This window comes from Salvia splendens, chromosome 2 (genome assembly GCF_004379255.2).
Source record: "Salvia splendens isolate huo1 chromosome 2, SspV2, whole genome shotgun sequence".
In the NCBI taxonomy this organism is placed as follows: domain Eukaryota; kingdom Viridiplantae; phylum Streptophyta; class Magnoliopsida; order Lamiales; family Lamiaceae; genus Salvia; species Salvia splendens.
In genome coordinates, this window is record NC_056033.1 from 39,064,662 (window position 1) to 39,169,358 (window position 104,697).

General features: G+C 37.9%; 14 protein-coding genes across 26 annotated transcripts; 7 read left to right on the top strand and 7 right to left on the bottom strand.

Annotated features, from left to right (window-relative positions):
* The first annotated feature begins 10,757 nt into the window (after nt 1-10,757).
* Nucleotides 10,758-14,432, top strand: LOC121792717 (NEDD8-conjugating enzyme Ubc12). Of its 3 annotated transcripts, none has more exons than XM_042190775.1 (6): nt 10,758-10,909; nt 12,563-12,676; nt 13,479-13,587; nt 13,698-13,776; nt 13,871-13,987; nt 14,062-14,432. In XM_042190775.1, the coding sequence occupies exons 2-6, from the start codon at nt 12,568-12,570 to the stop codon at nt 14,197-14,199; spliced, it is 552 nt and encodes a 183-aa protein (XP_042046709.1). In that variant the 5' UTR covers nt 10,758-10,909; nt 12,563-12,567; the 3' UTR covers nt 14,200-14,432. The 3 variants fall into 3 exon arrangements, with proteins under 3 accessions (XP_042046709.1, XP_042046711.1, XP_042046710.1); XM_042190777.1 differs by having other exon boundaries at nt 10,769-10,909; nt 12,548-12,676; XM_042190776.1 differs by having other exon boundaries at nt 10,775-11,018.
* Nucleotides 14,433-15,087: 655 nt separating this feature from the next.
* LOC121766022 (probable GMP synthase [glutamine-hydrolyzing]) lies at nt 15,088-17,346 on the bottom strand. The gene is made up of 4 exons (XM_042162354.1): nt 16,840-17,346; nt 16,139-16,280; nt 15,924-16,050; nt 15,088-15,533 (listed from the first exon to the last, which is right to left on the bottom strand). The coding sequence occupies exons 1-4, from the start codon at nt 17,252-17,254 to the stop codon at nt 15,231-15,233; spliced, it is 987 nt and encodes a 328-aa protein (XP_042018288.1). The 5' UTR covers nt 17,255-17,346; the 3' UTR covers nt 15,088-15,230.
* Nucleotides 17,347-21,563: 4,217 nt separating this feature from the next.
* Nucleotides 21,564-22,604, top strand: LOC121766033 (peroxisomal membrane protein 11A-like). Its single transcript, XM_042162364.1, has one exon. The coding sequence runs from the start codon at nt 21,648-21,650 to the stop codon at nt 22,428-22,430; it is 783 nt and encodes a 260-aa protein (XP_042018298.1). The 5' UTR covers nt 21,564-21,647; the 3' UTR covers nt 22,431-22,604.
* Nucleotides 22,605-24,457: 1,853 nt separating this feature from the next.
* Nucleotides 24,458-28,693, bottom strand: LOC121792719 (deSI-like protein At4g17486). The gene is made up of 4 exons (XM_042190778.1): nt 28,418-28,693; nt 25,743-26,007; nt 25,266-25,553; nt 24,458-25,070 (listed from the first exon to the last, which is right to left on the bottom strand). Exons 2-4 carry the CDS (start codon nt 25,951-25,953, stop codon nt 24,823-24,825), a joined length of 747 nt encoding a protein of 248 aa, XP_042046712.1. The 5' UTR covers nt 25,954-26,007; nt 28,418-28,693; the 3' UTR covers nt 24,458-24,822.
* A 6,142-nt stretch (nt 28,694-34,835) lies between these two features.
* On the top strand, nt 34,836-41,535 carry LOC121792720 (SPX and EXS domain-containing protein 5-like). The gene is made up of 14 exons (XM_042190779.1): nt 34,836-35,084; nt 35,338-35,494; nt 35,608-35,741; nt 36,596-36,634; nt 36,827-36,919; nt 37,000-37,116; nt 37,670-37,765; nt 38,375-38,488; nt 39,089-39,142; nt 39,932-39,979; nt 40,443-40,593; nt 40,727-40,892; nt 40,977-41,046; nt 41,143-41,535. Exons 2-14 carry the CDS (start codon nt 35,413-35,415, stop codon nt 41,401-41,403), a joined length of 1,425 nt encoding a protein of 474 aa, XP_042046713.1. The 5' UTR covers nt 34,836-35,084; nt 35,338-35,412; the 3' UTR covers nt 41,404-41,535.
* A 592-nt stretch (nt 41,536-42,127) lies between these two features.
* On the top strand, nt 42,128-45,781 carry LOC121766044 (J domain-containing protein required for chloroplast accumulation response 1-like). Its single transcript, XM_042162374.1, has 10 exons — nt 42,128-42,762; nt 43,146-43,717; nt 43,792-44,013; nt 44,096-44,421; nt 44,502-44,604; nt 44,742-44,809; nt 44,908-44,970; nt 45,058-45,135; nt 45,206-45,382; nt 45,457-45,781. Exons 1-10 carry the CDS (start codon nt 42,434-42,436, stop codon nt 45,499-45,501), a joined length of 1,983 nt encoding a protein of 660 aa, XP_042018308.1. The 5' UTR covers nt 42,128-42,433; the 3' UTR covers nt 45,502-45,781.
* Nucleotides 45,782-46,694: 913 nt separating this feature from the next.
* Nucleotides 46,695-53,141, top strand: LOC121792721. The gene is made up of 16 exons (XM_042190780.1): nt 46,695-46,877; nt 47,361-47,572; nt 47,912-48,048; nt 48,143-48,253; nt 48,334-48,435; nt 48,533-48,641; nt 48,741-48,941; nt 49,261-49,429; nt 49,651-49,732; nt 49,824-49,917; nt 50,279-50,375; nt 51,600-51,693; nt 51,986-52,058; nt 52,140-52,313; nt 52,411-52,533; nt 52,777-53,141. Exons 1-16 carry the CDS (start codon nt 46,865-46,867, stop codon nt 52,948-52,950), a joined length of 1,965 nt encoding a protein of 654 aa, XP_042046714.1. The 5' UTR covers nt 46,695-46,864; the 3' UTR covers nt 52,951-53,141.
* Nucleotides 53,142-54,981: 1,840 nt separating this feature from the next.
* LOC121792722 (protein SICKLE) lies at nt 54,982-57,661 on the top strand. Its single transcript, XM_042190782.1, has 3 exons — nt 54,982-55,214; nt 55,890-56,202; nt 56,537-57,661. Exons 2-3 carry the CDS (start codon nt 55,950-55,952, stop codon nt 57,406-57,408), a joined length of 1,125 nt encoding a protein of 374 aa, XP_042046716.1. The 5' UTR covers nt 54,982-55,214; nt 55,890-55,949; the 3' UTR covers nt 57,409-57,661.
* Nucleotides 57,662-58,138: 477 nt separating this feature from the next.
* LOC121792723 (probable serine/threonine protein kinase IRE4) lies at nt 58,139-67,813 on the bottom strand. Of its 3 annotated transcripts, none has more exons than XM_042190784.1 (17): nt 67,457-67,813; nt 66,161-66,252; nt 65,867-66,070; nt 64,451-65,674; nt 63,664-63,836; nt 63,347-63,590; nt 62,601-62,693; nt 62,271-62,411; nt 62,113-62,205; nt 61,556-61,745; nt 61,319-61,404; nt 60,359-60,447; nt 59,958-60,009; nt 59,806-59,862; nt 59,119-59,262; nt 58,921-58,995; nt 58,139-58,462 (listed from the first exon to the last, which is right to left on the bottom strand). In XM_042190784.1, the coding sequence occupies exons 1-17, from the start codon at nt 67,686-67,688 to the stop codon at nt 58,355-58,357; spliced, it is 3,297 nt and encodes a 1,098-aa protein (XP_042046718.1). In that variant the 5' UTR covers nt 67,689-67,813; the 3' UTR covers nt 58,139-58,354. The 3 variants fall into 3 exon arrangements, with proteins under 3 accessions (XP_042046718.1, XP_042046717.1, XP_042046719.1); XM_042190783.1 differs by having other exon boundaries at nt 58,921-58,998; nt 67,457-67,812; XM_042190785.1 differs by lacking the exons at nt 66,161-66,252; nt 67,457-67,813 and having other exon boundaries at nt 58,921-58,998; nt 64,451-65,731; nt 65,867-66,008.
* Nucleotides 67,814-70,141: 2,328 nt separating this feature from the next.
* On the bottom strand, nt 70,142-74,449 carry LOC121766053 (claspin-like). Its single transcript, XM_042162387.1, has 11 exons — nt 73,596-74,449; nt 73,450-73,504; nt 73,234-73,333; nt 72,876-73,104; nt 72,597-72,650; nt 72,367-72,506; nt 71,554-72,127; nt 71,309-71,423; nt 71,178-71,227; nt 70,681-70,827; nt 70,142-70,595 (listed from the first exon to the last, which is right to left on the bottom strand). Exons 1-11 carry the CDS (start codon nt 74,340-74,342, stop codon nt 70,350-70,352), a joined length of 2,457 nt encoding a protein of 818 aa, XP_042018321.1. The 5' UTR covers nt 74,343-74,449; the 3' UTR covers nt 70,142-70,349.
* An 887-nt stretch (nt 74,450-75,336) lies between these two features.
* Nucleotides 75,337-77,193, bottom strand: LOC121792726 (outer envelope pore protein 24B, chloroplastic-like). The gene is made up of 3 exons (XM_042190795.1): nt 76,913-77,193; nt 76,302-76,661; nt 75,337-75,787 (listed from the first exon to the last, which is right to left on the bottom strand). The coding sequence occupies exons 1-2, from the start codon at nt 77,111-77,113 to the stop codon at nt 76,311-76,313; spliced, it is 552 nt and encodes a 183-aa protein (XP_042046729.1). The 5' UTR covers nt 77,114-77,193; the 3' UTR covers nt 75,337-75,787; nt 76,302-76,310.
* A 1,896-nt stretch (nt 77,194-79,089) lies between these two features.
* LOC121792724 lies at nt 79,090-83,796 on the top strand. 9 transcript variants are annotated; one of them, XM_042190794.1, is made up of 9 exons: nt 79,099-79,216; nt 79,295-79,421; nt 79,970-80,724; nt 80,812-80,922; nt 81,018-81,462; nt 81,543-81,621; nt 81,986-82,398; nt 83,037-83,135; nt 83,261-83,796. In XM_042190794.1, the coding sequence occupies exons 3-9, from the start codon at nt 80,702-80,704 to the stop codon at nt 83,414-83,416; spliced, it is 1,326 nt and encodes a 441-aa protein (XP_042046728.1). In that variant the 5' UTR covers nt 79,099-79,216; nt 79,295-79,421; nt 79,970-80,701; the 3' UTR covers nt 83,417-83,796. The 9 variants fall into 9 exon arrangements, with proteins under 9 accessions (XP_042046722.1, XP_042046721.1, XP_042046728.1 ...); XM_042190793.1 differs by having other exon boundaries at nt 79,970-80,664; XM_042190791.1 differs by having other exon boundaries at nt 80,812-81,462.
* A 656-nt stretch (nt 83,797-84,452) lies between these two features.
* LOC121779712 (transcription repressor OFP8-like) lies at nt 84,453-85,156 on the bottom strand (the record flags this gene model as incomplete). The annotated part of the gene is made up of 2 exons (XM_042177097.1): nt 84,453-84,924; nt 84,995-85,156. Coding segments are annotated over 2 exons (522 nt in total), but the record flags the coding sequence as incomplete, so codon positions are not given.
* A 407-nt stretch (nt 85,157-85,563) lies between these two features.
* Nucleotides 85,564-87,986, bottom strand: LOC121772156. The gene is made up of 3 exons (XM_042169154.1): nt 87,574-87,986; nt 86,879-87,217; nt 85,564-86,310 (listed from the first exon to the last, which is right to left on the bottom strand). Exons 1-3 carry the CDS (start codon nt 87,883-87,885, stop codon nt 85,774-85,776), a joined length of 1,188 nt encoding a protein of 395 aa, XP_042025088.1. The 5' UTR covers nt 87,886-87,986; the 3' UTR covers nt 85,564-85,773.
* Nucleotides 87,987-104,697: the final 16,711 nt, after the last annotated feature.

A 104,697-nucleotide genomic window follows, 5' to 3' on the forward strand; every position in this document is an offset into this window, starting at 1 on the left:
AAAAGAAAATATCCCTATAATCTATACTTAAACGACGCCTCTAACGTAACATAAATTTCCAAGAAGGAATCTATTCATATAATCAGCCAATAATTACATAAATATACACGTTTATAATTGTAATTCACGTATGTGCATATTTGAACATTTGAAGAGTTTATTAGCCGATATACACCTAAAAAAACCCTAGCAAAATAGTTGTCATTCTCATCTTCACTAAATATTTACGTATCGGCTTCTGTGGGACGACAAACACCTTCCTACCCAAGCTTTGCTCGTTGGCCAGTTCAACCAGTGACATCTCTCCGTTTTCTATTCAACAAACAAAGAAGCAATAGTGTAAATTAAAATTTCAAAATTTGAAAGGAAAAACATATTTGCGAATTTGCGATTGCTATAGTTCAACACAAAAAATCGTATATATTGTACAAAATAGCAAAAAAAAAGAAAATCGGATACCTTTTGTATAATGGTTGGAGCTAGTTCAATCCCAATAATGAGTTGCACTATTGTTGAAGTTGTCATTAGCAAGAATTGAAAGGATATGAGCTAGAGATTAATATGGATTAAATAATTATAGTTGGGCTACAATTATAATTAGTCTATAAGCCCAACAATCGTGAAACCCTAATGACTCTTTGTCTATATAATGGTTATTTATTCTCCATTGTGGGTGATGAAAAATATCGTAGCGAGAGAAAATACGTAAAGCTTTGTAGAGAATTCCTAGCTTTCTCTATAGAGCGATTGTACCGAGGAATTGTTCCTGCATCGGATCAGAATACACGTGGACCTCGATAGTAGTGGATTCAACTTGCAGGACACAAAGATTGATACAATACACGGAGGGAGTATTTCTTATATTTATTTTATTAAATAATTATTTATAAATGATTGATACGATCACATTTATTATTCTTTCTTTGAAAAACAATTACTCCCTCCGTCCAGTAATAAGAGTCCCGTTTTTCCGTTTTGGGATGTCCGGGAATAGGAGTCCCGGTTCTACTTACCATATTTGGACAATCTAATTACCCTACTTATTCACTTCAATTTCAAAAATGCCATTAAAAAACCCCAAATTGATTCCCTAATTTCCACCCCAACCTCCATTCTCTACCCTCATTTGCGAGAATTCACATTCTCTCTCTTTCTCACTCTCTCATTCTCTCTCGGGAAGCGTAATCCCTCGCCGCCTCCATCGCCTCCACCGCGCCGCGGCCATTGCCTCCTTATCTTCTGTTGTCTGCACCACGCTGCCTCTACCACGCCGCCTCCACCGTCTCCTTATCGCCCACCGCCTCCACCGCGCCGCCTCCACCATCCCATATCAAACCCGAATCGGTCGTCTCATTCTCTCTCTGAAATGGAATACAGTCCAAAACATTGTCCCTTATCTCTCTCTCTCAGCGAACCCTAATCCTCTTTCTCTTCTTGAAATTAATTGTTGTGTTAAGTGTAATTAGGGTTTTTCGACTGGTTGTGTGTCTGATTTGGACTATGGTCCAAACCATTGTTGTATTGGAGTATTAATTTCATAAAATTTCGATTCACATCAGGTTTGAATTAAAGTTTGGATTTTGCAGTGTGTATTGACTTGAGCTGGTTCTGTTCTTGGTGTTTAAATCTTCATATTGTGATTGTGACTGCAATTAGCGTGGTTTGTTTACTTTAAATCTTTGATTGTTGGATATATAATTTGGAATAAAAAATAGTGATAAAAAAAACTAAAATCAGAAAATTATAAATTAAACATTTTAAGTGGACCCAAAATTTCACTATTATACACCATTTATTACACACTTCAATACTTTCTTAAAACCCGTGCCTTTTAGAAATGGGACTGTTATTGTTGGACGGAGGGAGTATTTGTTTTAGGAAGAAGGCTTAAATAATTAGACACACATTATTTGATTTCGCCATCGATAAGTTACAACCACACATCACCACTCCCCTTACCTCTCTTCACTGCTGTCGAATCCGCGCGCATTGCGAACGCACGGGTTTCTCTCTTGGTAAATAAAGGAAATGGAGTACTACTTATTCATCTTTTTATATATAAAAACAAGTGTGTCAAAGTGAGACTTTTAGTGCACATTTTTTTTCTGCTAAAAAAATTAAATATTTTTCGATGTTTCAATGCTCTTTTTTATACTATTTTATAAGTATGATTTGAAATTTTTATATTTTCTAAGCATGATGTAATCAGTTTCAAACTTTCAATAAGCCTCTTTTAGTTTCAATTCACGATAATATATTTTTTAAGAATAATAGTAATTAAATTATATTTAGTCAAACGACCGGCATCAACCCAAGCATCTCATTCTCCCACGATCTCTTCCGACGTCATTCCGATCGAGCAGTACATCTCCGGCGCCTCCTCCTCCTCCATCGATTTTGACTTCTGCGTCTTCCGTGAGAGTTTCGACCATGAATCCTCCTCCGCCGACGAGCTCTTGACGACAAAATCCCACCCATCCAAATAAAAAAGCGCCTCGCTCAGGTGTCGTCTGTTGAAATTTGGCAAAATATTTGCCATCCCACATCGGTGGGGAGTAGATAGTTAGGGGGTGTGACTTCCTATAAAAGGAGCTCACCCCCATTGTATTCTCTTCTCCGTCTATATATAAGCGGGCTCTGCAGAGGGTGCTCGGAGACGTAGGCAATTTGGCCGAACTCCGTTATCAAAGTTTCGGGTGTGTTATTTCTTTATTATTTATTTTGTTCCGCATTTATTTCTGGGTTTATTTTCTGTTGGGATATTGTATTCAATATTATTTGCGGGTTTGATAGTAGTGTTTTGTACGGTTCTTTTGGGTGTTTTTATATTGTGATAAATACACCGACTGATAAATTCTGTTAGGAATCTGGTATTTAAGAGGGACAGTGTCCCCGCCAGTCTTTCCAAAGAATTTATTTGGAGAAGTAGTTTTATCGAGTAGACCTCATTGGGTTAACTCTAAAATTACTGAATCGGTTCATTTCACTATTTGAGAGAAAATTACCCGGTTTTCTCAACAAGTGGTATCAGAGCCAAGGTTCGTCCTTGGTTCTATTTGTTTGTAATATTGAATACTTTATTTTGAGTCTGTAATGACGGGTAATAATCAAGAAAACAAGGCTAGTTCTTCGTCATCGTAGTTGAGGTTTCCACTGTCAAATATGAAATTGACGGTGGAGATATTTGACGGTACTGGCCATTTTGGTATGTGACAGGGGGAGGTTCTAGACTCTCTTTTCCAACAGGGTCTTGACATTGCCATTGAATAAAAGAAACCAGAAGATATAGATGATAAAATTGGAGCACCATAAATCGGTTAGCTTGTGGAACAATTCAGTCGTGTCTGTCCAGGGAGCAGAAGTATGCTGTCAAGAATGAGACTTCTGCACATAGATTGTGGAAGACACTGGAGGACAAATTTCTGAAGAAGAGTGGTCAGAATAAGCTCCTTATGAAGAAAAGGTTGTTCCGATTTGAATACCGACCAGGTACCACTATGAATGAACACATTACTTTGTTTAACCAATTAGTAGCAGACCTGCTAAATTTAGACGTGAAATTTGAGGATGAGGATCTGGCATTGATGTTGTTGTCGTCTCTACTGGATGAATTTGAACATCTGGAGACCACATTACTCCACGGTAAAGAGAATGTGTCTTTAGATACTATATGTTCTGCTTTGTATAGTCATGAATTGCGAAAGGCAGATAAAATGAAAGGCAAAGCAGTTACAGATGAAGCATTAGTGCAAGAGGTCGTCAACAAGGCCGATCAAAGGAGAGAAGAGGAAGGTCCAAATCGAAAAAGCAAGCTGCCAAAGATGAGTGTGCTTTCTGTTATGAGAAAGGACATTGGAAAAAAGACTGCCCAAAGTTGAAGAAGAAAGAAAAGGCTTCGCAAGATGCAAATGTTGCTGAATGCAAAAATGATGCGGAGTCAGATTGTTCTTTGACGGTTTCACCTTCAACATCGCATCCAGACGAGTGGATATTGGATTCAGGTTGCACCTATCATATATGTCCCATCAGGGAGTGGTTCTTTGATTTTGAAGAACTCAATGGCGGACTTGTTTACATGGGAAACGACAGTCCATGTAAGATAGTCGGGATAGGCTCAATCAAGCTACGGAATCAGGATGGATCCACCAGAATTTTGAAGGATGTGCGGTACGTGCCCCAGTTGAAGAAGAATCTCATCTCATTGGGGGCCTTAGAATCTAAAGGCCTAGTTGTGATGATGCGAGATGGAATTCTTAAAGCAACTTCAGGAGCATTGGTGATGCTGAAAGGTGTGCGGAAGAACAATTTGTATTACTATCAAGGTAGTACAGTTGTTGGGACAGTAGCAACTGCAACTTTGAGTAACAAGAAGGATGCAGAGGCGACGAAGCTTTGGCATTTGCGATTGGGACATGCTGGTGAGAGATCATTGCAAATTCTCGCCAAGCAAGGATTATTGAAAGGTACGAAGTCTTGCAAATTAGAGTTTTGCGAGCATTGTGTTCTGGGAAAACAGTGAAGAGTGAAATTTGGCACTGCAATCCATAATACGAAGGGAATTCTGGATTACGTGCACTCAGATGTGTGGGGACCTGCCAAGACTCCGTCTGTTGGAGGTAGACACTATTTTGTCACTTTTGTTGATGATTTTTCTAGGAGAGTTTGGGTGTACACTATGAAGAGCAAAAATGAAGACCTTGGGATTTTTCTGAAATGAAAAGCTCAAGTTGAAAATCAGATGGGGAGGAAGATCAAGGTTCTCCGATCTGACAACGGTGGAGAATACAAGAGTGATCCTTTCCAAGATGTATGCCAAGAGTGTGGCATAGTTCGGCACTTCACAGTGAGAAATACACCACAGTAGAATGGAGTGTCAGAGCGTATGAATCGAACACTAGTGGAGAAAGTTCGTTGTATGTTGTCTAATGCTGGGCTAGACAGAAAATTTTAGGCTGAGGCCATCACATACGCTCAACACATTGTCAATCGTTTGCCATGTTCTGCCATTGATGGCAAGACTCCTTTAGAGGTATGGTCCGGTAAACCTGCAACTGATTATGATTCTTTGCATATTTTTGGTTCTATTGCATATTATCATGTGACTAAATCAAAGTTGGATCCACGTGCAAAGAAGGCTTTGTTTATGGGTTTCAGTGCTGGTGTTAAAGGATATCGGTTATGGTGTTTGGAGTCTAAGAAGACGATTGTAAGTAGGGATGTTACCTTTGATGAATCTTCCATGTTGAATAAGGTAAATCCAAATAGTAGTGATACTTCGCAGCAGGTGGAGTATACACCGAAGCAGGTGGAGTTCGAAGAAGTAGTTGTGATCCCAACTACGAACACCACAAATGACTCTCCTACGGAAGAAGAAAAGTGATGTGTAATTTTCGAGCTTTTATATTAATGGATTTAGAACACACAAGTTTAATAAAATAGCTCTAATATTACAATCTATCCGCAAGAGTACAGAGTCGATAGTAGTACTTCGAGTCGAACCACAGAGAGGCGTAGGTTTATTTAACTCCAAAACAAAGGAAAAGCATACTAAAAATGATCTTGATTTGAAGGTTTTGATTTCTACAAATTAATGATCATCTAAAGCTACAAGTTAACGAAAGACGGACTCTTTGAATGGGAAAATATGTCACTCCAAGTTACTTACTAGGCTTGTATTTTCTACACCTATATTAAAAGCAAATATTTGGGATTAATTAATCAACTTAATCGCGTGCACTGAACATGTTTGCGACGTATAATTCACAGTCAGCTGAACACTTGTTCCATGAATTAATTTTCGAAGATATTAAATTCCTGCGGAAGCGCGGGAATTAAAGATCATCTACTATGCGAACTTACCTAATCCACTATTAAATTATCCTCTGAACAATTCTAATTTTATAGCATACCAACAACCAATCACTTCTAAACTATGTTAAAGAGACAATAGCAAAGGAATTAACATCATTACGTTATTAGCCAAAAACATAGTGACAAACATTAAGCATCTTGTTGGTATCAAACAAATGATTTCAATGGTGTAAAAACATCTTTACAAATCCTAGATTACAACTTGGAGCAACATAGAGAGCTTAGCCTAAAAACATTGTGAAATATGCAATAAAAACCGTAGGATTCAAGCTCTCGTTGAGTGGACTCGAGATTTGGAGACGGATCGTCAGAATGTTCACCGGAACTTCTTCCTCCTCTCTTTCTCTAATATTAACTCTATTTTTCTCTATCCCCAATCTCGTCCCCTCTTTCTTCAGAACAGTCCCGTCACCTTTTTTCAATCTCCCCAAAAATAACGTCCCATCACTCTCTCTCTTCCCCCCCTTTTTCTCAATCCCATTCTGCCTTTTCTCTTCTTGGGAAAGGAAACTGCCGCCTTTAACTGATATTGCAGTTATAATTGATCCACCCGACCGGGTGGATTATTGGGCATAAAAATCACCCGGCCGGGTGACCAATTTTGAGGAATTGCTGGAATTTTCGTGTTTTAAACATTATACCCGATCGGGTAGAATTATTAGGCATAAAATACACCCGGACGGGTGCCTCATTTTGAGAGCTTTCCGGGCAGGAATTTTGCACAACTTTTTCACCATCCGAGCTTTATTCTTTGTTTCGTTTCACCATTCATTCCTCTTCCTACACCATAAAACATACTTTTGCAAGCATCAAACTATATAAATCATGTAAAGTTAGGGGAATAAAAATGTTCTATTTGATTCGCATCAAAGAGTCAGATGATGAAGAGGTTCCACCCCAAGAACCTTCGCAGCAATCAGAGCCAATTGCAATCAGGCGAACGAGGCGGGAAAATAAGAAACCTGCTCGATTTGCGGATATGGTAGCATATGCGCTTCCAGTTGTTGATGATGTTCCATGTATCTTTTCGAAAGATATTGAAAGTTCAGAAAGCGATGGTTGGAAAGGTGCTTTGGAAGAAGAGATGCAATCTCTTCAGAAGAACAAGACATGGAAGCTGATGCCATTGCCGAAAGGCAGGAAGGCAATTGGATGTAAATGAGTTTTTGCAAAGAAAGAGAGATTTCCTAACAAAGATGATGTTCGCTACAAAGCAAGATTGGTAGCTAAAGGCTACGCCCAGAAGGAGGGAATTGATTACAATGAGGTATTTTCTCCTGTTGTTAAACATTCCTCCATTAGAATTTTGTTGGCTTTGGTAGCGCAGTTGAATTTGGAGCTAGCTCAACTTGATGTGAAGACCGCGTTTTTACACGGTGATCTGAAGGAGGAAATCTATATGACCCAACCGGAGGGATTCAAGGTTGCTGGTAAAGAAAATTGGGTTTGCAAGTTGAACAAATCGTTGTACGGATTGAAGCAGTCTTCAAGACAGTGGTACAAACGGTTTGACAAATTTATGAAGGATCAGATGTACACAATAAGCAAATACGACCACTGTGTGTATTTGCGCAGACTTCAAGATGGTTCCTACATCTACCTACTCTTATACGTTGATGATATGCTGATAGCATCAAAGAGCCAAGTTGAAATTGACAGATTGAAGGCTCAGTTGAGTAAAGAGTTCGAGATGAAGGATTTGGGGAAGCCAAGAAGATTCTCGGTATGGAGATTACAAGGGATAGAGAGGGAGGCAATCTTTGGCTGACACAGAAGCAGTATTTGACCAAAGTACTACAACGTTTTGGTGTGAATGATGATTCCAAATCTGTAAGTACCCCACTTGCTCCTCATTTGAAACTTAGTTCTCAGTTATATCCAAAAACGGAAGATGAGCGAAAATATATGGCGAAAGTTCCCTATGCTAACGCAGTTGGAAGCTTGATGTATGCAATGGTGTGTACAAGACCAGACATTTCACAGGCCGTTGGTATTGTGAGCAGATACATGCATGATCCAGGAAAAGGTCATTGGCAAGCTATGAAATGGATTCTGCGGTATATCAAAGATACTGTAGATATTGGTTTGTTGTTTGAGCAAGATAAATCACTTGGTCATTTTGCAGTTGGATATTGTGATTCCGACTATGCTGGTGATTTGGATAAGCGAAGATCTACTACTGGCTATTTGTTCACTTTAGCGAGTGGGCCAATTAGTTGGAAGTCTACCTTGCAGTCAACGGTAGCTTTGTCTACGACAGATGCAGAGTACATGGCCATTACTGAAGCTGTGAAGGAGGCGATTTGGCTTCATGGGTTGCTGAAAGAATTGGGTGTTGGTCAGAAACAACTTGAAGTATATTCTGACAGCCAGAGTGCTATTCATTTAGCAAAGAATCAGGTCTTTCATGCAAGGACGAAGCACATTGATGTTCGCTATCATTTTGTGCGGGAAATTCTTGAAGAAGAGGAAATTGTCATCAGAAAGGTTCCAACTTTGGAGAATCTTGCAGATATGTTGACCAAGGTGGTGACAAGAGCCAAGTTTGAACATTGTTTAGACTTGGTTAATATTCTGCGATTTGGAGCTGGCGCTTGACTGCGCCAATATGAAGGCACCGTGAGTCGTTTGTTTAGATGGAGAAGATTCGTGTTCGGTGAGACTTGAAATTTTGCCAAGGTGGAGATTTGTTGAAATTTGGCAAAATATTTGCCATCCCACATCGGTGGGGAGTAGATAGTTTGGAGGTGTGGCTTCCTATAAAAGGAGCTCACCCCCCATTTTGTAATCCATCCCCAAATATTGTATTCTCTTCTCCGTCTATATATAAGCGGGCTCTGCAGAGGGTGCTCGGAGACGTAGGCAATTTGGCCGAACTCCGTTATCAAAGTTTCGGGTGTGTTCTTTCTTTATTATTTATTTTGTTCCACATTTATTTCTGGGTTTATTTTCTGTTGGGATATTGTATTCAATATTATTCGCGGGTTTGGTAGTAGTGTTTTGTACGGTTCTTTTGGGTGTTTTTATATTGTGATAAATACACCGACTGATAAATTCTGTTAGGAATCTGGTATTTAAGAGGGACAATGTCCCCGCCAGTATTTCCAAAGAATTTATTTGGAGATGTAGTTTTATCGAGTAGACCCCATTGGGTTAACTCTGAAATTACTGAATCGGTTCATTTCACTATTTGAGAGAAAATTACCCGGTTTTCTCAACATCGTCGTCGTCGTCCCCCTCACCGCCGCCTCTGACCTTATCCAATGATTTTCCGACGAATTCCTCAAATCCGCAGTCAAAAGCTACCAATTAAACTTCAACCTCAACCAAATCGGCGAGCTCGATGCGCCGACGCTGAAGCAAATCGTCCTTCCCCGCTGCGGCAACGCCGGCATCGTCAACTGCACCTCCAGAATGTGTTCAGGCAAATCATCGACCACCTACAGCGCAAACTCAACAATCCACACGGTCGCGCACTACTCCTTTTCCCCAACCGTCCTCGCTGGCTGCCGGGGAAGAGCCCTGGCGTTCGAGCGGTGGTCAGCGGTGACGCCGCTAAAGTTTGTGGAGACGTCGACGTTCAACTGCGTGGATCTGAGGATAGGATTCTTCAGCGGCAACCACGGCGACGGGGAGCCGTTCGACGGAGTGCTGGGGACGCTGGCGGACGCGTTCGCGCCGCCGATGAGGCATTTTCGCAGCCTCTTCCTTAACTGACACCATTTCCTGCTCCGCCGCCATCACGCATGCTGCCGCCTCCTTCGCCTTGTTGATTCTTGAACCCCCTAAACTCATTTGTTTTAATTTCATCGTGTTTTGGACTGATTTGACCGTTAAAAAATTAACAGATCCGTCAGTTTTGGACTGATTGTGACCCGAATTGAAATATTTGAGATAAAAAAATTTAAAATATAATGTCTGAGACCAAAATTATAAAATAATCTTATATTCAAGACCAATTTTGACATAACTCTATTTATAAATAAAGTTTTCAAGTCACACGTTGCTTTGTACCGTTGTTTGTATTGTCAAGCACACATAAAAGGTGCATTACATAATGCCAAAAACCCTATACAATAAAAGTCATAAACAAATCACCTTTATTACAAAGAATTGCTCCCAATTATAAGCAATACTTGTGGAAATTGGCAAAATGCAATTTACATCATTATATTTTCTGCTTTTATGAAGACTTTAATCTTGATAGTACATTGCTAAACACAACTTTTGAGCCGCAATTCATGTATCTCAGGTTAATTTATTGGGAGAGGATAGTCAAATTTACTTGAAAATAGTTAGTATTAATCAAATTATTAGCACGCGCTAACAAAAGCAATAAAGGATAGAGTCATAGAACTAATCATTAAAAAAAATCCAAAAATGAAAAAGAGTAATTATATCATTTCCACCAATAATTGAGGTTTGTGAAGAAACTAATAAATACTCCCTCCGGCCGTCATTAGGAATCCTATTTCTCGGCGACACGAGTTTTATATAGAAAAGTTAGTGAAAAAAAGTTAGTAGAATATAAGTCCACTTGCATGTATTAGTTTCAAATGAAATGTGAATATAATGAGTTAGTGAAATGCGAGACCCTGCTACCATTTATAATAAAAGTGAACTGGAACTCCTATTCGCGAACGAACTAAAATAAAAAATGAGACTCATATTCGCGGACGGAGAGAGTAACGAATTTTTAATGATATTCGCTTTTGTTATACTGATATTATCGATGGATATTTTATTTTGAGAAAAAATGTAATCTAAAAAATAAAATTTGAAGGATAAAATTTAAAATTCATATAGAATAAAATTTGGAGTATTTATTAAAAAATTAAAGTAGACTTGCTTTCAAAATTCATATAGAATAAATAGAAGAACTTTCTCAAAAGTAGACTTGCTTTCAAGAGGGCTTTGTCAGTTTCTCTCTCTCAATAATATATCGCCTAACCTCTCTCTATCCTCTTCTCATAAGCCCGGCGCTATACCCCTGAAATCTGAAACCCTTGATTTTCCTTTCAGCTTTTTCATCAAACAGGTATAATTTTTCCCGATTATCTTTAATTGTTCCGTAAATCCCCATGATTATCAACACATCTGCTATTATCACGGCTGTGTGGATTTATCGTCCCCCATTTAGCTTATAGGTGCGCTTGGTTTTTTCTCAGATCGTTCTGTTTTTTACCAGTGATTTTAATTGTTCTTCGACCTTCAATTGCTGGAGTATTTTTCTTAATCGCTGTTCACTTTTTATCGGTTCGTTGTATCCAATTGGATTTCTTGCTGCCGAATTCTGTAGGCGAATGGCGATGATATAACTTGATTTCGGACTGGTCAATTTTGAGCTATTGTTATGCTAGGGTTGTAGTTCATTTTGCTTGTGTGGGCTGTTGTTTCTATTTCTGGTGGCGCTTTGGAATCCATTTGAGTGTTTACATGATTAAGAGCTAAGCTGGACGAGAGGAATTTTTTGTTGACTGATGCAGAATTCAATATTGGAGTTTTGTTTTTGGTTATTACTTGCTCTAACTAAGAAACTTATATGTTTCATTTATAGGCCTATTTGGACTACTTCAGTTCATTTGGGTGCATATGTGGTCTGTAATGGAAACTTTCATCTTGAGCAATGTTATTGAAACAAATGTTTAGTTACAGGATCTCAATACCAATGATTTGCTGGATCAATATTTATTATTAATGTACTCTAGAACTTGGAATCCTAATTTCTTAACTTTTGAAAATATTCTTAACATGTAGTTGTAAATCAAAGCATTGAAATTGTAACATGGCTTTCTAACTCTTGGGTTTCATACATGAATATGCATTTATTATGTTTATTGAAATTCTTCTACCATGAAGAGAAGTTCTAACTTCTAAGGGATCAATTGCGAGAAAAGAGTTATGATTGCATGGATAATATAGAAGCTTGACGTGTCTCATAATCTTTTACAAAAGCACATTGTCTCTCTGATCATCAATACTACTTATCTCTGATTGTCTAGATTTCAGGATATATTTTGCATTTTCCACTTTCCAGAAAATGAATTTGCCAAAGAAATTATCTGATATAATGCTTCTTTCAAGAGTTCATGATTTGTGAAGAATTGTCTGGACCACCTGTTCTCTGTCTATTTGACTTCTTTATAATTTTATCTTGTTTTTAGTAGCAACAACTGGTCTTGGTGAAAGCGAAACTAAACTTGTAGTGTTCCATATGTTGTTTAACTTTGATATTCGACGGACATTAAAATCTAACTTTGTAGTTCGTACCTTACTTTTACTGGCATCATCATTCATTTTTCTTGGCGTTTAATACACACACTTTGAAACTTTTGCATCTTAACCATTGATCAGTTGACGAAAGTCGTATTTCCTATCCTTGTAATCTAGTGAAGATACAGTGTCTTAGTCTACTTGACTGTTTCCTGTTATCATTCCATCTTTTCAGCAGATAAACCTGTTGAAATCTGAACTCAAGCGCCAACATTTTATACTTCCCTGAATGAGCTTTTAGTATTTATAATTAGTTGATGTTTGAGTTTGTATTCGAAGTGCTTGAGCATAAACAAGTGCCTGATCTGTATCATTTGAAATACACAGTATATTTCTGGCTAGAAGATTGCTCTTATGTATCTTATGAAGTCTCTATGCTTAGCTTCTTTACATTGTATGTTAGCGCATTACATTTCAGGCATCATGATTAGGTTGTTCAAAGTAAAAGAAAAACAGAGAGAACTTGCAGAAAGTGCTAATGGGAAGCCTCCAGTGAAGAAACAAAGTGCTGGAGAACTTCGTCTTCAAAAAGGTTTGTTAATGTTTAGATAACAAATGCTTGTCACTGTTCTTTCCTTTTCTTTTTGTCTCTTTCAATATGAGTTTCATTTTTTTTGCTGGACTTATGTGCAAATGATTTTGTGAAAGATGGTGCAATGCCGGAAATTGTTTATACGTGTTGACAGATTTTACATTTGGATAGTTTTATGTTAAGAGTTATATTATGAACCACATTGATTATCTGAAGAGAGAATTACAGCAGTAGGAAGAAGCCAGTACCTGATGCTCAATAAGATGGACTACATCACATGGAAGTTTGCATGACACTTTTTATGTAGCATACTTTTGGGAATATTTAGATTTTCCACTTGCTGATATTTTTCCCAAGGTAAATTAGTAAGAACTAAGACTTGATGTATATCCCCTGACTAGGTTAAAGATCTGATCTCTCTCTTCTTAAGAAACTTGCAGTATGTAAATTTCCTTTGGATATCTCATATTTAGATTACTTTTTCCTTCGGTGGCTATGACATACAGGTCTCGCACTCTTCTGCAAATCAATATGTGCTATACCTTCATTAGTATAGCTAATAATATTTGTTTCAGTATATCAAGGGAGTAACTGATCCCCTTCATCAAAGGAGTAACTGGATCCCCTTTCTTTTGGCTAGCCACTGTTTGGAGCTTGCTTTTTAAATAAAAATCTTACTGACACTGATATGATATCACTATTTCAGAGAGGGCATCTCTGGTTCCTTAATGTATTCACTTTGGTTTTTAATCCTTTTTAATTCCTTTATACATGAGTCTTGACTCCTTTTCACACTTTGTAGATATCAGTGAACTGAATCTGCCCAAAACCTGTACCATTTCATTCCCTAATGGCAAGGACGAACTGATGACTTTTGAAGTTACCATTCGCCCTGATGAAGGATATTATCTGTAAGTAGTTATGTCTAAGTCAGGCTTTTAGTTAATTTCTAAGCTTTTATGGTAGTTTTCTTTTTCTTCGAACTCTGTAACATTTATTAATACTAGTGCCCTGTGTTCAGGAATGGAACATTTGTCTTCTCATTTCAAATTTCACCCATCTATCCTCACGAGGCACCAAAGGTGAAATGCAAGACAAAGGTAATGAATCTTAGTTTTGTGGTGTCTCGTATTTTCTAGATAATGTTATATCCAGAAATTGTGTTAATGTTTTAATTTGAATTTCACTGTGCAGGTCTACCATCCAAATATTGACTTGGATGGAAATGTCTGTCTTAACATTCTTCGAGAAGACTGGAAACCTGTTCTGAACATAAACACCATCATTTATGGGTTGTATCACCTTTTCACGGTATAGAAATAGCAATCCTTATCAAACACTGGTATTGTTGCAGCTTTGTGTTCTCTAACGAGATGCGCATGCAGGAACCTAACCACGAGGATCCACTCAATCATGACGCTGCTGCTGTGCTGAGAGACAACCCAAAAATGTTCGAGTCTAATGCTAGGAGAGCGATGGCTGGTGGCTATGTTGGCCAAACTTTCTTCCCGCGCTGCATATAGTATGTGAAGTTTCCAGAAGCTGCCAGACTTGGAAGCTAGTTCAAATCTGCCACTAAGAATTGATGCATCTAAGAAGCAGAAAAGATGTTTGTATGCGATCATAACTTTATCCTTTATGTTGGCTATTCATTATGCACTATATGAAAGTTCCAAGACCTTTGTTTGGAAGAGTGATGGATTTGATTTTCTGTTTCAGTTTGTTGGTTAATTTTATGTTAATATGGTTATGTTCATTATTGCATTTTATGGTCTCGATTGCAGCAAGATTCAATGTGTCCCAAGTCTTCTTGGCATCTGTTATTTTGGCACAAATGTTTTTAGTTGTTAAAACGAAACAGTTTGAGAAGGTTTGTTGACATCAGAAAAAAGAAATTTTTTTGAGGAACCTTTGGAGATGAAATGTTTGTCCTAATGAACTTTTGATTTATCATCCAATCAAGTGCTGATATGGTTTGATGACACTGTTTCTTGTCAACCTGAACAATGTTATACTGCATTGTGTGCAACAAAATGACAACGAATTATGCTAAATTAAATAATTCTATTTTGTTGAATAAAATTTATAGGAGTATAACAAAAGAATGAGATAAAATGGAACACAGCAAATGAAATTATTTAATTTAATATAATATGATGCTATTCCGTTATCTACATTATTACATTGTTTTAGTTGAAGTCCAATAGGGTTACGTGCGTAAGTCATCAACTCATGAGTCATGAACTATGAAAATTTGATTGGTGGTAAAATTAGAATAAATCAATAGTTCAAAATTTTTAGGAATTTAATAGCTAATATGCAAAACTAAAATTGTGTCAAACTAAAATTTACAAGCAAATACCCTCTAATAATAGTAAGTGAAGCGCTAAATAAGGGTCAGATATAATATGTTTGTGAACACAAAAAACTAACAACACAAATGATAATCATCACATCACAATCACAATTAGTCTTACGCTAAAAACTTTTTTTACAAACAGGTGAAAAAAATCAGTGGCAAGATTAGAATGACTAACACACAAGAGAAGTGAGTTTATGCAATCACTAACGCTGCTTCATCCTCAGCTGTCGGAACTTTGTCAAAATCATGGCTGCATTGGTTGTATCTGTAGCATGTTACGAGATGATCGTTTACCAGACCAGAAACTTGCATGAACGAGTACACAACTGTTGGCCCGACACAACGGAACCCTCTCTGCATCAGATCCCTGCTCATCAGATCTGATTTTGGTGTCTTACTCGGCACTTGGCGTGCATAACGGAACCCGCTCTTTATAGGTTTATGGTTTACGAAGCGCCAGCAGTAGTTGCTGAAGGAGCCGAACTCTTGCTGGATCTACAACAATGAATTGGGAACATGATGGGAAAGAAATGCTCACTTTTACAATAAGCAACCTACATTTTCTTTAAAACAACACGATTCATCTACATTAAAGTACAAAATGAGATTTGATCATATTTAGATTTGTTTGAAAATAAACATGTTTAGTGTATTTATACCAACCTTGGCATACATGGTTGCTGAAGGACCTAAACTCTTGATGATCTACAACAATAAATTGGGACCATAATATAAAATAAATGCCAACTTTCAAAGTATGCAACCTACATTTTCTTTGAAACAAGTTCAACACCTAATTTATGATTCCTCTACATTAATGTAAAGAAAGAGATTTGATCATATACATATTACTTTCAAAAACATGTTTAGTGCATTTATACCAACCTTGAGCATCTGTTTAGCATTGTCAACAATTGCACGAACTTTTGGTTCCGAGAGCAATCTTACAGAGGGCAATCTCTTGTCATCGAGATTTGCAACTGACGTTGGATCAAAGTCATTAAAAACCTTTCTGAAATGCAATCCACAGTTTTATCAAGAAAATATGGGAAATGGTGTAGGGGTTCAAAGCCAAAAGGCACATCTGATTCAACTGATACCTAAATATTGCTCTTTTGCTAAGAATCAATGGCCAGGAGAGCTCAGCTAATGCTTGCGAATAAACCAGCAGTTCGAGCAGCTTGAAATCATCATGGACTGGAACTCCCCATTCCTCGTCATGAAAAGAAGTATAAAGTGGCTCTGCAATATAGGAAACTGATAAAGAAGTTTTTTCAATAAACCTAGGGCACATGAATTTGTTCTCACTGTTCCAACAATCACCACTCCATTAGACTACAACAAAATCTGCTGTTTCTCAAGTCTAACACAAAGAAGTTCTGAAATACCTAAAATTCTCCTAGTTTTAAGCTTTTCTATTTGATGATATGTTGCGTTTTGCTGATCTACTAGATTTCGCCCTTCAAATTCAATTAAGCATGGCGCAATTAGTGCTCCTTTTTCTTTTCTAAAGCTATAGCATTATGAAATTTTTTGTCTGCACCTTTTCTCCAAATCTCGTCACTTACTTTCATGAAAAACAAACACAGTATTATCAAACATAATTTCTACACCTCTGTTTTTAAATATCAACTAAACGTAGCACTATGGATCACATTTTGCATGAAAAAGGTACATTCTGCATCGACTACAATTTACCTCAACTTCAATCATCTGACTTATAAGCTATAATAAAAGGCAGATAAAACAAATGAATAGCAAAAAATCATAAAATTAACTCGTAAAAAAACGGAAAATTCACCAGAAGTCGGTGTGATCCAATCGCAGCGCTTAACAGGAAGCGGAACCGCAGGGGAGAGCGACAGAGCTCCAACTCCTTCCGCCGCTCTAACGACGCCGTTTCCATTCTCCTTCCATCTCGAGCTCGTAGTTTTAGCAGATTTCACAATTGAACCAGTACCGGACGACGAAGCCGAGGTAGAAGAGTCGGAAGATCTATCAGCTGAGACGTCGCACCGTATAATAACAGCAGCAGCAGCAGCAACGGTGGCCGCAGGTTTCGCCGGTGACCGCGCAGCTACTCTCTTAGGCTTCTCCGGTGGTTTCTTCATCATCTCGTTCCTTCGCGTCTGTTCTTCGAGAATCCGAACCCTATTTCCCGTCGGAGCGAGTATACACCGGGTTCCGGCTCCGATCTTCTCCGTAGCAGCAGACATTTTCTCCGGTTTGAGAGTGTGGTGAGGGAAGAGTGAAGTTTAAACTGTGTGGAATTAGAAGAGAAGTTAGAGGGCAGAATGGGAAGATAGATATTTCCTGAAGAGGAGAAGACTGAATTAACAAACTAATTGCATATGTATTTAAGGAACTGTTTGGATATGGTTACCGGTGGTAGCCGGTAAGTGGCGACGTGTCCACTTTCTTGGTTGGAGAAGGCGTTTTAATAGATAAATTCATTAATTGACTAAAATTACAAAAAATATGTCATTTTAGGATTGTCATTAGCAAAGTTCTAAAAAAAATAATTATTTTACTTGCATAAATATGAGAAAATTTATTTTAGTTTCTTAGGTTTAAAATGATGTCGTTTAGTCGTTTATGTTAGTCACATTATTACACGCATATACCACTATTAAAGAAATACCAAGACTAATCATATATGGTATTGTTCTGAGATTAAGTAAGTATCGGATGACATATATCTAACCAAACAATACTTACGAAGACCTTAATCTTATCTAGTTTATTAAAATCGAACGTCACGTGCCAAATTTGGATACAGTTATGTTAGTACAAATATAGTGAAATGAAATTGTATATCAACCACCAACTATGATAAGATTATATGATTCTATTTAATGAAACGTTGCTATAAAAAAAGGAAAGACAAAGATACGAATTTGATTGGAAAAGGAGTAAAAAAGGTAGAAAGTGGGGTTTGAATTTAGGGTGGGAGTCATATTCATAATTGGGTAGAGTTTGGTAGTGAGGATGTTACCGTTAAGATAACGAATGGAATTTGGAAGGCGGCCCATTTCAACAGCTCGAAAGTGGCCTTTCAACGGTTCTCACCACCTATTCTCCACCCACGCCTACTGCTACTGCATCACTTAACGGGACGAGTTTAAGCGTGAAAATGAATCAAATTTGAAGACTCTTTTGGTATCAAAGAATTAACTAAATTTTAGGTCGTTCCTTAAAAATAAAAATTTTAGAATCTTTCTATTTTAGTACATGCACCCCACAATCCATTAACTCTATTTTCACTACTTTTTCTCTTCCTCTCTCTCTTACTTTACTCATTTTTCTTTTCTTCTCTCTTACGTTATCAATTTTTCTCACTTATTTCACCATTTGTGCATTAAAACCTATGTTGTTTTAAATGTTTCTATTTTTTTAATACGAATGAAGTATATCAATTTTAGCGGCACAAAAAATTTGGATTGAATTATAATTCAACTCATATAAATTCCAATTCCGTGTATTAAACAGACATTAAGATAAAGAAGAAAAAAAGTCAGAGATTAATGGAGAACAAGATTCATTTGATTAGATAGATAGACGGACCAAAATTAGAAATTATAACTGCTTTTCTCCTTTACACAAATTTGTCATGTTTTTAAACTCACTCTTCTTAACTATTCTAAACATGAGCAAGCACACTACTTATGCAAAAGTAATTAGAGATTAGTTACAATAATATGCAAATAGTAACAAATTCCAACTACAATAAAATGCCAGATATACAAATGCAATTCACTCGGATGGTTGGATGAATCACTTCTTGGAATGGTTTGTAATGCATATTCCTCGACATAAAGAAAATACCATTGCTTAGTTAAAATATACGAATAGTATATCACACTTTACTAATAAAAACTTTCAATAATTCCAAACCTTCTAGTTTTCTAAACTGATTTTTAAATTAAAGAACGAACCAAAACTAGAGTAAATTTTATCCTTTTACAATTTTCCCTAAAGATAATGAAGCAAAAATACATGTAGGCAAACCAAGTTGGTGTGTCCACTATTAATCTTTGACAAACATGATCATTATTTATTATATTGAAACTAAATAATGCACCTAAAATAGGAAAATTTTCCTCAATTTTGTTGACCGTAATTTTAATGCTTTTAGCATATTCATTATTAATTATAAATTTTAATGTTCTTGATAGTATATAAAAATTTAAAAGAAAATTTTAAAATAAGAAATACTAAAATATTAAAGCTAAAACAAAACTTTAATTTTATATACATAAAAAGCGATAAAAGAAACAAAGACCAAAAAATGAAGGAAAACTTTTATTATATTTTAGATGCATTTAATTTTCATATTATCTTACACATTAAAATTTTACTATTAATTGAATACACGAACTCATATCAACTTGTTAGAGCATCCACAACGCGTTCCGTCGCCGGCCCGCGTTTCGTTCCGGAGGGACGAAACTGCCGCGGAACGCATTGCAGCGATGAGTTCCGTCCCCAGCCCGTCACCGTGCCGTCCCGTAACCCGTCGTCGCGAGACGCGGGACGGGCTGTCACGCCACGCGCTTTGACGACGTGGCGTGCCCTGCGTCGTGCGTGACGCCCACTCGCCTGCCCGCGAGTGGGCGTCGTCACGTGCTGACGTAATAAATCTTTTTTTTAAAAAAAAAATTAAAAAAAATTAAAACAGTAATATTACCGTTTATTTATATCCGTTTTTCTTTTTTTTTAAATTTTTTTCTTTTTTTACTTTATAAATACTCCTAATTCATCCTCAGTTCACACACAACTACACATCTATTCTTCCTAAATCAACTTCATTTCCTCTCCAATTTTCATCTAACATCTCATCAAAAAATGTCCGGCGATGGCAACTTCGCCGGTGGCGGCTCCGGCGGGTGGGATCTCAACACGTTTAACGATTGGGAGACCATGTACAACACACTGGGTGGTTCCGGTTCGTCGACGCCGAGCACGGCAGGTTCGGCGACGTCGGGTGGGTACCAACCACCCACTTTTGACGTGGATGCATACGCTCGTCCCTCCGCCCCGCGGTATTCGCAGGGATTATCCCAGATTCGGGAGGATTTCCCCGTTGAACACACTCTGGGAGTAGGCCGAGGCGGGCGAAGCTCCAGGGCGGAGTCGGAGGCTGGCGAGGAGGAGGAGGAGGAGGAGAAAGAGGAGGATCTAGGCCGGCATCCGTACATCAACAACGAAACGATGGCGGTGTACAACGCCTGGATCACCGTCTCGTATGATCCCATCGTCGGGAATCAACAACCCAACAAGTGCTTCTGGGAAAAGGTCACCGAGATCTACCACCAGATTAAGCCGAAAGGGTCCCGAAAGCGCACATATAAGATGCTCCGCTCCCACTTTGGCCGAGTCGACAAATAGGTCAAAAAATTCTGCGGCATCTACTCGACCGAAGCGGCGCACACTACCAAAGCGGAGCTTCGGGAGCCGACATTTTGAGGGCGGCTTTGCGCGTCTACAACCAGGACACCGGTAAACAATTCGAATATGTTGATATTTGGCAGATCGTCAAGGAAGAGGAAAGGTGGGCCGGTGGTGTCCGCTCCAGCTCGGGCTTAACCTCAAAGTGCACGAAGCACACGGCGAGTGGCCAATACTCGTCTGGTGAAACCGGTGAGGGCAGCGGCGGACAAGAGGGTGCACCGCAGGAGTTTGCGGGTACGGCCGGCGATGACGGGGGATCCAGCCGTGGGCGCCGTCGGCCGCAAGGGACGAAGGCGGCTAGAGCGAGGAAGGGCCGAGGCGAATCAAGCCAGGCAGGCTCGGGGGAGGCTCGAACACCCTTATGGCGGTGTACATGACTGCCACAATGGCGGACACTTCCCGCTTCTCGCCCTCCCAATACGCGGCCTGGTTGAACTGAATTGTGCATATGGCAGCACAACTTGGCCTTCCGACTCCCCCTCCACCTCGACCGTCTTCGGGGGATGATTCGTCGGCAGAGTTATTTTTTTTTTATTTTCTTTAAATTTGTATTTTAAATTATGCAACGTTTAATTTTTTAGGATTTTAATTGTGTGTTTTTTATTTTTTAGAATTTTAAGTTGTAATTTTTTTTATGTGGTGTGTTTTTTATTAATGAAGTGTGTTTGTTTTAATTTAATTGGGTTGGAAATAAAAATAAAAAATGAAATTGAATAAATAGTAATTTAAGGAATAGTTAAGAAACGGATGGTTGCAGGTTTCGTTCCTTAGTTAAGGAATGGAGTAAAAAAGTACAGTATATTACGTAAATAGTAGTTTAAGGAACGATTATAGCAACAACGTTGTGGATGGACTTATATTTTAGACTAGTAAATTTTAGTTCAAGATAATGTCGGATATATTTAGAGCAAAAAAGGAAATTTAGTCATAGTTCTTAAATTTTTTATTCTGATTTTTTGGTAGGAGGTTTATAACTTTATATTACGTGGGAATTAAAATTAAAATTAAAATTAAAATTAAAATTAAAATTAAAATTAAAATTAAAATCTTTGGGCACGCAAATCAAGATGAAGATCTCTTTAGTCATCGCTTTCTCAATTTCCAACCAATCTGAAGAAGAAACATTCTTCAAATTCATAATTTTGTTTCTAAATTCCAATGGATTCAAACCCTGATCCCAAACCCCAAAACCTCAATCTCCCCCCAAAATCCGCACCCAAGAACAACAAGGATTTCCTAATCCACCTCGAAACCTACTTAGCCAAGCGCGACGGCGTCGACAAACTCCTCAAAATCTCGCGCTACGCCGCCAAGATCGCCCTCGCCTCCTCCCTCCTCCGCCACCACGCCCCGTTCTCCGCCCGCCTTAAATCGTTCGAATCGAGCGTCGGCGTCAGCCGTAAAGCATTCCGCCTCGGCAAATTCGTTCAGGATGTCAACGCTCTCCGCGCGATCGATGTCGCGTCTCACTCCCGCCTCAGCCTGCTCCTCTCCGCCGTCGCCTATGGCGGCGAGGGTTTCTACTATTTCATCGAGCAGCTGGTGTGGCTGGGGAAGGCGGGGCTGATCGACAAGAGGCATCTAAACTTGCTGCAGAAATGGAGCGCGTGGTGCGAGTTTGTTGGCTATTTCGGGAGCGTGAGCTTGAAGGTGATGGAGCTGCGGGAGATCGAGGTGGAGGAGAGGTGCGCAGCGTCTAGCGTGGATGTGGCGGTGGTGAGGGGGATTAAGTGCAGGGAGGAGCAGGAGAGGCTGAGGAAATTGAGGGAAAAGAAGGTGATGAAGCGGCTCTCGGTGGTGCAGGATTTGGCCGATGGGTTGATGGCGCTGGCGGATATCAGAGACGGCGGAGGAGGAGTTCTGGCGTCGCCGCTCTTGCTGTCCTCGGCTGGGATGCTCTCCGCGCTTATTAGTACTCATAAGAATTGGATTTCTTGCTGAGGTATGGCTGTGTGTGATGATGCTCTGGTGTTGTTGTCTATGATCATGATTGGGGAATGTTGCAAAGATGCTTGTTGAGAATAAAATGATTCTTTATACTTAATTATGTGTAGCTTGTAGAATTATTGCATAAAGATTTATTGGGATTAAGATATGTGCTTCATTTTGGTGAAAGTTGAAAGCAGGGTGATTCTTTTGTGTCTACTTTTATTGAAGGGAAAGAAACATTTGTGCGTCCGGACATTCTAGTTAGATTGCATATGAAGTCCATTAATAACGAGTAGGGAGGATGCATTGGAGCATGCCTTTTAATGGAACTGGAAAAGTAGAGCAAGAAATAGAGCTTGTATAATTTCTTTATGTATAGAAGAATTCCTATGTCTTACATTATCCTCCATTGTTGGATTTCGGTCAAAGGTGAAAGTAAAGTGCTTTTTTTTTGTCTCGAATTGAATCTCGAAGGGAAAGAAACTCGTGTTCATCTGGATGTAAGGTGCTTCTGTTCTAGTTCGATTTGGTAAGAGTTTATTACAGTATCTCTGAATGAAGTTCAGTAATCACAACTAGAATGTAAGTAGGGAGGACGCGTTGGTGTGTGTCTCGTAATGGAATTAGAAAGGTAGAGCAAGAAATAGAGTGTGTATAGTTTTCTTGATGTATAGAAGAATTTCTGTCTATATATATGATCAGTTGGGGATTTTGGTAAAGGAGTTGATTCTATAAAGTTCAAATATAGCTATTGTCCCGCAACTTAACTCTAGTCGCTTCTGTGAATCCAGAAATGATTTGTGTATGTATTTCACATAAACATGAAATCAAAGTAGGCGATAAAGTAGCAGGATGACATGGAAATAAAGGTATCATCAACATTGAGCACTAGTAGAAATTTATAGATGAGTCGTGAGTGTACATAAAATCGGTTTTGACCAATTATTTTGTTAAAAAAAATTATAAATGGCTAAAATGATGCTTGGTCGCAGGAGCCGGTGTGTGTGTGTGTTGATTATACTCATGATAATATGTTGGCATAAGTAGCTTTAGCTTAACGCACGAATACGATGATAAATTGTCTAAAAACAATTCGGATAGAAATAAGAAAGTAAATACAATATTATTTCCAACAAAACAAATGAAAACATCGATTATAGCCGTTCAAAACTACAATGATAGACAAAATTGACATTTTCTCCAATTTCTTGACACAATTATATACTCAATGCTCTTTACATTGAAATAAATAGATTATGTCATAGAAGTAATGAGTTGGCATACTTTAACATAAAAAAAAATTCCTTCCTTTAGTTTTCATGTTCTAAATTTTGTTTTTTTGCAGCAGACGAAAATCAAACACAATTTTTCAAACGTCGTCAAATTTAAAATAAATTAATAAGGAAAATTTTGATTAATCAGGCCAATTCATTCGATTTTAGATCGACACACTCGATCTCAAGCTATCAAGCTTGCATCAAAGATTTATTTATTTATTTATTCCGAATTAGATATTTTCTGCCCTAATCTATCTTTTTCTCGGCCTGTTCAGGCCAAACTCGTTTGTTTCAGGTTTTTTTTACATCCCTAATATGATGCATTAGTATGCATTTAGACCTCAAGCAAAAAAGAAGAAACATAATTACACAATTTTTCGAAACAAAGATGTATCAAATACTCGTTTTCTAGAGGATGTAAATAAGTTCATGTAAGATATACACACACACTCTGTGATATTTAGCCAAAAAGATTCCAAAATGGATTCAATATTTGCAGCTATTATTGTCCAAATATTGAAGGAAAAGCCATTATACATTTTCCTTTGCAATAATGTTAGGTAAATGCTTGGGACAAAACAACGAAAGCACAGACATCATAATCAAGAGCACATATAGTAGCCTAAGTGGTTACCCGTCACTACGTGAAATTTGGAGGTTGTTGCACATGAACACAACACAGGTTATTTTACAAAGAATGTATGAACCTTTACATGCCTTAGATGAGATTTAGAGAACATATTATTTCTATACATGAGAATCTTGAACAACATGCTCAATGCAATTTGCATTAGCTTAGAATATATGGTACCTCAAGTACATACTAAGTTTGCTCTCATACTATGAACTCGACTAGCGGGCAGAGTCTACACAATCAAATATCGTGTATGCCTGAGCACACACGACGACACTTCACACTTGGCATGGAGTTAGTTGATTTACATCAATCACTATTTGATATTGACATAGAATACACACCTATAATTACGGAAAGAATTACCAAAAGGGAAATGGCTGCCTTCAAGATTCGTGCATATTTGCCTCTGAAATCGCTATTTTGAAACTGACATGATATTTCCACCTAGACATGTCAAGGCAAAGACCATTTTTGAAATATATCTTTTCTATTACCTTTCCTTGAACGAACCATTAGCAGACCTTCTTAGTTCCCACGGTCTGAGACATCCTTTCAAGGGGGACTGTAGTAGCAAAGACGATGTGGAAAGCTGCTTCTGCCTTGAGGAAATCGAGGAAAGACAGCTGAAAGTACTTCTAAGCCTCGTTTTCTCACTGTTGTCGTACGCTTGGTATTTTGGCTCGTGTTGCACAGCAGTAATTTTAAGGGCCTCAGGTAAGACGCAGTTGAAGATCGAACCTATGTGCACAAGAAATAGGACAAGTGAGCATTCTAGGCAAACTAAGGTGGCCGTCTTTCTATAAAGTTCAAGTCTAGACAACTTTTAAGGAGTTGGAAAAGTTGTGTTCATCTCCACCATCAAAATTCTCTAGTCATTTAATCTCTCTATATAAGAATGAAGCAAAATTATACATCAACCAACGAAAAACTTACCTAACTTGGCCAGTCGATTTACCCATCGTGGGATTCTTTTTCCTGTTAACTTGTAACAAATGTCCTTGCAGAAATGGTTGCAGTTCTTTACAATCAAATGATATGTGTCACCGTTGTAATTTGCAGCTTGGCGTTCCATAAACTCCCTGACCTGAGTTGCATCCAATGACGTCGTACCAATGGATATGGACTTCCGAAATTTAAATCCGGGGCACTGGCGAGGTTCGACCTCAAAGACACCACTAGATGAATAGTCGTGAGCTCCAAATGCGTATTCTATACCGTGAACTGTGAATTACGAACAAGAAGGATCAGAGAGAATATTCTTTAGAAGAACATGCTGTTCATGTATCAAGCAACAAGGGAAAACGAAATACATTGGAACAAATTCCTCACTATAATAGTATAATCTTAATTGCTAGAAGGCAAATGAGGATATAGAAAAACGTAGTAAATACATTGCGAGTAAAAGCATACCTTCGACCCCGGAGTGAAATATACCTAGGCCAGCCCAATAGACATAACCATTCATGGGTGTCAAGTCATACACATTTAGATACACTGGAGTTCTTTTGGAACCATCATTATCTGATTTCACTTTCGAGAAGAAACAAAAGTGTCGGGCAGATTTTTCAGTCAAACGGAGTGGCACTATGGACTTCCACCCTTTCTTAGATCTTAATTTCATGCTGCTTTTACGAGTAAACACACTTGAATATAGGCCTGATAGAATGTTCTACATCTGCACAAAAAAAAGAGGGGCGAGGCTAAAAATAAAATAACGAAGCAGAAGAAGCAACAACTAGAAAATGAATATAAACAATAAATTATGACATTATAATTTTTCTTTTTTGTTCCAAAATCTCCTGTCAGAAACACACAAGTTCAGAATATATCGGAACACAGAACTTGAAACTAGGGAATACATCTAAAAGTGCTAACAAAGGGACTCCATAGCCATGAAAAAATACGGCAAGTTTTGTTATGCGAGAAGAACTAAGACCATCTCCAATGGTACACTAAAACCTAAAATGGAGTAGGAAATTAGCTCCAATGGTACCCCAAAACTAACCCATTTTTGGTTTTTGAGTAAAATATACCTATATTTAGGTCTACACTAAAAAAAACGAAATCACTTTTTCAAATTTTGTGAATAAAAAAGGTAATAGAGATTATTCTTTTAAGTTAGAATTTAGTGTAAATGGTTGGAGTAAAATCACAATTTAATGTGACATTGACACTAAAATAGGTTTGATTCAAGTGTAAATGGTTGGAGATGCTAAAACAATCCAAGCATACAGCTTGACGAAGCCTTTCCGGGCAGGACTAGAAAAGGTCTTACGTATCAAATGATTGGTAAAATAATTTCTTTACAGAGATTCACAAGCATAACATATGATGACGAGCCCAAAAAAGCAACCAAAATTCTGCTTATGGTAAGGCAATTAGTAAAACAGATAGACCTAAGAAAGAATAAATTGATTGTTCTTCAGAATAATTATATATATAAAATAAAGTGTTATGAAATCTGAAGTAAAACTCGGTCGTTTACTTGTTTAATTGCACCGTAGCCACTACTGTGTTTCACAACTGACAACACCACATACGATCAACGTCCCTCCTCTCTCTCACCCCAGAAAACCAAAAAAGACATGCAGCTTCTCCAGTGCTATTACACGACCATGTTTTAACACTTTTTTTGAATAATTTATACAGCTAACTAGTGGGCAGAAGTACACCATAAACAAAGATGCAACGGGAAAGAGAAGCAAAACACGATCTGCATCAGAAACTGTGCTTGATTGCTACCATACTACACAACAAAGCATTACAACCGGATGTTTAAGTTAACTTCTAAAATTGAAACAAATTCTGCTGTTATGTAAATCTATTCCCAGTTTATTAGTATAACATGAGATTTTTAAAATATGTATAATTCTCAAATTTCCTACATTTAACAAATTATGTTGCTTAGCTGATGACAGCAATTTCAATATAGACTATTCCCATTCAATTGTTTGAAACAAATCCCACCATAAGTACTTACTTAAACTGTAAATACATGTAATATCGCATGTCTAGCAAATGGAATTAGTTCGACCAGGACAAAAACACTTGGTTTATTTGAAATCTTACTTAAGAAACAATAAAAGTATTAGCAGAGCTGTTGAATAAGTATTTAAAATTCAGAGATTCACACAACAGTTGGGATTCTTTAAGTAAAAGTGACATGATGAGTAGGAAGCTACTACTAGCATTTACTTGTTGACTATTTAAACCATGCTTATATGCTATAGCAACGTAACTTCTACACCTCTCTTTCCTTCTACACTTATGTATTCGAGTTTCTATAATAGACTATCAATTGAACAAATCAGCGAATAAATTGGTCAAGGTATTTCTATTATATACTACTAATTCGCAAGTCGAAATAATAAGTAGCCAATAACACATAGCCACCAAACTGCTTGAAGTCTCACACTTCATCTGAAAATTTGTCATCAACTCAGAGTCAGGTTTAAGAGAAAACGAAAGACTCCATCTTCATTGAACAATCAGATGGGAACGAGGAAACTTTTCAAAGTTTTCATTATAGTCAAAGTAGTTATTTAGGCAAAACAAAGAATAAAACTACAAGTGACCATATTGCAGATGTGCAAAGCAAAAGATATCCAATTTTAGTCAACAACTGAAGAGCTAGCTAAATTGCCAAGTTGATAACAGAATTGACTACAATATAAAAAAATTATACCTCTAATCACTGTCATCTTTGTTAAAAAAAACCAGATTTTGTCAGTTTCTAGCTGGAATTTTACCAATAAACAACTTTTAATTCAAAACATTTCACACATGCCCTAGATATGCAAAAGCTTCAAGAACTACAGAATTACTACTAAAATTATGGACTAAATTCTAGAAATCCCAAAATTTTAAACACAACCACCAGATCTTGTTGCAAATTCGAAACTTTATAGCAAAAACAACGAAACTAAGAAAGAAAATGTAGATTTCAGGAAAAAAGCAGATCAGCCCTCGACCAATTCGAGGAAAATAGAAGCCTAACACGCAACCAAGAAAAGAGGCGAAGTGCTAAGCAGTGGTTGTATTAGTAGCAAAAGGAATTTCAAGAAACAGCCGTGGAAAAGACTCACAGATTTGGATGGGAATAATAGGATTGGTAGATTGGGCAAGATTCGAGCTGAAAACTGCAGCGGCGAATTGTGCGTGCAGAGAGAAAGGTGGGTTAGTTAGCAAGCTTCCCACCCATGCTACGACTATGAGAGAGAGAGCATACACACATTCATGGGGTTTCTGACAAATTCTCAGGTAGATAAACAAGCACTGCAAAGCGTCAACATTGTTTTGAGCCAAGCAAAACAAGTGCTTACAGAGCCTGCCAATGATAATTATTGAGATGAATGAAAGGTAAAAAGGTAATTAAAGTGAATTCTTACTAAACACACCTTCACTTATTTACAATTATTATTTTATAAGTTCTAATCAAATTATTTGCCATTAATTAAAAAAAATACATCACGTAAGAGCCCGATATTTAATGGTAGCTTGTCAATTAGAAATCTTGAATGAGTGAATGATTTTGAATATTTAGACAACGACAATACAGAAAATGTTACAGAAAATCAATGAAAAGTCATCATTACAAATTATCAGTATCAATCACTTCTTCTATAATCGTAAAACATAGCAAGAAGTGCAAGAAAATTGTGTGGAATGAACTAGTAGAGATGCTAGCTATAAAAATGATTACGTGGTTTATTAAAATCGACTTTTCCGATTTCAAATTAGAATCTAAATCAGAAAAATGGACAGCCACATATTTGTATGCTAAACACATGCACAATGCTAATTGAACGATAGAAGTATGATATTCGTTGGTGTGTGGATCTAAGAGCATGTACACTAGTATGTGTCACTAGGTGCCTCTAACACGGCATCGACAAGTAGAGATGCCCACGGTTCCGGAACCGGCGGTTACGATTCGGAACCGCAGGTTCCGGTTTCAGAAATTGTCAAACCGGAACCGAACCGTGAGAGTGTTTTACGGTTCCGGTTCCAAAACCAACGGTTACTGTTTCGGTTAGGAACCGTCGGCGTTCCAGCGGTTTTTTACGGTTTTTCACGGTTCCGAACCGTGAGTTTTCGGCGGTTTTTCGTTGTTCCGGCTAGATTTCACGGTTTTCCGACGGTTTTCCACGGTTCCGGCACGGGTTCAGTTCTTAAAATTTGAAACCGAAACCGGCCCACGGTTCAAAATATGGCGGTTCCGGTTCAAGAAAAAAGTGTGGATTCGGAACTGGAAACGGTGGTTACAATTCCGCGGTTAACCGTCGGAACCGAAAACCTTGGGCATCTCTGGACAAGCCTAATCACTGTAGTGATTCAACAATGCATATTTCTTAATCTTCAAATCTTTGAAATATTTTGATAACACTTGAAATTTATCAAACAAATTTCAGTTTCATTGTTAAATTAATATGTAAAGAATAAAGAATAATATATCGAAATTAATTTGGGATTTAAATCACAGCTGTAACTTTCAGTTTTGGTTTCCTGTTTTCTTTATTAATTACTCCATATTTTAATTAAAGTGGAATTAGAGAATGGAATTAAAGTCCGTACTACATTGACCCAAAAGTTTAAGATATTTATAAGGGACAAATTTGTTGGGGCCCATATATAAATATAATATACTCCTACTCCATATTTTTAACCTTATGCATAGAAGGAATAATAAAGCATGATCATTGCCTCCTCTCTCTCTCTCTCTACATAGGTAATATCTTATTGTTTGAAGATATTTTCTTCGTTAAAATGTTTTATGCAATAATCTACCAAGCGCATATGTGTATTCTATTCAAATCTTGAAAAAAGAAGAAAAACATGAGATAAATTGGTATGAATAAAATTGGATATGGATGGAAACAATTCAGTAACTGAATAATCTCTATATAATGACAATATTTATGATCGGCATGTCTGTAGAACCAAGAATGACATCCAATTTTTTTTACAAATTTGGTAGTTTTGTTTACTTTACAAGGAGTAACATTTTAATTAAATTAAGCCATGAATAGTAATTTTTAAGACTAAAATTTTTAGATTCGAGTCCACCGTAGACTTTAATTAAAAAAATATGAAAATAACATGTCTAGACTTTTATGAATTCATTATTTACTATACCCGGGAATGGTTATATACATTAGATTTTTTTTACAAAAGTTCATGTAGAATTTCAATATACTCTACATCATTTACACAATCAACTTAAATGGATGCTACGTTATTACACAATACTTGTGTAGCAAATGTGACAACACAATCACGTATATTTAAATGCCTCATCACTATTAACTTAGATGAGCCACATATGTCACATTATTAATGTAGTTTCACTAGTTCCGCCATTTAAATATTTATGAAAATAATATAAAAATGATGTTGCTAGCTAGGTAGTAGTAATAATGTATAGAGGCCATTATTGCCTAGGTCTGAAAATATGTTGTGCTTTTGGAGTGATTTATAACTAACAAAAATAGGTTAATTATAATTTGTAGCCTAGATCTTAAGTTCATTTACAATTCTTGCTTGTAATCCAAAATTGGCAAATATACCAGTCACTCCATATAATATATATAATGAATCGACAATGTCATCATTCTCCGGTCTTACAATTTGTCCTTACTCGATCTCCTCTTTTCATTGATACTAAACAATAGTAATAATGATTTTGAAAATAAGAAGTAACTACAAAGAAAGCTAGCTTTGTTAGCAAAGTGACTGAATAGTTTAAACATAAATTAATATTGTCCAAGTAACTTACCATATTTCAGATTACATTGCGCGTCAATTAAAATAAATATAAGAGATTAAATTTTTTACAGGTAATTATCCATGTTTCATATGTTGGAAAGATAACTTGAAGTGTCCCAAGTATGTTGGGAAAAGAATGTGTGGAGTCCCAAGTATGTTGGGAAGAGAATAACATTTATAATGTGGAGTTTCAATAAGTATAGTTCCTAGGTATATTTATATATAGAGTCCTATAAATTCCAATGTTCTATGTATCAACAACAACAATCCAAATCAATCAAAATGTAGTCTTCTAAGAGTTCTTGAGTTTTATTTTCCGCAATTTACTTTTCAACATGGTATCAGAGCAGGTTCAATCCTTGCATGGATCGATCTGTCTCTATGAAAAAAAATGTGTAGTTGAATCTGTGTTCATCCTAAACCCCAAAATCTCAAAAAAAAAAAAACAAATTCAAGCCTTCTATCGACCGAAGAAATTAATTTTTCAGCCACTCTCTACTCAACTCCAAAGCCATAGCATGAGCCAAACCTCCCTCAAACAAGATAGGAATCTGGTACTCGAAACAGAAAGACAAGATTTTGTAACTCTGGTGTTACAGAGGATAGTCTAGATCCTTTTAAACACAATCAACGGAAGAAGAGAATTCGAGGAATCGTCTGGCGAGGGGGAGGCGACAGCCACTGCCAAACGATTCATCGCGCGTAGAAGAATGCCGAGAAGAGAGCACGAGAGTGTATACCACCGAAAGAAGAGCTTGAGGCTGTCGAGAAGGTAGCACCCCAACCAAGGAATCAAGAGTTTCCGAGATGGAGACGCCAAAAGGAAAAGAGTTCATTGCTGGTCACTGATTGAGCGTCGCCGCCCTGCCGCCGTCAAGAGAAGAAATCAGCGGAAGAATCCTCAGTTTGTCCGGCCGAGGGGGAGAATAAGTATCCGACCGAACAACCCGTCTCCAAATTTATGTTGCCCGAGAAGACAAAAAAGACCGCCGGAGAAGGCGAGTGAATGGCGTGGGGTAGACATAAGGGCGCCTGGAAGAATGCTGAAAAGAGAGCAGTGAAAGCTGCCCGTAGAATATGGACCGCCTGGAAGAGCGAGGTAGTGATCGAGCAGATGCCGTCAAGAAAGCCGTGCCGAAAATGGAGAAAGCTGGCCAGCCCTGATGAGAGAGGAGAAGCTACTGCCAGGAGAGGCTGCGAACATATATAATAGCATCCGGCCGAGGGGGAGATAGCAGCAACTGCCTCACGATTCATAGCATCCGGCATCATGAGTTACCGCTTATGGAGATCGTGGCTTCACGGCAAGAAAAGCAAATATATGTCCCTTTCTCAATCTTGGATAGAATCTTGACATGACTGTTGAGATAACTGGGTGAGAAGGGTGTGGGTCAGTGCTGAAATCAGATATACTACAAAAATTGCTTGCTACCTTTCTTGCCAGATTGTGGAGCTCTTCAGAGACTTGATCAGGAAACCATCCATTCTGACAAGCACTCTTGACAGAAATCATCAGAACCATAATAGCTGCTTGCGTTGAGGCATCATTTTTTCATTTGGCTCACCTGCTTTACCAGAGAAGTGAATAAGCAAACGATCGATGGCAGCAGAAATTCGGAGGAATGAGAAGAAGAAAAGTCGAAAGGGCGAGAGCAGAAGCTCGTCGAGATGTCTTTCATGCAAAGGGTGGAGCCAACCAGAAGTGTCTGGCGATTACTTGTCGGAGTTGCCGCCGCAGAACGAAAAGAGAAACAGAAAGGAAAACGAGGCACTGTTTGACCGTCCCTCAATATAGGGTTATCACGTAAAGAAGAAACATGGGCAATTTTGGGCTAGTGTTATTGGGCTCAAGAAAAAAAAATAGAAATGAAAAATGGGCTCATAGTTTGAGCTGGAATGGGCCGAGAACAGTCTGAAAGAAAGCTCCTTGACACGAGTCGAAACTGTCCGAATGAGCTCCTCGACAAGAGTAAAAACTGTCAGTCAGAAAAAAAGCTCCTCGACACGAGTAAAAAAACTGTCAGTCAGAAAGAGAGCTCCTCGACACGATTGAAAACTGTCAGTCAGAAAAAAAAATGATTTGGCTCCTAGATACGAGCAAAAACTATCTAAGATAGCTCCTTGACACGAGTTAAAAATGTCAATCAAAAATTGAAGAGCTCTATGACACGAGTTAAAACTGTCAACAGAAAATTGAAGAAACTCCTTGAAATGAGTCTAAACTTTCAATGATGAAGAGCTCCTTGATAAGAGCCTAAACTTTCAATGAAAAAAACGAAGAAACTTCATGAAACGAGTCTAAACTTTCAATGAAAAGAAGCTCTATGATACGAGCATAAACTATCAATGATGAATTGAAGAAACTCCTGAATACGAGTATAAACTATTATCAAAGTGAAGATCGTGCAAGTTAAGTGTCGAAAAAACTCGATACTTAACTTGAGGGGGAGTGTTGGAAAGATAACTTGAAGTGTCCCAAGTATGTTGGGAAAAGAATGTGTGGAGTCCCAAGTATGTTGGGAAGAGAATAACATTTATAATGTGGAGTTTCAATAAGTATAGTTCCTAGGTATATTTATATCTAGAGTCCTATAAATTCCAATGTTCTATGTATCAACAACAACAATCCAAATCAATCAAAATGTAGTCTTCAAGAGTTCTTGAGTTTTATTTTCCGCAATTTACTTTTCAACATCATATAGCCAAAAGTCGAAAGGTAAATTATTTTAAAATTTTAAATTGTTCACAATTACATTTGGGCCCAAACAGGACACCAAGCCCAGAAATCTGATCCCATTACAAAATCAAGTTTAGAATAACGTGTCTGTTTATAATGAAGCCTAATGAGAGTGTGGATGCATAATTGAATTCGAAGGATCAGTTCAAAATTCACTGTTTCATATCATAAAATATTTATATTTTATTTTAATCCTTAAAATTATAGGTACTAGTAGTATATGGATTTCATAACTAAAATAAATAGTTAGAAAATTTAGTTATAAAATTATGCACCTCGTAAACACACACACTAGTCACACACATTGCATGGGCACACACACTAATGCATGCAAACACACACACACTATTCAGTCACACATATTGCACACACACAATACATAAGCTTCAAACACTATACAACAAACACATACACACGCGCATATACACTCACATAAATACTCACACCACATATACTCGCAATAAACATTAAAAATATTTTAAAAAATATAGAGATATGCAGTAAGATATAGGTAGTATATTTAAAAAAAAACAATTTTTTTGTTGATTTCTTTAAATACTACTACTAAATAAAGAATAAAGAATTTGAAAATTAGAATAAAATTTTATATCAATTATTTATTTTATGAAAGAACATGAATTAGAATTCCATTTCGCATTGATCCCACAGTCTCAAATATAGACTTAAAAAATGAACCCTAAACACTAGTTTTAAATTATTATTGACAGAATTAATTTTATAAAGTATTAATTATTACTATAAATTATAATTCAAATGAACAAATCCAACTTTATTTTTGTTAATTAAATTGTAAAATCAATAAATAACAACAAAAATAAATTTTGAAGTGTCATAATTAAAATAAATGTATAGAACAAATAATGCTAAACACGGAAGTGACACATAAATATTTATCATATACTACTATTAAATAGATTTTACTATTAGAGATTAACAATTTTCAATCACGGAGTACTTCATTACTTACTTTTTAGTAGAGAATTATGATTGCAATTTGCAATTTGCAGCAATTGGCATTTCCAAACTGGGGAAATATAAATGCATAATGCAAAATCAAAGTAACTGATCCACCGGATTTTCCTTGAAAGGCACCCTAACAAATGCACTTTCCTTCAATTTCACACAACCAAATTTCCGCAATGAAGTGGATCGGATCTCGCCTTCTTCAATCACTCCTTTACTGTTTCCGGCAGAAATTCCGAGGCTTCAAACAACAGTTGCATTGTGCGGTAATGCCTTGGTTTTATTCAACTGAATTTCCAGCATGAAAATTAAAATTTTACATCAATGTAGTTGTTTTTCTCCTAATTGGCGTTGCTTAGCATTGATTGATTCAGATTACATAAAACATTGAGCAGTGTCTTATTATGAGCTAATCAATTTCAATCGTAATTATAATTTCCTGGTTGTATTTTTGACAAAATGTTTAATTATGATTTGCTAGAATGTTGTCTGCGTATGCTACTGAAATTTCTTGGACAGTTTTTCTGTCTGCAGCTGTACTTTTGGGGTGCACACTTGATTGTTTAAAGCTTGTACCTTTTACCACCTCCATCTATGTTTGGAGGTCTTGAGTATATCCCTAACAAGAGTCCTCATCTACGCAAATCTGGTAGCCGGCCTGTTGTGTTTGATATTGGTAAGAGTATATGTATATCTTTTGCAATTCCTTTCTATCTGCATGGCTATCCATGTTCTTTTTCCAATTTAATACTTTAGCATGTTTATGATCATTTCGATATTATCTCGTAGACTCAAGTGAACTGGGAAACAGCTCTGAGGAAGAAATTTTACTTTCTAAAGAGTCAAATGAAATGAAGGGTGGATCAACAGCATTAAGCAGTGTGGCGATTGTGCCTTCTCCTCTTCTGCTGTGGAGATTTAAGGTGGAGTATTACTTGTAGTTCATCCTAGAGTGGCAGAGTAGAAACTGTTTGATCTTGTATTTGGATATGGAAAGGGTTATTAGGAGGAATATATATTTGAATTTTTTGTTTAATTTCTGTCTTTGTTTTACTTTTATTGCTGCGTTTTGGAGATGATGAACAATTATTCTCAAACATATTCTGGCTTTGCTCCACTGCTGTCATAAAATCTGGTGTGGGTTTGGAATTTTTTTGCATTACAAAACTTTTCTCCTTAATGTAAGTGTATGCATCTATTTGACATCTCTGGGCAATGGGATATGTATAAGGATCAACTATGTCCAGCTATCCATCTTTAGAGTTTGACTAAACTTTTTGAGGGATGTTGTAAGCTTCCTTACTCTAAGTAGTTACATTGGGTCTTATAAGTTGTAGATCTATTCTGAAGTAAGCTCATAAATTTGTAGGCTTAAAATGGTCATGTAACTTTAACATGTTCACAAAGACAATTCTGTATTTGGTCTGGTCAAAAGCTATGTAAACTTGCTAAGATCTGAAAAGTAGGTATGGTCTTCCTTTCAAGAGATAGCAGGCAAATTTATTTATGATGTTTTGGGAGTACCCTAACACCTCTGTAACTCAACATGCCATGCCTAGATTAGGTTTACTATATTGCTAAAGTGATAATAATGCAGTGGCCGATTCAGATGGCTTGCACTTCCTTATGTCTTTGGGAATATTATTTTGGTGTTTATGGATCATGCTTTATGCCACAGTCATTTTGCTTAATAAGACTATGAAGTTTTACCTAAAACTCTTCTCTTTTGTATTCTTCTTGATTAGCTTGCCATCTCTAATCTATCTTTTTTGTATAGGCACTACTGTTTTTCATCTGGGGTTTCTGTTGTTTCAAGGTTAGTGTAATATCGTATCTTCTTATGGGTCTTAGTGTCAAATGCTTTGTTCCAGGCCTGATTGTTGTCCACAGATGATCAGTGTTTGTTTCTTCTATTTTCAGATTGAATGGGATTTATTTTTATAATGAGAATGAGTGCAGGCATGATTGTTGTCCACAGATGATCAGTGTTTGTTTCTTCTATTTTCAGCTTGAATGGGATTCAGTAATGAGAATGAGTGCAGACCTTCGAGATTTATTTTTATATGAGGCTTTCTTGTATTATAATCCTCTCCTTCTCGTGGTCAGTATTGTTACATGGTTTAGTTCTTATCCATATAGATTTTGTGATTGAATTAGTTTAATGCTTCGGTTATGATGCAGACTATGATGGTTTGGCTTTGGGGAATCAATTTATGGGTTTTTGCTCAGTCTAATATTGGATATGTGAAAATTTTTGACCTAGATCAGAGCCATCTAACTCACAGAGAGATATGGAAGGTATTCATATTAAACTTTGAACTAAATATATTATATTTCAGGTTACCTCACTACAATTTCTTTAGCTGCTGTAAATCAGTATTCTAATTCGTTCAGGATAAATTGTACGCTTGCATTCTGTTGGTATTTGGTAACTTTAAACCTTGTTGCATCATACTGGACTGTTCATGTTGGCTTGAATTTCCATCAGAATATTCTCCTTCAATTTATTTCTGATCTGATAAAGTTTAGAGTCTTCAGACTTCATGTTAGATGGTATTATGAAAAACATCTCCTCTTTTTGGTCAAACGGTTTTGTGTCAGCATATCAGCATATTTATCCTCACCTTATCGGCTGACATTTTTCAGATAAATGCTTATTCTACCAAAGAAATCATTATATAAGTCTTAAAAAATCTCTTAACTTTGTTTATCTGTTCTCCCTAGAAAGCAGTTATTTTTGTTCATTGTTTTGATCATGATCTAGTTCTGGCCTCTTCAGCATGTAGGCGTATTTGCAAATTATCTTATAGGGGCCTATGATTTACTGACAATAATTCGTTTCACGTGTCAGTGCGCTACATGGATGACAATCATCGTCCCAACTAGCATGACAGCATACCTGTATCTGTATTCTCACGGAGAAGTTTCGTTAGCGGCATCTCAACCAGTGTAATAGATGCTTCTTCTCCTAAAAATTATGTTGGCGCTTAATCATCTTCAGTTTCTTTGAAATGATTTTTTCATTATGCAGGATCGACTATAGTGAGCTCCTTTAATTTTACAAATACATGCAATAATATTACAATCCCATAAATTGTTATTCTACCTACATTATGCTTGTATCATTTAAATTAAATCTCATGCACGTGATTAAACAACATTTGTTGAAAATTATGCTTCTTGTTTGAGATATCATCATATTTAGATAATGATAATACTTAGGAAAGTATAGTGATTGCTGTAGATGAAAATAAGCATTGAATGCTACTTTAACGGGGAAGAGGTGGATGTTATACAAAGACAGTATGTTTTCCTTTTAGTGGTGGTGAATATCACATGAGTTGTATTTATCTGCGGAGAAGTCAGAAGATCTTAATATTAATATTATCATGTATCTGAGTGCAATCAGTGTCATCATTCTTGATGGTTCTTGGCTTGTTTATTATCTTTTTTTTCTAGCATGCTTAATGACATCAACTGGGGATTGCCTTTCTTAGGAAGACACCCTCTCTGTTCTGTGTGATGAAGTTTAGTAACATTGTTTTGGCAACTGCAGGTGCTTTTGTATGCTGCTATCTTAATGACACTCATATTTCCCTTTGATATCTTCTGTCTTTCATCTCGATTCTTTTTCCTGAGTACAGTTTGGCGAATAGTGTTTCCATTACAGGCAAGTTTTACTGCTTTGATAACTTAAGGACTTGTAATACTAACCATCCACAGGATAGAAAAAAAAAGATGATAAACGTCCTTTATGTCCTTTCTTAAGATACGGCATGAAAAAAATATATGTTACATGCATTGAGAAAGGCGGAGCAAGTGTGAGAAGGCATAAAGTTAAGATATTGAGGTGCATGTTTATTGCTACTGGAATTTAGGCTTCACCTCTTTGTTAAGTCCTAATATTTCTAACAGTTTGTGCCTATTTCTGAAAGCCAGAAATTCATATCAGCCCTGCTATCATCTTTTTGTGCTGCTAGCGTTTGCTTAAAAGATTGGTATTAGATTGGAGAGCTTCAATATAAAACTCTGTGATTGATGTGTTCATTATTATCTTTCTTATTTCTAAGTCGAATAAACAAACCACCAATAAGTTCCAAGTGAAACCTATGTTATTCTTTTTCCACCCTTGCTTCCCTTGTAGATGTGAAATGTCCAAGCCTGAACAAAGTTTTCATGGAAACATATGTAGAAAACTAGTAATATATAAATTTTAACCTTGAGCATGCTAACTGCATAAATTTTTGATCAGTTGTACTATTTTATACAGGCAATAACATTTGCTGATTTCTTTTTGGCTGACATTCTCACCTCTATGTCAAAGGTATGCATCTGCTTGTTGTAATTCTTCTGATTGTTATCGTAATCCTGCAACCACGATAAATTCTGCAGCTTGTTTATATACTCTTCTCCCAAAATCTTTCCTCATTCCAAATTGTTTTGTTTCTCCTTGAGAAATTGTTGTTTTGAAAAATGATAGTTTCAGAATGCACTCAGTTATTTAGTTTCTTATCTATTAGTGCGTTTAGTAGTAAGTTTAGACGTCCTCTTTTTGTCTTACCCTACTGCTGAAGTAGGTGAGTATGTGATGGTTGAACATAAATGACACAATGAGAATAAAATGTTTTACATCTCTAGGTTGACTAGTTTGATGAGATACACTTGTAGGTTTTGCTGTCTTTTTTTTTATCATTTCTCCAGAAAATACTGAAGATAAAGATTTGATTTATGATACTTGAACTCACAGTGAATCCAATATTCCTTATTGGATAAAACTGTAGTAGTTTTTTAAATTTGTCCTGTCAAGCTTTATTTCAGTCCATGACACTGGAAAATGATGAATGGCCTCACTTTCTTGGAAGAACACCATTGTCTGCGCTCCTGATAAATAACCTAAAGTGTCTTTCATTTATCAAGCTGTATGTTCCAATTGACTTACGATGGTTTTCTTGAAGTAATTTACCATTTTGGAAAAATAAACAATAAAAAGTAACTGTCATAGGAAGCTTCTTGGAGGATTTCCATCTTTATTGCGTTTCACTCTTGCCCCATGTTAAAAGGTTGCAATCATGACTAATCTAATATGTTTCTTGAACTTTGTCTTCCCGTGCAGGTTTTCTCTGATCTGGAGCGCTCAGTTTGTAGAATGGTCCATCGCCAGGTTAATATTTTAATTACGTGTCCTAGTTTCCTGTTTATGTCAGTTAACGGGATGTCTTCAATTTCTGCTTGCATCTGGCTTACACGAAGTTAAATAGTACTCCCTCTGCCCCATTATTTATGGCACATTTCTCTTGGGTAGGACTTATGAGTATAAAGTGGTGTGAGGAATATATACTAGTATTATTTAAAGTTGTGTGAGACTGTGAATAATGAAGCTGCCTTTAAAAGGAAACACTGTGTGTTATGTGGGACGACCTAAAAGGGAATACGTGCCATGAATAACGGGACGGATGAAGTAAATTGCAACCAAAATTACACACTGATGCTACCAGAAATTTGTTTTTTCCCTTCATCTTTTTCAACCATGTTGTTGGGCATTGAGTTTATGGGAATTTTACTTTAATATCTTGGACTAGAGTTTTTGGTGAAACCCCTTGACAAATTTTCGTACATCTATGCAGGTTGCTACTATTGCATGGCTTGAGGCAGACTCTGTTTGTGGGAGTCACTCTGTCACAATACCAATAGCTCTTGTTTTGCCTTATATTTTTCGTCTCTTCCAATGTCTTCGGCAGTACAAGGACACGAGAGAAAAAACATCACTTCTAAATGGTAAGTTGACATCACTTCCATTTAGTGAAAAGCCTATGGATACTAGTCAAATTTAGACGTGTTCTAGTTGTGAAATCACAAATTATATAATTAAGTTGTGCTAATAAGTAACTTAATTTCCCTTCTGTTTCAGCTTTAAAGTATTCAACTGCAGTACCAGTTATTTTTCTTTCAGCCCTCAAATATCACGTTTCCCCTGAAAAATGGACGAATATTTATCGCTCTCTGTGGCTATCATCGAGTGTATTGAACTCTTTGTACTCATTCTACTGGGACATTACGCGGGATTGGGACTTGAGGTATGTCATGAAAAACAAATTCTGCATTTGATTCCTGACTTTTCCAAGAAATGATATTTTATAAACGATCTCTGTTACTTTCAGCTGTTTCACACGGGTTTTCAAGTTCAGCAAATCACACCCAGTATCGAACTTATTACACGGGCGGAAGTGGGTAAGGGAACACTCTGTTTATAGCAGTTTCTGTGTCTGTTCTCCAGCTATGGTACAATGAGTTATGATTTTATGATTCATGCTCGGAACGTTGCAGGTGACGATTTGGGTAATTGGGAGCAATCTTGTACTGCGATGCACGTGGACGTACAAGTTGTCAGCCCATCTGCGCCACAACCACCTCACCGTGTTTGCCATATCAGTCCTCGAGATGCTGCGCCGTTTCCAGTGGATCTTCTTTCGCGTCGAGAAGGAGGCCAATAAAATGAACAACTCCAAATCAAGTACTGCCTTGTCCATGAGTGATCTGCCTATTGAGGAACACAATTTGCTTGGTTCCGACGCTCACAATGTATAGATTGAGTTCAACAACAGACGCCAAGTCCCCTTCTATCACCATCAGGCAAATTCTTACCAACTATACAATTTTTTTAGTGAAAAAGAATTAGCCCTTTTTGGTACTGACAGTGAAAATATGAGTTTTGCCTTAGATTCTTCGTTTACTAAATTGGAATAAAATCTCAAAATTTGCTAACCCTATTGGTTATTTGGTTAATCGATTAACCGACTCGATTAATTGGAACCGAAACAAGAAGAATATCGTTTCTTTTTTCGTTTCATCCGATCGCATACCAAATTGAAGACACGTATAGGTAACCTACTAGAAAGTAGAAACTATATATGACGACAAAGGATTGTAATCAATTTCTAACTAATTAGCAATCTCAAATTAAAACCAAATCTTAGCTATGACCCTGGCGATAAATACATTAATTATTATATAGATACAAAAACGAACCCTTATCATAGCATCCTCTAAAAAAGATTAATGATATAATTCTTTATTTATTTTTTATTATAGTGACTGAATATGTCATCTTATTAATTGAACAAGAAGGATCATAGTCATACTGTCAATTTAATTAGAGGTTCCATCCACTTATTTTGGTTACCACGACAACTCACTTTCAGTTTCAAGAATGTCAAATATTTGAGCAAAGAGACAACTCTGATCTGTAAAATGTCGAATCACATAATGAAATTGAAAAGTCCTTCACTTATTTCATCAAACATTAGTGGTTCTCATCCTTCAACCAACAAAAAATCATCACAAAATCCCCCTTAATTATGTATGTCACACAAAATAATTAATCAACGACTCCAGCAGAAATTATTCGAAATCACGATGATAGTTGATAGTATTATTATTTTCTGGCATTTTGCCAAAAACAAATTGCTCTTCTTTCCTTTCTTATCTTCATTTCCATTCAAACCAAATCTTCTTCATACCAAACCTGTGGCCTCTGTTTCTCAGTAAACATTCTCCCTAATATCTCTCAAAACAGCTCGTGCATGCCGATTTTCCCGCCAAATTGGAAGTGTAGAAAATGGAGAAGTTGATGATGCGGAGAGAGGTTGGGAGTCCGGAGTCAGATGATATGGACTTCAAGGACGTGTTCGGGGGCCCGCCGCGGCGATTCTCGATGCAGGAGGTGAGAGAGAGGCACAGCTTTGGGGAGCCGTCGTCGCCGGCTTGGGAGAAGCCGGTGTTCGGAGAGGAGAAGAGGCGGCAGAGGGGGCCCGATTTCTTCGACGACATATTCAAAGGCTCCCCGAGGAGGAGTGACCGTGAGGGGTCGAGCCCGGGTTCGAGGGTCATGAGCCCTTTCTCACCTAAACCTGACGCTTTAGCCTCTTCTCTCCCTGCCCACCTCAGGTTTTTTCTTAATTTTAATCGAGACGTTTCTTTTTGGTACGATATTTAAGAAAATGAAGTTTAGTTAGTTAAATGGACAAAGAATAAATATGAGAAATGATAAAGTAGTTAAGTAAACATGGAAAAAAATAGCAGAATAAGAGAAATTAAAAAGAGATTATTTTAATTAAATGGTTCATTTAGCTCGGAATATCCCAACAAGGAAAACAGTAGGTAGTTTAAAGGGTCAATACAATTTGTCAAATTGTTTCATTTTTAGTCATGAGAATTTGTTGTTAGTCAGTTCCAAAATGTTTTCCAGATTTTATGAGTGCTATATTTTGATGTACATTCTTGATAAGAAAGATGGATGGATCTTGATTGAGTGTGTCACAATATTCCAGTTTACCTCCAAAGATGGAGTTGCCAACCTTTGGATCCCAGAATCATGGGCAAAGCAAGGTGGATGGAGGTGGTAATGGACTGAGCTCATGGAGTCCTTTCTCTAGATTCTCAAATGAGGCAAGTGGGAGGCTTGGTGACATGATGAGAGACGAAGCTGAGCCTGCGAGTCCCCAAAGACCACTGTCCAATGATGAAGCTGAGGGTTCGCCGTTGTCTGATCAAGATCACAAGGACACGGATACGAAAACCGTTGACAGCATTGGCAATCAGTTTCACTTTTCTATCTACAAATGGGCAGGCAGAGGAGCTCCAATGCTGATGCCTCTCGTCCTTCGGAATAACTTGAAATCAAAAGATGGTGTCAAATACGAAGTCTCTGCTGCTGCAGAGCCTGAGCCCAAACCCGAGCCCTTGAGATCAGAACGTGCACATGATGTCAAGAGCAGACGAGAGAAGAAACAACATGGTTTTGAAGTGTTTTATGAGTCGAAATCGAACACAAGTGTAAAGGAGGAACAACTGAAATCAGTTGATGAAACTGAAAAGAAAGTCCATGTGAAGATAAGTGAAGGTCTCAACTCTTTTCATATGAATGTTTCATCAGATTGATCTAGTTTATGTTTGTAACTCAATTTTCGTTTCCAGAAATTAAGGATGAGAAAGCAAGAGCTCAGCCAGTTGCTGCAGAGCCCGAGCCCTTGAGATCAGAACGCGCGCATAATGTCAAGAGCAGACGAGAGAAGAAACAAGAGCGAGATCATGTGTTTGAAGAGTTTTATGAGCCAAAATCGAACACAAGTGTAAAGGAAGAACAGCTGAAATCAGTTGATCAAGTTGAAAAGAAAGTCCATGTGAAGATGAGTGAAGGTCTCAACTCTCTTCATATGAATGTTTCATCAGCATGGATTGATTGATCTGTTTTATGTTTGTAACTCAACTTTCATTGTAGAAATTAAGGATGAGAAAGCTAGAGCTCAGCCGGTTGATGGTGGCAGCAAGAAAGCGAAGGAAAAGGGGGGGAATGGAGTGGACTTGAACAATGCCAAAGCCGAGAAAACTACAAAGTTGGGAGCAGCAACTGAGGGGAAAAGTGGTACAGCCAAGGGAAAGGTGAAGGATTTTGTTCAGATCTTCAACCAGGATGCTGATTCAAGAACCGAAACTGATGCTAGAGGGAGCCGGAGATGGGGGAATGTAGGGAGTGAGGCGAGTTCGAATCAAGCTAAAGTTCAAGAACAAGTAGATGTGGATAAGAAACCAGATGCTCCTTTCAAGGTACTTGCTTCAATCCAGTTTTTTAGTAGAAAAGATTACATTTTCTTCATGGATGCTCTGATCCTTGTTGTGATTTTTAGGAGGCTGAAAATATAGAGAGAAACGAAGCGCAACACTTCTCTCCACGGAGAATTTCACGTAGTGCTCGTTCCTCGAGTAGACTGCGAAAATCATTTTCAGCAGGTCAGTTACTGCTCAATCATTTTCAGACTACTAATTGAAGATCAGAAACACAAACCAACATAAATTCTTTAATCTGTTTTTGTGGATTTACGTAACATATAAAAGCGTCTTGTTTACACAACTTTGTTACTCTCTAGGGTCGCTTCGCGAGGATTTAAGGATGCCACTAGAGAAACTAGATGATCCTTTGGAAGACACGTTTGAGGTATACGACATATTTGTTACTTTGTGATGTTCACTGAATGGATAACATGATAATTCTGTTGTATAGTTTTGATCCTACGTCGTTGCATGGTTCAACAGGTACAGGAATTACCCGATGACAACGAAGCTGTTGCACCGGACGAAAGCTCTGAGGAAACCAAAGTAAGTAATGCACTCAACATTCATATGAATCAAGACATAATTTTTTGAAAAAAATGGAATGTTAATATCCTCCAAACATGTATGCAGGCTATAGATGCCAAGATTAGGCAGTGGTCAGTCGGAAAGAAAGGAAACATCCGCTCTCTGCTCTCGACTCTGCAATACGTAATCTCCAATCTTCGTTTAAGTGATTTAACTGGAAAAATATTTATGTGCTAAGACGAAGTTCTTGTAGGTTCTGTGGGCTGAGAGTGGATGGAAGCCGGTTCCCCTAGTGGATCTGATCGAGTCGACTTCTGTAAAGAGGGCGTATCAGAAAGCTCTACTCCGGCTGCATCCGGATAAGCTGCAGCAGAAGGGAGCTGCTTTTCAACACAAGTACATTGCAGAAAAGGTTTTCGACATTCTTCAGGTAATTTCAGACAAGGTTTAGTGATGTTTTGAAATTAAAAATGATGTGTAATTTTGTTTTGATTGTTAATGTAGGAAGCATGGGACCATTTCAACACTTGCTCATCCTTAGGTTTATAGTGAGCCAAGATCAAGAACTCAGAGAAATGAGCAGTCAGTTTCAAGAGATGTAAATATCTTTTTAACAGAGAAAAGAGGTATACGTAAAACATTGAATCTTACAGAGCAGCAATGTCACACTTCCCATTTTGCTTTGAGTCTTAGAGATGGTTGTAGTTAGATAAAGATTAAGAAGATTTCTTGAAAATTGTATGGAGGAGTTGTATATAGTTTGCACATAATGCAATTTTTTTTGTATATTTTCATGCCATTTATAATAATAATAAATGCTTATGTTTCATGGTTTGTTGTTTCAATGCTTGTTTTGGGAAACAAAGTCATAGCTAATTAATTTATATTAAGTAATATTCATATTATTATTTTTATAAAATGAATGCAGAAAAGAAGTGTGACAAACTTTCAGGAACGGAGAGTGAAAGTTGGTGCAGAATAATATTGCTATGCAATTTATTTATATTAAGTAATATTCATAAATCAATTTTCAATGTAACATATTAAAAGGTTTAATTATGCATATACAATTTCATTTATCACTACTCTTTCTTTTATTCCAACATCTTCACCCTGGTACTAAAATTAATTGATACTCCTTCCTCCATCAACCATAGGAGTCTCAGTTTATCATTTTAGTCTTCATTATGAGTTCCGGTTCATTTTTATTATAAATGGTAGGTAGACCTCACTTTCCACTAATTTATTCCATTAACTTATTCAACTCATATTTTATTATAAAACTAATATAAAAATGGTGTCACATTCCCCTATCTTTTTTAAAAAATGAGACTTTTAATGACAAATGGAGGAAGTAGTATTATTACCTCTAATTTAAAAATGTGATTCTATTTTCGTCTACAATCTAAAATTAATCTCAAGATATTTACTTGTTAGTTTCTTTCTTGATAAATTTCATTTTTCATCAAAATATTTTAATTTATTTTCCCTCTTAATTTATCTATTTTACATGAAATTTCATATCATTCTCTTCCAATATCATTTTATGTGGACTATAAGTAATTTCTTAAAGTTCAAGTTAAATATAAACTATAAATCAAATGATTAAATTTCGGTGAAAGTTCAGATAAATAATTAACCGTTTTAATATGAAGTTTAGGAGTGGAAATAGTAAGAAGTGGAGTGGCAGTAATAACTTTTCTCATCCTGACTCACTATGACGGTGACGGACAATGCCACGAAACTCCCGTGCTTTGTCTCTTCATTACATCACAATTATATAAATAATCTCAATCAAAAACTCCCTCATAATTCCTGCAATTTCCAACCTCGGATCACCTAACTCGAAACACATAATATAATTTCGAAGGTTTTTAATAGTTTTGTGGTTATTTAAATCGGAATCGTAGCAATGGACAGCTCCGGTAAGCGTCATCCTGTGTAATTTATGTTTGTATTTGATGAATGTTTAGTGTGGGTTTAGGCTGATTAAATTCGTGTTATTTGGTGATTAGTTTAGTTAATTCTCTGCCTGAGGATGATTGAGTTATATTCTGTGGTTTAATTTTTCTATGTAGTTATGTTTTTGTAAGGATTATTATGTTAAGTTATGAGTTTTTTAAACGAGGAGTTTGAATTTTGTTACCATTTTTTAGTTAAATTATTGCGAATTTTTGGTACTCGGAAGGTTGATGAATGGAGGTGGAAAAGGGGTGTAAAGTGCTGCTTCAGGGTACAAGGATGGATTTCCCTTTTTTAATTGAGATTGATTGATAGGATTTATTGTGCTCCAAAGATGAAAAAGTTATGAAGGAAAAGATGAAAAAGGAAAAACTAGTGGTTCTTAATTCTTGTAGTGGAAAATGAATTGAACTGATTTGGTGAGGTGATTGTTGTGGTAAATGTAGGGGGCCATCCGGAGGCAATGGTACCGCCAGTTGAGGGTGTAGCAGGAGGTGGGACAGCGTATGGTTGGGGTGAAAGTGGCATACAGGATTCAAATTTGTTGCGGACCTCCATTGATCCCCTGAAAGTTCATTCGTCAGAGTTAATTCATGCCTGGTGCATGCCAAGCACAGCAAATGTCGGCCCACAAGACATGCCTCGTACATTGGAGCCCGTAAGTTTGAACAAGATTTACCTTTAGAGCTAAGGATTAATTGTTGTTCTCCATTTGTAGTTTTTGTTGTTATATCCTTTAGATTGGTTGTGTGATTTGTATCCAGTGTGAGTTCATAGATTCAGGAGAATCTAACGTATGTGGGTGAATAGATTGAAGGCCATAAGATGTGCATGCAAATACTGTATTGCATCAACTATGAAGGGTATCTCTATCAAAATTGGTGCTTCTTTTGTTTTGTTCCATATTATTTGCATAATCTTAGGTGATTCCTACAAGGAACACTTATTCTGCACAAATCAGCATATCTCCTTCTCTCTGACACTGTTTTCGTTGAAGATATCTCTTTTAGCAGCAAGAAATGAGAGGGAGAATTTCCAGATAGCTATACGTCCAAAAGTTTCTTGGGCTGGATCTACTGTAGCTGGAACCGTGCAGATGCAATGTACTGATCTGTGCTCCACTTCTGGTGATAGGTTTGTCTTTTAAATATAGTGCAAATTTTGTTCTCTTATATTATAAATTAGAAAATTGAGGAGGCTAATGTTTTTGGATACATCATACATGCAGATTGATAGTTGGTGAGTCGTTGAAAGTGAGGCGTGTTGTACCAATCTTGGGGGTTCCCGATGCCCTTGTGCCGCTTGAAGTACCCGTGTCTCAACTGAACCTTCTTCCTGGGTACTGAACATATTGAAATTCATTCCGTCTGAAGTCTGAACTAAGTCTATGACCCTCAAAACATCTTGATATCCTTGCAGAGAAACAACGGCAGTCTATGTTTCAATCGATGTCCCGGAAATCCAGCCCCCTGGTCAGTATGACGGGGAATTCATAATTACTGCTACACGAGCTGACACACAGTAATAATCTGATTGTATTTCTTTGTAATTCATATAGTGTGAAATTTGTGCATATTCACTTAAGTTATCTGCTCTTCGTGATTCTGTGTTGTTACAGATCTACTGTACAGTCCCCAAACAAAGCTGAGAGGAATCACATGTACCAAGAATTATTAAATTGTCTTGATTTTCTGGAGCCAATTGATGGAAAGCCACTGGATGAAGTGGTGGGTTCCTTGGTTTTTTGTCAGCTGGGAGATTAATCTTGAATGTATATAGATGTTCCTGCAGGCTGCTAATAGATCAATTTCTTATTTAAATTATAGGCAGAGAGAGTGAAATGTGCATCTTCTTCTTTGAGAAAAGTGCTTGAAATGCCATCATTTTCGGATCTTTATCTAGATAATGGTTCAGGTGATATGATGGAGGAGGATGCCATTTCAAACTTTTCAATCCGAGTGAAGATGAGTTTAACAGTCTGGGATTTCGTTCTTCCAGTCACACCTTCTCTTCCAGCTGTTATTGGTGTATCCTTGTATTATGCTTTCTGCAAAAGCTAAATTGTTGTTTAGCTGATCATCTGTTCCAAGTGTAGTTGAATTATCTATTTGACAGTTTGTCAAAGTTGATCTCAGTAATCTCGTTCCCTTGGTTTCAGCATCTATTGAACAGATCTGGATCCTATGGTGCGAAATTCTACCGCATGTTCTGTTGTTACTGTTCCATCCGGACTAATAATATGCAATTCTCCACTTTGACAATCCTTACCCTTTTTACCCTTCGTCGTAATAGTTTCTATAAATTTATCTCGTACAAGGTGGCGGTGAATTCCTTAATGATAGATAGATATCCGATACGGTGATTGAGGACCGGTTTGGTGTTGAGCATGGAAGTAGCCAGTGGTACGAGGCACTGGATGAGCATTTTCAGTGGCTGCTTCAATATAAAATCAGCCCATACTTTTGCAGATGGCGTGAAGGAATGCGCGTTCTGACTTACACCTGTCCATGGCCAGGTAACAAGAAGAAGTTTTAGGTCACTATAATAAAGTGATAATGTACCTCTACAACAATTAAGTTATCTGTCGAGTATAATTGTAGCATCTGCATTTCACCGTTTACAAATATTTTATGAGGATATCAAAGTATGACTAATCCATTGTTACATTCCTGCTCTGTTTTCCACATTAAATTTCTCTGACTTTGGCATGCTGTATTCATGTCCTTGTTCGTGCAGCTGATCATCCAAAATCAGACGAGTATCTGTCTAACCCCAGGCTTGCAGCATATGCTGTACCAGATAGTCCAGTAGTCTCCTGGTATATATTTAATTGCCCCTTGGCTAAGTGTATCCTGCTCTTTCTGTTTCTTAATTTGATTATTTCATATTTGCTTCTTAATGTGCGTTAGTGGCGATACAGCAAAGAACTTTCTGCAAAGAGAAGTGGAGCTATTACGAACCAAGAATCATTGGAGGAAGGCCTACTTCTATCTGTGGGATGAGGTGAGGACATGGGAGTGATATGTCTGAACATGCATATTTCTTGAAAAAAATTAGGAGATTTTTTTATGATATGTATTGATAGCAATAGCTGAAGGAAATAGGGTGTAACTGACTTCTGCTTATCTCATTCGTTGGGTAGAAATATACATACTTGGCAAGATGAAAAATGTGCTATTGTTCAATCATCCAGGATTAAACCTACCAAGTTCTAGCATACAAGAGCAATATATGTATTCAAATATTTTTGAATCTGATGACTTCTCTACCTTATAGAAACTATTCTTCCTCTGAAATAAATATTATAATATTACCCTGTAACTGATTGATGGCACGCCCTTCTTTCTTGTTTCTATCCCTCCAGCCACTCAACCTCGAGCATTATGAAGCTATTCGTAACATGGCAAGTGAGATCCAAGCTTACGCACCTGATGCCCGTATTATGACAACTTATTATTGTGGTGAGTGTTTTCCTTTTAACTTGAGGAATTTGATATTTGACCTCCATGTGTGTATATCTGAACTTGATGTTGAACTTGGTGGAATGAATTTTTTTTTGAGCAAACTGGAACTGACTCGATCCTGCGGTGCCTGTGAGTTCATAAATATCAGTTTAAAAAAATTGATTGTCCTTGTATCCACCTACAAATATTTTTTGATGACTTATAGGTAACAGAAGAAATCTCACATGTGTGAATCCAGAGATTGAATAGCTTCTTCTTGACATTGCATCATGAACATCTATTAGAACTACTTGACTACTATAATACAAAGTTAAGTAACTTCAGAGGTGCTTGGTAACGGAATGCAGTGGGGAATGGGATGCTGGTAGGAATGGAATGACAAACCTTGGGTGATTCCTATGCTTGGTATGCACAAGATATACGAAAGAACGTAATCATGATTGTTGCATTATCATAGGATTGATATGTTACATGTAAAATTGTCTGACATCTTTGTATAACAATATAGTAATTCAGTGGAATTGCATGGCCGCCTATCACATGTCTGGGCATATCTAGCTAGAACTGGAGATCATATACCGCCTAATCTGAGAGAGTGTGTGTGTGTGTTCATAGATGTATGACTCGATATTATCTAAGGCTGTTGTCGAATCGTAAAATATATATATTGATAATTTTGTCAAAACAAAACTGTAGAAGGACTAGGAGGGCTACTAATACCATGGCTTCAGGAATGAATGGCTATTCCCACTTTTTTAGGTATGGTGATTCCTAAGAAAATATTATACCCAACAAAATAAGTAGAATGGAGGTAGGAATGATCATTCTATCCCATCTTCCATTCCATCATACCAAGCACCTTCTTAGTGATTAAGGCAGCAGAACTGCATTACTGCATTTCATGTAGCACATTGCTTTATTATGAGGCTGCGGTGAACTGCTGTTCACAAAATCTGATCCCTTGGATGCCTTACTTCAATCTTGAAGGAGGTATTTATGGAGAATTACAAAGAATCCTAACTGACAAAACATTCTGCAAGGTTAACCTAAAGATACCCTATACTGGAAATAATAATTAAACCTAAAGATAGCAACTACCACTGAAACTGAGCTCCTACTGATAAGGACTTTGAATAAATCTACTAACAAATCAAATCTAAAAGATAACAGTGGCTATTCTTCAGAATGTTCCACTCTCATTTTTGTTTCTTGTTAACTCAGGTCCAAGTGATGCACCCTTAGCCTCAAATAACTTTGAATCTTTTCTTAAAGTTCCAGAGTTTCTTCGTCCTCACAATCAAATATATTGCACAAGGTACTAAATCTTTCAACCTCTCTCTTCTAGGTTTAGTTTTAAGCAAATCAGCTTAAGTGCATGTATGGCTGCAACTGAATCTGAACCATTCATCTGAAGTTTCTATATCTTCTAAACTCCCAAAATGGAGAAATATGCATTTTATCTTCTCCATACAACTTCATGTTTAAATTTAGACATGTGAACAAGTTATTGAAAATTATGGTAGAGTGGACTTGAGATTGCTGATTTTGACATCTTTTTTCAAAAACAGTATAGACTAGAGAACCATCATTTTCTCTTTCCCTTGCAGTGAATGGGTGATTGGAAATCGTGAAGATCTGGCAAAGGATATCATAGCAGAAATACAACCTGAAAATGGCGAGGTAATGCATTTTAAATGCCGAGGAGTTGGTTATGTTCTTCTATGGTCTTTTCCTAATATGTGTGTCTACGCCTTTACACAGGAGTGGTGGACTTATGTATGCATGGGGCCGGCAGATCCTCATCCTAATTGGCATTTGGGGATGCGAGGCACCCAGCATCGTGCTGTAATGTGGCGAGTATGGAAAGAAGGTGGAACCGGTTTCCTCTACTGGGGGGCTAATTGCTATGAGAAGGCATCAGTTCCTAGTGCTGAGGTAACTTGATATGTTACAGGATATTAAGTTGATGTTCTGCCATGTCTTTTTTAATAATCTGCTGCATCTTTGACACTCTTCTTCATCCCTTTTCCAGATTAAGTTTAGGCGTGGCCTCCCTCCAGGTGATGGAGTCTTATATTACCCTGGTCAAGTCTTCTCGTCCTCAGCTGAACCCGTTGCCTCTTTACGACTTGAGCGGCTTTTAAGTGGTTTGCAGGTAACTTTGATGAGAATTCCGTATATTTTCCTGTTTGGCATTGGCATTGTGCTTGCGTGTTTTGTGAAGTTCAAAACCAATAAAGATGAAAAGATTTTGTGAACCTTGTTTGTGACCATACAATTCAGATCCTTCCATTCCATTAATTCAGTCAAAGTTCACTTTTGTTTATGGTTTTTGATGCACGTTCGTTCCATATATATTCATCGTATTCTGTAATTGAGTCTGTTTGGCATGGTGCAGGACATTGAGTACCTGAAACTCTACTCTTCGAGATTTGGGCGAGAAGAAGGGCTTCAGCTGTTGGAGAAAACAGGCATGTATTTAGGTCCAGAGAGGTATACCAATGAGCACATGCCAATCGATGTGATGAGGGGCGAAGTTTTCAGGACATGCCGCTCTGATAGTAACTTCTAAATTCTGTAGCATCTTTCTGTCATAGAGGAGAATACTTTTTTGTTCCATCTTATGTTTATTCAGATTCTGAATCTTACTCTACCTTTTTGTTTCATCTTATGTTTTTTTAGATTCTGAATCTTAAACTTTTAGTATGGAGTTGGAGAGAGTATATTTTACTTTGATCTTTGATAGTAAGCCACCTTAGTTTAGTTTTTGGAGTCTTCAGTAGCAACCACGTCTTTATCACACGTAATGCTTATGTCTAATGGTGCATAAATACATAAGTTAGTATTTTGAGAACACATAGTCAGATTGATTTGGAAAATTATAGTAAAAGACATATCTGCATAGTACCCCGTTTTAAATCCAAAATAGTAAATCATATTTTGTTGTTTATTCATCATAAATAATGTACTCCCTCCGTCTCATTAAATATGCAACATTTGTTTTTCGGCACGGGATTTTATGTAGTGTTGTTTTATGAGTTAATGAAGAGAGGGTAAAGTAAGAGAGAAGAAAAAGTAGAGAGACTGTTGTTTCCATTTTTAGAAACATTTTATTTTTAATGGGACAAACCAAAAAGAAAAACGTTTCATTTCTAATGGGACAGAGGGAGTACTATATTAGTATAAAAAATGAATCGAATTATTAGTAATGTAAATGAAATGAATTATATGACTATGACATACAAATCAAGATTTTAACAAATAGAACTAAAACCAAGTTCTTCATGTATTTTATTTCTAGTACCAAGATTTCATGCTAGGATTGAGTGGATTTGGAGCACAAGTCTTTGTACAATATCATATGATAACGCCACATCTCATCATCAACTTATAATATGCTCATTTGGAGCTCCAAACAGCAGAGTAATCAAGAAATACATAAAACATTTAGGGTCATTTTACTTGAAAATATTTAGGGTCATTTTACTTTAGTATGTTCCTTTAAATTAGAAATTTTCTATTATAAGAAACTTTTTTTCTCTAATGAAATGAGATTTATTCTCTATTAATAATATTTAAATCACAATTTTTTATAATCTCTCTTAGTACTTACTAATTTTTGGAATAAAACTTGTTACGTCCCCAAAATCTCTATTTTTATGGATGGGAGGGAGTATTATTTTGTCTTGTATCGTGATCTTATCATTGGCAAATGATTATAAATACTTAAATTGTTATTTTGAGACTATGTAATTACTACCTTCGTTCCCTAATAAGAGTCATATTTAGTTTCCGAATGGATTTTAAGAATGTATGGAAAAGCGGGTTTAATAAGTTAGTGAAATATGAGTCTCATTTATACATATTAATTTTATAATAAAATGTGAATGAAATAAGTTGATGGAATATGGGCTTACTTGACATTTATTGGAAATAGTGAAATCAGACTTCTAATGGGAGTCGGAAATGGCAAAAGAGTACTAGTAAAACATACTCCCTCCGTCCCATAAGAATATACACTATTTCCTTTATAGTTCGTCCCATAAGAATATGCATTTTGGAAACTTTTATTTTAACAAGGTGTGACCCATTCTCCACTATCAATACTTTAATTACTTTTTCTCTCTACATCTCTCTTTTACTTTACTAATTTATCATTAAAATTCGTACCAAATACAAAGTATATATTTTTTGGGGGCGGAGGGAGTATATTGTTGGTTATTCATCATAAATAAAAGTATTTAGTTATTTAATAAATTATTACTAGTAAATGATTCGAATTATATCTGGTCAACAATTTTATTAATTTTCAATTAAAACACTCTAAAGTTAATGAAATAAATATTGACATTTTTAAGCTTAGCTTGACTTGGTTGTTTTTAAAAAAATACTGCTCTCATCCACCAAAAATAATTTTTCAGTAGACGATAATTTTAATAAAATTTGTAAAGTATGAGAAGAAAACGAGAAATGGATAAAGTAATAGAAAAAAAATGATAAATTAGGTAATAAATTAAAATAATTTTTTTTATTTTAAACTTAGGATATTAGTTAAACTAAATGAAAATAGTAGGAGTATCAGACAATTTTGTCAAATCAAAAGGCTAATTTAAAACAGCAGACGAAGACAGTGAAAATCCCCAATTTTAAAATCAAACCCTAAACAGATTCATAGCACCACCGCGTGCTGAATTCGCGGTTTAACTCGCCAACAGCTGACAGAAGCAACAGTAGCCGTCGCTGCCTCCGTTTTACACAAGGCTTAACTCAATCAGGAATCATCACCTCTGCAGACTTACATGCTCACTCGGCCATAAGCATCAGTCGTAACCAATTGTATTCCCTGTTCCTTTTTCTATTTCTTATTTATCATTTCAGAAATTATGTGAGCATGTGTTGGGAATTATGAGTAGGAAATGGGGGGGTTTTATGTCATAGGTGTTCGAGGATGGAATTGATCCCAAATTTGAATTGTACTGTTTTGGTGCAATAGGTGAATATTTGTGAAGCATGGAAATTTGTTATTATGCTCCAAATCCACTCAACCCTATTGTGAAGAACTCGGTTTTTGTTTTATTTGTTAAAATCTTGATTTGTATGTCATACGTGAGGGAAAACTCTTGTAAATTGTGATTGGATGCAGAACTTATTTCCTAAGGGAAGTTCTTGAGGTTGATAAATGAAATATATTTCTCTATGGAAGAAACTTGAATGTGGAAAAGTATCGAATCCAACTGCTTGGAACTTGCAGGAAACTACGAAGCAAATGTGTTTGGATGAATCTTGAGTTCATGAATTTGTGCATATAACATGAGATTTTTAGTTCAAAATGTTTGAGGCTAAATATGAGAGTGAAAGAATGTACCAATAAGTGTGTTATCACCGTTGTTAACAGCTAGAAAATTGGATTTTCAGTCATCCTTCTCATTGAACCATTTGGCCTTTGGCAGAGGAAATTGAACTCGCAAGTAATTAGCAGCCAATAACTAATCCCTACATATTACTTTATAGGGTGTATATTGGAAATTAGTTTCTGTAGCAGATTGATTCTTCTTTAAACGTTGGGTGATAATGGAGGAGTCTCAGAAAAGAAGGGAAAGGCTGAAGGCAATGCGAATTGAAGCTGCTGATACAACAGTTGCAAACACTGATAGATCATTGGCATCTGGTGGCCTTGCAAACCCTCTTGTTGAAGGAGAAAGCACTTCTGTTCCAACTCAATATTTTACTCCAAGATTTGATTATTACACTGACCCTATGGCAGCATTCTCTGGAAGTAGGAGAGATAACATCACTCCTCAGGTCTCACATGGACGCCCCTCAGGTCTCACATGATCCCGATTTATTTTTACATATATTCTCCTTATTTTTATTTTCTAATGATATTAATATCGATCTTGTTTTGAAATGAGCTTATGTTTGCTTTTGATGTTTATTATTCAACACTTTTGATGTGCTCCATTGCAATTAGTAGAGTTGATACTAGTTTGATTTATTCTTCTGTGTATTTGCGGAAATTGGAAATTGCTTTGTGTTGTAAGTTTTATGTAGCTATAGTGAAATCCTTGCCAAGAGAAAGTTCTGGTGTTTGAATTCTCGAGTTGATTTTTGTATGCATATGCTTCTTTTTATTGAATGCTTGTTTATGTTATCAACAGGACCTGCACATCAACATATGCCTCCTGGACCCATGTATCGAAGTACGGCTCAAAACCAATCATATCAAACTCCAGGTGTCAACTATCCTGGTCAAAGAGGTGGACCACAAGGTAATCCTCCAACTTCCTGGGGTGGACCGATGGAATTCGTAGGTAGACCACAAGGTAATCCTCCAAATGTCCGGGGTGGACCGATGGAATTTGCAGGACCACCACAAGGTAATCCTCCAAATGCCTGGCGTGGACCGATGGAATTTGCAGGTAGACCACGAGGTAATCCTCCAAATGCGTGGGGTGGACCAATGGAATTTGCAGGTAGACCACGAGGTAATCCTCCGAATGCCCGGGGTGGACCAGGCATTGCGCTTAACTATGCGAGCCCACCAAACATGTCAAGAGGTGGTCATTTCAGCAATCCTAGCTTTGGACAGGAGGACCATCCTTATTATGGTAGAGGCAGAGGTCAGAACTACTACAGTAGTCCCCATGCATCAGGGCATGGAGGCAGCAGGCATCCTGAGTCTGGTAGAGGCAGGGGTCGATCATTTGGTAATAGCGCAACTCCAGGTTCAAGAATGAGTGGCGGGAGAGGAGGGTCACGTGAATCTGTTTCAGCTGAAGTGCGACCGGATTTGTATTACATCAAGGAAATGGTAGAAGATCCATGGAAGATGTTGGATCCTGTTAAAAGAAAGGATACTCCTGCCCCAGAGAATAAGTCCTGGCTTCCTAAATCCATCACTATGAAAAAAGCTAAAGTTTCTAGTGAAGTTCCACAGACGTCAATTTCTCAGCAAAGCCTAGCTCAATACCTGGCTTCCTCATTCGGTGACTCAACTGACGAGCCTGTTCACAGCGAGCCGAGTACATGAAAGGTTGGCCTTTTGGAGCTGAGTCCTAAAGTAATTGGTAATAAGCCCTTTTCTACCTATCAGTTTACAACTAAATTCCTCGGAAACAAACAGAAACTATGTAACCATCAGTTTTCTGATGTTTTTTATTTTATTTTTAGTTAGTTGTTGATTCTTTGATGTCTGATTTTGATGAAAGAATCTTTTTGTAGAAGTATCCAAATTTTGTTTGAAATCAATGATATATGATGCAAGAAAATCAAACTTCTCTTTACATTCTATTTAAAAAATCACTCGGCAAGTGAAGTCGTCCCACTGCTCATTAATAATGACCAGATCTGATTGCAATATTTTTAGTTTCAAAAATGAGAGGCATGAGTCTGGTCGCGAGTGCAGTGGCGCTTCTTGGGCACATGCCAGTGTGCTCCACTGCCAGAGCACAGGTTGCGGACTTTGAACACGGTGTGCTCAAAGCCTGCCATATGGCATTGTTTGTTTACTATTTTCACATATATCAGATTTTTTATTAAACGATTAGTGTAAATGCTCAAAAGCATGTGAATAGTGTAAGTGCTTATCCTTTTAGTGTTATGGATGCCCTACTACTTTTAGTAGTAGTACAATTTTAAGCAATGTTGGTTCAAAGCTAGCAAAAATTCGTCCATCGCACTTCCAGTACATTACCAACAAAGGTGGAGCAACAGTACACAACATACTAGTAGAACTTAATAACTTGAAAATGACAATCTTCTAAAATAAGTTAAAAATGATTAATTATGACCGTAAGTTGCTGTTTCATACAAGAGATGGGAGGATGCAGAAATAAAAAGATGTGAAATGGATTGAATATATGTACAGCTAAAATGCTACTAAACATCGCATCCCTCTTCTCTATTTCAACTAACAACAATTTTTCAGGTCTACATGTAGCTGCTACTTCCAACTGGACTCGAACCATATTGAAAAATCAAGAGGGAGGCGGTTTTGAACCTCTGCATGGGGACGAACACTTTGATGACTCCTTCCCACTCTGTAGGAGTACATCCTGATTTATTGAGGCCAGCTGCGACAAATTCTGCAACAAAGTTGTAAAAACTCATAATGTGAAAGCAGTCAGACCAGAATACAGGTAAAATAAGCAGTTTGACTCCCTAGTTTTCTGAAACTTGTAGCTGAGATGATATGAATATTCTTGCTAAATAATTGCAACTTTGCATTCTTTTTAACCAGCCAACTATGTAAATAATAGTATGCAGATAGTTATCTAGGTTGAATTGATAAAATACAAATTGATTATGAACCTGAGCTTCTATCAGTTAATTACCAGTAGCACTTTGTATAGATCTGAATTCAGGTTCAATAATTATTAATCAACACCCAAAATCAAACCGGGACACAAACCTTAGTCAGTAATAGTTAGCTGTGAAACTTGTATTATATCTAATCCAGAACTTGAGCAATGGAATATGCTTCAAATTGAACATACTAAATCCAGAAGAGGAGGCAGATTTAGCAAGATAGAAAGTGACATACCTTGAAAGAAAAATTTATCAATGATAGATCAAGAGGTGAAGAATCAAACTCTGCTAGATCTCCGCATTCATCCATCTTCTGAAGCAAGAGAAACCAAAATCTTTCATATGTCATAATGTCAACATTGACAGCTGGACAATATATTCCTCCAGGATCTGGATAAGAAGCTAAAAATAAATTATGAGCAATATAGTCCACCTCTAGTTTGGAATTTGTGTGCACTTCAGAGCAATCGGAATCAGAGTCCACAGAAGTTTCATCAATCTCCATTCCAGTTGAATTATATCGTGATACAAAGTAACTCGTATCATCCATACGCTCTGGTTGTGGTACAAATGCAGCCTTGAGAAACAGCAATCACCAAATTCACCATCAGAAAGACAGTTATATATTTAGTGAGTCTGTATTCTCTTGTCAAGTAAAAATAATGTAGTATAACACACTGCATTTTCCCAATATACTTCTCTTTTTATTCTATTCTGCACAACTGTATCGAGTTTCGAGCCAATTTAGACCTACACTACAGTAGACAGTGGATTAAAAAAATCTCAATACCTCCTACACGTAGCAAGGATTCCATATGGTAGGCCATGCTCATCTGGGGGCAAGGTTTTGCACGTAAAATATTCTTCTATCTAAACATTAGTTTCTTTATGTCGCTCGATATAAAATCAATAAAGTAGATATGTTTGAACCTTGAATCTAAAATTATATTTTTCATAGGGGAATTGGATAGCAGAACAATATTGTTATCATTTGTTGACAAACATAGTTTTGCTTGTCTAGACACAATTAAGGAATTTCACCTTTTACCAATAGAACATGCAATATACACGACAAGAATATGCATAAACAGTGTTACTGATTTTTGTTTTGCATACACACCTTTTGTAAGGTAAGGTTATCCCAGTCCACTCCAGCAAAGAAGGAATGTGCTTTCACCTGATTTAAAATAGACAAAATAACTGACAGTTCAGTGTAGAATTGCACATTTTTCTATTACTAGTAACATGCGCATATAATTAGAAATAAGCAACCTCTGATGCTCCCCTTGCCCCAAGTCGCTCATTTGGATCATGAACAAGAAGCCTGTGAAGGTTCATTTACAAATACACGATTCAGCTATGCATACCACAAAAAAGGACAGGAAGTATAAGCACGACCTATTACTTTGAAGGAGTTAATTAATAAGTTAAAACGTGAAAAAAAATCTTATTTTTTCTATATGGTTCATAAAACAGCGATTAGTAAAAAACTATTTCAGGTATCGTTACAACCTTTGTATTTTTCCATAAAAGCTTTTAGTAATAATAGAATTATCACACTATATAGAAGTTTGCCAGGTTGCTATCCGAACACTAGATACTCAAAGTCTGCAATCTAAGAGTCCGAAAAGGCACTAATTTGTTGTTTTTTCTGTTTACGTGTGTTTGCCAACCTGTCAATCAGATCTTGGGCCTCATAAGACATATCACTTGGAATTGATGGCCAGGGGATTTTTCTGCTAAGAATGTTGTCAAAAATATTCTGTCAAGCCAAAAAAGGAAAATGATTAGAAGGTAACTCTTTGATTAACAAATAAAACATTTAGATAAACTTATCAACAAAAAGGTTACCAGAATAATCATTTAGCAATAGCACAATCAATGCAGTAACAATAACAAGTCCTCAGCAATAGAAACATAGAAGAAAACAGATTGATACTTGATAGTCAATGCAGAACCAAATCACTATTCATATAATACATCTCAATGCTTTGTTGTAAACTCCACCAAGAGAACTTAGGGTCATCTTCTATTGTCACAAACTTTGTTATGTCCTTGGGATGCGTAAGTACACTTTAATACTTCCCTTAGAAAATTTTAGTATGCGTTAGTTTGATAGACAACAAAAATGTGACAAGATTGTGATTGATCAATGTTGAGGATATCATATGCCGCCAGGCAGTTGAGTTATTCTTGCTTATAAGTGAATTCCATCCAAAGGTATAAGCTAGACATATTGGCCGAACGTGAGTTGTAATACTTCAATTATAAAATTTACTCTCAACAAAAAACTCCTGAAATTTATTTGCAATAGGACATATTAATAATAATGACATCAGAGATCAGAGTAAAAATCCAAATTTAACTGCACTATACCATAACCCTTCTGAAAACTTGACTCTCCCAAGGGCTAATAATAATGTACTTTAATTGTTAGGAAAAATTAAAGATTTTATGCAAAATATTACAACCTCCAAATATTGTTTAAAGCAACATGCATTTATCAAAATGTGGCTGAAAACAGTAATCACCACCGGAATTTATTCGTATTCTAGATGAAATGTATAGACTGCCGATTCAATACAAGAGCTTAGCATGTAAATGATATTTGTGAAGAAAACTTTAATAAATACCTCTGGGTGATCAGCATTAAAGGGTGGGACTCCAGTTATTAATTCAAATAAAATAATTCCCACTGACCACCAATCTGCAGCATAACCTGTGGTGTGTCGAGAAGATACTATAAGCAAAAACAACTTTCTCCTCCCAAATTCTTTTGTGTATTTAGAATATATAGACAAACGACAGAAAAGTGATAAATATCAACCATGTGCTCAATATAATTAAGTACTATGAGATAGCTATCTAACCATGTTCTGTTCCAAGAAGAATTTCAGGAGCCAAGTAATCCGGGGTGCCAACAGCTGAATGGTGACTGTCCACTTTGTCGGCATCCATGTGACCATTTGAATCTAAAGCATCATTTTTTTCTGTATCTTGCGTGGATAGTTCAGTGGTGCAATTCATGAGACCAATTTTTGACAATCCAAAGTCGGTAAGCTGACCAAATTTTGTAAGGATTAGTAGTCGTAAGTCATCATGACAAAAAATGGTCACTGTCTTAACTCATGAGTGCCAACTGCCAAGTGTAATCTCTATCAATGGTAAATTTTAATGTGAATGCCTAAAAATAAGGTCATTTCTCAACGTTTTCAATATAGGAGCAAAAATCTGTACTATAGACCAAACAAGCTTGATGCTTTGAATATAGGGTGTAGGTACAAAGACTATCAACTCTTATCCTTCAGGCCCATTATCAAAAGTAGCCAGAAAACAGTTTGTAATGCTTAAACATTTGTAGATGTATGCTAATTGTATACAAATGATTTCTTGACAATAGAGCCATATCCAATATTGTAGGCAATACCTTGATATGCCCATCATGGGCTATAAGTATGTTGTCTGGTTTTAGATCACGATGCACTATCCCAAGAGAATGAAGATATTCCAAGGCAAGCACCTGAAAATGCCAAAGCATATTTACAATACAATTTAAGAGCTTATATATGTAAATTCTTAATTTACCAATTCCGCAAGGTAGGTACGAGCAACAGCTTCTTCAAGGCAAACAAGCTTTTTCAGCATAGAATATAAATCTCCGCCGTTGAGATATTCCATGACCAAATAAAGGTTATCTCTACTGGTAAATGAGTAAAAAAATCTAACCTGTAAGAAAATCACATTTGTTCTGTTACACTGACAGCACCAAGCATAAAACTTTTAAATGAACCAGTTTGTGATGATATTTTATTCCGAGGCACCCTCCTAATTCATGTTATGGATCAACATTACCATCATGTTCAAATTTTCGAAATAAAGCAGATTTAGGTGAACTAAATTATCATCAGAAATTACCACAAATGGGTTTCGCACAGTGATTAATATATTACGCTCGGCCAATATGCGATCAATATCATTCTTCCTCAGCATATCTATTTTCTTCAGCACCTGTATCATTAACAAATCAAATCAACCACAAAAACAGAATATCCAGCAGGAAAAACAAAAGATAAGGCCAGATAATATCTCGAAAAATGAATCACCATATAATTGTCAACAGACAAATATTTGCTCATCTTCTGCACAATTCAAATGTATAATTTCACTTACATTTGAAAAACTTGCTTGGTGAGGTAAACATATAAGGACCAAAAGACTATGGTCAACAACTTGACAATCATTTAAAATAATTTTAGTACACCTCATAAAGGGAGACATGTAGACATGCACACTCAGAACAGTTCAACCCAGCTAATTTGGCCGATTTCAGTAATTTCATACTATCTTCATGATGTGTGGCATTATCAATATGAATACGTCATCAGACAGTAATTTCATACTATTTTCATGATGTGTGGCACTATCAATATGAATACATCATCAGACAGAAACCTGTAAATCCTACAATTCTCAAGTTGTTTGAACAAAATATTAATGTAAGAATCTCTTAAAAGTTACACTATTCTCCCAACAATGAATCAGGGTCAAAGGAACATATCGGATTGCAATGTCTCTTTCATTTTGGGTCACAATGTGCCGAGTCAATTTTCTCTATTAAGTCCTCAAGCATAATAGTAAAATTTCGTCACTGAAATTCATACCTTAATTGCAAATAGGTCACCTGTTGTTCGCTTCCTTGCCAGAAAGACTTTCCCATAGGCTCCTCTGCTGATAGGTTTAATAATATCAAAGTCATCAATACTTGTACGATCTTTATGTGCAGGATGTGAAGGAGTTGATGTTGTACTACTCTGAGATGCACTATCAAGCAAAGATCTGGCACTTTCTGGACGTCCGGTATCATCAGTTATGTCCACTTGATTGCAAGCAAATATACATTTCTCTCTGCATATCAGAGATTAGGTAGCTTCAGTAAGGCTTCATATGCATATTTCTTTATAGTTTCTTGTCCTTGTACCTCAAAAGGCTTTCAATCCTGCCACCAAATGTATCCACCAGAAGAGCAGCATACTTGCTATGTTGCAAAAGCTCTTGCAGGTCATGCATACAAGCTATTAAAAACTCATGGGATCCTACCTCTGAAATATCAATCTCTGCCGCGCAGCGTGCAATGTCAGCAAGGTCATTTATCTGCAAATAAAACTTGGGAGTTTAAGCAACACATGCAAGGTATCAATAGAGAGTAAAAAGAAAATCCGTGAGTGATTTGCAGATATCATGATTAACAGTCTCCTGAAAATAAACACTGCATACATGCACAAAAAAGGAATCACCTGATAAGACTGATCAAACACAGCTTACTATGCCAGCTTTACATCATAAACCATATTATAAAAGTTTCAGGGAGGTCGACCAAATCCAGTCCAAGTCAATTTTCAGTGAATTGTGATACTTTAAGTTGGAATGGCTCTGCCCCATATCCAGAAATCAAAATTTCCAGGCAAATATAGGACATTTTATTCTACGATGAGGATCCCATCAATGTCATGAATTGCTTACCCAGTTTTAAATGATAAAGTACTTTAACAAGGAGAATATGATGAGTATTTCACAAATTTGATTGTGGTAATCCATCATCTAAGTTTAGACAGAGAACATATAATAAAGATCACCATCCCTATACTACAAAGTACAACAATTTCGCGGAAATATCATAGGTCCATCTGAAGTATCAAAGAAAAGGGCGTAGTATGCAACAATAGATGTTTACTCTGTCAATGTATCATGGGTCTTTAACAACAAACCTGCTGCATGTCCTCCTGCTCTGACAGATTATTTTGATCTAACCACAAGACGTCAAGATTTCCCGCCCGGGGACTATTTGCAGATGATGTAGATGTCATGCTTCCATTAGAGGACGGTGATCCATATTGGTTTACCTTATTTAGCAAGTGACTTTTTAAGTTTACCAAGTTTGCAATTTGAGAATCTTCAATGCAGGCAGTGTCCATCTCATGGAGATCCTCTAACAGTCCATCCATTCCCTTACTTCGACTCTCACTTCCCTTTGGCGAGTAACCTTCTGTGGTTACTGCAGAATTAGTAGTCCTCACCCTCAAGATCTCAGGGTTTACACATGTTTCATGATTGCTTGAATTGCGTAACTCTAACAGGTGTTCGAGTAACTCGGCGATTTTCAGGAGATGTTCATTCACATCTGAATGATTAGAAACGCATTTATCTGCAAAAGCACAGATAAAAGAATGTGGCTCCAAATGAGTAGCAGGAACCAGTTCTTCACATATCCGGCAAATCACTAAATTTGACTCATCTGAGCAATTGCCTTTCTCAATGTTTACAGATTCTATCTGAAACATGCCATCCGTATGCTTGCCATCAAATATATCAGCACATGTATTTTGAGATCTTTTTTGCTGAACTAACATGCTATCTTTTATCACTTCTGGATCATACTTGTCTGATGGTTCCTTAGTTGTTATCTCAATCTCAGAAGTAGTATCCAATGTATGCTCTTTTGTGGGTAACTTCTGGTTGAGAACATGATCTTTGGGTTGCAAATCATCACTCATTTCAGACTCTGCAAATCCCTTATTTACAACCCAGTTCATGTCAACAGAAGGGACCCTTTCTAAACATTCTCTGAACTTGCCGATTGATTGCTCATTCACAGGCCAACTATCCTTCTCAAAGTGCAGCAACCTTGTGCACCTTGTCATTATGAACAAGATGCGAGTGAACAGCAATTTCAGCAACTCAAATTGGCATGTCTGTCTTTTTGCAGTCAAATCTTGAACAATTTTTTCACATTTTGTACGGAAGTCTAAGGATGTCATGTCAATGCATTGTTGCGCAAGAACAAAAAGTTCTTCTGCCATTTTATATTCATCTGGTGTTAAGATTTCCACTTTCTGTAAAATTTCCAGCACCTCCCGTGAAAAAGAACCAAGCTCAATATTCATGACTTTCTTAGCAGCATCGAATCTAGAACGAAGCGATCCCAGGAGCTCCTAAATGCCATGGTGTAGGGAAGTTACAAAACAACATAAAGAAGCTCATGCTGGTTCCTAAAGAAAATTGGTTTTCTGAAGATTCTTCAGTATATACTTGAAAACATATAATTAATTTAAGAAAAATATTTTTTTACATTGTCTTTATGCAACCACCAAACCAAATAATCGTGCAATAAATGTCATTAATACCTTCAAATCATTAAAGCTGTGAGCCCGAGGATTAGGGGACTGAACTCCACCTTTCGGTCCCAATTCATGAGAAAAACTCTTTATACATTTTGGCACTTTAGTAGTTGTGGCATTTGGTAAATCCCCAGTTTGGTTTATCCATTTCTTACGCAGTTTTCTTCTAGGGTCCTCCCTACTAGGCATGTTGAACTCCAACTTACTACTCTGTCATGTCAGTTAGATGAAATAAATTATAGAGAATGTAAAGAAATACTTGAGCACTGAAAAATGAGATGCAATGCAAAAGATTATGACCTTATTCCTTGTTACATCAACCACTGGTTGATCAGAGTCCTTAAAAAGGGATGAAGAAAACCACCGAGCTATCTTTCTTCCTTTGCGGAATCCTGCCTCATAAACAATTTCGTAAATTGAATTGCACTACTTTCCAAGTGATGAATAACCCAGTAATATGATATCCGAATAAAACGTAACAATTAGATAAAAGGCATAGGTCCAGATGTACATGCATCTGTCAATGGATGAATGGAGATACTCTTACTAGTCATTAAATATGTAAATTGTTGTATATAGAAACAAATATATGTTGAGGTGAAAGACCTATTTGCGAGAGTTTCATACCAATTTATTGTTGCACTGTCTTCAATTCTGAATGATTCCAGAAGCGATAATTTAATAAAACTTTAAGTATCAAAAGGGAAAATCTCATTACATGGGAAGCTAAAACAAGATATTCCATTATACAACATGAATTTTGCTATAAATGTTTAGAAAACTTTGGGAGAGGCGGTGAGAATCATTCATTGCATGAGAAACGCTATCGCCATAGTTATCTCCATTTTGTCTTTATTCTATATATTCTCCTCTTTTCCATAAATTCTTACTTTCCCTTTTCGAAAGGATGCCGGCAAAGTGCTCAAGTCCTGAATAAAACTTAACTAAGGGAGGGTAAGACATGATTGCCAAATAACACCCATAGATTACTCATATACTGTGCTTACTTCAGATACTTATAGGTCACCCCCTAAGCACGGTTCTGACACATCATCAAGCCACTCCAAAAGCTCATAACTTCGGATCAGTTGAACCTCTACTTCTTTAGAACAGAGAGAGGAGAAGAAGAGTACCAACGTTTCATTTCCAAGTTGGCAAGTTTGTCATGATTTGGAAAAAAAGTAAACAATAAACATTTATTTTATGAATTTCCCAGCATCTCTGAATTCTCAATAATAATTAATAAACCCTCCACAAACAAATAGCATAGTTTGCTGAGTGCTCCGAGTTTTATAAATACAACACTTAACATGACCATCCAACCAATAGAGGTTAGTTGCACAGTCACAGACATAAATCCAACAGCAAAGCCCTCATCACAATAAGTGTTCTTTAGCTGGTTTGATCAAATTTAACCTCCTCAGGAACCAATAATCAATCAATAAACAACTCTTACCTTAATATACTAGATTGCACCAAAAGCCATATAATCCCATTTCATCCCAAACCAAAAAAAAATTTGAACAGGTAGAGAAACCTAAATAAAGCATAACCATTATTTATAATTTCCAATTTCCAATAACAGTAACAAAATACCTTCTCTAGAACGACCGAATTTGACGTGTCCTTTACTCAAAGCCTTGAGCTTCTGCTTCACATGAGCTGCCGCCGTCGAAAACCCACTGCTCGGTGACTCGTTAAACTGGTCGGAATCCTCATCAGCCGAATTCGGGTTCACTCTTCGAGTCTTGATCCGGTTCAATCCGGTCGGAATCCCCACATCGGAGAGCGACGACGAAGCGACGTCGTTTCGGGTCCGTTCCGCCATGTCTAACTGAGGAGAGAGAAAGCGTACTGATGATGATGATGATGATGATGATGATGATGATGATGAAGAAGAAGAAATATGGTTTGGAGTGCGCGAAAGGGCCAACTGATCTGAACTTTCAAAACAAGTTCATACAACGATAAGGGTGTCCACTATAAGGTGGACACGCCCAATAGCCTCGCCCCAGTTTTTTGTCCATAGCCCCAGTTTTTTGTCCATAGCCCCAAAATTCTATTTCCGCCACTATAGTGGACACCTCCAATAACCCCCAAATTCCAAATACAAAATGCTATTTTTCCATAGCCGCGTCCTCGCCCCGAACGCGGCTATCCCGTGTCCGCCGCCCCCATCGCCCCAAAAAGTTGTCCGCCCACCTTTCCCACTATAGCCGCCCGCCCACCGCCGCCCACCCGCCCCAGACGCGGCTATAGCCGCGTCCACCCCCATAGTGGACGCTCTAAGTCTACAGTGGTTTGGAATTTCATTAAATTAAATCCTAAAGATTAACAAAAGTTAATCACACCATTATTATTGTCATTATTGTTATTAAATATTGTTATTATTTTTTTATGGTAATTATATAGATGTGCATTTTAGTAGGGGACCTAGACTGCTTCAAGATTATACCAGCCACTAATTATTTTGATCTTAATTAAATGGGGAGATATTTAGGTTAATTGTGAAAATATAAGCATTTACTGGTATTGATTTTCAATGAATAAAATATAATTATGTATCAAAGAAAATGAAATGTTTTGCTAATTTGGTCGATTCATCTATAATTAGAGAAGCATAGTTAAATTGGAATTACATCGACGATTTTACTTTTTGAAATGTAATTATCTTCTATAGACTAAATCCAAACAACATATTCCGATTCCAGATTAATTGTCTATTATAGCTAATAATATGAGGGGAATTGTGAAAAGTAAAAGAAAAATCATTGAAAATTGAGAAAAAATTGTTGATAAAAACCATAATCACCACTTGTTTTACATGTTTAGATGCAGTTCCGCCTAATCGCCAGAAATGAACATGTGCTTAACAATGTGAATTATGTTTTTCACCAAATTGCAATATGTTAACATAATGGACGACAAATGTACATAAATGCATGACCCTTAAGGAGGGTTATTTATATAATTTTGTAATTATTATGTATCCCTAAAATATTATTTGGAATTTTCAAGCCAAATGTTTAAGATTGGAATTTCACAATCTCGATAAATTTGTGCATATCATATTTACAAGTATGAGTTTATACAAGAGTAGAATTTACGTATCGAATATATAATTATGAATTTCCACAATAATTATTATTATTATTATGATAATAATAATAATTATTATTATTATTATCATTATCATTATCATTATCATGTTTGTGTGATATAGTATGTGTCATTGTTCACGCGTGGGTTGAATCTTGGGACAACATGAGTTATGGAATTGACCATAATTAATTATTAATATTGCATTTTTTTTCTTTTCGCAATTGAGTTTTTACTAGGCGCACTAGCGCATTAATGGTGAGATTTGACTATGGAAAATTTATATAAAGGGTTTACTTTGTGAGTAATATAATTAGGTAGTAATATGTTGAACAAAAAGAGAGAGAATTAGTGGGAACATCATGAAATTTTTGACTCGGCCGCCTACCAGAAAAAAATAGGTGGTCTATAATTATTGCAAAATTTTACATGATTATTGCTCCACATGGTGTACAGTACACACGTGTGGCAAGTTAATAGTATTTTTTCCTCCTACTTTAGTTTTACAATGCTGGCCTATTTCCATTTTTTCGTACCAACAGACCCATCTGGAGCCTATCTTCTTACCATGAAAGTCCATCTAAGAGCTCATCTATTTCCACATCATTGCTATTTAAAATAGCAAAAAAAATAAATTAAAGACAACTCAATAAAAAATAAATTTCATTAAAAAGAAAATATCCTACATTTATAAAAAAATACAGAAAAAAATAAACTAAAAATATTGATAAAAATCTTAAAAATATTGTGACTAGAGAAAAGTAAAATGTAAAGTGAGATAAAATAAAATGTGATTAAATGTGAATAATTAGTGGGGAATGGAGTATATAAAGAGTACAAAAAGAGAATCGGTTGAGGCTTGCAATTGGCATAAGGGCGGGGAGGAGATGGCCTCCCTTCCCATAATAGTGGCCTGTGAGAGGCGATAAGGGCCGATAGCTATGCCCTTGCGATCTGCCCCATTGTGGATGTCCTTAGTAGTAGGAAATACAATATGCTAAGTAGTACGATGTTGCACAACTTAATATCACAAAATATTGGTTTTGGGAGGCCGAATCGTTGGTCGGGAGGGACACGTGTCACACACAGATGGTTTGGGGTGGCCGAGCCAGCTGGGCCTTTGGATAATTACACTTGGGCTTTGAGGTTGGGCCTAAATACATGGACGAATAAAAAGCCACAAGATAAATATATTTCATTTTGTATATATCAAATTAAATTACAAATTCAACAAATGCTTCAAACTTGTATTACATGGCAATGGCAATGGCAATCTGATGATGTTCTGACTCCAAGAAACGAAGTGATCATATACTATGCTATAACTCTTTTGAGATCAATGAATATAATCACGTAGGAAGAAAATCAGTCTCAACTCTCACCACAGGAGCTAGCCTCTTCCTTGTACCCTTGTCTTTTTAGGAACCTTAAATCCAAAGATACTCTTTGTGAAGTCGACTGGAGTCTCGTTGTTACAGGCTTTAGGCTTTGATGAAGATCGTTTCAAAATCTCGAGCAGAGAAGTGCTTGTTGATATTGATTCTACACCACCATCTGTGGTTTGAGATCTAACTTTGGTCTGTGAGTTGCTGTATTTGGCAGTTATGTTCCTGGTTGGTCGGATTTCTTGAGGTACCTGCAGGTTAAAAACACTTGATGTTTTAGCCAAAAAATAGTAGCTTACGCATTTGTGTGTTCTCTAAACTATCATGACATATTACCTCTGCATTCGATGAGTCCTCTGATACTGACATGGAACTCCGGCTATTGCTGTCATCCCTTCCAAAAATGAATGGTCGAACTGTTGCTGACCCTTGCTTATGAGATGATGGAATGTGATGGTTTGATGCTCGTCCAACAAAAGATGACTGCAGTTAACAATCAGAACAAATAGTTTATTTTCTCATGCTCCGCATTTCTTTTCTAGTAATGTACTCCGTATCATATTACAGACAAAAGATAAATGACAGAAAGAAAGATGCTGGGAAACTCAGACGAATTGTCTAATGGTAAGAACCAAAGAATGAGTTTGCATCTTAAACTCAAGAAAACAACAATAAGCAGAATACAATAATAGAGCAATCACTCTTTGCCGTACACCATTTGTTATTCACCTCTCAAAGAAGATGCAATCAGAAGGATGACTATGGTTGCAGATAAGAACAGTAACTTCTATCATTGCTTTAACATAAAAGATAATAACATGTGTAGGTGTTACCTTAGCAGACAGACCACTACTTCCTCCTTTAAGGATCGAATCAAAGACGGCTGCAAATTATCATCAGCAATTAGTGACGAGATGCAAAAGAAATATATAGTACTAATACACTACAAGAAGATATGTCTTACACAAAGCTTTTGGTTTCCTATTGTTGTCGGAGGAAATATTCAGTTTCTTGATAAGACCAAATACTTCCCTGGAACTTGCATCAGCAGCTGGTGATGCTATTGTAGCTCTCTCTTCCTGCTCGAGTAAAGTATAAAGCTTAGCAACAACCCAACAACTAGAGCAAAAGACAACAGGTGCAATAGCACATATTGTTATGAACCTAAAGATGCATCGACAAGAATATAAATAACTTATAAAAGCTTGCCTTTCTGATGAGGCACTGTGCACGCTTCCTCTGCATGTCCTCATCTTCATCACCATCAGATACATAAGCATCTTCTTTATCAGGATACAGCTTTAGTATTATCTGCTTAGCCATTTTAATATTTACTCTGCTGGATTCCTTTTGGAAAGAGCCTTCTTCAGCTTCATCATCGATTTCTTCATCTTTCTCATCATCCTCGTCAGTTTCAGGCTCATCGTCCAACAACAAGTTATCTCGTACTACCGGGCCACATTTCAATCTCTGTATGAGATTATCAGTTCCTGCTGCATCTTGTTGCTCAAGCCACTTCTGATGGAGCTCATTGCGCCTTTCTTTATCAGTGAGCCTTTCTTCATACCCAGTGGCTATCATAGCATTAAGTTCCTCCAAATCATCATTATCATCACCTTCATTCTCTGGGAAACGATTAAGATCATTGTCACTATCATCTTCTTCCTCAGCTTCCTCATCAATGAAATTTTTTACAGGATCACCATTTGGAGAAGAGTTATCAGCAACTACACGAGGATGAGGGTCTGAATTTTCTTTGTCGTTGTCCTCTTCATCTGAAGAGCTGAGAAATCAAATAAAGAGGTCGTTTTATATTTTAAGATGATGTTAGGAGTAAATAGTACAGCATTATAATCATTGAGCTGAACAAAAGACGATGCTAATAGAATATCACCAGGACCAGCAAAGCCAAGTGCATCGGCTTTTCTTTTTGTGGAAAAAGGTTCTATTTACAGGAACCAAATAGTTTACTAAAGCCAGAAGTAACCGAGCAAACAAAACAATGCCTCAAATTCAACTAACCTATCATCCATGGGGACAGAATCGAACTTCAAGTTCATAGCCTGTAAAGATGGAGCAAAATCTTCATCCAAAAGATTATTTGGCTTCTCATCATTCTGTACATTTGTAGTATCCAGTGGTTCTGAATCATCAAAAAGATCCTGTACACATCTCAATTTTGTAAATTGGAGAACTTTCAGCCACAAACCTCCAAATTCAGCAATTTCTGTGAAAAAAAAAATGAAGATAACCTGAGTATCATCCACTGGTGCTCGTGGTGCAGGAGTAGGCTCTTCATTTGCAGGCTGCAGTTAAAATGGTAGGAAGCATTAATTAATCAGCAAATGATTGATCAAACTGCTGGTCAACTCTTCAAAGTACAAAACAATTCTCAACACATCTTGCACATGCTTAATCAATAGTTCACTCACTTGCACCAAAGATAAAACGCACATCATAAGCACCTATGAACTGCAAGTGTAAAAGATTTCAAATAAATCAAAATGAAGTCCATCATAAATCAGACTTACCACTTCATTTTGAGCATTATCATGTATTGTCGGTTTACCATCATCTTCATCCACATTAGAACCAGCCAGACTACTCTGTTCTTCAAGTGGATCATTCGTCTCCTTTTCTACTGGTATGGTTGCATTTTCTTCCGATCTATCTTCATTCGGTACATCAAGGTCCATCAGTTTGTCTCTAGGCCTGATGTTTCGCTCGAAACCATGATTGCTGTCATTTGAAATCATAGACCTTCCACCAAACAAAAGTTCACATAAATTTAAAAGGCCTGATCAAAACCATCACATATTCGGGAATGCAGATACAAAAAAAATACTCCTATATTCTTGTAGAATGGGGATGAATGTGATATCTACCCACTTTTTTGAAATTTCAAGCTTTCTCTTCCGGATTTTCTCTAGAACTGATGATATAGGCTTGTGCACCGCTGCTATAGGTTTAAATGATGCATCACTGGTTTCTAGACAAAAAAACCATGACCAACAAACACTATCAGTCATGCCTGAGACATAGTAATAACTAATAAGTTAAAACATTAGCCACCTAAAAAATACTAGTACTAAATTAAACCAAAACCTCGTAACAATCTCTGAGATTCAGCATGAAGCTCCTTTAGATACTCTTTCCTCTCCTGCAAAAACAGCAATTCAGTATCCAACTATAGGTCAACAAGCATATCACACCAACATAAGATGATTCGAGAATGCTAAATTGTCGCAAACCTTCTCCTCTGTCCTTTTGTTTTTTTTAGGCAACTCATCTCTCTCTTCTGTCCTTTTGCTTTTTTTAGGCAACACATCTCTCTCTTTCTTAGAACCCCACGATTTGATCTCCAATTCATCACCTTCATCGCTGTTCTCTCTCCTCTTCTTTTTCTTTTTCCCTTCGTTCTCCTCTAACAGGCCATCTTCTCCAAGGATTTCCTTCTTCTTTTCCAGCTCAAGATTCTCACTGCCTTCTCTCATCGGACTTCCACCAACCACATCATCATCAAACTCCAAAACCCTCTTAGTTTTCTTCACCTCCACACCAATCCCTAGCCCATTTCCAATGCCTTGAGACGGTGACTCCTGGGATAAGTTTGCCTCCTCAGTTGAAAATGACTCATCAGCAAGTTGTGGCTCCGAGTCATTCTCCAGTGCTTCCAGCTTGGCGAAATCGACGTGGGAAAACAAAATCGGATCCTGGACTTCCTTTCCAGCGCCTTGAGACAGTGACCCCTGAGATAAATTTGCATCTTCAGTCGAAATTGACTCGTCGGCAACTTGTGGCTCCGAATCATTCTCCAGTGCTTCCAGCTTGGCGAAATCGACGTGGTCAAACAAAATTGGATCCTCATTCGGGTCGAACAACGGATCCTCTAGGGGTTTGGCGTCAGATTTCTTCAAGCGCTTCAGCCGACGCAATTGGAGTTGAGGAGATTGCACCTTTGAAGGTGAAAATGTCTGATAATCGTCGTCGCTGTCCATTTTCCGGCAATCTAGATCCGATGATTGGAATTTGAAGGGGAGATTTAGGGATGGAGTGAATGGGGATCTGGAAAACGTAGATAAATTGGGGAATATAGGGTTTAGGCGCCAGATGTTGGGAAACTTTTGCGGGAAAAATTCAAGTTGTTTTATCTTATTTTGCTATTTGCCCCTTCTGTTATAGTGTAATATTATAAAGGCGCCCAAGGGAGGAAATAATTAGCAATCCACACTGAAGATTTTGAAAAGGAGCAAAAAGGGAATTGTTTTCATAAGTGCACCAATTTATGTTAAAACATGGAGTGAAAAATTAATAATACTAGTAGATTAAATGATTTTTGATAATAATTACTGATAAGTATGATGAAATGTGGCTTACATTCATTTTAGACTTTAGTAGATACTTCTTCCATGTACGAGTTGTATTCTTTTTTTGGAATGTCCAAATCTAAGTGAGATATTTCTCATTTTGACAATAATTAATTTCTTCTTATCTTCTAATTTATCATTTTTATCTCTCTTATTTTATTTTTCATTTTTCTTTTTTACTTTGTCCTCTCCTCTATTTTATTATTTACAATTTCATTCATAAACATCATTGTCCAAACTTATACGCCAAAATAGAACGTCTCACCTAGGTTAGAACGAAAGAAGTACAAATTTGAGTGTAAAAAAACCCACCATGTGTTAATTGTTAAGTTAATGATTGTGGGTTAATGATGGATTTTTTTCATTAATAATGAGTTGTATACATTGATGAAATATTAGAACTTAGAACCCACATATTTACAAAACTAGATGTCCTCCGACATATAAATTCCAACAGTGATGCTTCAAATCACTCCCTACCTTACCAACTAAATGGTTTGGGCTTTGGGTAATTGAAGCTAAAAAGTCAAAATTGACAGCTGCCAAAAAAAGGCCATAAACCAGTGTGGCAATGGCGTTTTCATTTCAAACTGCCATTGCACATGGCAGGTATTTGACAACATTGTAGCATACAATAGAGAGCAAACACTCGATACAATCGTAGTTTCAAATTTGACATTCCAAACATTCAACAGCTTTGCTAATTAGCACTTCAAGTTTCAACAATCCAAATCTCCCAATTAACCGCAGCTTCATCAATTCATATTGCATCTAAAGGTTAGGTAGCAAAGCAAAATCAAATAGTGTTTCAGTGCCTATCATTTGCAGTAATTACGAGAAATTGCCACCTTCGTAGCACAGCCACACCTAGTAATACTGTTGGTGATAGACTGTGAGCACCATCAGAATTGATCTTCTCATGTAAAGGAAGGATTAAAAATACACAACACTATTTGCGATGAGATCCTTGCTCCCCTGCAGCACAAGTAAGGAGATCACATCTCAAAGTCCCAGGTAGTTTCGGCACATAATTTTGGTATTTTTCGTTCCTCTGCCAAATTGACGGATGCTATGATCTGCACGAATTATGATTCAGTGAATTAGAGCTCGCAGTGTAAATGATAGTGTGTGCACTGTGCAGTTTGGAGTTAATATCAAACCATGGAATTTTGCAAATCCAACTTCCTTTCCATCTAACTTACAAAAAAGGACTAAACAAAAACACAGCTAATTTGGCTTTACTTTTTGAACTCGACCTGAAATTATTAAGCCAAGATCTTAAACAAACGCAGGCAGACACGGCGTGGTAGACTCCTTATAATGACTTCATTATGAAACACGTAAAAATGGAGCAGTGAGCAAATGCAAGCACATTTCGACTCACCGTTAACATGGAAGGCAACATATGCATTTGAGTGCACAGATAATTGCTGAGATTTATGATCAATAAAAGCAGCAATCTGTTTTTACCTCCTTTTCTAAGAAATACTAAGAAATTTATGCAACTTCACAAGACTTAATATTCTATCAACTCACTAATCCTACTCAACAGAAAGATCAACTTACACAAACCAAACAATTGCTTTTTACCTTGAACGATCAGTTCTGCTTTGAACTCCGGCTCCACTCCAGCCCCAAATTCTTAGCAGATGTTTGATAAGTAGCCCTGAATACATCATCCCCGTAAACCTTGCGTGTTACAGCAAAATCCCAGGCATTCTTCCCCAAATCATAGCTCGTCTCGAAAGTTGTCAGCCCTTCATGAACATAAGTATACTTCAGCTTCGTATTTCCTATGCCGAGCACATGATTTGCAGAGACCTTATTGCCTGAATCAATAACCAAAGCCCCATCCAAAATGGTACGCCCGTCGCCTTTGCTGTGAATGTAAGTCAAATTCAACGGCTTCTCTGCCACCCTAACACTATTCATGAACTGAAACCTAATATCCTACAAATTCAACCAATATAAAATACAACAAAATTTGAGCAAATCTCCATCGGAATCAACTCATATGAAACATTTACACCGACGATGAGTGACAGCAAGGCAAACATATAACCAATCGACGCTCAAAATATTTGCATCGGATTGTTACTCAGTCAATTCAGTTATGAGGCGATAGCTACGAAGTTTTAAAATTAGCGAAAAAGTATTAGTTTGCAGCTCGAAATGAACGAGGAAGGGAAATTGGAGGTTACTTTTTTGGGCACATTGTAGTCTACGATGAAGAATCCGGGTTTCTCGACGGCGATAGCTAGGCCGTTCAAGCTGGGACCGTTGACGACGGTGGCATCGGTGAGGGAGGCGCGGAGCTTGAAGTCGCCAGCGTTGACGGAAATGGTGGAAGCGGCTGCCGCTTTGTCGGGTTCGTATCTAGCCTTGAACGACGCCTTCATCATCTGGCTCAGTTAGGTGATGTTTCTCTTTGGTGGAATAGGAATATAGGATGCCTAATGACCCTCACCTCTGTTCGTATATAGGGCCCGATTTCTTCTCATGCTGCACCACATTTCAATTTAATAGCGTAAATTTATTCATGAGTAAGTAATGTAATTAAATTATAATTTTAAAAATAAAACAACACTTAATAAGAGAATACTTAATTAATTTTAATATTTTAATTAAATAGTACCATAATGTTTACTTAAAATATAAGTAGTGTAAATAGTTTGGGACGGTCGAAAAATGAAATGTGCAAATAGCATGAGACAGAGGAAATATAAAAAATGGTTAATTGTCATTTAAATAACGAAAATTGGTCAAATTCTGATATTTTTCCATAAATTTTGAAATTGGAATATTAGATCACGAAGTTTCAATTTTTCTTAATTTTATCATCCATTCACAAAATGTCGTATTTTAATGATATTCAAAATGATGTATTCAATTAAAACAAGTTTTTTATTTCATATTTCTTTATTTTCTCATTTCTCTTTTTATTTTATTGAAATATTGTCGTTTTGTGTATGGATGAGACAATTTATAAAAAATTAGAACTTTGTGAGTTAATATTTCGATTTCATATTCATGGTGCAAACCATAATTTGAACCTACTTCGCGATTTAAATGACTACTATCCATATTAAAAACTTTTAAAAAAATCCCATGTGTTTGATTTTAAAAATCCATTTCTTGAAGCCCGAGAAACACTTAGAGGCTTGTCTGGCCCGCAAACTTTTCACTGCTAGGACTTGAAACCTATCGTACAAAACATTTCACAATTGAAGCTTGAATAATTATACATATCTCTGTGTGTAGATGTATTAATTCAGGAAAATAGTCTGAAGTTTTGGTTCAAGTGTTGTGTGTGATCCGCCCTACCGTAATGAACACATTTTTTAATGGGAACGTTTCTTATGATGAACTTATCAACTTGGTTCGTGGAAGGGCTGTAATAAGCATGAATGAGCATAATGCCGAAGATATAAAAAATATGGAGACCTGGTGTAAATTGAGTTGTATGTTAGAAATAATTTTGGTTAAGCACAAAAGCTCCAACAACTGTTCCTTATGATGTTGGAATGGCCGTGATAGAGAAACATCGGAGTTAACAACTAACTGTTGGAGTTATGAATTTGGCCGACAACACTAATGAAATGAGTATGGATAATGTTTGTCATGGTGAAAAGGATGTCCCCAATTGATGGCTTATATTTCGTGTAGTTCACCCACAAGACCTCAAGTCTGATTAAGATGCGGGATCAAGACTCCTCATCAAGTGGTATGGACGAGTAACAACTTCCACCTCATTAAAACCATAGTAGTTCAAATATTTAATAGACTACCACAATGTAAATACATAGATATATTAATTTACCAAATATTAATGTGAAAATGCAACCTCATCATAAGCATACAATGGTTGAATCCATCAACCGAGATTGTTGCGGTACAACCTTAGTCAAAACGTATAAATGATTACTATGTCTCTGTCAATGATCAACCGTGACACACTTGTTAATTTATTACCGCCTTGTTCTGATGATTAATATTAATATTTAATTTCTTAATTTTTTCAATCTATAGAAATCCATTTTTATGATTTTCTATATCTAATTGTAACTTGATTTATGTATATGTAATTTTATTTTATGGTATATGTGAATTTATGGCAATTCTTTTAGTTTCCATTTATGACCAAGTAATTACGAGTTCCTAAAAGCATGGTAAGCAATTTTATCTTAAATATAGTATTCAAAAAATACTTTCTCTATTTTCTTAAGATTTTAAAATGCACTTATATTGTTATGACCAATACAATAATAAAAGAAAATAAAATAAATACATTTTGATTGAAAATGGTATTTTAGGAAAGTCAAAGGGCCAATTTATAAAAGGAGAGAGAACCCCTAATAACTTCCCGCCAACCCTTTACCGCGAAATTACCATGTATCCTTTAGTCAAATACTAATCCTCCGCCGAATTCATTTTCCGAAGCCTCTCTCTTCCCTCTCTCTCTCTCTCTCTGCGACTGCTGCAGCTTCAGAAGTTGGCCACCTCAGGTACACTCTTTTGGACGATATCTGATTATCATTATTTTGCGTATGTCTGTTATTTTAAAGTCATTCCCATTCCGTTAGGTTTCACCGGAAAATTTAGGGTTTCCGACGGATGTTTGCGTTTCATCTCATATTTGGACGATATGAATGTGAATTGAAATGAGTATGAACTGTTTTGCACCAGATCAGAAATGCTACGCGGTCAAACGTACTACTATGTTTTAGCAATCTCACATTGGCTTATATATGCACTGCTGTTGCTTGTAATTGTTTTGTTGACTATGGTTTATTAAATTTTTGATTCAACCAATTACGTTTTAACGAGCTTTTGCCTTTTGTGCTAGCTATGTTGATTTTTCGATTGTTTTTTCCTTCCAAATGGGGCTTGTTACGAGATTTCAATTAGGTGTATGACTTTTACCCAACTGGATTGCCTGAATCAGTTTTTTGTGATTCTTCGGCAGATTGATTGAATCATTGAAAATAAGTGTAGTCAATGTCACAGTGATGGCCAGCATAAGTATTTCCGCTATTACATTATTTGTTGGATTTAGATGCCAAGTCCTTCTCAAATACTACTATAAAATATATTTGCTTGATTTGAAAGTTTGCTAAAGTTTTCTGTTCTCCTATAGAACAACTCATCTAGCTCTACTGTCATATTCTATACTGATTTGTTTTTCTAATTATTATTGAGTTGGCTTCATTTGTTTGTCGTCTAACTTAGTTTGGTTCTCCCATTTATATGCAAGATAGAAGACGGAACATTTATTGATTTTCCCTGCAATAATGGAACTGAGTAGTTGCAATGTTAAGCATTTATCCAAACTATTAGGGGAGGGTTGGTGATAAAAGTTTGCAATACCAATTCCAATAGAAGGCCCGTGACTCGAACCAAGATTTTAAGGGATGTATATGACATTGAAGATGCTAAAAGACTACAAAAGCCTCCTTCAGGTTTGCTGTTTGGTAAGAAACAAGTGATACATAGAAGTTCATGTTTTACAGTGGCTGCTAGGACAATACGTAAAATAAAATCTGAACCTAGTGATAGTGATCCCAGTGCTGATGGGGATTCAGACTGTGATGTGAGTGACACTACGACATTATCACAGCTCAAGAACCGGTTATTGACAAAGAGAAAGAAGTTTGTTTCCACTGACAAGAATGCCGTGGAAGATGAATCTGATCTTAATGAGCCGCTTATCAATTTGAAATCAAAGCATTCAAAGGCCTCACGAGCTAAAAGAAGACGCCTGAATCCAAGTGCTATTTCCTCTGCAACCATTAAAGCAGCTATCACATCTGAAGAGAATTTGGTTTCTGAAGCTTCAGAGCAAGCTGGCGGTGAATTAGCTCCACTTATTCATGTCAAGGTCGGGGTTCAAGATGCTGAGCAAATAGGATGCCACAATGGAATGCAAATGGCTTCATCTACTGGCCATAAAGAGGTGGTCAATCCTGCTCAGATGACAGTTCTACCTGAACATGACAGAGAACCTCTATCTTATGTAAACAGATATGAAGAGTGTCTTACTAATGAGATGTGCTATGATCATTTGGAGGATGTTGAACCTATTTCCATTCTTACCCTTCAGGATGAAGCTAACATCAGGATGGAAACCAAGGAATCTGAATGTCCGGAACTGCTGGGTTCTGCACCAGAAGAAGTTACGAAGCCAAAAGAGAATCCAGATTCATGTTCTACAGTAACTTTGTTTTCTGCTGATACAGATGCCAATGTATCTTGTCATTCTAGTAGTTCTTTGATTGTTGAAGATATGCCTGATGGATGTGGTTCTAGCTGCAGGGTTCTTGATATGGCTATTGATGGTTGCAGCACACCTCCTTGTGGATCTAATACAGTCTTCTTTGACAGTAAAGCTGAGGCACATATTCTCTCTGAGCTAAGCAACTCCCAGAGTAGCCCTGGCAAGAACTTTGGCTCCAACCCAGGTTCCATTACAACCTCAAGTACTAGGCATAATCTCATTTCCATGAAAGATACTATTGCTGATGAGGAACAACTTTCAACATCTTCCTCTGATACCACGATGAGGAATGACTTCAATTCTGAAGGTCAAACTGAAGATGAGTCATTGAAACCTCTGGACAAGCAGAAATTAGAATTTCCAATGACTTGTACCGAAAATGAGAGTTCTTTAGATTACAGAACTTGTGATGATGCTGAAACAATTTTAAAACCAGAGCAACACCAACTTCCTCAAAGACTCTTTTCCTCCCGCAAGGTAACTATGATTTTGTGCTTGATTGTTTATTTCTACGTGGTTGTTCCAACCATATGAAATTAATTGGTCTTCATCAACAGGCTTTGTCTCCGTCTTCTCAAGAGCGATTGTGTTTGATAATGAATTCTGTTGGAATCGCTAATGATGTAGATCAAAGTAGTAAGTAAAGTAGTTCGAGGTTCTCTAACCATGTTATTAAGGATTTTATAACTCCCCCTTCTCCCATCACTGTATGCATGAAGAACCCTATCCTTTTCATGTTACACTTCTCCATTGATTCTATGAGAACATTGAGAAAACAGATTCCTGAATGTGAAATTTCACAAGTGCTTCTTGTCATAGAGTAGAAAATCTTTGACTTGCTGCTGTGTTTTGTGTTCAAATCATAATTTGATAACCTCTAGAAGCTTGTGTGTAATATACTTAATCTGAAATGTTTCCACTGCTCACCCATGCAGCTATGTGGCCATCTAATTTATTTATTTTCCATATATTCCTTGACCATCCCCTTCGATGTCAGCAGTTGATTATAAATGTGAGGAGAAGCTCTTTGAAAATGAGACTGGAAAGGAGTCTTCATCTCTAAGATCAGAGGTTCAGGAGGAAGGAAAAACTGTGAAGCACAGATTGCCTGGACAGGTTAGCCAGCGGAAATTCGTCATATCTCCCAGACGCATCAGCAAGAGATCACAGATAGTCAAAGGCAACCTTGAAGGCCCTCGTTTCTCACGCGCCTTACCTAATCTCAGTACTGGGTGTACCTCTGTTCAAGGATGCTCAGAAAGTGCTGTTGCATTCTCACAGAGACAGATGCAAGACATGGAGTCTGTTGCACTAAAACTGATGAATGAGTTGAAGTTCATGAAGGACATTGTGGAACAAAAATTGCTTTTTGAAGCATACCGCAATGCTTCCTTAAAGAATGATGCAGATGAGGTATGCAATATGTATGTTTTATAACATATTAGTATATTTTATCTGCTTAAATTTCTACCAAAAAATTTGTACACTCAACTACTATTTAACTCTTTAGTGTCTTTGATGATCTTCTGTAACGAGCATAACTGTACAGTCTTCTAGTATTTGATTTTGCCTCCTTGTTCATATTACTCTAAAGTTCACATATATTACTGACTTAGAAGTCTGGCCACCTTGTGTTGCCTTTACAAAATTTCCGATTATAATTCTTAGGCTGTTTCTTGTCACTTGTGTTCCAGTTAAAATAAACTTCTATGTTAAGCTGGCCTTGTATCTGCTCAATGCAGAAAATGCTGCACCCATCTAGAAAGGGTGTCTGTTTTTCTTGCCTTGAGCTGAGAATTAGAGATGTAGTGTTCACATAAATTCTTTGTATGCATTTTACGATACTGGATAAATGCAGTTGACTAGCTGGATATGCCAGTATATAAATGTGCACAGGCCAATACCGAGATAGTTTAACCAGTTTGTGGATAGCTTATTGATATTCTGTTTGGCATTCATGCTTTGAATTTCTGAAAATACACTGTCTACATTAGCATACTAATCAATCCAGAATGCCAAGTAGCTTAGACAAGATTTTTTCTTCTTGACAGGTAAAATCAGCCATAAAAAATGCTATTAAAGCTGAAGAAACGGCTAAAAAGTGGATGTCTATGATGACCAGAGACTGCAACCGGTTCTCTAAAATAATGGTCAGTCTTATATTTACAACTTCCTTCATATTTTCTGAAAGTCGTGATTTTTCAGTAGGTTACAAGCTAGAAACAATATCAACTTAGGAAATCTCCTGATTCAAACTCACTGTCGCCATTGTTAGAAAATGATGCCGGACAGCACACCTTCTTCAAAAGATAGTTCCCAGAAGGGGGAGAGGAAGATCACGTTTGCTGATGAAGCTGGTGGGAAGCTATGTCATGTCAAATTTTTTGATGACAGCCCTGCCTCTCCATCTTCTAATGCTGTGGAACAGTAAGGACATCTAATGCATTCCGGTACGCTTATGCTTCACATGTTGAGATACGAGTTCATCCATTCTCGGTTAGAGACAGAGAGATTTGCTGCTTGTGTATTCCTGAGTATGGCTGCTAATCACACTGAAGGTCAGTCATATTCATGACACCCATTTTTCTTATTCAAATTCTGTTGTAGCTTAAATGCATTCTTACCATGGTAAATATGGGAGAAATGGTCATGAATCAGAACGGGTTGGCCCAATTGACACCCCTAACTATAGCCTTAGGAATTTTTATTGTTTTGTACAATCGGCCTTTTATGATCGTGTATTTCCAATAGTTGAAATAGAAGATATACTAAAACTCTTTAGATACACGATTTCAGCAGCTTTTTGTTGTAGCTGTGAGTCCCCCCCATCTGAGAATATTTATTTGTTAGTCAAATGGATTGTTAATTTTCTTCACGGCTTAATTAGGGACTGGTTAGGATTTCAATTTTAAGTTTGAGTTATTAACAAAAATGATTTGATCAATTAAGGTGGATATTAGGGGTTGAATACTCATATTTCAATTTGGACTTTTGCCTACTCTGAGTCGAATTATCTGAAAATCTGATCTGAACAAAGAATCCAAAATTGCATAAAATATATAAAAAAAAGTTAAAAATCCAAAAATCTAAGACTCATTTTTTTCCATCTTAAATAAAATTATATATCAATCAATCTATCCATTACCTATAAAAATTCAAGTACCATAACATCTATTACAATCAACAAGCCAAATATCAAATAATCGAATGCTAAAAAGATAGAAAGAATATGATTCATTAGAACATCATACTAAATTCACTAGTTTGAGTTGCACTTGCATTTAGCAGTAGGGCATGTACTCTCCCTGTCCTGCTTAAAGTGAAAGGTTTCTTTTCGTCACAAGATTTCATGTAGTGATGTTTTATGAGTTGAGTCCAGAGAATAAAGTAGAGATGACGATAATTCTATTTTAAGAAACATGTCACTATAAGTGAAATAATTCAAAAGGAAACAAATCACTTTAAGTAGGACTGGGGGAGCATGTTATAACTTTGAATGAAAAAATAATTTATACATAAACAAGTGAATCAAACAATAATTCTGATCACAAATAAATGAAATAACAATACAACATTAAGTTAGAGCATTTCCTTGAAAATCTGTGTGAAAGCCTGTATGATAACTTTGTGATGCATTCTTGAGTTGAGTGAGAGGAAGTTCATCAACAGCTGCTCCATCTCTCTAGGCTCAAGGATCTTCTCCGCCACCATCATCTCCGACATTGATTTCTTGAAATCCTCATACGGATCCACCGACTTCTTCACCACCACCACGAAGCTCCGCCCATGATCCGACACCATGCATTGCTCTGCCGGCCTCTCCAACATCGGCTTCCTCTCACTACACTCCTCTCCCCCTTTCCACTCTTTCGACCCATAACGCTTGAATCTTCTTCTTGGTGGCTTATGCAGCTTCCCCCGCTCCTCCTCGTGGCCACTCTGAGAAAAGAAAGATTTTGGCTCGTGTTGCTTTGTGTTTCTTCATCTTTTCGTTTCTTGAAGATGGAACCCACCGGTCCAGCTCGTCATCATCGGAGCTGGATGGTGGAGGGATGGGAGTGGCGGGGAAGGAGATGTCGAATGTTTTGGAGTTGAGAGGGGAGAGGATATATGGAGGTGTATTAGGGGGATTGGGGACTTTGATCATTGAGAAAGGGTTTTTGGGGCGACAGATTTGGAGAGAGGAGGTGAGGAGAGAGAAGTGAAGTTTAAGAGCATCCACAGTGGGACGGATGTCCCGACGGACATCCCGACGGACTTCCCAAAAACACCTTCTGCCACGTCATAAGGACATCCCACTGCACAATGACGGACATCCCGACGAACATCCACAATAATAAAAATTCACAAATTCACCAAATTAAACAATTTATGGAATTTAACAATTTACAGTATTAAAATTTCGACAAGAATACGGAGAAAATGCAACCACTTTATTTAAAACAAAAAAACATACATAATTATTAAAAAAATACATAGTTAAAAAAAAACTCAAACTTCGACAAATGCGGCCCCCGTCTCACTCCTCAAAGAGCCGTATATATAGAGTTTTTTTTTAAAATTAAAAATCGGGACGTCCGTCGGAAATCCGCGGAACTCCGGTGTCCGCAAGCGACGTCCGCGTCCGCCTCCCGTTCGCCTAATGGCGGACGTCCGGCATGCCGGTCCGACGTCAGCCGGGACGTCCGCTGCTGCGGATGCTCTAAGAATTTTGGATTTGGCCATTTATTAACTTCTCACACAACAAACATCCATCAAAAGAAAAAAATTGAAAAAAAATATTCCATCCTAGCATGATATGCCATTGTCACAATTAAGTTCATCACTGTCCTTGTGATGATCATCATCATCAGCTGGTGGCAAGAAATAATCCACAGACAAACCAGAGATGTTGAAATCAATCTCTTCAATACTCCAAGTCTCCTCCAACTTCCACCTCCTCTTGTGAGTCTTCCCATATCTGTAGATGGAGGCAGTGGTCTTCCCGGAGTGGGCGATGTTGATGCCGTCGACGTGGCGGTAGTCTTCGAGGAAGGACTGGAGACTGGTCTCGTAGAAGATGCAGTCGTCGGCCGCGGCAGAGGGCTTAGCAGGCTTCATCCGGATGAGCTTCGTGTCCTCGAATTGGATGAGGAGGCCGGACCTCTGGCTGAAGTAGCCCCATATGGTGTGGTGGACGAGCTCCGTGTGCGGGGTGCTCTGCACCTTTAGTACGTCGGAGCTCGTCTCCAGTTTGAGGATGAAGCAGTCCTCGTCGTTGATGATCTTCTCCCCGATGCACACCGTGTTCGAGAAGAGGTTCACAGTCGATCTCGGGTCTAAACCCTTTGTGTATGTATCAAGAAACCAACAACGATGTTAGTTTTATTATTTGTAGCGTATCTGATACATAAAGATATGACCAATTGAATTCTAGAATGTTTTCGTTCTAAAATCAATTGGTGATAGAAATGGTGGCCTGATTGAGCACATACCAAACTAATTTTTCTTTTATTTTTTATATTGCCAATTTTATTGAAAATGTTAGAAATCATCTTTAGTCTCTATTGAGCTAACTAGAATGAAGACCTGATTATTGGAATTTGGAGAAAGAAATGAAGAAACATGGCTGCCAAAAAAGAGTTTGAAAGAAGAAAAGAAAATGTTAAAAATAAATGTAAAAACTATCTTATGTGAACATGGTTGTATGTTGTATTTAGATCCCTTGCAGTGCTCAAAGCCGTGTATGTTATGTTAATGTGTTAATTAAACTAACTTTAATCTATGGAGTAAATATTAAAATTTATGGGGACTATGCTATCATTCATTGAAGCATATATGTGAAGGGGAGACCAACTAAATTTTAGTGATTTTTATCACAAAATCAATTGATGATACGAGAAGAGTTGTTCACCTGGAAAAATCTTCGGAGGGGTCTAGGAGGGCCTCGACAGATGTTGGAATTGGGGGCATTAGAGTGATTCCAGTTGATTTTTCCATCACTCCCGGCACTGATCTTGTGGCGGGCAACGACAAGCTCGAGGTACCATAAATCCGGATTCATCTGCCATATCACAAACCCACCCGCCTCACTATTCAATCTAGCATTCTCCATAGCCTTGGCGCTGTCCGACGCCGCTACCACCATCTTCACCTGCCCCACCGCGTACATGCTGCTCACGCCGTTAAGCGCCGCCACCCCTCCCGCCGCCGCTAGATATTGCTGCACAATGTACTTGGCAGTGCAAGATTCCTGTCCACATCCAAAACTTTTACACAATTAACATAGAAAGCGTTCATTATTAAAATATACATTCACCAATCACCAACTTTGATCATATTTAATCATTAATTTCACATGTTTTTATCAATTCTTGCAATCTAGTAAGATCAACTTTTATGTGTAGCAAAACGTATAGTTGTGCCATCTAGTAGGGGATTTAGGCAGTCAACCCCCCAAACGACTAAGAAGAGGACTAAATTTTCCTTAGAAACGCCATGACCGTCCCTCCAGACTACCAATAATTTACTTTTTTTCACAAGACATCAAGCTAACGACATAAAATGAGTAAATTCTCATAGAAATAAGTCAGTAATGAGATTGAATACAATGGAGCCATCTTTGATTGGGGTGGTGAGAGCATGATCGAGCTGGACTCGGAAGGGGATGAAGGCGCAGGAGACGAGCTTGAGGAGGAGCATGAAGTGGTCGGTGTCGGAGAAAAGAGGGTTGGCGATGGCGGCCCACTTATCCGCCGCGGACTGGTAGTGGGCCCGCATGAGATCCCTCATGTTCTGCCACCGGACGTCGGCCGTGCTCCCCCCCATCTTCTCGAACATCTCCTCCGGGATCGGGACCTCCAGCACCGTGTCCAGGCCCCCTTCCTTGTCCGAATTTGGACACAGATTCCTCATCACCATTAATCATGCACATACAATTAGGGAAGAGGATGATCAATGATGATGGTGATGAGTTTTTTTTTATCTCCCTTCCCTTTCTTCTTCAATTGTTTTTTTTTATTTTTCACCCCTTTTTGATGGATATGTTTGCCAAAGGTGTTCCTTGTATGTAGGGTGTTGTAAACCACTATTTAAGCGAAGCTCTATGCTTGCTTCATTACTTTTGTTTAACTCTTGTATGCTTTTATGTGTTGCATGTATGTCAAAAGAGGAATGTATTTTGGTATGAACTATATATATTTTAAATTAGGAATTAAAAATTTTGAGACATACTTTTCATGTGTTTTTATGGACTTTTGTACACCAATTTACACAAAATACTCAAAATTGACAATCCGATATAAATTTTTTTTCTTTAAAAGACTTAAGCAAAAAGATTGATTCTGCCAGTGATCACAAGAGATTGATTCTCTATAATATCTTATTAATCACGATTTTAATAAGTAACATTTATTATAGCATAAAATTAATTCATGAATAAAAATAGAAATTGTTTTGCTTAGTAGAGACTTAAGTACAACACAACGGGATACGAGTATATAAATGAAATTAGAAATTCTTTTGGGCTTTGGTTTATGAGATTATTCTTGTCAAACTTTGTCATATCTTTGGGCCATTTGAAACTTTCCATTGAAAAATTATTTACAAGGGTTGTAAATATTGTCTAACGCTTTTATGGATGTTATTTGCTCCTATATTAATTAATGAAAACATATGTGAATTTGGGGTAATATTATTCATGAGGAGTGCTAACTCACTCTCTAATCGTAAACTATAACTAATTTAAGACCATATGATTTTAGAAATTTAGTGGTTTAAATTTACCACGTGTAATTTTCGTTTTTATTACTTAAATCGAAAAAGATAAAAAAAACTATCAACTTAGGGTTTTTGATGAAAATGTCAATATAGTGTTTTTAAAATATCAACACAATACTTTGAGAATGTCAACGCATTGCTTATGTTAATACATTGCTTTAAGAATGACATTCTACATATATTATATTGACATATTTTATATACAATGTTGACATTTGTTGCTGTAAGAAAAGATTAAAAACTTTCGAAAAATTTTCAAATTTTGACATCGGAACATATGCAAGTATGATCTCGTTAGAATCCTTATGAAATTATCTTTAATTTGATATATGTTGTGCGAAAAAATAATTTAAATCGAGAAAGTTATATGCGTTTTAAAGTTATGTGATATTTTTCAAAAGTTAGTTAGTTACAACTGATTTATTTTAAATTGACCTTAATACTCTTAATACTCTTAATAACGTTTTTTTATTGTATTGACCTTTCGAGACTGATGATCTGGGACCTTGATTTGAATATCTAAGGGCTATTATTTAATTGTAGTTAGCAATTAAGTATTGAGTTAGCAATATAACACTCTCCTATTACTCATAGTTAATTAAATATTTATGAATATACTAATCGGGGAGTGTTTATTGCTAACTCAATACTTAATTGCTAACTACAATTAAATATTAGCCCTTAAATATTCAAATCAATGGCCTAGATCATCAGTCTCGAAATGTCAATATGATCAACAAAAAATGTCAATAAGGGTATTAAGGTCAATTTACAACAAATTAGTTGTAACTAATTTTTAAAAAATATTACATAACTTTAAAACGCATATAACTTTCTCGATTTAAATTATTTTTTCGCACAACATACCTCAAATTAAAGATAATTTCATAAGGAAGGTAATGAGATCTCACTTGCATATATTCCGATGTCAAAATTTAAATTTTTTTTTGAAAATTTTCAATTTTTTCATACACAATAAATTTCAAAATAGTATATAAAATATGTCAATATAATACATCTAGAATGCTATTCTTAAAGCAATGTGTTGACATAAGCAATGTGTTGATGTTCTCAAAGCATTGTGTTGATATTTTTGAAACACTATATCGATCAATCCACCATTTGTCCATAGCCGGAAAACTCCATTAAATTCGACTTTTGAGCTACCGTCGACCCAACGGTGCAATAGCTGTTGGTTTCTGGTGATTACAAGAGATAACAAAACCGGGCGTAATACAACCCAAAAGAAAGAAAAGGAGAAACTGAACTAAATGAAATTACAACGTAAGAATTCGAAACAAAGAACCGTGAACTAAGTTTAGCCGAGTCGAGGAGGCCTCTTCCCGCAAGACGAGATACGCCCCGGTAGTGCTCTTCGGTTTGGCGTGTCGTCCCCAAAGGTAAAACGGCTACGTCTCTATTGATGCAGCACCGCAATCACTAGAGCTCCGGCGAACTGGATGGAGGAGAGAGCAGAGCTTCGACAGAAAGACAATGCAGAGAGAGGGAGAGAGCTTATGTAGAGAATGCTTGTATGTGTTGTGTCCTAATGCAGTGGTATGGCTAGCCTATTTATAGGCCAAGCCACCATGCAGGGTCAACCAGCCATTGAAGGCTCATCATGGCCAATTCGTAACCGACGTCGGTTACAGGCGTGTGGCAGGAGTGTGCCATCCGTGTGTGGAGCGTGTGGATTTCTCACGTGGCACCCGTGACTGTGCCTCGCTTGACGACGTGTCAAGCCACTTGGATTGCTGACTCGGCGGTGGTCCAAAAAGAATAGTTTGGGCCAAGCCCCAAGCCCCAAGCCCCAAGCCCAAAGACCACCCAAAGACCAATTGCCAAGATCGAGATCGGGATCGGGATCGGGCTCGGGCGGGGCGGGCGGCGGCGGCGGCGCGCCCCGTGTGCGCGCGTGTGGGCTTTTTCACCCATCTTGATCCACTATAATTATTAAGTAACATAAAGTCACTTAATTTAAACACATTAAAGATGTATTAATCTTCCAATGTGGGATAATTAACACTAGTTAATTATTCCCTAAGCACATGCTCCAAGCTTTAATTAAAAGCTAATTATGCCCAACTTTAATCCACTATTTCTCACTCACCGGAAATCGGATTTGAGAAAGTGAATATACTACATTTATCTACGTAAAATGTAGATCGACGCTATATCATTTAATTTCACAAAATTAAATGTCTCGTCGCATTTATTCTTTGGTCAAAACCATTGACCGGGCATATTTAATCCATGATTTTTACAATCCCCCACATGAGTGGAAATAGCCAAATGCATATGCATGCAGACATAAGCTCAACCCTCGCGAGGTATATAAGCATAAGGATAGGTAGTTGTTGACTTTGAACCCTCCATAGTCGACACCATCGGATACACAGGCGGCTTAGTAGCGCGATGCTTTGAACTAATCCCCCACGGCGTGTACCGAGACAATGGTGTTAACGCTTAAACACCTCAACCTCATCCGTTCTCACGTTTTGTGTCCATTGCGGTCTTGGACACCACTTTGGATTCATAAGTACGTTTTATGAAGCAACCACACTTCGCACTTACATAGGTGATTCTTAGTCAAGTACCTTGCCATACTTGGTCTCTTTGAGAACTCCATCTCTTTGAGATCCTTAAGAATCATTAAAAGTCATAGACTTAGCCTTTACCACAAGGCAAGTTCTCCAACACTCTATTGCTCTTAGGAAATAGATATAGTTGAGTGTTTCTCTTGAACTCTCATAGCTTAGTTGTCCCTTTGAACCAAGTTCTTGGGATCTCCAGTCATCATGGTTGGGTTACCACTATGATAATTCTTTAGTTTGTGGATTTCAAACCCATTCCCTCTAGCAACTTATTCATTTGATCACGGTTTAACCCTTTGGTTAGCGGATCCGCTAGATTATCTATTGACTTCACATAGTCAATTGTAATCACCCCTGTTGTGATCAAATGTCTCACGGTGTTATGTCGTCGACGTATATGTCGAGACTTACCGTTATAGAAGCCATTGTTTGCCCTTCCAATAGCTGCTTGGCTATCGCAGTGGATCAGCACTGGTGGCACTGGCTTAGACCAACATGGAATGTCTTCAAGGAAGTTCTTAAGCCACTCGGCTTCCTCACCAGCCTTATCCAAGGCAATGAATTCCGATTCCATTGTTGATCGGGCTATACAGGTCTGTTTTGTGGATTTCCACGATACAGCACCACCCCCAATAGTAAAGACGTATCCACTTGTCGAAAGTGAGTCTCTATTATCAGATATCCAATTGGCATCACAGTACCCTTCAAGTACCGGGGGGTATCTCGAGAAGAGTAGCCCATGATTTTGAGTATGTTTTAGATATCTCAAAACCCTCACAAGAGCTCTCCAATGCTCTTTGCTTGGATTGCTCGTGTAACGACTTAACTTGTTCACGGCACAAGCAATGTCAGGTCGAGTGCAATTAGTCAAGTACATAATGCACCCGATGACCCGTGCATACTCTTCTTGAGCAACGGGCTCGCCTTTGTTTTTGCTCAAGTGAACGTCGAGTTCAATTGGAGTTTTAACCGGCGCGCCATAATAGGCTTTGAATTTATTCAATATCTTCTCAACATAATGTGATTGTGTTAAGATGATTCCATCATTCGTTCTTAGAATCTTCATTCCAAGAATTACATCGGCTAGACCCATGTCTTTCATGTTAAAGTTTCTCTTTAACATGGCCTTTGTATCGTTAATTACTTGAGTGTTGCTACCCAAGATTAACATATCATCAACGTAGAGACACACTATAACATGACCGTTATTAGTGCTCTTGATGTAGACACATTTGTCACACTCGTTGATTTTAAACTCATTTGATAACATCACATTATCAAACTTCAAGTGCCATTGCAATGGCGCTTGTTTCAATCCATAGAGGGATTTAACCAGTTTGCAGACCTTTTTTTTCTTGTCCAGGTACTACAAACCCTTCAGGTTGTTCCATATAGATTTCATCTTCTAGTTCACCATTTAGAAACGCAGTCTTTACGTCCATTTGGTGAATCTCAAGATTGTGCAATGCAGCAATCGCGAGAAGCACGCGGATGGAAGTAATCCTCGTTACAGGTGAGTATGTATCGAAGAAGTCATGTCCTTCCTTTTGTTTAAAACCCTTTACTACTAGTCGGGCTTTATACTTATCCACTGTTCCATCGGCCTTAAATTTTCTTTTAAGTACCCATTTACAACCCAGAGGTTTCGCACCTTCAGGTAGATCAACCAACACCCACGTGTGGTTTAGCAAAATTGAATCAATTTCGCTTTGAACAGCTTCTTTCCAATGCAACCCGTCTGGGCCATCGAAAGCTACTTTTATAGATGTCGGTTCTTCATCTAGCATAAAAGCAATGTAGTCAGGACCAAATGTTTTTGGTGTTCTGACCCTATTACCACGTCTTAGTACTGTATCATTAGGATCGGGCCATGCACGCTTGCGCGATTCAGGTTCCGCATCCGCTGATTTAGAACTAGTGGCTTCTTCTTCCACTGGTTTAGAACTAGTGGCTTCTTCTTCAATTCTTGTCTCAGAATTGGTTACGACCTTTTCTTTGTCTTTGCAAGGAAATGTATTTTCGAGAAATACGGCATTCCTTGACTCAATTGTTGTCCCCACTGTTATAGTCGATATTTCAGACTTGTGAACAACAAATCGATATGCACTACTGTTAAGTGCATATCCAATGAAGATACCATCAACCGTTTTAGGTCCGATTGTAACTTCTTTGGGCGGAGGAACCATTACCTTTGCCAAACACCCCCACACTTTGAGGTATTTGTAGGATGGCTTCCTTCCCTTCCACAACTCATAAGGAGTAACATCTTTTCCTTTGAGAGGGATCTTATTCAAGATATAGTTGGCTGTCAAAACAGCTTCCCCCCACATGTTATGTGGTAATCCTGAAGTTAGAAGCAGTGCATTCATCATCTCTTTTAGAGTTCGATTTTTGCGTTCTGCAACACCATTAGATTGTGGTGAATATGGTGCAGTTGTTTGATGAATTATACCACTTGCGTTGCATAACTCCTCAAACGGGGCTACATATTCTCCTCCTCTATCGCTTCGAATCATTTTGATTTTACAACCAAGTTGATTCTCAACTTCGTTCTTATAATTTTTGAACGCCTCTATTGCTTCATCTTTACTTCTTAAAAGATAAATGTAGCAATATCTTGTGCAATCATCTATGAAAGTGATAAAGTACTTTTTACCACCTCTAGTTTGCACCATCTTTAAATCACATACATCCGTGTGAATTAATTCAAGGGGTTTTGTGCTTCGTTCAACCGAGTGAAACGGCAACTTAGTCATTTCTGCTTCAAGACAAATTTCACATTTATCTTGATTATCCACTTCATTAGCCTTTAGTAAATCTAAATTCACTAATCTTTTAATGGCTTTTGAATTTACATGTCCCAATCTACAATGCCACAAATTTGAAGACTCGGTCAAATAAGAGGAAGTAGATGTCTTATTATTATTGGCCAATGGCTTTGCAACACTGCGAGTTGCTACACTAAGCTTGAAAAGCCCGTCGGTTACATAACATTTTCCAAGGGATTTTCCAAACTTATACAAGACAAACCTATCAGACTCAAATACAAGTTTAAACCCCTTATTAACTAGTATTGATCCTGACACTAGGTTCTTGCGGATGTCCGGGACATGCAGCACATCCTTCAACGTGATAGTTAGGCCAGACGTCATCATGAGAATCACGTTGCCAACGCCGAGGACTTTGAACGATGCTTGATTCCCCATGTTGATTTTCCTCCCTTCGACAGCAGTGTAGGAGGCAAACTTGCTCCTGTCGGAGCAAACATGTGCAGTAGCGCCGGTATCAATATACCAGCCACCATTGTTGTTGTTAACAAGGTTGACCTCTTCAGTGACCACAGCAATGAGGTCGTTTTCATCCCAGTCTTTGAACTCCTTCTCAACGACGTGGGCAGCCGGCTTCTTCTTCTTGCTGCGGCAGTCATTTGCAAAGTGGCCTTGTTTGCCACACTTGTAGCAGTCGCCTTCAAACTTCTTTGAAGGCTGCTTTCCCTTCCCCTTGTCATTTGTACGGTTTGGGCGAGGGCGTTTGTTGGAGGGTCCGCCCCGCTCCAACAGATTGGCCTTGGCTTCATTTGGGGTGAATCCCTTAGCCTTTTGATCACTTTTGCGCACGTCGGCCTCGATGCGCAACTTCACGATCAAGTCTTCAAGGGTCATCTGCTTTCGCTTGTGCTTGAGATAACTCTTGAAGTCCTTCCAACTTGGAGGGAGCTTGTCAATGATCGTGCACCTTAGGAATTTGTCGGGCAAGGTCATCCCTTCAGCCACTAATGAGTGGATGATCATTTGGAGCTCTTGGACTTGCTCCATGACGGGTCGAGAGTCGACCATTTTGTAGTCCATAAATTTGGAAGCTACAACTTGCTCCGTCCCTGCAGCATTATCTATGCTATACTTCTTTTCTAGGTTTTCCCACATTTGTTTAGATGTGGTTACATTGGAGTATACATTGTACAAACTATCATCTAAAGCACTTAGAATGAAATTTTTACAAAGGTAATCTCCTTTCCTCCAAGCTTCATAATCTGCCATGACTTCGAGCCTAGTCTCTTGGTCGCTTGGTGCGGGCGGCTCGTTCTCCGTGAGGAAGTTGGCGACGCCCAATGTTGTCAAGTAGAACAACATCTTCTGGTACCACCGCTTGAAGTCAGATCCTCCAAACTTTGGTGGCTTCTCGGTGGGTGGCATCATTCTTGGTGCCATAGGTGCCGCACTTGGTCCATTGAAGGAACCAATTCCGTTGCCCCCGAAGGAGCCAACAACTTGGTTGGGCATAGAGCCCCCCATGTTCGTGTTGGGCATAGTACCCCCCACATTCGTGTTGGGCATAGTGCCCCCCACATTCGTGTTGATCCCGGAAGATCCAACACCAGTATTGAGCCCGAAGGCACCAACACTCGATCCATTAAAGGATCCGAAGGAACCACTAAAAGTGGAACCAACCGAACCACCAAAGGTGGAACCACGGTGGATGAGGCAGCTGGGAAGCCGGGGGTTGGCATCATCGAGGGAATCGATGAAGTGTTGACCGGTCCAGTGGTCGCCATGGTGGAGGGAATGGCGGAGGTGGTGGTGGCAGCAGCAGTGTTGGATTCCGTCGACATCTCCAGCAAAGGTTTAAGTTTCGAAAGTTTTTAGTTCAGTTTAAAAGGTCCAAATCCCTTCAAAGGCAAGTTATCTCGTCTTGCGATTGTTGGTTTCTGGTGATTACAAGAGATAACAAAACCGGGCGTAATACAACCCAAAAGAAAGAAAAGGAGAAACTGAACTAAATGAAATTACAACGTAAGAATTCGAAACAAAGAACCGTGAACTAAGTTTAGCCGAGTCAAGGAGGCCTCTTCCCGCAAGACGAGATACGCCCCGGTAGTGCTCTTCGGTTTGGCGTGTCGTCCCCAAAGGTAAAACGGCTACGTCTCTATTGATGCAGCACCGCAATCACTAGAGCTCCGGCGAACTGGATGGAGGAGAGAGCAGAGCTTCGACAGAAAGACAATGCAGAGAGAGGGAGAGAGCTTATGCAGAGAATGCTTGTATGTGTTGTGTCCTAATGCAGTGGTATGGCTAGCCTATTTATAGGCCAAGCCACCATGCAGGGTCAACCAGCCATTGAAGGCTCATCATGGCCAATTCGTAACCGACGTCGGTTACAGGCGTGTGGCAGGAGTGTGCCATCCGTGTGTGGAGCGTGTGGATTTCTCACGTGGCACCCGTGACTGTGCCTCGCTTGACGACGTGTCAAGCCACTTGGATTGTTGACTCGGCGGTGGTCCAAAAAGAATAGTTTGGGTCAAGCCCCAAGCCCCAAGCCCCAAGCCCAAAGACCACCCAAAGACCAATTGCCAAGATCGAGATCGGGATCGGGATCGGGATCGGGCTCGGGCGGGGCGGGCGGCGGCGGCGGCGCGCGCGTGTGCGCGCGTGTGGGCTTTTTCACCCATCTTGATCCACTATAATTATTAAGTAACATAAAGTCACTTAATTTAAACACATTAAAGATGTATTAATCTTCCAATGTGGGATAATTAACACTAGTTAATTATTCCCTAAGCACATGCTCCAAGCTTTAATTAAAAGCTAAATATGCCCAACTTTAATCCACTATTTCTCACTCACCGGAAATCGGATTTGAGAAAGTGAATATACTACATTTATCTACGTAAAATGTAGATCGACGCTATATCATTTAATTTCACAAAATTAAATGTCTCGTCACATTTATTCTTTGGTCAAAACCATTGACCGGACATATTTAATCCATGATTTTTACAATAGCTCTGTCTCAACCCCAAAGGGGTGTGGTTCACTTTATTTCTTCATGTCTTTCATTGCTAACGGCCGCTGCCGTACCAACTCTAGCTTTTGATGTCAACGTCGACTTCACCATGTCTGGACCCACGAGTTCCACTACTTGGATCCTCCAGTTGAGCTATTGTGAGAATTTCCAATATGTTTACCATTAACAAAAGGAAATTGGGAGATGCATTGAACAAGTTATTAATGCATACTCGTGAGATCAGACATAGTGGAGAAGGTCCTTGTCAGTGACCGTCATTGGCAATAAATGACAGAAGTGAATCTTGACCCGAAGGACTTGGGAAGGAGTTGCTTCACCATCTCTAAATGTTGAATTTAATGGAGTTTTTCGACTCTCGTGGGCCAGTCCTAGTCTCTTAGATGTGCCACACAACGAGAGGAAACATCCTCATGATTAATTATATACATCCAAGATTCATAAGTTGACACTTTCAAAGGTCACATCTGTACGCGGCTAGTGAAGAATTAAACCTAAAAAACCTTCAAATTCTTACAAAATCACCACTCAAATTCCAACGTAGCTTTCAGGTAATAACCTGATTGCATCACTAAGATTTGGTCATCACATTCAACCATCCAAATTACCCAAAATACCCCCTCACCACACCACCAGCCGGCCTCTCCTCTCAAAGTATCTACTATAAACAACAATAAACATCCAATTTAATCATCATCACAACACGCATATATATACACATATATCTTGCTTAAACACTCAAATCTTGACTACTACTCTCGACCAATTTGGTTTTGGTTAGTATCAAATATTTATGTGTCATATGGTGGTTTTATATAGTGGGGACATGTAAATATAGTGGGGACATGTAAAAATTCACAATTTGGTAAAATAGGTATTCAGAGTATCCACAATAGTGTGGACACTTCCACCCGCTCCGCTATTTTTTTTGTCCACGGCCACTTCTGATTTGTTCACAGCCACAAAAAAAGTTTCCACAAAAAAAAGTTTCCACAACAATAGTGGACACTTTTTTTGGCCACATTTCACTTTATTTTATTCTTTATATATTTTAATTCAATGAATATTAAAATTATCGGACTATACATAATTAGAAAAAAATGGCTAATTAAATAAATTAAAATTGAAAACTAAATTTTCGTCGTATTAAAGTAAGGGGAAAATTATACAACGAAAATTTCATCTATGGAAAATCACACATGTTCTTCATGCTGCGCCCCCTCCCCTACGTGCCCAGACCTCTTCAATCAAATCGGCCTGGAGTTGGGTATGTGTTGTGCTCCTGCGCATATCAGTGAAATGTTGGAGCATATATTCATTACTACGTGGTACACCCATCTGTATCGGCGCGGAGGCAACACCGTGACTTGTACTTGCACCATCTTCCGGTGCCCAGCGCTCTGCAGTAAATCCTTCATCTTCTATTATCATATTGTGCAATATGATACATACTAACATAATATTCGCGACATCATCTTCGTGCCAAACTCGTGCCGGGCACCGTATAATGGCCCATCGCGCTTGGAGCACACCAAAAGCTCGCTCAGCATCCTTCCTAGCAGCCTCTTGTTTTCGCACAAAATATTGTTTCTTTGGTCCAACCGGTTAGCGAACTGTCTTGACGAATACGGGCCAACGAGGGTATATCCCATCTGCCAAATAGTATCCCTTGTGGTACTGCGTTCCGTTGGCTACGAATCTGATTTCTAGACCCTCCCACCGACACTAATCATTGAAGAGAGACGATGTCTACAGAACGTTGATGTCGTTGTTCGAACCTGCAACACCGAAATACGCACGCCAGATCCGCAAATGGTAGTCAGCAACGGCTTCCAGAATCATCGATGGATGTTTGCTTTTGAAACCCGTAGTGAACTGGCCTTTCCACGCCACCGGGCAGTTTTTTCACTCCCAATGCATGCAATCGATGCTGCCTATCATCCCTGGGAAACCGTGCACTGAACCGTGCATATCTAGCAGTCTCTGGCACTCATAAGAGGTTGGCTTTCGTAGGAATCTGGACCAAAGATTTCCTGGATGCCCTTACAAAACTGTCGGAGCACCTCTAGGCTAGTCGTCTCACTCATGTGTAGGTATTCGTCGAACATATCAGCCGGTCCGGCATAGGCAAGCTGCCTAATTGCAGCGGTGCATTTATGAAAAGTAGACAGCCCGATCCGGCCAGTGCAATCACTCCGGAGGGTGAAGCACCTGTACTGTGCTGCCAATGTCACCGCTATATGGGTGAAGAGCTGTTGCGACATTCTGAAACGCCGACAGAAAATCTCTGGTGGGTAACGGGGGTTATCGCCAAAGTAGTCTGCCATCAGCCGCTGGTGCGCTCGGCTATGGTCTCGTGGGATTGTCCGACGATGATGAATCGCACGAAGGAGCGCCGCCTCCTCCAATTCCACCGCCAACGCCGCATCCTCCTCGTCGGCTTCCCTCTGCACCTCATGAATCAGAGAATCCCACGCGCCATTCCACAAATCATCCATTTTTTAAAAGCAATGGAATCCACAAATTTTAGGGAGACAAAGTAAATAAAGAGTTGAAATGGTGTGAAAATAATGAGGGAAATGAGGTGTATTTATAGGTAACTAAATAAATTTAAAAAAATGAAAAAAATAAAATTTGTCCGCCGCCGCTGCCGAAGCACCGCGCAGTAGACCGCCGTGCCGCTCCCCCACCGCCGCGTCCTCGCCGAATACTCGGCGATAGCCCTTCCTCCCCCTCCCATTTGTCCACGCCGGGGTGAACGCCTTTCGTACTATAGATAGCCGCAGCGGCGGCGTCTCCGGGGTGGCTGGCTCCCCGTCCCTATTGTGGATACCCTAATATCCACGTTCACAAATTGCTAGATTTGGCTTGTAAATTAAATAGTTTTTAATTGAATTTTATTCATTTGTTAACTTGTTGATTGCTGGTACATTCTCCATATATCAAGTCATTGATTTGCCTCTAAATCTTGTAACCTATTTTCAATAAGTAGTAATACTAAGTTTTGTGTGAACAAGATTTATCAAAGTATAGCAATAAGAAAGGGAATTGGACTCAAATATTTTTATAAAAGAGCAAAATACTTGGTGTAATAATGGAGTGCTCATTTCAGTTGGAAGAAGCTCGGCTAGAAAGGAGTTCGGTAAGCTCGGCTTACCGAGCTGGAACTAGCCTGGAACTAGCCGAGAAGAAGAAGACAGAAGTCGGTAAGCTCAGCGGTAAGGAAGCTCGGTATGGAAGCTCGGTATGGAAGCTCGGTAAGGAAGCTCGGCGTTGAGCTGGAATGAGCCGAGAAGGAGGAGTTCGGTTGTAAGCCGAGAAGGAGTTCGGTATTGAGCCGAGGAAGGAGTTCGGTCTTGAACCGAGAAGGTAGAAGCAACCTAGCCGAACTAGCCGTTGGAGCAGCAGTTAGTTAGCTGAGATGTAGCGGTTATTCTTCTTGCTTTCTTGATTCTTCTTGTAGTTAGTTAGTAGCAGTTGCTACTTGATTATAGAGCTTTAAATAGCTCACCGTGTATGTAGTTTAGAGTAGAGTTTAATCAATAAAGAGTTTTCCAGTTTTCTCTCCAAGTTTATCATCTTCAATACTCAAAGTGTGAGTGTGTGTGTTTTCTGCATTGTGTGATCTCATACAACAGTGAGTGTGTGTGTGATCTTATTGAGTGTGTGAAAGCCTTGTGTGAGTAAATCCCAACAAGTGGCGCCGTCTGTGGGAAGGGATATTGAAGCTGATTTGCAGAGGATCAAACGGTTTCAGAGATGGCAGCAGGGCTTGATGCAGAAAAGTTCACAGGCAAGAATGATTATGGCCTGTGGAAGATGAAGATGAAGGCGGTTTTAATTCAACAAGGCTTGGCGGCAGTTCTTGCAAAACCAGAGGAGAAAGGAAAGGCTCCAGTGCTTGATGAAAAAGCTCAGGCAAAGATGGAGGAGATGCAGCTCAAGGCACATTCTGCAGTGATTCTGTGCCTTGGAGATAAGGTCTTGAGGGAAGTTCAAGAAGCCAAGACTGCGGTGGAGATCTTGGACAAGTTAGATGAAGTTTACTTGGCCAAATCCTTGGCTAACCGGCTGTATCTCAAGAAGAGGCTGTATGCCTATAGTTTTTCTGGAGATAGGTCCATCATTGAGCAGCTAGAGGAGTTCAACAAGATCATTGATGACCTGGGATCTGTTGATGTCAAGATTTCAGATGAGGATAAGGCCATTCTCACATTGAATGCCTTGCCTAGCTCGTATGACCAGCTAAGTGATGCAATTATCTATGGAAGAGATAAACCTATCACCTATGCAGAAGTCTATTCAGCCTTGATGGCCAAAGAACTCCAGAAGACAGCCAACAGAGGCTCTGCAAGCTCCAATGTTCAAGCTGCAGAGGCTTTGAATGTGAAGAAGTTCAAGAAGCAGAACTTCAAGAAGAAGTTTGAGGGCCCTAAACCCTCAAGTTCTGATGCTCAGAAGGAAACTAGAGCTTGCTATTGGTGCAAGAAACCTGGACATTTGAAGAAAGATTGTCATGCATGGAAGAGAAAGATGGCCTCTGAGGGACATAATCAATCTGATTGTGTGGAGAGTGCTGATCCCCCGGCTCAACTCATGAATATCAGTGATAGTGGGGTCAGTCATAGGTGGATAATGGACTCGGGGTGCAGCTTCCATATGTGCCCCAATAGAAGCTGGTTTCATGATCTTCAAGAAGCATCGGGTACGGTTGTTCTTGGTAATAATCACATTTGTCAGATCAAAGGAATAGGGAAGGTAAAGCTAAGCCTACAAGATGGCTCTATAAAGATCCTAACTGGGGTGAGGTATATTCCAGAAGTGAAGAGGAACCTCATCTCATTGGGAATGCTGGAGCAGAAAGGGTTCACCATATTGATGAGTCAAGGAAAATTGTTTGTGAAATCTGGAGATGCAGTGATGATGGAGGCTGACAGAGAGCATATTCTCTATTATCTGAAGGCTAAGGCTGTTGATGGAGAAAGCAATGCAGTGTCGGATGATTCCATAATGCTATGGCACAAGAGATTGGGCCACCCAGCCGAAGGAAGCTTGAAAGAACTCATCAAGAAGGGTCTGATCTCTGGAGATTTCAACAAGATGGACCCCTGTGAGCAATGTATACTTGGAAAGGCTAAGAAGGCACCCTATCCTACAGGTATTCACTCTTCTACAGCCCCTTTAGACTACATACATAGTGATCTTTGGGGGCCTTCACCGGTGTGTTCAATTGGTGGAGGAAAGTATTATCTAGCTATCATTGATGACTATACAAGAAAGTTGTGGGTATATATTCTTAAAGAAAAATCTGAAACACTCACAAAGTTCAAGATATGGTGTAAGGAGGTTGAGCTAGAGAAGGGTAGGAGTGTTAAATGCTTAAGGACAGACAATGGCCTAGAGTTCTTGTCTGCTGAGTTTGATCTGTTTTGTAAAGAGAAGGGTATGAAGAGGCACCGGACTGTTCCTGGTAATCCTCAGCAAAATGGTGTTGTGGAAAGGATGAATAGGACAATCCTAGAGAGGGTGAGGTGCCTACTTCTTGGGTCTGGTTTGAGCAGCAGATTCTGGGGTGAGGCTGTGTATACAGCAGCCTATCTCATCAATAAATGCCCATCTACTGCCCTGAAATCTGAAACTCCTGATTACATGTGGTATGGAGCTCATAGTGACTACTCAAAATACAAGGTGTTTGGGTGTGTGGCCTATGCTCATGCTAGGCAAAGTAAGCTTGAAGCTAGGGCTCTGAAATGTATCTTGCTGGGGTATCAGAGGGGTGTTAAGGGGTATAGGCTCTGGTGTATTGAGCCCGGTAAGCAGAAGGTCTTGGTGAGTAGGGATGTGGTGTTCTTGGAGGATCAGATGCCATTCCTGAAAGATAAGCTGGACTCCAGTGAAGATGAGGGTGATTTCTTCAAGGTGGAGCCTGTGGGGGTTGGCCTAGGAGCAGGTGGAGTTATTGACTCAGGGAGAGAGTCTGATTCAGATAAAGAAGAAGCTCCAACTCAGGGCAACCAGGCTGGTGAGTCTATATCAGACTCTATCAGAGACTATCAGCTTGCAAGGGACAGAGTTAGAAGAGAAACAAGGCCACCAACAAAGTTCTCTGATGTTGTGTATTATGCTCTGTGTGCAGCTGAAGGTATTGATGGTGCAGATCCACTCACATATAAAGAAGCTATGCAGAGTAAAGATAGAGAAAGATGGATTGAAGCCATGAATGAGGAAATAGAGTCTTTACTCAAGAACAAAACATGGATTTTGGTGGACAAATCCAAGCTGAATACAGATGGAAAGGAGAGGAAGCTGATCAGTTGCAAGTGGTTGTTTAAAAAGAAGGTAGAAACCACTGATAAAGACAGAATCAGGTTCAAGGCAAGGCTGGTGGCTAGAGGCTTTACACAGCAGGAGGGAATCGATTTCAATGAAGTGTTTGCACCTGTTGTGAAGCACACTTCGATTAGGATTCTATTGGCTGTGGTGAATCAGCTTGACTGGGAGCTACAACAGCTTGATGTGAAGACAACCTTCCTCAATGGAGATCTAGAGGAAACTATCTTCATGGAACAGCCAGAGGGCTATGTGAAGATTGGAGAAGAAGGCAAGGTGTGCCTGTTACAGAAAAGTCTTTATGGACTTAAGCAAAGTCCTAGACAGTGGAATAAGAAGTTTGATGCACAGATGAAGAAGATTGGCTTCTCCAAGTCAGAATATGATGATTGCATCTACATCAAGAAGGCAGGCAGGACTCCCGTTGCCTACCTATTACTCTATGTGGATGATATGCTACTTGCAGGGCCTTCTATGACAGAATTCAGAAAGTTAAACAAGATCTGAAGTCAAGCTTTGAAATGAAGGATCTAGGAGAGTCAAGGAAGATCCTAGGCATACATATTCAGAGAGATAGAGGCTGCAAGAAGCTGTGGATGCTGCAAACTGACTATATTGAGAAAGTTTTGCAGAGATTCAAAATGGAAAATGCAAAAGCTGCATCAACTCCTCTGTCCCAGAGTTTTAAGCTATCAAAGGAACAAGCCCCTAAAACTAAGCAAGAGGCTGATGAGATGGAGGCTATCCCTTATGCTAGTGTGGTTGGAAGTGTTATGTACACTATGATTTGTACAAGACCAGATTTGGCTCATGCTATCTCAGTGACTAGCATATACATGGCAGACCCGGGGAAGGAGCATTGGAATGCTCTTAAGTGGATATTGAGGTACATGAAGTCAACTAAGGACTGGGGGATTGTGTTCAATGGCTGGGAAGGTGAATCTGAGGAGGTTGTGCAGGGCTATTGTGATGCAGACTATGCTGCAAACCTGGACAACAGAAAGTCCCAAACAGGTTATCTTTTCACCATGTTTGGAACTGTAATCAGCTGGAAGTCAGGGTTGCAAAGTGTTGTTGCTCTCTCAACAACAGAATCAGAGTATATAGCTCTCACTGCAGCTGTACAGGAGAGTTTTTGGATTCAGGGAGTGATTTCTGACTTTGGTTTTGACCAAAAGACAATGGTGATTCATTGTGACAGCAGCTCGGCTATGTGCTTGGCTAAACATCC

What these genes read in the sequence shown, in the direction of transcription:
- LOC121792717 (XM_042190775.1), top strand. Translation starts at nt 12,568, where the DNA reads ATGATTAGGTTGTTCAAAGTAAAAGAAAAACAGAGAGAACTTGCAGAA. An exon ending in AGAACTTCGTCTTCAAAAAG is followed by an intron (nt 12,677 to 13,478) that starts GTTTGTTAATGT and finishes CACACTTTGTAG; the next exon opens with ATATCAGTGAACTGAATCTG. An exon ending in GGTTGTATCACCTTTTCACG is followed by an intron (nt 13,988 to 14,061) that starts GTATAGAAATAG and finishes ATGCGCATGCAG; the next exon opens with GAACCTAACCACGAGGATCC.
- LOC121766022 (XM_042162354.1), bottom strand. Translation starts at nt 17,254, where the DNA reads ATGTCTGCTGCTACGGAGAAGATCGGAGCCGGAACCCGGTGTATACTC. An exon ending in TTGGATCACACCGACTTCTG is followed by an intron (nt 16,281 to 16,839) that starts GTGAATTTTCCG and finishes CCTATATTGCAG; the next exon opens with AGCCACTTTATACTTCTTTT. An exon ending in ATGCTAAACAGATGCTCAAG is followed by an intron (nt 15,534 to 15,923) that starts GTTGGTATAAAT and finishes TCATTGTTGTAG; the next exon opens with ATCCAGCAAGAGTTCGGCTC.
- LOC121766033 (XM_042162364.1), top strand. Translation starts at nt 21,648, where the DNA reads ATGGATTCAAACCCTGATCCCAAACCCCAAAACCTCAATCTCCCCCCA.
- LOC121792719 (XM_042190778.1), bottom strand. Translation starts at nt 25,953, where the DNA reads ATGAAATTAAGATCTAAGAAAGGGTGGAAGTCCATAGTGCCACTCCGT. An exon ending in ATTTCACTCCGGGGTCGAAG is followed by an intron (nt 25,554 to 25,742) that starts GTATGCTTTTAC and finishes CGTAATTCACAG; the next exon opens with TTCACGGTATAGAATACGCA. An exon ending in AAATCGACTGGCCAAGTTAG is followed by an intron (nt 25,071 to 25,265) that starts GTAAGTTTTTCG and finishes TTGTGCACATAG; the next exon opens with GTTCGATCTTCAACTGCGTC.
- LOC121792720 (XM_042190779.1), top strand. Translation starts at nt 35,413, where the DNA reads ATGTTTGGAGGTCTTGAGTATATCCCTAACAAGAGTCCTCATCTACGC. An exon ending in ATAATCCTCTCCTTCTCGTG is followed by an intron (nt 36,920 to 36,999) that starts GTCAGTATTGTT and finishes GTTATGATGCAG; the next exon opens with ACTATGATGGTTTGGCTTTG. An exon ending in ACGCGGGATTGGGACTTGAG is followed by an intron (nt 40,893 to 40,976) that starts GTATGTCATGAA and finishes TGTTACTTTCAG; the next exon opens with CTGTTTCACACGGGTTTTCA.
- LOC121766044 (XM_042162374.1), top strand. Translation starts at nt 42,434, where the DNA reads ATGGAGAAGTTGATGATGCGGAGAGAGGTTGGGAGTCCGGAGTCAGAT. An exon ending in GCGAAAATCATTTTCAGCAG is followed by an intron (nt 44,605 to 44,741) that starts GTCAGTTACTGC and finishes GTTACTCTCTAG; the next exon opens with GGTCGCTTCGCGAGGATTTA. An exon ending in CTTTGGAAGACACGTTTGAG is followed by an intron (nt 44,810 to 44,907) that starts GTATACGACATA and finishes ATGGTTCAACAG; the next exon opens with GTACAGGAATTACCCGATGA.
- LOC121792721 (XM_042190780.1), top strand. An exon ending in GCTACACGAGCTGACACACA is followed by an intron (nt 48,436 to 48,532) that starts GTAATAATCTGA and finishes GTGTTGTTACAG; the next exon opens with ATCTACTGTACAGTCCCCAA. An exon ending in TTACACCTGTCCATGGCCAG is followed by an intron (nt 49,430 to 49,650) that starts GTAACAAGAAGA and finishes TTGTTCGTGCAG; the next exon opens with CTGATCATCCAAAATCAGAC.
- LOC121792722 (XM_042190782.1), top strand. Translation starts at nt 55,950, where the DNA reads ATGGAGGAGTCTCAGAAAAGAAGGGAAAGGCTGAAGGCAATGCGAATT. An exon ending in CTCACATGGACGCCCCTCAG is followed by an intron (nt 56,203 to 56,536) that starts GTCTCACATGAT and finishes TGTTATCAACAG; the next exon opens with GACCTGCACATCAACATATG.
- LOC121792723 (XM_042190783.1), bottom strand. Translation starts at nt 67,688, where the DNA reads ATGGCGGAACGGACCCGAAACGACGTCGCTTCGTCGTCGCTCTCCGAT. An exon ending in ATTCGGTCGTTCTAGAGAAG is followed by an intron (nt 66,253 to 67,456) that starts GTATTTTGTTAC and finishes TTTATGAGGCAG; the next exon opens with GATTCCGCAAAGGAAGAAAG. An exon ending in AGCAGGAGGACATGCAGCAG is followed by an intron (nt 63,837 to 64,450) that starts GTTTGTTGTTAA and finishes TTTTATTTGCAG; the next exon opens with ATAAATGACCTTGCTGACAT.
- LOC121766053 (XM_042162387.1), bottom strand. Translation starts at nt 74,342, where the DNA reads ATGGACAGCGACGACGATTATCAGACATTTTCACCTTCAAAGGTGCAA. An exon ending in ATCTCAGAGATTGTTACGAG is followed by an intron (nt 73,334 to 73,449) that starts GTTTTGGTTTAA and finishes TTTTTTGTCTAG; the next exon opens with AAACCAGTGATGCATCATTT. An exon ending in AAGCTTGAAATTTCAAAAAA is followed by an intron (nt 73,105 to 73,233) that starts GTGGGTAGATAT and finishes GTTTGGTGGAAG; the next exon opens with GTCTATGATTTCAAATGACA.
- LOC121792726 (XM_042190795.1), bottom strand. Translation starts at nt 77,113, where the DNA reads ATGATGAAGGCGTCGTTCAAGGCTAGATACGAACCCGACAAAGCGGCA. An exon ending in ACTACAATGTGCCCAAAAAA is followed by an intron (nt 76,662 to 76,912) that starts GTAACCTCCAAT and finishes TTGAATTTGTAG; the next exon opens with GATATTAGGTTTCAGTTCAT.
- LOC121792724 (XM_042190788.1), top strand. Translation starts at nt 80,632, where the DNA reads ATGCAAATGGCTTCATCTACTGGCCATAAAGAGGTGGTCAATCCTGCT. An exon ending in TAATGATGTAGATCAAAGTA is followed by an intron (nt 81,622 to 81,985) that starts GTAAGTAAAGTA and finishes CGATGTCAGCAG; the next exon opens with TTGATTATAAATGTGAGGAG. An exon ending in ACCGGTTCTCTAAAATAATG is followed by an intron (nt 83,136 to 83,260) that starts GTCAGTCTTATA and finishes CGCCATTGTTAG; the next exon opens with AAAATGATGCCGGACAGCAC.
- LOC121772156 (XM_042169154.1), bottom strand. Translation starts at nt 87,885, where the DNA reads ATGGTGATGAGGAATCTGTGTCCAAATTCGGACAAGGAAGGGGGCCTG. An exon ending in CAATCAAAGATGGCTCCATT is followed by an intron (nt 87,218 to 87,573) that starts GTATTCAATCTC and finishes GGATGTGGACAG; the next exon opens with GAATCTTGCACTGCCAAGTA. An exon ending in CCCTCCGAAGATTTTTCCAG is followed by an intron (nt 86,311 to 86,878) that starts GTGAACAACTCT and finishes ACATACACAAAG; the next exon opens with GGTTTAGACCCGAGATCGAC.